Here is a 144,179-nt window from a genome sequence, read left to right on the forward strand (position 1 = left end):
CCCCATTGCCCTTGCTAGTTTTTTCCCGCCACTGGATGGCAGACTTGCCCTCCAAATTACAGAAGTCAGCACATTTCTGATTAATGCGCCATCATTTTCTTATCCTTTGATACCGTTTTAGGGCCGGCTGTAAATGTGGTGTTCCAGCTCAGATTTGGGCTCAAGGTTGCACTGGTTACAAGCGTTCAAGTTTGCATCATTCAGAGAGGCCTGTGAGTTGTCAAGTAACACCGCTGTATGCAGAACCCAAGGCGGATTTCACAAGTGCCACTTCAAAGCACTTTTGAGTGTCTCACCACTCTTGGTGTGAGCATATGTGAAAGACAGAAATGCAGTTTTAAATGCACTTGTACAGTATCAGGTTTTCAGTCCCCCTGCTGACCAGGTAGGAAGCGAGATTTATAACTGCATGTCAATGCTCTTTATATTTTTCAATTTTATCTACTGCAGGTGTGCTTATTTTTAGTTTTCCAGCCACCAGTTTGTTATACAGAGAAACAGAGGTGTGTTTGTGTAGACAGAGAGGCAGCTGCTAGTCACGCAAAGGTGTAGCAGCTAGTCAGGGGTCACCACAAGTGCACCCTCTCAAGATGTGGGGTCTTGGCAGCTGCCTAAACATGCAGATTTGTGACACTAGCCATAGAGCATGTGCAGAGTGCAGTAGGCTTGATTCTGAGCACAATTCAAAGTGTTGGTGCTGACCTTTAAAGCCCTAAACGGCCTTGGTCCTGTATACCTGAAGGAGCATCTCCACCCCCATCATTCAGCCTAGACACTGAGGTCCATCTCCGAGGGCCTTCTGGTGGTTCCTTCGCTGCGATAAGTGAGGTTACAGGGAACCAGGCAGAGGGCCTTCTCGGTAGTGGCACCCGCCCTGTGGAACGCCCTCCCACCAGATGTCAAAGAGAACAAGAACTACCAGACTTTTAGAAGACATCTGAAGGCAGCCCTGTTTAGGGAAGCTTTTAATGTCTGATGGACTACTGTATTTTAATATTTTGTTGGAAGCCACTCAGAGTGGCTGGGGAAACCCAGCCAGATGGGCAGGGTATAAATAATATCTTCTTCTTCTTCTTCTTCTTCTTCTTCTTCTTCTTCTTCTTCTTCTTCTTCTTCTTCTTCTTCCTTGGCAACTCCAGTTAAAAGGAACAGCTAATGTGAAAGACCTCTGCCTCTGAGACCAGGGGCAGCCACTGACAGTCAGCGTAACAGTGGGGTAGGAGAGCTGAAAATAATGCCAATATATTTCACATCTGGCAACCAATGTGTCCCTTTGGTTTCTGATAGTACATGGATAGACAAGTCTACAAAGCCTGGGACATAAATATTCACAGCCCTCTCGCAGCTATGGTGGCTAATTTACCAGAAGTAATGCTTTTAGCAGTAACTCTGGAAGTATATACTCGATTCTGACCTGACTAAGTCTCCTATATATATATTTTGCTCTAGGAGATTTACCTAGTACCTCCCAAGGTGAGCTAAGCCTGGCAGGACAGCTTACTCTATGATCTTAACCCCTTCCTGCATTAATTACACTTAAGCAGGCTGGTTATATAAGGCTGGTTATCCCACTTACAGCTTGTTAACAGTTGCTGGGAATTGTAACTCTGTGAGGGATAAACTACAGGGCCCAGTATTCTTTGAGGGAACAATTGTGCTTCAGATATGCTTTAAAGGCATAGTGTATACACAGCCAGAGAGAAAAGGGGATGGTCTTTCCTACATTTGGCTCTGGCCACATCCACTGTTGGCTTTGGCCCGGCCACCAGCAGCATGTACCCCACAATAGAATGTAGCCACCGGACAAATAGGTTTCCCACCTGTGCCCTAACAAACTGGGTTTCAATGTATATGAAAGTGCTTTCTCTCATGTATTCACCACCGGCTCTTACGCAGTCTGTGCTCTCCATGTCTCCACTGTCGGAGGCAACCCCAGTGGCAATCAGATCAAGGGCCTTCCCACTTCTGGCCATGTGTCTTTCAAGGAAGACTTATGTAGCCGACTGAGATCTGGCACTCAGCAGACTTGTGATGATCTTCCTGTTCAGGAATGCCTTTGAATTCTGGAGGTGAGATAAACCTGCCTTTTATTTAATTGAGTGAGACTTGCTTGGAGCGCCTGATTTTAGATTGTTTGTTTAAGTGACCTTGTAAAAATGGTTTTATAAGGCTATTAATGTATTGCAGCACAGTTCTAACCCTATTTATTCAGAAATGAACCCTACTGAATTCATTTTAGTTTTGTTTAATTTAATTTCTCCTAATAAGCATATTTTTATATACAGTTTTTTAAACCAGGCACAGGGCCTTCTTGGCAGTGGCACCCTCCCTGTGGAACGCCCTCCCTTCCGATGTCAAGGAAATAAGCAACTATCTGACTTTTAGAAGATATCTGAAGGCAGCACTGTTTAGGGAAGTTTTAAATGTTTTATTGTGTTTTTACTATTCTGCTGGGAGCTGAAACCCAGCCACATGGCTGTGGTATTATTATTATTATTATTATTATTATTATTATTAATAATAATAATACACATTTTTGCAAGCAGTTTCTCCTCATATAATGAATTTTTGTATTTTCTTTTCCTCAATATATTCACTTTTAGGCACACTTCCCCAATATTTACAAACAGGCACTATGATTCATTGGGAGCAATATAGTCTACAGAGCTATATATAACATCATGCAGAAAAATTATGGCTGTGTTCAAATGATGACTTAATTATACTCAATGATTTAATGTGAAATGCCATGCATTTTTTAATTGACAATCAGACCTGAGCATTAATTATTTTGGGCTGTGCATGTATTAAGTCTTTACTATTCAATTTCTTTCTATAAAAAAGTAACTGATTCATGCTGTCAGTGTTAAAGGGGCTCATTGCTCCTGCTCTGATAGGATTGCAAATTCTAGATGGGATTTCTCCCTCAAGGTCCCTACCTGCCTCCTTTATTTTGTGGCTATTTTCCCAAAGCTTGAAGAGGGTAGAAATGTTCAAATGTTGAACTTCATGATTTGGATTTCTTAACCAATGGGAAGCCATTCACTACAAGACAAAATGTTTCTACAGAAGGACCTAGAAATAAACCATACTCTCTAAAAGGATCTATTTACAACATAACTTCATGGACCTTTGGTAGACGTGAAGTCTCTCCAGCAGCAGAATTAGTTTTAAAGCTTTACTGCAAAGCAGTCTTAAAACACTGGGTAAAAGGTAAAGGGACCCCTGACCATTAGGTCCAGTCGTGGCCGACTCTGGGGTTGTGGCACTCATCTCGCTTTATTGGCCTAGGGAGCCGGTATACAGCTTCCGGGTCATGTGGCCAGCATGACTAAGCCGCTTCTGGCGAACCAGAGCAGTGCACGGAAGCGTGGTTAACCTTCCCGCCGGAGTGGTACCTATTTATCTACTTGCACTTTGATGTGCTTTCTAACTGCTAGGTTGGCAGGAGCAGGTGAGCAATGGGGAGCTCACCCCGTTGCGGGGATTCGAACCGCCGACCTTCTGATCGGGAAGTCCTAGGCTCTGTGGTTTAATCCACAGTGCCACCCGCGTCCCTAAAACACTGGGTACAATAAGATAAATGTTACAAATCACCAAAGTAGCACATTGCAAAAAAGAAAAGAAAAAGCATTGAACTTTATTTAGTCCTTTATGGAGTTCAGTAAACTTTCCCCTTGCTGGTCCCAGAGGGAGATTCTAAGCTTGTTCATCATTGCCAGAGCTACTATGCAATGCTGCTGTTACTAGCCATCCCCAACAAAACACACACACTGCCTTCTCGTGTTTCAGTTTCCTTCTGTGAGAGCTCTGCAGCTCCTTGACGATGAGCTTGTCAGGTTTTTGCTGCATTTGCAGCACCGCAGTGAACTGTCCAGAATGCAAGTCTCTTCTGCCCAGATGGCAATCCTTGGTTTCGCTGATGTGAAGGAATCACAGAGGAAAGCAGAGCAATACATTTGGTTGCATGGCGAGTTCCCGCCCCCCCCAAGTGGAAATAAAGACACATGACACAATTATTAAGGTTAATGGGCTAAATAAGGCCACAACTTTATTGGTTACAGGTAATGAGCGGTATTGGCTTAGGCATTAGTCCTAACCAACTATATCTTGCTTCAGCCTGTCCGCTTGAAGTCCGGGAAAGGTTAACCACCAGTAGGGGGAGTCCTGCTGATGCATATCAACTAGGAACTCCCCCGGGGTCACTGCTCGGGGGCGTGCCTTAGGCCCTCACCTCCATAGGCTTTGGACAGGGCCACTCCCCCCGGAATCCTTTATCAGACTACCCTTCAATATGTGGGGCAGGTGATGGTGCTTCCAACAGCTGGTAGGCGGGAAAAGAGGGAGATCCCCGGCCGCGCCTGCGTTAAATAGGGCAGGCCATGCCCCCAGAGCCTGGCCAAGGGGTGATGCAGCCGGGGATTCCCCCAATCACGCAGGGGCTGGGCTCCAGCCACCGCACGTGTGATGGGAGCATGAAGCCCACAACCTCACCTCCTCTGAAGTGGCTCTCCAACTTGGCTGCAGGAGTTGCGGGAAGGAGGCGTACAAGGCGCTATCCAACTGTCTTAGGGACTACGCTCTGGATTTGCATAGGGTTTACTCCTCAGCCTTACTTCCCCCGAAGATATCCTGTAAGACAGGGGATACGGATTATTCATCAGAGTTTACTCCCAAAGCCTTTCTCACGAATGAGTATAGGCGCAAGGCAGTGGAGGTTGAAGATCAGAGTTTTCGCTTCTCCTGGATGGGCCACCTTCCCAGGTTGACGAGCCCCATCCGCCTCTCATTTCCCTCTACAGCACGTGCAGAAACCACCTTCTTGGCCATTGGACCCTCTATTGGTCTTGTCTGCTCAATCCACTGGAGCCTGTCTTCGCATGTGGGGGAAGTCCTTAACTCACTGAGGGTTTAAGACCCATTGGCTACCCACACCTGGTTTAGCCAGCTGGTCGAAGCCGTTTCCCAGGTGTGGCCTCTGTTGCATGCTGGCAGTTTCTTGGAGTCACAGGTGAGGGCTAAGTGTAGGGTGGGGACCAAAGATAGACAAACTACCCCAGAAGGGGCATGATGTGTCCCCACCAGAGGTACTCTCCCTCCCCTAACAGCCCCTAACACCCCAGTTCATCAGGCCCATCCGTGAAGCAAGATGAGGTCAACACCTCAGGGAGCAAGATCCACAGATGCAGCCGATCGCAATGATGATGTTCCTCCCCGCCCCCTTATTCCTGTTGTAGGTCTTCCTGCACCCTTACTTCTCTGGCAAGGAATGAGGCACCATTTTGGGGTCCACCAATCCTTGGGCTGGCCCTGCTGATGCTTTTGCCAGCATGGAATCTCTTGCCTAAGGTAAACATCCTCTTTGCAGCATTTTAAATGCAATGCATTCAAACACAGTGTTTTAGGTGCATTAAGGCTTACAACTTGAACAGGACGGTGCAATAGGCAGTCCCTGGGAATTTTTCAGAGTTCATTCAAATAGTTGTGTTATGGGGAAACACCTGCAAAAACTTGTTTCTCCACCTGTGGGACCAGATCCAGTTTATAAAGTCACTGAACATAGGGAAAAACTGCATTGCAGGGGGTTGAGCTAGATGGCCCCAAGAGTCCCTTCTAACTTTCAAGGAGAGGTATCTGTTAGGATTCGAGGCACAGAGGTGTTAGCAATGTGCTCAGGTTCCCATGCGTTTTGTGATGCCAAGCTGTTTTGTGCAGAGGGTTCTTTCCCCACTGCCAGTGTATGACCTTGTGAGATTTAAGTGTGCATGGCATGGGGCCAGGAGATATAGCTTGTGCCTTATGCTCTGTTATCTGAGTGACAGTCTCCCTTTGTGGTGGTGGTGTGATTTATTTGAGTGTTGAGTTACACCAGGGTCACTCACCGCTTTTAAGCTCGTGCATTTAGATTGTTGATTGAATGCCGTGGGAGCTGCTAGCTTTGGTCACTTCTGTCCTCCCTTTCTCAGTTTAGTTCACTACCACACAGAGCAAGCATGTGCGCACACAATTTACTTTTTCAAGGGTTCTGGATAAAGGTCAAGTTCCAGTAGAATTAATCTGAGCCTTAAAAAGCACATAAAATTTAAAGAGGAAGTGGAAATGAGCAGTCTCTTTTGACTTCCTCAGTATATGTTTCAAGGGTGAAAACGCAGTCAAGGTTGACTTGGAAGTAAGTTCCACTCTGTTCAGTGGGACTGGCTCCAAGGAAACTGTGCAGAGGATTTCAGCCCCAATGAACCAATCACCAGTTTCCTCCATGTAGAATATCATCGTTTCACCCATTATATGGGTGATTTAGGCAACCTGACATTTAGAACTCTCACCTCAGTTTTATTCTGCATTCAAATTGCTCCCTGTCATATGCCATGCATTCAAGCTCATGTCCCCAACCATCTTTTCACCCCAGCTCCTTTTAAACACAGATTGTGGGACGTGGACGTCGTGCTGAAGAAGACAGCACATTAGCAGTAACACCCAACATCTGTTTTTGGCAGGGACTAGGAGCAGTTGACAGCAGCTTTGCTTCCTCTCTCTGCATGCAAATGATACGTGCTGATGCTTTACTTGGAGACGAGGGAAAGGCAATGTCACTTTCAACTGAAAACACTGATTGTCAAGAAGTAAAAAAGGACAGCCCAGACAAAGCCAGTTGAAAACTTGCAGTTGACCATGGTGGGAACAAGGATGAGCCTGCTGGAAGGAAATTCTAGTTTTTGTAGATCTTCAAAATCTCAATGCACAGAAGGCCTGGTTGGATGAAATAGGCTGGAGTTTATCTTGTCACAGCCTTGTCCACTGGGTTTTCTGGTAATCAAGGCCTAGTGTGGGCAGGGAGGCCAAATGCTTCCATCCTTCTGTAAGAAGTGGACTGGTATAAGTTTATAAAATTGCACAAGGCACAGAGAAAGTGGACAAAGAAAAGTGCCTCTCCTTCTCTCATAAGACTAGAACTCGTGGAAATCCAATGAAGCTGAAGGCTGGAAGACTGGAGACAGATAAAGGAAAACACTTCTTCATGCAACGCATAGTTGGACTATGGAACTGGCTCCCAGAGTGGGAATGTATTTCCAAGGAGGCTGTAGTTTTGCAGCCCTCCATGCTGTAGAGAGAAGTAAGGGACAGAGGAGGCTCGTCATCCCGGGAAGGTAGCCTGCCTAAGAGAAAGAATACTCTGATGTTAAACCTCTTCTGCCTCCGGGAGATGAAAATGCTAAGTAGTAAATGCTACACAAATTTGGAGTGGAGTCCCCAAGGCGGTTAGATGGCGACTTGTACACCTCCTTCTAGCAACTCCTGCAACCAAGCTTTCCTTTGAACCACATCAGCGAGGCCAAGAGGGGAGTCTTGTCATCTGGGTAGCCCAGAATCTCCAGACAGCAAAGAGAGAGAACAAAGGAACAAACGTCCTACATCACAGAACACACTAATACAAAACATCCTGTCTCCATCACTTCCCACTATGTGGAATGAAAACACACACCATCATGTGCTAAAACAATCCCATGACTGCAAACACGGGGCAAGAATCCTAACACATACACATTGCCCAGGCTTGCTCCCAGGGGAGGTCACTTTGGTGCTGCTAATACAGCAGTCTGACTTCACCCCTGGAGGTGCACTCCATCGTATCCTGAGACAGATGGGTGTCAACAAGATGGAGCCAAGGTGAGCAGTTCATGGGAGGCTGCAATTATATTGCTTACCACAGGTGGCTGTAGTTCCTGAGAAGATGCTATATATGTGTTGCTTTGGGAGCAGGCGTTGTTCTTGTGTCCCCAGGTATTGTTGGACCACAGCTCCCACCATCCACAGACAGCTTAGCCAATAGTTTGGGATGATGGAAGCTGTAGCCCAACAACATCTGGATGCCCAAGGTTAAAAAACAGGGTTCTAGAGCAGGGTTCCCCAAACTTGGGTGTTTGGCTGTTTTTGTTCTACAATTCCCATCATCCCTGTCCATTAGTTCTGCTAGCTAGGGATCATGGGAGTTGTAGTCCAAAAACAGCTGAATGCCCAAGTTTGGGGAAACCGTGCTCTAGAGCCTAGACAGCTGAAATAAAAGACTTTGCTGGTTTGAATACCAAATCAAAACAGCACAATCTTAAGAATAAATATTTTGAATCTGGTTTTAGTGTTCTCATTTGGTGTTCAGTTTTGCCATATTAATGAGCATGGTGAAGTGTGTTTGTTTGCTTATTATTGTGAGGGAGGGATATTTAAACCTCATTAAGAGCTATATGCTGCAAGGTGCTAAGTACCCTTCTATTCAGATAGCTTCACTTTCAGAAAAAGGTGCTCACGCTCGGGCCCTAACCTTGTTTGTAGCAATTAGTTCATTTCTTTGATTGAAGTGCTGCTAATGCCTCTCTCCCCCCCCCCTTTTACTTGCTGCACAGGAGGCGCAAGTGCCGCAGCTGGGTGTGCACGGGTTATGCTAACCGATTCGGGTGCAGCTATTTCCAGCTGTTTACCTTGGCGTTCTCCTCTTAACGCCACTCTAAACTATGCTGAACAATGGCGGGAACATGCTGCGCACGCTGTTGCGAGGAGGGAGGGAAGAATGGGCAGGGAGACAGTAGGATGCTGAACGATGTGTGAAAATGAGAATATGGCTAAGTGACTTACCATTCAAATAGACTTTCTCCAAATGCGAGTAATCAATTCTGGCACAGTGGGGAGAGTTAACATGACAAAGGGTCTAATCAGGGATTTGTCCAATATCAACTTTCCTGCTCAGTAGCCTCCCAAGTCTGAAAAGCATATGCACGAATTTCGTAACAAAGAGTTGAGGTTGGACCATTTTGCTTTTATAGAATGATGTGTATTCCAGATTTTAGGTGTCCCTGCCGTGGTGATTGGCTGCATGGGGAGCAAGTCACTTCTCGGTACTTACAAAGGTATGCCTGGGAATCTGACCGAATACGATATTTTACCACAACTGAGATAACGATACTAAATGAATTTCATATTTTCCATCCCGTCCCAGTTTCGTAGGGAATGTAAAACAACCGTATACTGTGTTGCTTGCTGCAGGAAAACTGAGGCATTCAGAAAAGCCGCTTAATTGCTTTCCAAATGACTTCATCTCCCTCAGCAAAGGAAAAAGAAGCCAATTGGTTAAATTACTACCAAGGGAGTAAAATTGAGAAGGCTTCAGACAGTGTTCCTGGAATGCTCAATCGTGATGAACACCCTATTTTCTAATAGCTGAATTCATTCTCAAAGTGCCTATCCTTATGTAGCTACAATATCACCACCCTTGGACAGAAGGGAGGCAGGTGTGTAGTATTACACACACACACACACACACACACACACACACACACACACACACACACACTCTTAGAAAAACCCCAGTTGTTAAGGAGGGCTGAACATGCTCAGTGGCTATAGAATGCTGACTGGTGGTTTTTGGGCAGCAGGGACAGAAAACCAGGACAGTTGAGAATGGCTTTTACAGATGACTGGACAAATTCATGGAGGCTATAGGTGTTTACTTGCCACGATGCCTAGGCTTTGCCTCCACAATGGAAAGCAGTAACACTTCTGAATACCAGTTGCTGGGGAAAAACAGGAGTAGGTCCTGCTTGTGGGTTTCCCACAATGCACCAGGTTAGCCACTGTGAGAACAGGATGCTGGTCTGGATGGGCTGTTGGCTCTCCCTTTCCCCTTATGTGTCATGTTTTTTAGGTTGTAAGCCTGTGGTCAAGAACTGTATCGCTTTAACTGATTGTATATATGCCACTGGGAGCCATTTTGGGTGGGTGGGTGTTAAAAAAAAAAGACCTAAACAAGCAAACAAATAGGAAGCTTCTTTATAACTAGTCAGACCATTGGTCCACCTAGCTCTGGCAGATGCCCTCCAATGAGTACAGTCTGTTCCCGTTAGTTGTTTAGGGTTTTATAAGTCAGCAATGTATGGAAGTGAGAGCTGGACCATAAAGAAAGCTGATCGCCAAAGAATTGATGCTTTTGAATTATGGTGCTGGAGGAGACTCTGGAGAGTCCCATGGACTGCAAGAAGATCAAACCTATCCATTCTGAAGGAAATCAGCCCTGAGTGCTCACTGGAAGGACAGATCGTGAAGCTGGGGCTCCAATACTTTGGCCACCTCATGAGAAGAGAAGACTCCCTGGAAAAGACCCTGATGTTGGGAAAGATTGAAGGCACAAGGAGAAGGGGACGACAGAGGACTAGATGGTTGGACAGTGTTCTTGAAGCTACTAGCATGAGTTTGACTAAACTGCGGGAGGCAGTGGAAGACAGGAGTGCCTGGCGTGCTCTGGTCCAGGGGGTCATGAAGAGTCGGACATGACTAAACGACTAAACAAGAAGAAGTCAGCAACCAAACCTGAAACTTGACTTACCAGCAAATTGGCAGCCAGTGCAGTTCTTTCAGCCTTGGTCTTCACATGCTCACAGTAGGAAGCTCCACTTAACAACGTAACCTCTGCATTCTACGCAAGCTGCAGAACTTTCATGGCAGCCCCACACAAAGCACATTGCAGTAATATGGGATGCCCAGGCCAGGGACCCTATAACCATCATTTCCCATAGGGCCTGAAATAACTATTGGGCAGCCTCATCCACATCTTCCCCGGGGCTACTTAAGACCTGTGTTTCCAGAGTGTAGGCAGAAGAGGAGAAGGCCAGGCCAGGGAGCTAGCACCATCAAGTCTTGAAGTCAGCCTGGGGACAGTTATTTCCTTTATATTCTGTTGCTCTCCCATAATGCAACTCAAGGCAATTTGCGCAGGGTTGCAAGGTGGCCTCCCTGTTTAGGTGTTCATGGGATCCAGAACTGCTTCGCTTCAGCAAGCTTACTGTACCAAATGCCTTGAGGTCATGCCTTGGGGATAGAAGGATCCTGGATCATCATTTGGAGACCGCAGCTTTAATTGTAGTGTTGCTTTCTAAAAGGAATGTCCCTTGCTCCTAGGTAATCCATCATATGAATACAGTGGTACCTCAGGTTGAGTACTTCATTCGTTCCGGAGGTCTGTACTTAACCTGAAACTGTTCTTAACCTGTTCTCAGCCCCCTCTTATATAATCCTGAGCTCACACACCCCCTTCCAATTTCCGTGAAATCTCCCCTTTCCACTGACTACTTCCTAAAGCAAATATCCCAGAGTGTGCTCACAGCTGACTACTTCTTTTATCTGAAGATGCACTCAATGACTTGCTCATTTCTTTCTCTTTTTTTTGCCAAGCAAAATACTTATAGAGTCTCAGTTGAACCCGACAGTGAGGACCAGAAAACAGGGCTGTATGGGGTCAGAAGAGAGCTTAGCAAGAAGCACCAAGCCTCTGAAGGAAAAGAAAGATAACTGCTAGCAGCAGCAGCAGCAGCGAGATCCAGGATGGTTTGTGCTTCAGCCTTGCCTGGAGGGAAGATCTTACAAGCATCCAAATCCTTTCTATTGCAGTAATCTGCCTTTGTATAATATACTTTTTGATTATGGTCATCAAGTAGTGCGTACACACAGCCCTCATCCTATTCCTGCCTTGGCCTCGGGACTAAGCTTATTTTTCTTATCTCCAGATAGGATAATAGGAAATAGAATGCATACACAGAGCTCTCCACAAGTTTATTGTACTCGCCTCACTGATACGTCAATCATGCCGGTTGGGTTTTGTTATCGTTTTTTCATTTGCTTAGCTTCATCACCTGCGGCTGAGATCTCATCGGTCTCTCACTTGCTGAAGAGGGTTAGGCCAGGTCAAGTGTTTGGATGAGGAATTTGCAAGGCAAAGTCGAGCAGGGCAGGACGTGGAAGTACTTTCAACAGCAGATGTCTCTATACCGGAGCCTGCTGAGCTGGTGGGACATGTTTATGGATGGAGCTAGCTGGGAATGCAATGGGGACAATCATGCCTTTGGGGAGAAGCCAATGCAGTGGTGGGGGTGGGAATGAAGAACAGGTAAAAGGGAGATACACACACACACACACACACACACACACACACACACACACGGGGTATGTAGAGAATGTATAGGTTACTCGAGCTAAGTCTAGAACAGTGGTGCAAAGCCTATGGTGGTCTGCCAGTGGACTCCATCTCCCGCCGGTCCACTCAGTGTGGTCAATGATCAACAATGATGGGAGTGGAATCCTGCTTACTTTTGCCATGATCTGATGATTATCATCTTGTGGTGACAAGTGAATTGGCTTTTTTACTAGTGGCACCAGTGTTGTGAAATGCTCTCCCTGCTAAAATACAAGAGTCCCATCAGTATTGGCATTCTGTTGGCTGCTGAAGACACACTGATTTCTCTGATCGCCTTATTGGAACCCCCTGCTCTGACTGATGTTTTAACTGCATTGCACATGTTGCACTGTTTTCATGGGCTTGTTTATTACATACTTCAATTACTGATGTTTCAATGTAGTTGTTTCCCCATGTATTTTAATTACAGGTCTCTGTATTTTTATAATTGGTCTTAAACTTGTCATTTTGCTGTTGGCTTTCATTTGTTTCTGAGCAGCCTTGGTTCCCACCCCCTTGAAATTAAAGGGGCATCTTAATGATAATGATAACATTAGTCTAGCAGCACCTAAGGTGCTACTGGACAATTTTTTTAAAAAAAAATATTTATTTCGACTGCGTCAGACCAACACGGCTACCTACCTGCATCTAATAGTCTAGCAATACCTGGAAGCCGCAGGTTCCCACCCTGAGGGAGGAATTCAATGTCGCGCTATGCAGTTGTTCCATCAGCGGATGCATTTCTGCTTGCCAGGTGCAGAATCCCCTTCTCTCTATTTATTGGTACTTCAACCATGTATGATCTATAAACCATCAATTGTAAAAGTTAGGAGTTGGGGTTGATTGGTACAGCTGGAGGTGCCTAGTCAATGTGAAGCCTGGGGGTGGGTGGGTGGCTACGGACAAAATGAAATACGAGTTATCTAATAATATGTCTAAAATTCAATTTTAATTTAATTTAAAAAGTGCCAAATTCATGTCAATCATCCCAGGCAGTTGTCAATCACCCTAGTCGTTTCATAGCTTGTCAGCCGTTCCTTGTAACTTCACACTAATTGGCCAGAAGGCTGGAAGGTGGGAGCAGATTTACTGCTTTCTGAGAAATTGCTCCAAAGTTTTCCCCTTTATATACCTCCGTAAGTTAAAGAAAACTGAGACCAGAACATTGAGGGAAGAGGTTTAGTGTGTCCCGTAGCAAGTGAGTGCCCAGCAGAGCCCTCCAAATGGCCCCAGGAGGGGAAAGCATCTGGGAAAGGGCCAAACCCCCCCCCAAGAAGGTAATACTCATTTCAGAAATAGTTAAGCTATAAGGGCTAAGTGAAAGATGTAAACTTAGGAGAAAGCACACAAGTTTTGCTAGCCAGTAGTCTTTGAATTACGTCCTATCCATCTGACATTACTGAGACCCCTTTAGAGATGTGTTGATCTGTGTGTTTAGTGTTTATGTTTAGTGTTTATTGTGTGGCTGCTCCAACGTTGCTGGCTTTTCCTCCTATGCAATCACTATACACAACATGAGAAGTGGGGAATCTTTTCCAAGCTGAGGACCACATTCCCTGGCAAGCATCATTCTAGGGAACACACAGCAGTGATGGGTAGTGTCAGAACCCAAAGTGGACAGAGAGACAAATGCCACTCTTACCTTTTCACAGTCGGCTAGCCAGTGTGGTGTAGTGGTTAAGAGCGGTAGACTCATAATCTGGGGAACCGGGTTTGATTCCCTGCTCCTCCACATGCAGCTGCTGGGTGACCTTGGGCTAGTCACACTTCTCTGAAGTCTCTCAGCCCCACTCACCTCTCAGAGTGTTTGTTGTGGGGGAGGAAGGGAAAGGAGAATGTTAGCCGCTTTGAAACTCCTTAGGGTAGTGATAAAGCGAGATATCAAATCCAAACTCCTCCTCCTCCTCTTCTTTTAATCTAGCCATGGGAAAGGTTTCTACATGCCATTGCATGGAACTTTCCATCCAAGACTGGATCTAGACACATCAAAAAAGCATTTCAGGAAAACACATTGTAAACCTCAAAGTGGGAAATCAAGTTGGTGAATGATGGGACTCCGTAGTGCCATCTGTTATACAGTACCATAATGCATATCAAATGCTTTTTCTTTACTAATGTAGCTGAGTCCCAAGTAAGCCAGAGACTTTATTCAATGACACATTCCAGCCTGGCAAAAGCAACCATGGAAGATACAGAGCTGGGGAGGATCCCAAGCACTGGATAGAGCTACCTGAAGATCTGCATTTGTCCCATGGGCGAGAGGTTCCCCACCGCTGTCATCAGAGAAACCTACATCACGTCACGGGCTAGCTGGAAGCAGAGGAGTGGTGGGAGGCACCAGCTGGGAATTCCCAAGGGAACCCCAAAGGGAAGAAGGCTCAGAGCCAGGGAGTTGGTGGTGGGACGACAGTGAGTGGTCAGAGGGAGCAGGCTGGGATGAGGTGGTGTCATAAGCTGAAGAGGCAACAGGGTTTAGTGAGCAGGAAGAGTCTGTGGCAGAAAGCAGTCCAGAAGCAGAGGCAGAAGCGGAGGCTGGAAAGGAGGGGGGCAAGAAACTGGGATGAATCCAGCTGCTGAAGAAGCTAGGGTGTTTCCCCCTCTTGCTGCAACCAGCTCCCCTCCCCACTTCTCTCCCACAACCAGAAGAGGTGTGAAGAGGGGGAAGTAAAAACAGACAAGTCAGAGCAATCTCAGATTGCTTGGGAAGGGCCCAGAGGAAGAGGAGACTTAGAGAGCCATGGGAAAATTGGGACTTTCAGTTCTCACAACTGCCTCATTGAGGTAAGATCTACTGGGAAGAGTTGCTGTGCTCACTAGGCCTGACCTCCTGAGCTGTTTGTTTCTTTGAATAAAGAGTGTGAACTTCCCTGACACCCTGTGAGTTATTGCTGACCTCCTGACATCCCCCCTGACCCAGCAGTAGAAAACATTTGTTGTTCTCTCTGACCAGCATTTGAGCAACTGCAAGAACACCTACACCAGCAAAGACACATCAGAATGAGTTCTAAGAACATTGTTTGCCACTTTCTGGTTCTTAAGTAAAGTATAAAAATGCAAATGGAGAAATCATAGAATCGTAGGCGTGGAAGGAACCCAAAGGCTTATCTAGTCCAACCCCCTGCCAATGTAGTATTGGAAGTACTATCAAGCTGCCAGAAACATATTTTCAATCAGGCAGGTGAAGTCTCAAGTACATTGGGAACTGACAACACACCTTTTGAGGGAGAAAGAAGAAAATCAGGGGGGTACAACACAGCTACCTCTGGGTTGGAAGTGCCAGGGAAGTAAACATTTTTGAGGAGTCAAAACCAGCCATCAGTGTGAAGTTTTGTCCACCTTTCCCAGGACTGCAGTCCTTGGCCAAGCATGGAGACAGACCACTGCAGGGTCTTCAGTTCCAGCAGGCATTCCACTTCCCACCCCACTTCTGTCTGCCAGGATTGTGATCTGTTCTGTAGCGATATGTTTTGCCATTCTATTACCTGGTCAGCCCCAATCTTCAAGCAGATCCTGCTCTAAAGTGTTTCCGTCTTCCATGTTATGACGGGGAGATGTTCAAAGATGAAGAAAATGATGTCTTTCTTGTTGTGGTCAATGACTGCTCTTAGTTGTACAACCTATTTCAACGTCAAAATGTTGTTTATCTAGAAACGGTTGACAAATCCTAAGACATGGTTGATAGTTCATGTTGGAAAGATGACATAGCTGCTATTTAGCTTGCCTCTTACAGGAAAAGCAGAGGGGTAACGTTCTGCTGCAGAAATCCTTGCACTAATAGGACAAATTCCATGGCTACAACCCACTTTAAGCAAGCAAACAAAACAAAGAAACAGGGTGGGGAATTAACAACACTCTTGTTTTATTTTCACAACAGAGTTCTTGTGAAATTTTAATCCAGATGTGATGGACATTAATAAGACTCAGGTGTATTGTGGTTATTTTTCTAGTTCAGAGTTTAAGCTTTCATTTGACTTTTTTTTATCCACACTGCTTGAAAACTGTTAGCCTCACTCATACTATTGCTGTCTACCAAGCATAATTCCCCATTATGGGTAACCTTTATATTGATCTGAAGGCAGCCCTGTTTAGGGAAGTTTTTAATGTTTGATGTTTTAGCGTGTTTTTAATATTCTGTTGGGAGCCGCCCAGAGTGGCTGGGGAAACCCAGCCAGATGGGTGGGGTATAAATTATTATTATTATTATTATTATTATTATTATTATTATTATTATTATTATTATTATTATTTTGAAACTGATTGACACAAATTGCTTGACATAAAGAGACATTTTTTTCTTTTCTAAAGAGAGATTTTTATAAGTTATAACCACACAGAATTATCTCAGTTACAGGCTTGTACAAAGGAAAATGCAGCCCAGAAGCAAGGAGAGGATCCACCAATGCAATATTATGAGTACTCTACTCTCATGTATTTGGAGATTCATTTTAATGCAAGGGCACTATGCCTCCTACAGTACCCCAAAGACTTTTCTGTTTAATTGTGATTAACTTAGTCTATGCTGGACAAAACAAAAACAAAAACAAAAAATCCACTTCCCAGTGCTGAATTTCCTTATATTGTGTTTCTACTTCCATGCCATCTGAACAGCACAGTTCTTCTGTGTCTTTCTTGTCCTCCTGTCCTCCTGAAATCAACGGATCATTCATTCACCATAGATTATCAATGATCTGCTGTTTTGGCAATTGGTATTGCTGTTCCTTCCGTGCCCAGCCATCACCTAAGCAGTTAGGCCTGATCCTACATTGGAACTCCCAGGCTTGCAAATTACCTGAAGATTAATATGATAACAGAATCATAGAACTGTAGCGTTGGAAGGGACCCTGAAGGTCATCGAGCCCAAACCCCTGCAATACAGGAATATGCAGCTGTCCCATAGGGGATCAAACCTGCAATCTTGGCGTTATCAGCACCATGCTCTAACCAGCTGAGCTAACTGATATTGTCCAATATCCACCAGTGGTGGCTAGTACCCATTTGGGGTAGGGTGGAAAGCAGGAGACCAAGAGAAGGTGGAGGTGGACCCAATCCTCTGACTGGTGATAAGCAAGAAGGAAATCATGTGGGGGCTGGCTGAGGGCAGAACAAGGCGCCCATTCCCCCTAATGGATCATACTGATGGATTATACTGACTCAGGTCCCATCTGCATTATACATTCAAAGTGCTATCGTACTGTTTTGCCAATAAATTTTTATTGTTTTTCCTTACACACTTTTTCAAACAACACATTGATCAACATATAAACCTTTTTTGCTCCGCTGAGCTTAACGACTTTCCACCTTCCCTCCAGCTGGTATCCCCTATCAAATCCACTCGCGCATTCTGACTCTTTACAATTTATCTACATTGTAGGATTTACTTCAATCCTGCTAATGTCTTCAAATTTTTACGACTATCATTTAAGTATACAATAAATTTACTCCAATTTTTCTGAAATTTCTGATTGTCCTGGTCTCGGATCCTGCAGGTCAGTCTGGCCAACTCAGAGAAATCCATCATCTTTGCCTGCCATTCCGCAATAGTAGGAGTTTCTTGTAATTTCCACTATTGTACTGTTTTGAACAGTCCTTATGTCGTCATCCCCCAAAGAACCCTGGGAAACCATAGTTAGTTAAGGGTGCAGAGAGTTGTGGGGAGACCCTTATTCCCCTTCCAGAGCTGCAGTTCCCAGCGAGATTTAACAACGGGTCACTCTTCCCAAGTAACTCTGGGAACCCTAATCCCTTGAGGAGAGCAGCGCTTTAATGGTATGGCGCAGATAGGGCCTTGGGTTGGAAGCCTTTCAGGGAGAGAAATGTTTTAAGCAGAAAACGTTTCTTTTGCTTTCCAGCAACAGGCTCCAAGGCCGCTCCAGCAACCTGCAACCACAAGGTGCCCGTTCAAAGCTCATACTGTTCCATCTGCAGTGAGGACACTTAGTTTTACACAGAAAAGGAACACGCTTACAATTTCAGATCCTAAGGCAGGAATGCAAAAAAGCTGTGGCACTCCAGCTTCCATCAGCCCTAGCCAGCATGCCTAATGGCCAGGAACGATGGGAGTTGGGGAGTCCAACAACATCTGGAGGGCCACAGGGATCCCCACCCTTGGCTTTAAATCATTTTGTAGCACTGCATATTCATAGAAAGGATGCTCATGTTGATTGTAGCTTGCAATGTAGCTTCCGTAAAATGAAAAAAAGAGGCGGCAACCCAAATGCCTCTATAGATTTCATTCCTCAGAGCGTGAGTGCCAGAAGCCAGAAGCACTTCTTAGCATCTTCTGTATAGGAAGAGAGGCTGATCTGACAAGTAGCAGCCATCAAATTGCACCTGCGGTCAGATTTATTATATACTGGGACACATTTCTGGATAAATCCTATGTTTCTGTTTGACCCTCTCTTTAAACCTCACTTTGAATCTGACTCTCCCATAATTGCAGCTCATCGCTTTATCACCGTAATTGAACTGTCCTCTGTCACCTTTCCCTCTCCTCTACATCACCTACTGTGATGTAACCACTTATCTGTCTGGTGTTTGAAGGCAAAGTGAAGGAGGTTTTTCTTAGCCTGAAGGGTCTTGATACAGGTGAATGATTAGTTGCTAGGTGAGCAACTTGGTTCCAAACACAGAGCTGCCAGTTATCAAAAGTATCACATCCTTTATCTCCCTGGGCTTAATCCAATTGGCAGCGAAGATGTCCGAGACCAAAGGATGACACACTTTCTCAATTGGTTTTTATCGCCCAGGCCCACGTTGGGACGCTCTCGCTCTATACCACTTCAAAGAACGGAAGGAAATCCTCTCAAAAGGATTGAGCGACATTGGTAGCCATATGCTGCCCTGTTCTTGGCTAGGTTGAAAGGCTTTGAGGTGCTGGACTAGGTCCAAGCCAGGGCTGGAAGACATGTAGTCCTCCATATACTGTTGGACTCCGGATCTCCTCAGACCTAGCCAGTGGTCATGGACGATGGGAACTGTAGTCCAACAACATCTGGAGGGCCACAAGTTCTTCAACCTATCTTGGCGGGCTGGACCATGGTCATATTTAAGGCCAGACAAAACTGAGAGCTTGGATTGTCTTGAACAATCGCCAGGCTGAAGGATGGAGCATTTGACAGACAACCTTCTCTTTCTCCTTTCCTCCCAACAGGTGAGGAGGGTCAGGGACCAGCAATCAGATTCCTCTTCAGCAGCTGGAGACAAGAACTTCAAACCCAAAGTAGAAGGCACGCAAGGGGAGCTCCAGGAGCGCTGCTTTGAGTGGTTCTTGGATTTAGGTGATAGACCATTGCCTGCCCTGGGTGGAGCTGTACTCCCTTTGAAGGAGCAGGCACATAGTTTGGAGCAGTGTTTCCCAAACTTGGGTGTTCAGCTGTTTTTGGGCTACAACTCCCATCATCCATAGCTAGCAGGACCCGTAGTCCAAACACTGGTTTGGAGGTACTCCTTGAACTACCATTGTCACTTGAGCTACAGGTAGCATCTGATTAGGAGGGCCTTTGGCTGTGGCTTTTTTCTGGATAGGGATAACCCGACCAAAGTGGCACACATGTTGGTAACTTCAAGGCTAGATTACTGCTGCATGTGGGGCTGCCCTTGGAAGCTGCAGCTATTGCAGAATGCTGCAGCTGGACTTGTGTAAGGAACTGATTACCACCAACACATGGCACCAGTGTTAGAAGAACTGCACTGGCTTCCCATCTGCTGCTGGACCCAGGTTCAAGGCCCAGTGTCAAAGCCCTGAATAACTGAGGCCCAGCATAACTTAACCGTACCCTGTATGTTCCAAGTCAATCACCGAGATCAATTGGGAGAGCGCTATCAGTGGTCCCCCATGGACCAGAAGTATGACTCATGTCTTCAGTGTTGTGGGCCCAATTCTGTGGAACTTTCTCCCACTAGAAATCAGGTAGGCACCATCACTGCTGAGTTCTAGGTGCCTGGTTAAAGCCATGTTATTTCAGGAGGCCTTTGCGTCATAAATGCTTCTCTGGTGTTCTTTGCTTAAATTTCTGAGGTTTCAAATGTCTACTTTAAACTTTGCACAATGTATTTTTATTTTTTTATAATTGTAAGGTACTTTGAAACCTAGATGGTGAAAAGAAGGATAGTGGGCCAGTCACCCTCCAATCATACAATGTGGCACTTCTGTTCTTGGGCTCAGCAGACTCCACTGAAGACCCAGTGATACGAGATGCTCTCCTGTTCCACCGCAGCATGAGACTACTGGAAGAGAGATGGGCCCCTTTAATCAAAGCAGCACATTCCAATGTGGCAATTAGAATGTAGTCATTTCTTCTTCTTCTTCTTCTTCTTCTTCTTCTTTGGCAATCACTCATAGTGAAGTAAGATTGTCTTCCATAAACATGGTTTTAACAGTGAGTCCGTAAGTGACTGTGGAGGCCAATTCTGGATCCACACGTCCTTCCACAGTGACATAGATTTCCAGGTGGGAGTTGATCATGGTGAGGGTTTGCCAAGCGTGCCTTCCTCTTAGCACGTTTCTCCCTTTCGTCCCGAGTTCAAGCATTTTCAAAGCCCATGACGCCTTTGGCAAAGGCTGTTCTCTAGTTGGAGCGCTTGCAGGCCAGTGTTTCCCAGTTGTCGGTGTTTATTCTACATTTTTAAAGATTTGCCTTGAGAAAGTCTTTGAACCTCTTTTGTTGACCGCCAACATTACGCTTACCATTTTAAAGTTTGGAATAGAGTAGTTGCTTTGGAAGACGATAATTAGGCATCCACATAACATGACCAATCCAACGAAGTTGATGTTGAAGAATCATTGCTTCGACACTAGTGATCTTTGCGTCTGCTGTTGCTGCTACTATCTAGGGCTAAGACTCTGGTCCCTGCTGAAGCAACATTGGTGCTCTGTAGTCACAGCGTACAGCATGACCCCTTATTTTGCCTCAGGCGACCCTGTGTCTGGCCTGAACCCAGACTGAGTTCTGCCTCACTACAAAACAGAAGAAGAAGAAGAAGCATCCCAAATAGATACAGTATTCTGAGATTGCTATGGGATGGGCAGTTCTGCAGCTCGGGGATAAATTGGTTGAGTAAGCTTGTGATTGTTGTAGTCAGTAGCTAACACGTTTCTGATGCTGGTGGTGAGACCATTCTGCAGGACTGTTGGTGGTATTACAACCCATTCCATGTTATTAGAATGGAGGGAGGGGCATAGCAGGCTAGAGCTTAATATTTCTACTGTTGGAATTTTTTATAAAAAAACTAGTTTCCTGACAGAAACGACATAAGCTCACAGAACATTATAATTTGGCACAGGGGAGAGTCTGTGATCATCAGAAGTTGTGACAACACAGGCACTGTCCAATAGGGACCTACAGTGTTCACACAACCAAATTCCATAGGAGACTCTGAGTCGTGAATAGCTTTGCTTGCTGGGAGAAGAGAAAAAATGTTTGCCCTGTGACAAAGCACAGCATTTCGAATCTCAAGGAAATGTAATACATCAGAGGGAAGCATCTGAACCCCTTTGCAGCGTATGAGCCAGAGCTGACCATTGATTGCACTATAAAACAGATGCCTGGAAAGGCTCTGAAAATCTGATCAGGGTTTACATGGGAGCGTGTAATGACTTCAGAGGAAACATGCACAGGACTGGGCTGCATCTCTTAAAAATTCTGCTTAGATGGCTGATTTCTAAAGAGCATGAGAATGTGCTCTGTTGTGAATTCTTCTGCAAAGCTCTTATTACCGACCTCAAGATGGCACTGCTGCCGAACGGCTGCACATTCCATCAGAACAGTTACATAATCTTGTTTATACAGCGAAGGGGTCATTTGAAAGCTAAGATCACACAATGTTAATTTGGCCAGTGACTTTCAACTTCTTCTTCTTCCTCCCCCACACCTCCCTTTTTGGCAAAACGCCTCTTTTATGTCTAGATGGAGACTTCTAAAGGAAATGTTTGCGTGTGGATGTGCTGCCAGGGAAGCCTTACAGTCAGGGAGCGCTCGCTGAAAAATAGCTGGGATTAAAAGTTTGGACCGGTCTCAAATTATGCCTCTCTTGGAATTTGTTGTTTTTACTTTCCTGTTCTAGAAGACAATGATACAGGAACAGTTGGCCTCGGCTATGGTGTTTTGTCAGTCGGGGATTCTTGGCCCAGAACTACCCCGTGGATTTTTCCATTCTGAAACCTCTCTCCCTGCACCACCGCATTCATCTCATGGGAGTGCAAATTTGGAGCACACTCCTCTCTGCTGGGAAGAAGTTGCAAGGGAGCAAGGATCACACCCAAGTGCTCTGGTGTGCGGCACAACAGCACAACATGTGCAAAAGTTACGGGTGGCAAAGGATTTGCCACATTATCAGCCCTGTTCTATTTATAAGCTCCAAATGTTTGTAAAGTTTATTTCTAGGAGAGGAACACTGGTCAGTTCAATAATGGATACATGGGCATTGTACAGAAATGTGCTTCTTCGGGATATTATTGGGGCCTGGTGGGGGTTTCAGAGGCAAAGAGTATAATCCAGGACAGTGACAGATCAAATCTAAAAGCAGCAAAGAGTCTGGAGGGCCAGAGGTAAGCAATGCGATTCAAGACAGGCTGACATTCAGATTCCAGGCCAGGTAGGCAAAGATCGGAAGGTCCAAAAGCAGGCAACATGGCACAAGATATGCAAGCGGCTCGGTTAACCATTAGCTCAGACTGGGAGCCAAAACTAAGGCAGTTCTTAAATAAGACCAACAGGGCTCCCCAGATCACCTGATTCCTCTGAGCTAGTTCATTTCCCTTCCACTATCTAGGTCAGGGGTAGGTAACCTAAGGCCCGGGGGCCGGATGTGGCCCAATCGCCTTCTCAATCTGGCCCATGGACGGTCCGGGAATCAGTATGTTTTTACATGAGTAGAGTGTGTGTTTTTATTTAAAATGCATCTCTGGGTTATTTGTGGGGCATAGGAATTCGTTCACTTTCCCCCAAAAAATATAGTCTGGCCCACCACATGGTCTGAGGGACGGTGGACCAGCCCCCTGCTGGAAAAGGTTGCTGACCCCTGACCTAGGTGGTGCCATATGGCAGGCAGGCAAAAGGTTGACTGGGATCTGTTGGTGACTTGGGATTTCTGACTCTCAACCATCTAACAAGAGCAACAGCAAATTCCCCTCATCACCCCCAGTTATGATGAAATGAAGAAAGTTTGGAGGAGGAATCAGGAGCATATTTTCATTTGGAAGGAGTATGAGCTCCATTCAGTTCTGGTACTCCAAAATGACAACATGGTCACCTCCACACCATACATTTAATAGATACACACGGGGCTTCCCCTAAAGGATCTGTCATTTGTTAAGGGTACTGGCAACTGTGGAGAGTAAACTTCAGTTTCCAAAAATCTTTGGGGGAAGCCATGTGCTTTAAGCATGTGGTGTGGGACTGACCTAAATTCCAGGCCTTATTGATTCAAAGTGTACATCTTTTGCACTTGACTGTGATTGGTGGATCTGGGGGTTCCAGAGGCAGGGGTAACCAATGAAGATCCTGCAAGCACAAAGTCTGCCCTTCCCAGCCACTTTCTCCACCTAGTGCTGCTCTCTTGGTGGTGCAGATATTAAGATCTCTGGGCTGGCTGCTATATTCAGTCTCGCTGGTGCTCTGCACATACAGCACATGTAGCGGGGTACTGTCTTTCCTTTGTGCTATCAGATAAAGTATGTGCCTTTCCAACTCTCCTTTTGTATACCTCTCATTTGCTATATAATCTTTCCTTTTAAATGAATGGCATATTTTAAAAACATTTTTGCTCACTTCCAAGGCACCCTTGGGGACGTGGGTGGCGCTGTGGGTTAAACCACAGAGCCTAGGACTTGCCAGTCAGAAGATCGGCGGTTCAAATCCCTGAGACGGGGTGAGCTCCCGTTGCTCAGTCCCTGCTCCTGCCAACCTAGCAGTTCGAAAGCACGTCAAAGTGCAAGTAGATAAATAGGTACCGCTCCGGTGGGAAGGTAAACGGCGTTTCCGTGCGCTGCTCTGGTTCGCCAGAAGCGGCAAAATCATGCTGGCCACATGACCCGGAAGCTGTCTGCGGACAAACCCCAGCTCCCTTGGCCAATAAAGTGAGAGTCAGCAACCCCAGAGTCGGTCACGACTGGACCTAATGGTCAGGGGTCCCTATACCTTTAAGGCACCCTTGTTGCGCACCTGTTTCCCCCTCTCCCTCTGTTTACTGGCAGAATGCTTTCCTTTCCTTTGTGTTAATAATCTCCATTCGATATTGAAAGAAGATGAGGAAAAACAACCCAACAGGGTGTGCAGTGTCAGAGACCTAAACAGAATATGCCTAGCACTGCTTTGTAATGGGTGCCAGAAGATACATGATGGCACAGAAGCATTCTCTCGTGTTCACATGTGCAATGTGATTATAAAGAATTCAGCATGGCAAGGAGGAGGAATGCACTGTGGCACAAATGTGTGAACTTGGGACTGATATACAGGGATATAATGCAGGAATGCCATTCTGAATCGAAATGACAGCATTTGTCTTTCTGAGTTCATGGGAGAGAATGAAGAGTGGGAGTAATGCTTTAACCTTCTGCAGAATGCATTCAGCTGCAGCATTAGAAGGAATCTGATTGATGCAAGTCTACTTAGAAGAAGGCTTGGCAGCAGCTCACAACAGCTGAAGTGTAGCAGATGGCTAGATCAGAAGATGTAAACAAAGGTTGATTAACCAAGCAATGTTCTCTGGTAGACGTCAAAAGTTGGGAGGATGGAAAATGTTTCTCCTGGAAACTATGCTGGACCTGTCTCCTGGTATTATTCCCATCCCCAGTCTAAGGATAAGGTCATAAGAACATAGGAATCTGCCTCACACCAAGCAAGACCATTGGTCCATCTAACTCAGTATTGGTTGCACTAACTGGCCGAGACCCTTCAGGATTTCAGACAGGGTTCTCTCTCAGACCATACCTGGAGTACTGTGTCCAATTCTGGGCACCACAGTATAAGAAGGATGTTGGCAAGCTGGAACGTGTGCAGAGGAGGGTAACCAAGATGATCAAGCGTCTGGAAACCAAGCTTTATGAGGAACAATTGAGGGAGTTGGGTATGTTTAACCTGGAAAAGAGGAGACTGTGAGGAGATATGATAGTCCTCTAAAGAGTTGTCACTTGGTAGTTGGAGAAAGCTTGTTTTCTCCTGCTCCGGAGGGTAGGACTCAAACCAATGGCTTCAAGTTACAAGAAAGGAGATTCTGCTTAAACATCAGGAAGAACTTTCTGACAGTAAGAGCTGTTCGGCGGTGGAAGGGCCTCCCTCAGGAGGTTGTGGACTCTCCTTCCTTGGAGGTTTCTAAGCAGAGGTTGGATGGCCATCTGTCATGGATGCTTTAGCTGAGATTCCTCCCTTGCAGGGATATGACCTCTGGGATTCCTTCCTACTCTACAATTCAATATGTTCAAAACTTTCGTATTAGAAACACAAAGCAAGAACCTTCACCCTGGCATGCTCTATCTCCGTATGCGCAGGAAGCCCTTCATGCAGGAAGAATTCAAACATTTATTCCCCAGCTGAGAGGTAGAAACATTACAGTTCACCAGCAGCTCTAAAGCCCTAAATCAGTAGTGGGGAACCTTTCTCAGTCCAAAAGTAACATTCCTTCATGGGTAACTACAGTGGTACCTCTGGTTAAGAACATAATTTGTTCTGGAGGTCTGTTCTTAACCTGAAACTGTTCTTAACCTGAAGCACCACTTTAGCTAATGGGGCCTCCTGCTGCCACCGCACGATTTCTGTTCTCATCCTGAAGCAAAGTTCTTAACCCGAGGTACTATTTCTGTGTTAGCAGACTCTGTAACCTGAAGCGTCTGTAACCAGAGGTACCACTGTACTGGCTGCATGCCAATAGGTGGGTTGGGCCAAAGTCATATGTGGTTGGGAACAGAGCCATTCATGCACACATATTTATCTGCACAGCCATCCCTCACCCACAAACTCTGATCAATCCACACCTACATGCGCCATTCACAAATATTCGTCCCTATATTGGACAAATCAGTACTAACTTACATTTAAAGATGATGATAACGACCTGTCCTTCACCAGCATGTCCCTTGACAGGTTACACAACCATCTAAAATTTAACATTAGAAGCAGTAAGAACAAACCACAGAAAGAGAATAAGTCCTGAGAACATATCTCAGGTATCAAAGACCAGGACAAAGAGGTGCATCTTCAGCATATGACGAAAGCTGTATAATGAAGGTGTCAGGCGCACCGCTCTGGGGAGGGAATTCCACAACCTAGGGGCTGCCACAAAGAACGCCCTCCCTTGCCCGCTTCTCGGACTTTTGAGGGTAGTGGAACTCAAAGAGGAGCCCCTATGCTGATCTTAACACCCAAGAGGTGTTATGGTATACCTTTTATGGGTATACCTGTGAAGAGATCCAAGATTTAGAACCTCAAAGCCAAAGTGAGAGCATTTGGGTCAAAATTAAGGGAGAGAAGAATAACAGAGACCTCATTGTGGGAGTTTACTATAGATCCCCAAGCCAAACGGAGGACATAGATGATGCCTTCCTGGAACAGATGGCCAAGCATGCAAAAGGAAGGGAGATAGTAGTAATGGGGGACTTCAATTACCCGGATATTTGTTGGATGTCAAACTCAGCCAAGAGCATAAGGTCAAACAGATTCCTCACTGGCCTTGCAGACAACTTCATTGTCCAGAAAGTGGGAGAAGCAACAAGAGGGACAGCCATTTTAGATCTGGCCTAACCAATGTTGATGACCTGGTTAGTGGGGTAGAAGTGGAAGGATCATTAGGCACAAATGATCATGCTCTTCTGAAGTTTACTATACAGCGGAAAGGAGCAGCCAAGCATACTAGGACTCAATTTCTTGACTTTAAGAAAGCCGACTTCATAAAACTTAGGGAAGTGCTGGGTGAGATCCCATGGACAGTAATACTAAAAGGAAAGGGAGTTCATGATGGCTGGGAGTTTGTTAAGAGGGAGATAGTAAAAGTACAACTTCAGGCAATACCAATGAGACGGAAACGTGGAAGGTGCCTAAAGAAGTCAGGGTGGCTATCTAAAGAACTTTTAACTGAGTTAAGATTAAAAAAGGATGTGTACAAAAAACGGAAAAGGGGGGAAACCACCAAAGAGGAATTCAAACAAATAGCCAGCACGTGTAGACACAAAGTAAGAAAAGCTAAAGCACAGAATGAACTCAGGCTTGCTAGAGAGGTTAAAAGCAACAAAAAAGGCTTTTATGGGTATGTCCATAGCAAAAGGAAAAACAAAGAAAAAGTGGGGTCACTCAGAGGAGAAGATGGTGAAATGCAAACAGGGGACACAGAAAGGGATGAACTCCTCAATGCCTTCTTTGCCTCAGTCTTCTCCGATAAAGAAAACAATGCCCGACCTGAAGAATTTGGAGCAAATGATTCAGCAGAGGAAACACAGCCCAGAATAACTAAGGAGATAGTACAAGAATACTTGGCTAGTTTAGATGTATTCAAGTCTCCAGGGCCAGATGAACTGCATCCAAGAGTATTAAAAGAACTGGCAGATGTGATCTCAGAACCACTGGCAGTCATCTTTGAGAATTCCTGGAGAACAGGCGAAGTCCCGGCAGACTGGAGGAGGGCAAATGTTGTCCTTATTTTCAAAAAGGGGGAAAGAGAGGACCCAAATAATTATCGCCCAGTCAGTCTGACATCACTACCAGGGAAGATTCTGGAGCAGATCATTATGCAAACAGTCTGTGAGCACCTAGAAAGGAATGCTGTGATCACCAATAGTCAGCATGGATTTCTGAAAAATAAGTCATGTCAGACTAACCTGATCTCGTTTTTTGACAGAATTACAAACCTGGTAGATGAAGGGAACGCAGTGGATGTAGCCTACCTTGATTTCAGCAAGGCATTCGACAAGGTGCCCCATGATATTCTTGTAAAGAAGCTGGTAAAATGCGGTCTTGACTATGCTACCACTCAGTGGATTTGTAACTGGCTGACTGACCGAACCCAAAGGGTGCTCATCAATGGTTCCTCTTCATCCTGGAGAAGAGTGACTAGTGGGGTACCACAGGGTTCTGTCTTGGGCCCGGTCTTATTCAACATCTTTATCAACGACTTGGATGATGGACTCAAGGGCATCCTGATCAAATTTGCAGATGACACCAAACTGAGAGGGGTGGCTAACACCCCAGAGGACAGGATCACACTTCAAAACGACCTTGACAGATTAGAGAACTGGGCCAAAACAAACAAGATGAACTTTAACAGGGAGAAATGTAAAGTATTGCACTTGGGCAAAAAAAATGAGAGGCACAAATTCAAGATGGGTGACACCTGGCTTGAGAGCAGTACATGTGAAAAGGATCTAGGAGTCTTGGTTGACCACAAACTTGACATGAGTCAACAGTGTGACGCGGCAGCTAAAAAAGCCAATGCAATTCTGGGCTGCATCAATAGGAGTATAGCATCTAGATCAAGGGAAGTAATAGTGCCACTGTATTCTGCTCTGGTCAGACCTCACCTGGAGTACCGTGTCCAGTTCTGGGCACCACAGTTCAAAAAGGACACTGACAAACTGGAACGTGTCCAGAGGAGGGCAACCAAAATGGTCAAAGGCCTGGAAACAATGCCTTATGAGGAACGGCTAAGGGAGCTGGGCATGTTTAGCCTGGAGAAGAGGAGGTTAAGGGGTGATATGATAGCCATGTTCAAATATATAAAAGGATGTCATGTAGAGGAGGGAGAAAGGTTGTTTTCTGCTGCTCCAGAGAAGTGGACATGGAGCAATGGATCCAAACTACAAGAAAGAAGATTCCACCTAAACATTAGGAAGAACTTCCTGACAGTAAGAGCTGTTCGACAGTGGAATTTGCTGCCAAGGAGTGTGGTGGAGTCTCCTTCTTTGGAGGTCTTTAAGCAGAAGCTTGACAACCATATGTCAGGGGTGCTCTGATGGTGTTTCCTGCTTGGCAGGGGGTTGGACTCGATGGCCCTTGTGGTCTATTCCAACTCTATGATTCTAAGAGGGTCTGTAGGGAAAGACAGGTTAATTCTGTGTCCAGGGCAGCTGTCTACCAGCTCCAGCTGGTACACAGGCTAAGACCCTACCTGCCCGCGGACTGTCTCGCCAGAGTGGTGCATGCTCTAGTTATCTCCCACTTGGACTACTGCAACGCGCTCTACGTGGGGCTACCTTTAAAGGTGATCCAGAAACTGCAATTAATCCAGAATGCGGCAGCTAGACTGATGACTGGGAGTGGCCACCGGGACCACATAACACCGGTTCTGAGAGATCTGCATTGGCTCCCAGTACATTTCCGAGCACAATTCAAAGTGTTGGTGCTGACCTTTAAAGCCCTAAATGGCCTCAGTCCTGTATACCTGAAGGAGCGTCTCCACCCCCATTGTTCAGCCCGGACACTGAGATCCAGCGCCAAGGGCCTTCTGGCTGTTCCCTCATTGCGAGAAGTGAGGTTACAGGGAACCAGACTGAGGGCCTTCTCAGTAGTGGCGCCCACCCTGTGGAACACCCTCCCTTCAGATGTGAAGGAAATAAGCAGCTTTCCTATCTTTAAAAGACATCTGAAGGCAGCCCTGTTCAGGGAAGTTTTAAATATTTAATGCTGTACTGTTTTTAACACTTGATTGGGAGCCGCCCAGAGTAGCTGGGGAAACTCAGCCTGATGGGCGGGGTATAAATAAATTATTATTATTATTATTATTATTATTATTATTATTATTATTATTATTATTATTATTATTATTAAGATATTTGGAGCTTAAATCTTCTCCAAAAGAATTTTGGGAACTGTAGTGTATGTCCCCTTCTGGGCACATTCTTGTTCTGACAGGTCCTTTAGTTGGAAGTGTGATTTTAGGCTTGTCCTACTGCTGCTCGGTCTGTTCTGTTACGGTTTCATTGATTTTTAAAATGGTTCTAAAATTGCGCTTTAATAGCACAACACTCTGTGCTGTTGACTCTCAAGCTTTGGTATTCCTGAAATGTGTGCAACAAAAGAATGAATCAATTTGAGTTGTGCAACTCAAATTGGGGCCACTAGACCAAAATTTTGAAGCAATGTGGGCTAAATTCGCTTTGGGGGCCCCTTAAGCTTCAGCAGTTTCATAGCCGATCCATCCTTGATTATTCCTATGAGATCGGAATTTGCAAAATAATCTGCCAGGGTTAAAAGTCACCTGTGTCATTTACCTGGGGCTTTCCAGTTGGGTGTTTGTTTTCCTTTCTTCTAAACACGTAGACTGTTCTGCTTCTCTTGAAATCAGTGGCGTAAAACTAAATGAAAAAGCTCACTAGACAAGCCAATATATGTGAACAAAGAGGGGAGAATGTTACCTAACATGACAGAATTATACAGATTGTCTAATCTCAGCAGGACAATGCAGTTAAAAGGCCTTCTTATTTTGGACATGTGCTATCAACTCTGTTGGCTCCAGATTGCTTGGAAAGAAACAAACAGCTTATTTTGGAGCTGGGAATGCAGGTGCCTCATCGAGCAAGTTAAGATCCGCAAAGATCAGTTCAGCTGCTAAGGCCATTAAAGGTAAGTTCAACCTCTGTGATAAATAGGACTTTATGGGGATGGGTTTTGGACTCTCAATGGTCTAACAAGAACATTCCCTTCCCCACCTTATGCAACTGCGATGCAGAAAGTTTGAGGGAGGAACCAGGAGTGGGTTTTTGCATGGAAGGAGTGTGCACTTGGTTACGTTCTGGTACTATTTAAATAAAACAAAAACCAAGCTCATCTCCATCCATACGCTTATAGTCCATGGCTTCCCTCAAAGAATCATGGGAGCTGTAGCTTGTTGATGGTGCTGGCAACTGTAACTTTGTGAGGAGTAAACTTTGTTGTCTCCAGATTGCTTTGAAAAACAAACAGCTTACTTTGGAGTTGAGGACACAGACTCCTCATATGGAACTAAGGATGTTGTTTCCGTGTTTTCTTTTGAAAAGAATATTTTAAATGACCTTTTTTTAATCAAGTGAAGTTCATGTTTATTATTTATAAATCATCACATTATAAAATTGCACTGGAGAACAGAGGAAATAGAAGCCCAGCATTTTACCGAGTGCAAGTAAAATATTCAAATAAAATGCAGAATCATTTGAACATATGAATTTGTTTGTTTATTTACTGCATTTATACACCACCTTTATCTTCCAAGGATCTCAAGGTGGTTTACATGGTTCTCCTCTTCCCCATTTCATCCTCACAACACCCCCTGTAAGGTAGATCAGGCTAAGAGATGGTGACTGGCCCAAGGTCACCTAGTGAGCTTCGTGGCTGAGTGGGGATTCGAACCCTGCTCTCCCAGGTCCAGCACTCTGACTGAAGTGTAGGTGGGTTCCCATGAAGCAAGAAAAAGGATAACAGCAATAACCTTTATTGAACTAACAGAACTCGACAACAGGGGCAAAGCAACTCCTTATTTACATTTCTGAAGGCCTGAACCACTCTCACTCTCAACGTGATTGGCTGTCTAAACTCCAAGCTGCGAATCATAACTCAGAGTTTAAGGGCCAATGGCAGAGGCCCAAATCCTGAAATGTTCTGTGACTGGAGATCATGTATCGAAACAGAATCCTTAGTCCAGACTCTAGCTCAGGCAAACACAGACCACTGAATACATAACACGAACCATTGTGCTACGCTGGTGTTATGTATGGAGTGACCAGAAGGCATCTACCATTAAGCTTAAAGCAAAGCACTTATAGTAGATGATTCGCCAGTACAGTCAGTGGCAGCTGACCGGACACATTTATGTTGAATGTTGTAAGATGCAATAGCAAGCTATTAAGTTCTATAGGCAACATATTCATCTCAGTGTGATAGCAGGATGTATATCTTAACTGTTATGTACTGAGTTGAATAGGATCCAAACTGCAGCAGTCTGATTGGTCCTAGAACAATAGGATCAAAATTGCAGCAGTCTGATTGGTCCTAGAACAATAGGATTCAGAATGCAGCAGTCTGATTGGTCCAAGAACAATGCAGCAGTATGATTGGTTGGCAGGAACCACCCAATCATGCTCCAGATATAAGTGAATCCACAACCTGATTGGCTTACAGTAGAATTCCAGAATTAACCAATCATGTGCAGCCCATTGTGTAAATAATGTATATAAAGCAGATACTTTGAGGGGACTTTCATTCATTCCTCCTCACCACTATGAGCTGAATAAAGAGCATGAAATCACTTTGCGACTCTGAGTATCTTTCATTAACAAAACCTTATATCAGTGGCTATCAATACTAGACAATACTGCTATTCCCCTCCCCCCCCCCAACTGCCTCAGTACGCTAGTTGCTAGAAAGCACAGCAGTGGAGAGTGGTCTTGTAACTGGGTTCAGACTGTGGATTTCCCACAAGCCTCTGGTCGGCCACTGTGAGAACAGGATGCTGAACTAGATGGAACCATTGGCCTGATCCAGTAAGCTCTTATTATGTTCTTAAACTTAGAAACAGCTCTAACAGTGTAAACAGGAATCTTGTTCTGTGCTTATCATATAATGTGTAGTATGTCACTTGATCTTTTGAATTCCACTCCCCCACCCCCATTGAACATTAGGCAGCCATTATCTCTGTTGTCTTTTTAGCACCTACCTTCCTCCAGGGGCGAAAGTAGGCTTTATTTTACCCGGGTCAAAGGCCCAGTTTGCCCCCTCCCCAGCCCATTTGCATATACAGTGGTACCTCGGGTTAAGAACTTAATTCGTTCTGAAGGTGCGTTCTTAACCTGAAACTGTCCTTAACCTGAGGTACCACCTCAGGGGCCTCCTGCTGCTGCCGCCATGCAATTTCTGTTCTCATCCTGAAGCAAAGTTCTTAACCCGAGGTACTATTTCTGGGTTAGCGGAGTCTGTAACCTGAAGCGTCTGTAACCTGAGGTACCACTGTACACACACTTAATGGCACCCCTCTCGAGGCAAGGAATTGCTTTTAGATGTCCTGGGCACATCTGGGAAGAAGGTCTGGATATAATTTTAATAAATAAATACCAAAAAATAAGAAAGCCTTCTATGATGCTTCATAAATTACTATTATGATGGTGTTCTCATAAGCAACTTTGAGGGCCTTCCAGGCCAAAAAGCATCAATAAATATACACACAAAAGGTGGAGTTGTTGCAATGTTTGGAAATTTAAAGTGTAGGACGTGGCAGGGCTGTTCTCCCCTCTCCACCCCATATTTAAACTGTTACTTGCTTGCATGAGCTCAGAGCGACAGGAAGAATGCCGGTAGTTCTTTCGATACACATTCTCTGGGCTGTGTTGTAGCATGTCGATATCAGCGAATGCGTCACTTGCAATCCTATGAGAGCAATCCTATTCTCCAGTTACACTGAAGAGAGAGATTCTGCCAGGACATCAGAAGAACGGCCCCTCGGTCCAGGAGGGAAAAAACACCAAATATGCAGAATCTAAAGGAAGACTAAAGGAATGAAGAGCAACTGCGATTCAGAAGATTATAGGCTCCAACCTATATTACCAGATGGGAGAATGTTTTAAACCGTTTTAGATATTTTAATACTAAATAAATAAATAAATGGTCCAGTAGCACCTTATAGACCAAGTTTGTTCTGGTATAAGCTTTCGTGTGCATGCACACTTCTTCAGATACCATGAAAACTTATACCAGAACAAACTTAGTTGGTCCATAAGGTGCTACTGGACAATTTTTTTTTTCAACTGCATCAGACCAACACGGCTGCCTACCTAAATTTAGATGTTTCAAACTGTTTTAGATGTTTTAAACTGTTTTAAAAATGCTTTTGCAAAAAGTTATTTTGCTGTGGGTATGTTCACTGCCTTGGGCCTCTTTGGGAGGAAGGGTGGGATACAAATTCAATCAATCAATCAATAAATCAATCAATCTCCCAATCAATTCTCTTGTACTGCCCAAGACCCTGAGCTCTATAACTGTGAAGACTTTTAACAGCTCACTTTCTCAGGCTTTCCCCCTCATCGGTCCCTTCCATCTGATTTCCACATTAATCTGAGTATTAATAATCAAATTCCTGAAACATTCCTCCTCATCTCTCAATATCAACAGCCTGGGGACTCGGGCAGGAGAGACCAGCTCACTTGCTATTTTAGAATCTTTAGAATCTAGTGCATTTGTAAGACACTCTCTTCTCCAGACAATGGTGCAGTACAATCTGACAGTATTCTTTACGCAATCCCTTATGGCGTTGTCAGGCTCTTTATTCAAAGAGTCAGAAAGTTAGCATGGAAGTACTCTGAGCTTCAACCAACTGTTAACAACCCAACCCTATTAGCATTTACTGAGAAATAGGTACTACTGCATTCAGTGGGGCTGACCTTGTTGTTGTTGTTTAGTCGTTTAGTCGTGTCCGACCAGTGGCGTAGCGTGGGTTGTCAGCACCCGGGGCAAGGCAAGTAATTTGCGCCCCCTAACCCGTGGATTTGCGCCCCCTAACCCTAACCCCCCCCTTCATGGATCACTGCCTTGCCTTGCCCCGGGTGCTGACAACCCACGCTACGCCACTGGTCGGACACGACTAAACGACTAAACAACAACAACAAGGTCAGCCCCACTGACCTTTTGCTTCTTATAGCAAAATTCAAGCTTAAACTGAAGAAAGTAGGAAAAACCACTGGACAGGTAAGATACAATCTAAACCAAATCCCTTATGAATACACAGTGGAAGTGAGGAACAGGTTTAAGGATTTAGATTTGCTGGACAGAGTGCCTGAAGAACTATGGGTGGAGGCTCGCAACATTATACAGGAGGCAGCAACTAAAACCATCCCAATGAAAAAGAAATGCAAGAAAGCAAAGTGGCTGTCCAACGAGGCCTTACAAATAGCGGGGGAGAGAAGGCAAGCAAAATGCGAGGGAGATAATGAAAGATACAAGAAATTGAATGCAGATTTCCAAAGAATAGCAAGGAGAGACAAGAAGGCCTTCTTAAACGAGCAATGCAAAGAAATAGAGGAAAGCAACAGAATGGGAAGAACCAGAGATCTGTTCAAGAAAATCGGAAATCTGAAAGGAACATTTCGTACAAAGATTACCATAATAAAGGACAAAAGTGGTAAAGACCTAACTGAAGCAGAAGACATCAAGAAGAGGTGGCAAGAATACACAGAGGAATTATACCAGAAAGATATGGATGTCTCGTACACCCCAGGTAGTGTGGTTGCTGACCTTGAGCCAGACATCCTGGAGAGTGAAGTCAAATGGGCCTTAGAAAGCACTGCAAATAACAAGGCCAGTGGAGGTGATGGTATTCCAGCTGAACTGTTTAAAATTTTAAAAGATGATGCTGTTAAGGTGCTACACTCAATATGCCAGCAAGTTTGGAAAACTCAGCAGTGGCCAGAGGATTGGAGAAGATCAGTCTACATCCCAATCCCAAAGAAAGGCAGTGCCAAAGAATGCTCCAACTACCGCACAATTGCACTCATTTCACACGCTAGCAAGGTTATGCTTAAAATTCTACAAGGAAGGCTCAAGCAGTATGTGGACCGAGAACTCCCAGAAGTGCAAGCTGGATTTAGAAGAGGCAGAGGAACCAGAGACCAAATTGCAAACATGCGCTGGATTATGGAGAAAGCTAGAGAGTTCCAGAAAGATATCTACTTCTGCTTCATTGACTATGCAAAAGCCTTTGACTGTGTTGACCACAGCAAACTATGGCAAGTTCTTAAAGAAATGGGAGTGCCTGATCACCTCATCTGTCTCCTGAGAAATCTCTATGTGGGACAAGAAGCTACAGTTAGAACTGGATATGGAACAACTGATTGGTTCAAAATTGGAAAAGGAGTACGGCAAGGCTGTATATTGTCTCCCTGCTTATTTAACTTATATGCAGAATTCATCATGCGAAAGGCTGGGCTGGATGAATCCCAAGCCGGAATTAAGATTGACGGAAGAAATATAAACAACCTCAGATATGAAGATGACACAACCTTGATGGCAGAAAGTGAGGAGGAATTAAAGAAGGGTGAAAGAGGAGAGCGCAAAATATGGTCTGAAGCTCAACATCAAAAAAACAAAGATCATGGCCACTGGGCCCATCACCTCCTGGCAAATAGAAGGGGAAGAAATGGAGGCAGTGAGAGATTTTACCTTCTTGGGCTCCATGATCAGTGCAGATGGTGACAGCAGTCACGAAATTAAAAGACGCCTGCTCCTTGGGAGAAAGGCGATGGCAAACCTAGACAACATCTTAAAAAGCAGAGACATCACCTTGCCAACAAAGGTCCGTATAGTAAAAGACATGGTTTTCCCAGTAGTGATGTATGGAAGTGAGAGCTGGACCATAAAGAAGGTTGATCGCCGAAGAATTGATGCTTTTGAATTATGGTGCTGGAGGAGACTCTTGAGAGTCCCATGGAGTGCAAGAAGATCAAACCTCTCCATTCTGAAGGAAATCAGCCCTGAGCTCTCACTGGAAGGACAGATCGTGAAGCTGAGGCTCCAATACTTTGGCCACCTCATGAGAAGAGAAGACTCCCTGGAAAAGACCCTGATGTTGGGAAAGATGGAGGGCACAAGGAGAAGGGGACGACAGAGAATGAGATGGTTGGATGGTGTTCTTGAAGCTACCAGCATGAGTTTGATCAAACTGCGGGAGGCAGTGGAGGACAGAAGTGCCTGGCGTGCTCTGGTCCATGGGGTCACGAAGAGTCAGACACGACTAAACGACTAAACAACAACACCCTAACCCCCAGATGTTGCGCCCGGTGCGGCCGGCCCCCCCTGCACCCCCCACGCTACGCCACTGTGTCCGACTCTTCATGACCCCATGGACCAGAGCTCGCCAGGCACTCCTGTCTTCCACTGCCTCCTGCAGTTTGGTCAAACTCATGCTGGTAGCTTTGAGAACACTGTCCAACCATCTCGTCCTCTGTCATCCCCTTCTCCTTGTGCCCTCCATCTTTCCCAACATCAGGGTCTTTTCCAGGGAGTCTTCGCTTCTCATGAGGTGGCCAAAGTATTGGAGCCTCAGCTTCACAATCTGTCCTTCCAGTGACCACTCAGGGCTGATTTCCTTCAGAATGGATAGGTTTGATCTTCTTGCAGTCCATGGGACTCTCAAGAGTCTCCTCCAGCACCATAATTCAAAAGCATCAATTCTTTGGCGATCAGCCTTCTTTATGGTCCAGCTCTCACTTCCATACATCACTACTGGGAAAACCATGGCTTTTATTATACAGACCTTTGTTGGCAAGGTGATGTCTCTACTTTTTAAGATGCTAAAATAAAAAAATTCCTTCCAGTAGCACCTTAAAGACCAACTAAGTTAGTTCTTGGTATGAGCTTTCGTGTGCATGCACACTTCTTCAGATACCAGATACACTGAAACAGAAGTTGCCAGATCCTTCTATATAGTGAGAAGGTGGGGAGGGGTGTTACTCAGAAGGGTGGTGGGAATGGGAGATAGGCAGATAGCTGAGAGAGCCTCTTGACGACTCTTAACGACTGTAATAGGTCTTACAGGAAAAGGCAAGGGGTGGGAAGGTGAGAAATGGTTTAGTTATGTATAGTGAGATAAGAATCCAATGTCTTTGTTCAGTCCAGGTCTTTTCATGGTTTTAAGTTTGGTAATGAGTTGTAATTCAGCAGCTTCTCTTTCCAGTCTATTTCTGAAATTCCTTTGTAGTAAAACAGCTACTTTGAGATCTTGTATAGAATGTCCTGGGAGATTGAAGTGTTCTCCTACTGGTTTCTCTGTTCTGTGATTCTTGATGTCAGATTTATGTCCGTTTATTCTTTGGCGTAAGGTTTGGCCTGTTTGTCCAATATAGAGAGCTGAAGGACACTGTTGGCATTTGATGGCATACACAATGTTAGACGATGAGCAATTAAATAGTCCCGAGATGGTATGTGTGATGTTGTTGGGGCCAGTAATGGTGTTGTCCGGGTGTATGTGGCAGCAAAGTTGGCATCTGGGTTTATTGCAGGCTCTGGTGCCAGTGTCTGTGTTAAGTCTGGTTGTAGTATTATTGTGGGTTAGGAGTTGTTTAAGATTGGGTGGCTGTCTGTAGGCAATGAAAGGTCTTCCTCCCAGAGCTTGAGAAAGAGAACTGTCATTGTCCAGGAGAGGTTGTAGATCTCTGATGATGCGTTGTACTGTTTTAACTTGGGAGCTGTATGTGATGACTAGAGGTGTTCTGTTATTTTCTTTTTTGGGTCTGTCTTGCAGCAAGTTCTCTCTGGGTATCAGTCTGGCTCTGTTGATCTGTTGTCTAACTTCATCTGCTGGGTATTTTAGTTCTGAGAAGGTTTGCTGTAGATCCCTTAGGTGAGAGTCTCTGTCTGTAGAATTGGAACAGATGCGGCTGTAACGTAGTGCCTGGCTATATACAATGGACTGTTTGGTATGTTTGGGATGGTAGCTAGAGGCATGTAGATATGTTTGTCGGTCAGTTGGTTTGCGGTCAGTTGGTTTGCATGCACACGAAAGCTCATACCAAGAACTAACTTAGTTGGTCTTTAAGGTGCTACTGGAAGGAATTTTTTTATTTTGACTATGGCAGACCAACACGGCTACCTATCTACTTTTAAGATGCTGGGGCTGACCTTAGTGAGGCTTTCTTTCAAGTTAGACATGGGTCAGATTATGCTATGTGAATTTCCATTCCTTCAATAAATTCTTAAGAAATGACAGTAGTAGAACAAGGGCATGAGAGCAAGCCTCAACACTAGTACTATTATGGCAGGCATTATTATTGTTGTTGTTGTTCTTATTGTTATTCTTATTATTATCCCACCTCTCGTCCCAAAGGGAGCCCCGGGTGACAAGCACACAAGACATAAAACAATTAAAATATCTAATGGCAATTCAAAGCAGGTACGAACTGGAGAAGATCTCTGCTTAAAAGAGAGGAAAAAGGAAAGTCTTCAGTAGGCACCAAAATGATGGCAGAGATGCGGGCTAATATTTAACAGGAAAGAACTCCTAAGAATAGATGCCACAACACTAAAAGTCCCAATTCCTACATTGTGAGGAATGGATTACTTATCATAAGATGGTATTTGCAGGAGGTCCTCTCATGCAGGAGAAGTGATTGACTGGGAATATAAGGGGCAAGGATAAAAATCAATGATTAAAAAAAATCGGTTTTTTAAAATTTAAATTGGGTTTTTTAATTTAAATTGATTTTTTTTATTTAAATTGGATTGTTAAAATAAAATGCTTTTGGAGGAAAAATCTTTCTAAATATAGTTTTCTATTTAAGTTACATTATAGTCCAAAGGCTATTCATCAGGAAATAAAGTTTTTCATGTGCTGAAACTCAGTCTAAGTTAAAAAAAAAAAGTTTAACCACATCAGTTAACAAACATGGATACATATGCTATAATGTTATTGTTTTAGTTAAATAAATTGTTTAAATTGATATTAAGGAAATGATGATTTTTCTCCTTCCAATAAAGTACAGCAGAAAAGTTGCCTAAATATTAAGTTAACTTGTTAAACCTCACAATAATTTCATAAATGTCTGTTTATGTATTTCTAAATAGTATAACCAAATCAGTAATGTTTGATATAACTGTAAAAACTGCTCTGAAAATTTATTATTCCAAAAATGAAACCTTCATCTGGTTGTAAATATTAAGATTATACCAGCAGGAATGCCTTTCTGTAAATAAATAAATTTAAATCAAGTCTTACTGACTAGTGATTTAAATTTATTTGATTTAAATCAAATCCACCCTGATAAGGGATGAGATGATCTTTTATGTATCCTGGTCCCAAGCTGTATGGGGCTTTATTTCAACAGAACAAGCACCTTGGACCTAGCCCAGAGGCTAACTGGCAGCCCATGCAACTCTTCCAGCAGTCGTGTAATGTGATGGCAATATCTGAGCAGTGACTACATTATTACATGAGCACTGTTCCACAGCATTTGATATTTTCATTTACATACATTCATTCAAAATAAGATGGGTTTATGAGGCTATTCTATATCCTCCCACCACGCTGTCAAAGAATTCTACGAAACAGTAGTCAATATCCGGAATCACTGTTCAGTGTTGGACATCATATTTGCTGAATACACAAAGCTTCACAGCTTGTCTTTCATCGTACAAAGTCTGGTACCTCGCTTCATTTAAAGATTTTCAGAGACTTTGAGACTAAAGATTTCATTTTGTACTTGTTATGGTTTGAAGGAATTCTACAAAGATTGTCTATTACGTATGTATATGGTCATCATGTTGCCTAGACATTGCTGACGTTCTCTTTGCAACACAGGGGTTTGTTTGGTTACTAATATCTGGCTGTAGGCAGAATTCCTGCCTCGCAGGGGGTTGGACTAGATGACCCTCAGGGTACCTTCCAAACGCTACCATTCTATGAGTCTATGAGCTCTAGTGAGCAGTCAAGCTGCCACATTTTGCACCAGCTTCAGCTTCCAGACAACAAACAAGATGAATTTTAACAGGGAGAAATGTAAAGTATTGCACTTGGGCAAAAAAAATGAGAGGCACAAATACAAGATGGGTGACACCTGGCTTGAGAGCAGTACATATGAAAAGGATATAGGAGTCTTGGTTGACCACAAACTTGACATGAGCCAACAGTGTGACGCGGCAGCTAAAAAGCCAATGCAATTCTGGGCTGCATCAATAGGAGTATAGCATCTAGATCAAGGGAAGTAATAGTGCCACTGTATTCTGCTCTGGTCAGACCTCACCTGGAGTACTGTGTCCAGTTCTGGGCACCACAGTTCAAGAAGGACACTGACAAACTGGAACGTGTCCAGAGGAGGGCAACCAAAATGGTCAAAGGCCTGGAAACGATGCCTTATGAGGAACGGCTAAGGGAGCTGGGCATGTTTAGCCTGGAGAAGAGGAGGTTAAGGGGTGATATGATAGCCATGTTCAAATATGTAAAAGGATGTCATATAGAGGGAGAAAGGTTGTTTTCTGCTGCTCCAGAGAAGCGGACACGGAGCAATGGATCCAAACTACAAGAAAGAAGATTCCACCTAAACATTAGGAAGAACTTCCTGACAGTAAGAGCTGTTCGACAGTGGAATTTGCTGCCAAGGAGTGTGGTGGAGTCTCCTACTTTGGAGGTCTTTAAGCAGAGGCTTGACAACCATATGTCAGGAGTGCTCTGATGGTGTTTCCTGCTTGGCAGGGGGTTGGACTCGATGGCCCTTGTGGTCTCTTCCAACTCTATGATTCTATGATTAACCTCAAGGGCAGCACCATGTAGATTGCATTGGGGTAATCCAACCAGGAGGTTACCATCTCGTGGCCAACGGTTGTCAGCCATACCTCTGTTATATTCCAAATGGTAAGAACTAATTGAGGAGAAAACTAAGAAAAGGCTACCCTCCATCTTTTGTCATGTGCTAATATTTATCTGAAATGGGTTTTATTTTTTGGTTCACCGCTCAGTATATTTCCACAATCTGCACGCTGTACTTCAAAAAGTAATTTGAATTATGTCTTCCTGTTGGACCCAAAATAGACTGGACCCACCAAGGGGAGGTGTTATGAAATGACATAGTAAAAGCTATTCTCTGTTCCATTGCACTGTGCCCTGTTGTGTCCTTCATGCCAGTTATTGATCAGAAGTTCATTCAATGCAAAAAGCCTCTCTGTCAGCCTGAGCTTGGGATGTAATAATAAAGTAGGTCATTGATTAGCTGGAAGGTTGACACAGAACTCCTTCCATCAGATCCTGATGTACTGGTACATCTTGGGAGTGGGGAGAAGGAACAGATTTTAAAAAACACCAGTGATGTGGGGAAAGGAATCTACCCCCCCCCCAAATGCTTTTTAAAAACAAGGCTCAACAAAATAACTAGATAGCACAGGGTGAGTTTTCAGAGAAGAGCTGCTGGGTTGTTGTTGTTCGTTTTAAAGAGAGGCAGGAAAGCAATTTAAATAATTATTGCTGAATCGCACACTTGAGAATACTCTTCTCTCAGAACCAAGAACTCTGCAACCTTTCCATATGTATTGTTGCAAGCCACCCCAATCTCCAATATTCCAATAGGCACTGACCCAGGGTTCACTTCCTTTGGAATGAGGGATGGTGGAGACTGTGGTGCCTTTGTGATATATGATGGTTTATTTACACATATATACAACCTGAGACTGGGACGCGGGTGGCACTGTGGGTTAAACCACAGAGCCTAGGGCTTGCCGATCAGAAGGTCGGCAGTTCGGATCCCACGATGGAGTGAGCTCCCGTTGCTCGGTCCCAGCTCCTGCCAACTTTGCAGTTTGAAAGCACGCCAATGCAAGTAGATAAATAGGTACCACTCCGGTGGGACGATAAACAGCGTTTCCATGCGCTGCTCTGGTTCACCAGAAGCGGCTTAGTGATGCTGGTCACATGACCCGGAAGCTGTACACCGGCTCCCTCGGCCAATAAAGCGAGATGAGCGCCGCAACCCAGAGTCGGTCACAACTGGACCTAATGGTCAGGGGTCCCTTTACCTTTTTACAACCTGAGACTATGATGGAGGGCTTCACATCATTAACATCCCAATGGGGTCTTGCTTCTCCCATAGGCACAGCCTTGGATTCCAGCAGAAATCAGACATGCTTCTGTCTCCCAGCTGCCCAGCCTGCAGCCTTGCTCCTAGTGTCTAGTGGTTCTCAACCTGTGGGTCCCCAGATGTTGTTGGACTACAACTCCCATCACCCCTGAGCTCTGGCCTTGCTAGCTAGGTGTGATGGGAGTTGTAGTTCAACATCTGGGGACCCACAGGTTGAGAAAGGCTAGCTCATATAATTCAACTCTCCACTCTGATCTTTGTCTTTCTAACTACCAGCGAGTAGAGGAAGGGGGGCCCACCTATTTGCTGTCTGGCACAAGAGCCGCCTTCCTGGTGAAGTAATGCCCCTCTAAATATGGGTCAGGAAGGTAGCCTGGCTATTCCAGGAATTGAATCAGTGCTGGATCCAGGAATTTGAAAGGGACTCAAGCACATAGCCTACTGCATCCCAAACTCATAAAATTATGATGCCTTGGTTGCCCACTGAATCCAATGAAGAAAGAGCTGTAGCCGCCATTGTAGAGAGTACAGAAAGAACCAGGTTCAATCCCTGGCTGGGGAAGACACATGTTTGAAATTTTGTAAACCAGGGGTTGGCAAGGTTTACCTCACCTGGGCTGGTTCACTCTAGCAGAGATTCCTGTGGGCCGGACTGTGTGTGTGTGTGTGTGAGTGCCCGCAATTTCCGGCATCTACGCAGACGCAATTTTCGGCATCTGCACATGCACAAATGCAATTTCTGGTGCTGCAGAAGCAAGTCCCCATGCTGCGCTGCGCCACTTTAGCACAGTGCGCGGGGACTCATCGAGCAGGCGGCTTGGTTTGGGGGAGGCTCGTGAGCCAGTTAAACGACCCTTGTGGGCTGCTTATGGCCCATGGGCCTTAGGTTGCTGACCCCTGTTGTAAACCAACAGCCAGGCATTGTAGACAATATCAAACCAGATGGACCAGTGGTCCGACTTTGGGTAATGCTGCTTCCTATGTTCCTACAATAGCATTGCAACTCTCTATGGATTTATGAAATGCCCAGTCCATTTTGAAAATCTCCTACAAATAGTTCTATTGCATTAGTGTGCTTGCTTATTGCATTTATATGCCACCTTTCTGACAAGGTGCCCAAGGCGGTTTACAGTTTTAAAATATTCCCCTCTCTCTGTGTGTGTTCTATGGCAGTAGGGGAGGGGAGCAGACCCTGATGCTGACTTTAAGGGGCACTCTGAATAGCAGTGCAGCTATTAAGTTAATATCCAGTGTTACTATGAGCACTACTCATTATAGCAATAGCCTTTTCCCTTGACAAAGCAGCACTTCCTGACCTTCTCTGTTCATTTGGCTGGTCCTTCTCCAAGCTACACTCACTGCACTGGTATTTATTTGTATATTTATTATAAATATTTTTGCATCACCTTTCAGCTGAATTTCCATGACAGCGGGCATAAAGAGAAATACAACAAGCAGTTAAACAACAAAGGAAATAAAATAAATGCAACATATTTGAATCTGTTACATATAGATATTCCAACTTTCTTCCAAGAAACACAGTCCAATGAAAACAGAAACCGGTTAATACAAAGAAGGGAGGTATGAGGAGTTCCGAGGAAATAAGTGTATGGAAGTTATGTTATTGAAAATTAATGTGTGTTTTGAACTGTTTTTTATTTTGTATGTTTATTTTTCTTTTTTCTTGTTATATCTTAAAAACTCTTAATAAATATCTTTAAAAAAGAAAAAGAAAACAGAAACCGGTTAAAACTATAAAATCAGAATTCAGTTTAAACGTCTATTGGAATTTTTAAAAAAGTATTCAGTAGGTGCCAAAAGTTCGCTGGCAGGGGTGGGGGAAGACTGAATGATCTCAACCAGAAGGGAGTTCCACAACATTGGTCCCCCAAGGTAGAATGTGTACTGGTGAATACAAGCAAAAATGATAGCACACATTGAAATAATTTTACACCAAGGTTGTGTACACACCATACATTTAAAGGACTGCTGTCTAGTTCTAAAAGCAGCAGAAACCCCTGCCACCTCCAACCATTTACACATATAGCATTTTATACGTACTCTGAAAGGCAGTATATACACAGATGGTGCAGCATGCATACATAAACCATTCCATGTGGCTAATTAACACAGTCGTATTTGACAATGGATGGTATATATTGAACTCTGGCTACTGAACACAGAGGAAAGTTTGGATAGGAGGCTGTTTTGCCTCTACTCGGAAAGATGCTTTTCTGGAATTTGGATTAAGAGAATCTGTGTGTTTCAAATTATATGCACATTCATCTGCAATTCGTACAATGTTCAAGCTGGCCAATTAATGCAGTTAGACTACCTTTTAAAATTGCTACATACATATAAAGCTTAGTAACATCATGTATTTGAATTTCAGTAAAAAAGAACAATATGTTCAATGATTTGCTTACAAACATTATTAGATGTTTTCCAACCAGCTTTTCCTCAGTCCCCATTCTTTCTGTTTTCTTGTTGTTCTTTTGTTACTGGGGGGGGGGGGAGATTTATCTTTGCAGTGATAGTAGCTGATAGATCTCCTCCTGGATTACAGATTACGTCTGCTTTGTGCTCAAGTCAATGATCTGTGAAATACATCTTGACAAAATAACATCAGTAACTGCAGAAAGATACTGGAGCTGACAACACTTTCACATTATTATCTCACCTTTTACCTTTGGTTTTTGAGCTCTGGAAATGTTCAGTTGATGCACACGTGTCTTTCTTGCATGTGTCAAGTGGATTCCATGCTCGCTTCACTAATAGAAGCAGTAAATGCAGTAGTTTTACAGCACAATGTTCTCGGCTGGGCTCTTCCTCTTGTTTTTGCCCACTGAAAGACTATTTTCCAGGGGTTTTTTTGTCCTCTGATAGTAAAATGTGTTGACTCTGTATTTTTTCAATCGTTTATTAATCACCACTATGAAACCAATGTATAAAGCGGTGCCAAAACTTTAGTCTTGTACCATTTTGTTCCATTTACATCCCAATTTTTCTCCAAGGTGGCGTAAATGGTTCTTCTCCTCTATCAGTGCTCAGCATCAACTTCAAGGCTCTATGGTTGTTTTTTGAAAAAGGTTATTTATTTATTTGGTATATTTATATCCTGCCTTCCATTACCAAAGCCATATTGGATTCCCAGGTGTCTCCAGTTTAGGCACTGGCTAGACCCAAACCTGCTTTCTTTCACGAGGAGTCTGCAATCGTGTACCATCAGGCTATGCCACAGGGCTATTTATTTTATCCCGTCTTTCCCTAGACAACTTGGTAAAGGAAAGCTACATAAATACAATTTGGGAATGCAGCAAGACAAAGTTTAAGACCAGGGCTGGCTCCAGGTTTGAGGAGAGCCTCTACAAATTGCCATCTAGTGGGGATCCCTTTTGTTGATGCCCCACTGACATAAGAATGCCCCCATTGCTGGTGAGATTATCTAGTTGTGGTGGGCAGAAGGACAGCAAACGCATGGCAACTGGGCTGGGGGAGCAACTATATATATTTCCCACAATGCCCCTGATGTTATGTCACTACAGCAGCAGTGGGGAACGTGCAGCTGTCCATATGTTGTTAGTCTCCCATCAACCACTGACTAAAGGTCAGGAATGATGGGAGTTGCCCTACGGTAATATGTGAAATAAAAAGGGTGGCATCCCCAGACCTGCTGTGAGTCTAGAATTTTAGAGTGGGAATCAACACCACACTCTTCCAATTATTCTGTCTGTGCAAGCATACACCTTGCCAGATAGGAGCAACATACATCTCCTTCCCTCAGTGCTGTTTCGTGGGTTCTCCTGACCTGCCACCCCGAGCCAGTTTCAGGGGGTGCAGGGGCATGTGGGGAAGAAGGGAGAAAACACTGAGCAATGACTTCCACTGATGACACTGGTTAGGTGAATCCTGCCTGTTATGTACTGAAGTTCTCATCCTGGGCCAGCAGGGGGAATACTGTAGATAGTTTTCACTCAGGTCCACATATGCAAATAAAGAATTGAAAGTGATGTTCAGTGATTGGATAGTTACAGAAAGTTGTTACTGTTGCTTTGTAGCTGAGCTCTATATAAGCAGGTTGGCTGAACCCTTCAGTTCAGTTCTGTTCTGGCCTGTGAATAAACAAGAGCTGTCTGAAGAATCGCTGTGTCATCTGATATGTTCACCCACAACTTAACACTGCCCATAACTTTTAATAATCACATCAAATTTAGTAAAAAATAATAGCAAGATTTTTTTTTTTGAAAAAAAGGCATCGTTGATGGGACCTGGCAGGGTTCTAAGTCTCTGACAGTAGCCTAAAGACACCGTGTTGTGATGCTGGGGATAGTTCTGCACACTTACTTTTATTCCTTTTTTTAACTCAGTAGGATTTACATATTTCAGTGGAGGGAGAGCTCCATGCATAGGGTTTGGGGCTTGGCATAATAATGTCACAGATTATACCTCCTCTACTATTGGGACCTTTCTCCTTCCACCCTTCTTCCTTTGTACCAGATGTGTTATTTGCCAACTAAGGCCAAATTCATGTCATGAATCTGACAAAAGTGTGCTCCAGCACACTGATAACAAAGTGTTTTGGTCGCTAGTGTATGGAGGTCTGAAAGCTGGCGACCAATCAAATGTCCCATCAATTGCAGAATCTAAATGGTCTCAGTATTTCATTTCTATATTTAATGATCTACATAGTAAATTGAATGAAAAGGAGACCAAAAATAACAAGCTAGATAAACTAAAGGAGTGGCCAAGGGTGAAAGAGGAGGAAATTAGAAAGATAATTAATAGTTTAAAACTAAAACTGGGCAAGTTGCCAGGGCCGGATGGTTTACCAATATAATTATTTAAGACATTCATAGATTCGTGGGCAGAACCCCTAGCTCAACTATTTACTCTTATTGGTAAATATGGAATCATCCCTGAAATATGACTTAGATCAGGAAGTATTCCAATCTTCAAAAAAGGTGATCTGAGTGAACCAAAGAACAACAGACCAATAAGTCTACTGTCAGTGATAGGGGAATTCTATGCTAAGCACCTTTTACTTAAATTACTTACCTGGATGAAAAATCTAAACTTACCAGGAAGAGAACAAATTGGTTTTTCCAAAGGCTGCCCTATCTTAGACCATTGTCTCATACTTACACATTTGGTTGAAAAATATAGAGTTCAAAACCAATCCAATATTTTTGAAGCTTTCGTTGATTTTCGTGGTGCCTTTGATTCAGTTGATCTTGTGATATTGTGGAAGAAGCTTGTAGAGTTAGGAATCAATCCACGCTTGTTAATCTTAATACAGAAATTATATTCCTTTAACATCTGCCCAATCAAACCCAGTGCCAAAGTTCACTTCTCTTCCGACATCCCTAATATGAAAGGTGTAAAACAAGGGTGTATTATTGCCCCTTTTATTTTTAATTTATTTTTATCAGATCTTCCAGAGCACATTCAAAAAATAGAATCACATGCCCCCAAAATCAATCAAAACCCTGCCCCACTGTTACTGTATGTGGATGATGTGGTATTATTATCACTGACGAGGATAGGACTGAAACGTCTTTTACTCTCCCTGGTTTCCTATTGTGAAACCAATAAACTCTCAATGAATTATGAGAAGATAAAAAATCTGGTCTTCTCTAATTCCTGGAAATTAGAGAAATGGAAAACAAGAGGACAAGAAATCCAGCAAGTAAAGATCCAGATATATTGGAATTTTATTCCAGAGCAACTCAAGTTGGTCAAACCATCGCACAAGTGCTATAAAACAGGCAAAGTGTACCTCCTCAGCAGTAGCTCGTTTTTATTTTCAGGAAGGTAACCAATTTATAGCAGCTGTTATTCAAATTTTTCAAGCTAAAGTGTCGTCCCAGTTACCTTTTAGGATCCCAGTATGGATACAAGCATATACGGTAATAGTGATTTAGATAAGATACTCAAGTTTCTTGAGAAATATCCTGGGGCTCCCAAGTTCAATCATGTATGAGATGATGTGTGTAGAACTAGGTATACACATGATAGAATACTGGGTGTGGGCAAGCACTAAAAAATACCGATTGCATTGCCACTTCCGTTGCCAACCTTCAAATCTGGACACTTATAAATCCCGATGGTTGCAACTCTTACACAGCAAAATCAGATCTATTGGCATTGACTTGGAATTCTTGCATAATTCAAGTGAGAAATATATTTATCATAATATTCAAATCATACAAAACTCGATGTTTTGTTTTTCAGTGTCCCTCAAATCATATTAAGGGACACTGAAAAACAAAACATCGAGTCAGCTGTAAATAAAATTTGCTCCCCCAAGTTTTATGGTTTAAATCCAATAGGGTCACTTATATTTCAAAATTAATAATTCCAGTCTAATGCAGGGCCTTTACGTTAGCCCGACTGAATGTTTCCCCCTCAGCTTTGGTCAAGGGCAGATATTTAAACATCCCCAGAAACGATAGGCATTGTGGATGTTTTCTGAATGTGCTGGACACAGTAGAACACATTCTTTTTTACTGTCCATTATACAACCAGCTACACAAAACATGTGCTATCACCTTTCCTGGGTAGTCTAACACCATGGCACAAGGAAAATATCAGATTCGTATCTGTCTGACATGAACCTGGAAGTAACTGCAAGGGTGGCTGAGTTTTTATCAATAGCATCTCTTCAGAATGGTGAATGGCGGGAAGAAACTGAAATGAAAATCCTCGTTATTACATATTTTTACATGGCTGTTTATTTGTATATATTCTAAAATGTTATATATGGACATTTTATGATGGCCTATATTTGTAATGCCTAATAAAGGTTTGGCAAGGCTGCCAACCTACATGGCCATTCTTAAGGGATTGGCTGCATATACCAGGAGTCACTTCTGAATGGAGATCAGGTAGGGCAGCCATACATCTGGATTTTCCATCCGTGGGGAATTTCCAAAATGTGGTGCTTTCTCCTGGATCTAAGGCAAGCCAATAAAAAATTCGTATTTTCCAGCTCAACAATTTTTGTAATTTCCTTTTTTAAAAAAGCTCATCTTCCAAAAAAGAGGAATCCTATGACAATCCTAGATCAGGGCTGACCCGCCTATGAGGCAAGGTCAGGCGGTGGCCTTGGACGGCAGGATCAATGGGCCCAGTGGACCCCAACATATAGCTTTATTCCTCTCTTGTTCCTGATGTAGATCTGTACTCACCCCTTCTTCCCCAGAGGGGAGGAGGGGGCGCCATTTGCAGTTTGCTTTGCCTCAGGTGCCAAAATGCCTTGGGACGAACGGCTCTTGTAGAGATGCTAAAGCATCTGGCCCAGTTGAAGGCTGAAGTCCTGTCACTTCCTAGGGAGCAGTAAGCCTCCTTGTGAAGGGGCTGCAGTTACAACCTCCCAGGGGTTATGTATGTGTAAAGCTGCACTGTGAATCTGCGTGCCTTCGAAGGCGCCTCAAGTACAGACCAGCTCGGCTTCTCCTCAGCCTTTGTACGGCCTTAGCGCGTTCTTACCTAAAGGCCTTTTTAAACCTTTCCTATTGGTTAGCGATGATGTAATACGACAGAACATACGGGCATTTTTCTCTCTGTTCTTTCTCCCCCCCCCCCCATCCTCCGCCGTCCTTCCCGTTCCTGGTAAGTACTGGAGAGAAGGCCGCTCCAGCGCTCAGCCAATCACAGCGTAGAGGGTCTATTGTGGCCTTGGGGGGGGGGTGGAATAGGGAAGGGCTACTTGCTCGGTTGCTTTTCAAACACCGCCTTCGTTCTCATACCCCGCCCTCCTCCCCCCAATCGATGTGCAGGGATTCACGCCTGCGTCCTTGGCTATTTGAGAAGCTTATTATGAAGGACGCGGAAGCTGCCGAAGATAGGCAACATTCGCAGCCAATAGTAAGAGGGGAACAATGGAGGTGGGGGGGGAAATAGGAGGAAGTTAGCGTTTGGTAAGAGAAAGGAGTGGGGAGGGGCGGGAGAAGAAGTTAATTGGCACTTACTTCGACCAGTGACATTCCATACTGCATAGCCTATGTTTTTTTTAAAAAAATATTGCGCATAGGTGAGGACGGCGAGCTTGGCAGACTTGATTGGCAACGACAGCAGCCAATTGGTACAAAGCTGAGACAGAGGCGTACACCCAACGGGCATTTGTGGAAATAAGCTGGCGAGTAAGTGGCAAGCGAGCGAACCAATGGACAACCAAGAAGCGAGAACCTGACAGGCAGGATACCCAATGGGGATGCGAGCCGAGGGCCGCGCATTGAATGACGGCCTCTGCGGCCAATGGCAGAGGGCTTCTCACCCTTCTCTTTTGCGTGTGCGTGCCGGCAGGACCGAATCCACTTTGAGGCTCTTGTGTGAAGGGAGGGGGCGCTCTTCCCCTCCCCCCGCCCGGTGCATTCTGACGTTGCGCGGCGGGGAGGGACGGCCCATTAGCGGCCGCTGGGACGGGGGCTCCCAACATGTCCGTGCTGCTGGCTTCGCTCGGACTGCCACAGCGGACGACCGCGAAGGGAGAGGCCGTTGCGTGAAGAGGAGGCGGAGGCGGGAGAGACGGCTGCTGCTGCTGCTCCTCGAGCTGTGGCCTAACCTCAACCCTAGTCGGGAGAGACGGAGGCCGCCTGCGCGCGCGGGCAACTGGGGGGCTTCTAACCGAGCGGCGAGCTTGCGGCGCCAGGTACAGGCCCAGGCCGGTTCCGCCTGAGGGAAAGCGGGGGAGGGGAAGGGAGGGGAGAGGCTGGCGGCGAGGAGGAGGACGGGGCCTCGTCAGGCAGCAGGCCTCGAGCGCGGGTTGGCTGCGGGAGGAGGGCGGGAAGAGGGCGGCTTGGGTTCGGGCCTTCACTCGGGGGTTAGGCCTGCGCTGGCGTTACGGGCGGCATCGGCGGGGGCTTCTGCGTACTGCGTAGTTCGGAGCGGGAGGGGCGAGGCGAGGCGGCCGAGGAGCAATGGCTGGATTTGTGGCTTCGTTGTAATACTCCGGGTAAGAGGAGGGAGCGGGGCGAAGAGAAGGGGAGCGAGGATCCGGCGATCGTTGGCCGGGGTGGCGGGATGGAAACGGGTGGCTGGGCGGGCGGCAGCGGGGGGGGGGGAGAAACCTCTTCGTCTCGCGTCTCATGGCAGATCGGGCTGAGTGGGAGGGGAGGGAGGAGCTGCCGCCGCTTCTGCTTCGGGCCTCGGTGTAGGATGTTCAATTTGGGATTGGGCGTGGAGTCGGGCTGTTGAAAAAGGAGAGAGGCCTGAGCTTGATAGGGGAGAGGTTGGGATGCCGACTGGGGAGGGAGAGGTGGGGGGACGACGACGACGACGGTCTTCTCGCCATTGTCTGAGTTAACCCCGGGAAGCAGAGAGGCCTGCATTGACGGCGAACTCCCCATCCTACCCTCCTAAAAATCACTGTCTGTTTAAGGCCCCGTTATTTAGTTCCCGTCCACGATCACAAAACACACTGCTGTGGGTTTTTTTAGAATTCACTCCTTCAGCCTGCTTTAATTTTTTTTTTAAAAAAGGTTGTAAGCACCCATGTCCGAACGCCTGAAAGTTTTGGACTTGCTGCAGACCGTTAAGATTAGCTGAAGTGGGCAGTTTTTCGTGTTAATGTGCTTTCTGCACAATATGAGGCTAACCTTTTCTTTTGCGGAAAGGACCTGGCTTTTTGGGTTACCAGTGACATACGCTGGTTATAGTTTCGATCCTGACCATGTCAGATGTAGCAATGGGAAGTATCAGTGGGGGATACTTGTACCTGTAGGTGACTGAACTGGGGTTAAAGTTCTGACTCGGCTTATGAAATTTGCTGGCTGATTTAGTCTTCACTATTTTCATATAAATAATAGTTACTTATGTGTTAAAAGTGAAAACATAGTATAAATATGTTTTAAGGAAGGCAGTCTGTAGGCTTACATCATGTTCCGCTTATTTGAAGGTAGGTCAAGTGAAAGGTGCAGGATTTTGGATTTGGGTCAGGGTTGAAAAACTAGTGTGGTGGATTGAAAATTAGGAATTGGATTTAAATTATGCTCGGCTATGAGAATTGCTTAGTTTAAAGAATGTAGTCCAAACCTACAAGATTAGTAAAGGACTGGAGTAAATTTAAAATGCCCTGAGACTGTGGGCTCTTTGGGGGCTGGGGAATTATCATTTCACTTGTATGCCTTTTTTTAGCAGTAGAGGATGGAGGCATCAAGTATTGCAGGCCTACATTAGTTGTATGAATGTTAAGATATTAGGTCAGGAATATGCCCTGTGACTCTGTTTATTTGCTCTGTATAGAGAGGTGCATTTCGTACATGGAGCCATCTTAATGGAAGCTCTTGTAGAACAAACTAGGGAGTAAGCCAAAACACTTAGGTTTTTGTGCAAACATCCTTCATATCATTGTGAATGTAGGTCCAGTGCTGGATGACTAGAATCCTGTCCCCACAGGATAACATAACCTGGGTGAAGAGTGGGTAAGAAATTGATGAACTGAGTGCATTTGCCTGTTGGACCAACCCTCTTGGTGTAGGGTTGTTTTGGGTATCTGGCCATATGTAAAACCATCAATGGCTATTCTTCTCACTTCTTTGTGGCTTGACCTACAATTAGATTATGACAGGTAGCAAACACTTTTAGACAGTCACATGTGCCGTGGCTTCTACTCAGAACTTGGGTGCATGCACAGCTGTTAAGCACTCTTTTGCTCTTTAGTGGATGCCTACTTTGAGCAAGGTAGAGGACCAGCTTCCCCTTCCACTGGCATACTGCTAGCTCAACCCATTAACACATTGACTGTCATTCAACACATCAGTTTTCCTTCTTGAGTGAACAGTGGAGGGGGCCCTCTTGTACCACTCGGATTTGACCTCAGTGATCCTTTAGTTGCTAATTTCCTACTCTACTGGCTCCCTAAGGGTTAGGACTAGGTTCTAACATCATGCACTATTTGGTACATGAAGGAATGGCTGTGTAACTCACCACAGCTGACCAGACAAGTTTGTTTTAAGAGAATAGCCATGATCCACTTTGCCATGTTGAGCTTTATGTTCCACTGCTTATGTTTTTTAAGACTGTGCAGGGCTGAATATATCATCAGTAGAGGATGCGCCTGGTTGCGTGGAGGCAATTTTTGCTTGACACACCTGATCAACCTAGTCTTAAAGTGGATAATAAACTGCAGTAGTAGTAGTAGTAGTAGTAGTAGTAATAGACTGCTCTCTTATTGATCAGATAACGGTATGGGAAATATGTGTTAGCAGTTAACAGGTCACTATATGGAAATATGCATTTGGAAAGACAGGAAGTGCAATTTTCCGTGGAACAGGAATATTTGGGAAAGGTTGCTAAATAGGTGAAGACTAGTTTTTAATTAAACAACTTGGCTTTAATGTTTTCAGACATTTTGATTAAGAGTGTTCAGCTTAGCCATGGAAAGCCAGGCTCAAATCGCTGCTCATGTCTGGTGGCTTTTGCTAAATTATGGTTTATCAGCTACCTCCCCAGGGTTTTAAAAACAGTCACTTGCCAACATCTCCCACTTTGTAGATTGTATGGCTCCCTCCTTTGTGATTTGTCTCTGTGGTCATGGGCTGCAGGAAACAGGCCCATGGGTTAACACTGCTGGGGTATCTGCTGCTATTCCAGTATTCACCTTTAGCTGAAATTGGGTAAGGGTAACAGGCTTAGGCAAAGTTATTTACCAAGCCTGCCTAATCCTTCCCCTTGCTGCCAGCTGTGTACGCCCCCTTCCCTCAGTTGCCTGTTACGACTACTATAGATTTCTAGCCGTAAATGGATAGGAGAGGCTGTTCTACACAATCATGGTAGCACTGTTGTTTTTTGTTCTATTCTTTTCTATTCTGTGTACTCCTTCCATAATGGAAAGTTGAGAAATATAGGCAGACTAAGCTGCATAGCTTTTTCCACCTGGCCGGGGGGGGGGGGAGATCATTGCAATGGAAGTGAGAAGAAAATTCTAACAATTGTCCATTTATGTGGTGCAGTTGATGTGCCCTAAACAAGCAGGTAACTGGGGATCTGTAGCTTTATGTTTAGGCCTGAGTTATCCTAGTGCTGGTTCTTACCTGGGAAATCCTGAAAACTTAGGTCTTACACAGACTTTAAAACTGAGGGCCTAGGATACATGTCTGTGTTCAGCTGAGCTTGTGCTTTTTACACCTCAGCCTGGATAGCTCAGTGGGTTAGAGTGTACCGTGGTACCTCCGGTTACAAACTTAATTCATTCTGGAGGTCCGTTCTTAAACCGAAACTGTTCTTAACATGAGGCATGCTTTTATTAATGGAGCTTGTTACCAGAAGCATTCGTAAGGAGGACGGTACATAACCCGAGGTTCCACTGGAGTGCTGATAATGCCACGGTTGCTGCATATTTGGGTTGGACTAGATGATCCTCAGGGTCCCTTCCAACTCTTTTGAATCCATGAACCCTATTGATAATATGTGTGAATATTATATGGATGCATGGATGTGGACAAGAAGAATGTGGCAATGGAAGTCAATTGCTGTGGAGTTTTGCCAAAGCCTAAGTACCATCTTGCCCATTTTAGCGCTTATGAATGTTTTATCTTTTAAGCAGAGGGAAAATTGAAATGGCTCAGAAGCTTGGTTCCTTCCAACCCCTTCCATCCCTCAGCTTTGAACCCTAACATACATTTTCTCTCCTTTCAACCACTTCAAACCTTCTTTACTTAGTGACCAATGTTAAGGGTGGAGTTATTTTTAGCTCAATGTTTAATAAATTTTGTACTTCATCTGTATCCTTTAAAAGCACTGCCAATTTCTCAGAGCCTAAAGGCTAAGTATCAGTTTTAATTCAGTGTTGATTAATATTATTCATTGAAAGCTACTGAAAGTAGATGGCCCATTGTTCAGTCATCCTTTTTTAATCTATGCAGACTTTGCCTGGTTTTTTATGGTTGAAATTGAGATTGCAAGCTCCTTGGTGTGCCTTGCTTACAATACTCTATAAAGCACAATATGCTTTGGATTATAAATAATAGAAATACCTTCCAGTGTTTCAAAGAGGTTCAGGCTTTGGCAAGTCTCCATGTGAAATAAGTTGTGTAAGAATGCATGACATACAATACCTAGTAAATGTACCAGTTGAAATTTTTAGTGGACTAGTAAATACCGGTATATTTGCATAAGTAGCTTATATATAAAGTAGGCCAGAAATATGACAGATTCTGTGGTCCTTTGGTGATTTCAGTTGACCACTTGCAGCGTGATATCTATCCTCATGGCGAGGAAAGTGCTTGGCCAGATGCTAAACAAATTCAGTTTACCATGTAGTTGCAACCATGATACAATAAATGGTAAAGGAGAACACTATGTGTAGTAGTTGGAGAGTAGAGGTGAACTTTGAATAAAATGTATGCTAAATATATTAATAGGAATTGGACAGTTGGGAAGGTAGGTAAAAAGTAAAAGCCTGTTCTTCTCATATTCATAAAGTTTTAGCCTGAATATTAAGAAGCATTTTCAGATACTGAGACACTTGGCCACACATTGAAATTTGGCCACATATTAGGGAGCAACATGGTATGCACAGGATTTGACTTGAAATATGAGATGGCAGCAATAATAAAATTCTATGTATTTATAGCCATAGACCTAGCTTGCACATAATACTTAGCCATGATTTGTTTAACAAACCACTAGTTAACCACAAATTGTCAAACAAACCTAATTCTCCAAAGTCTGATTTGTTTTCTGCCTGCTATTGCCTCATGCCTTTGTAGGTTGGGGTGGCCATGGTTAAAGAAGGATGTTAGGTTCATGCATAACATAATAGGCTATAGTTAAAGCAAGCCATAAGCCAGCAACAGACTGTGGCTGCAGATCTCGTAACAAGCTATGATTTAGCAGTATGTGTTAACCAGGCCATATTCTGTATTTGAACAATATTTCAGAGAACTGTATATGAAACTTGGCGTGGAAGAACGGTTAAATTAATTGAGTTCCATGGAATAGTGGGCTGATATGTAGTCTGCCTTTCCAAATCTTTTGGAAATTTATACAATTTAGTTCTCTAAATGTGTGTTTGTGGTGGAATGATTTTTCTGCTGATCTTTGTGTAATATATTTATACCCCACCTTTCCAGCAAGGAGCTCAAGCTGATATACATGGCTCTTCCCATCTCCATTTTATCCTTGCAGCAATGCAGTGAGGTAGGCTAAGCTAAGAAAAGGTGGCTGGTCCCCCACTGAGCTTTATGGCTGATTGGAAATTTGAACCTGGATCTTCTACGCCTTAGTCTAACTGGCCCTACCATGCTGGTAGGTTGTTTTCCAATGTCTGGTAACAGGGTGACATTTAATTCACAGCTAGCTAGTTAAAGGCGGCAGCGGGGGAAGGAATCCAATCTTCTCTTTAAAGATTGCCTCTTGTTGAAATCTTCTGCAGGCTCTTTGTCTTTTACCTCTCACCAGTGGTTCCGCTTCATTCTAGATTGTGCGATAAAGAGTCAGTTGTGGTATTTTCTAATATGGCAGAAGTACTACTATTTTAGCACTCTTCTCAGTCTTCTAACCTATGATAGAATGTGGAGTCTGAACATAAAAATCTATAGCAGCTAGGATATATATGTGACCTAAGAGGTTAAAATGATGGAGTCTAAAGAAGGAGAATAATATTAATAAAGAGCAAAACAAGGGATTTTGTGAAGAATTTGGCACAACTGAAAACATACAAGATATACTCTTTTTTAAAAAAATGATATTTATTGAGAATTTTAAAGTTACAAAGAAAAAAGAAGGAAAAAACAAGAGAAAGAGAAAAAGAAAGAAAAAAGTAGATAAAAGTAACAATTACAAATCAATAAAAACCAAAGTCAAAAACAAAAAACAAAACGCACAATGCATCAAAATCAAAACGCCAAAAATAAACAAAAAAATTAAAAACAAATCTAATATTCCCAAATCCTTAACTTTCATTAACTTATTTCATCGACCTCCTCACACCTCCCTTTTTTGTATTCTAGTTATTAATTATCTCAGCAAATCCTTTGCATCTTTCACAATATTCTGTCATTAAATTACCTTAATCTATTTTAACCTTATCTTACCATAAAAAACCCTAAAACTTAAAACTTAAATCTTATTTATACCAAATTCTTTTAACCATAACATATTCTTACATAATTCTTTTTAACATTCCTGCTAAAGCCAAATAATTTCATTCCAACATTTTTCTAATACTCATTAATTTTACAATACTTTTCTAAATAAATTTTTAAAACTTTCTTCCAATCTTCATCCATCGTCTCTTCTTCCTGGTCTCGGGTTTTGTCAGTCCTTTCTATCCTATCCATCTAGTCCATCAACCTGGTAACCTTATATCCCAGGCTCTTAAGTCTTTTCCATGTCCCTTCCGCAGGTCTTCTTCATGTTTATACCCATACTTTACTTTGTCTTCTGCTCCTTTCACTCGGGGAGGCTCCAGCTTGACAATATTTTTGTCCCTTCTCGACAAGTCAGCCCCTTTTCCATAGTCAACACTGAAATCCATGTGGTATTTAAAGGCATGTTTCAAGGTCCCTCCAAAGTTAAGGGCCCCCACAACTCTGAACTCCCCCCGGCCCAAAGCCAGACTTGAAAGGTCAAAACATCCCTGCATAGGGGGGTCCATCCAGCCCCCCATCTCCAAGCCAAACAGAACTCCATCTCTCCAAATCTGGCTTTTTCCAGGTTCATTCGTCAAAACCACCAACTCATGTTCATGCTGGGCCACAGCTCCCTCCATCTCTGCCACCTGAGGTCCACCAACAACCTCCTCCCTCATCTGATCTGTCAAAGCACATTCCTGGATTAATTCCTGAGTGGGTTCTATATAGGTACCCATTGCCTGTCCAAAATTTCCGATCGCAACAGTCATCAAATCCATCTTCTCATGTAACTGTTCCAATAAAGCACTTGTCTTGCAAAAGGCAAGCACCAGAGCCTCTGAGCACATTCTTGTTCAAGGTCGAAGTCTGGTCCCACGATCTTTAATCTTTACAGCTGCAAAGCTCCCCAGTTCGACTTTAATAACAGTTTCACAAGCTCCCTCAAGGGGAAACAATTTCTATTTGTATCCATCTTTTTTTATTATTATTAAAAGCAGATCTAGCAACAAAGTTTTCCTTTTTCAGATATTTTGTCGATATTTTGTTCCTTTTAAATGCGAAAGGGAACAATGGAGTCAATAAGTTTCTCTTCTTTTAACTATCTGTCAAAAACGTTTGTCCACAGTCAATGAACTTCCCCAAAACGTCTGTCCTGATGTCAGGTCTGTACTGTCAGTTGAAGAGAAGGGAATTTTTTTGGCACACAGAGACTAGGTGAGAACTAGAACAGCTGTTAGGTTCCTAATATGTTTGGAAATTGAGAATTTGACTGCTTCCAATTATACTGCATACTGTCATGTAGTGACATTTACATAAAATACTGCATGTTTCCTGACTGGCCCTTTGCCTGCTATAGGCATCATCCTGTACAGTGGTGCCCCGCAAGACGAATGCCTCGCAAGACGGAAAACTCGCTAGACGAAAGAGTTTTCCGTTTTGGAGGTGCTTCGCAAGACGAATTTCCTATGGGCTTGCTTCGCAAGACGACAATGTCTTGCGAGTTCCTGCTGGTTTTTTCCCCTTTCCCCCCTTTTTCTAAGCCGCTAAGCCACTTATCAGCTGATCCGATCAGCAGATAAGCCGCTAAAAGCCGCTAATCCGCTAATCTGTCAATGGGCTTGCTTCGCAAGACGAGAAAACCGCTAGACGAAGAGAATCACAGAACGGATTCTTTTCGTCTTGCGAGGCACCACTGTATACAGTCTTTGGGCTACTTTATCATTTACCCAATGTAGATGACAATGCATCATTTTATTGTGATCCTGTTTCTGATAATGCTGCTGTCTATTTAAAGAGGTTTTATGAAAGTTCATAATGCAGGTTAAAAAATACAAATTAAATATGTAGCTTAGTAACAGCAGTAGTGTGTTAATAAATGTGTATTAATAAACACTTGGGTGTACTTAAATAAAAAAAGTCAGTGTATATTTAATGCATGGATCTGGGACAGCTTATGCTGGAAACAGTCAGGTTTATAAACGTGCTCCAAAGCATCCGAAGAACATGTGCAGGGGCTTTGGAGGCACTTGAAAAAAGTAGGCTTGTGGTTGCTTCTGAGTACAATAGAGCTCATTTTATTGTATATACTATTAAGCCAAAATCACTATTTTAATATTGAAATGACAATTATAACTTATTTTTTAACGTCAACACTTCAGACCTGCATAATTGCAGGTAGGTCTTATTTTGCCAAAATAACACCATCCATGCACAACAGGAGAGATCAGCAGGCTTGGGGGAATTAAAAGAAATATAACCTCCTGCAGCAAAACTCTAGAAAAAAAATTGAAAGAAGAAAAACCTCCAAAGGGCCCAGTGAAGACTGAGCCACAGAAGACTGACTGGCTGGGGGAGGGGAAGCGGATAGACTGGTGATCTTTTGAAAGATGCTGTATTTCTAAGTGAAGGGTATGGTAGGAAAGGATTTGCACGCTACCAGGTCAACCTGTAAGTGAAATTTTAGATATGTTGAGGTCACAAGTTACTAGACCTGTGAAGTGAAATTTTTTCATCCCACCCTTTTTTCTTAAAAACTTAAATCAAAACCCACTACTTGAGTTTGTGCTAGAATGAGGGGATCTAAAGTCTCTTAGAAATCAAATCTCTCTGCTTGGCGCCAAACAACAACAATAAAAACTCAAAGGATAAACCCTTATTGCATATTGAAACACCATCACTAAAAGGAATAATTAAGTAATAGATTTATATTTACAGTATCTGAATGAAGAACAAAAATAAAATACAGAACACATGCATCCTCCTGGCTCTGACTTTGTATTTAACATAATCACAGAAGTGGGTAGTCAGTAACCTTGTATGTTTTGAGTCTTTTGATTGGGTCCATGTGGTGTTCCCACTGTATCGCTCTTCTTCCCACCAACAGAACTCAGATTCTCTGATAAAAAGATAACTTTGCAGATCTCTCCCTACCATATTATTTTCCTTTAACATCAGACTAATTTCCCATCATATTCCAGTAGACTTTGCAACTAAAACTGTTTGGAATGCATATGTGGCTCAGCCACTTCTCTCTAACAAAATACTGGGAGGATTTGCATAGTACTGTAACTAGGTGCTAGTCCTAGGTTGAACTGTTTTCTTAGCAGTTGAATCTAGGAGGGGTGCTTTTGGCTAACTTCAGTGCATGAGTACTTGGTTCAAATTCCACCCCAACCCCAGATAAGAACTTTACAAAGATTGCTTGTTAGGTGAACGGTCATTTCAACACATGGACAGTTTTCTAGCACTGTCGGTTTGAAGTTGGACTTTCTGTACTAAACAGTAGCAAACAAGGATTGAACAGCAGCAGTAAAAAATAAAAAGTGGGGGGTAAAGAGGAGTTCACTGAACACTTACAATTTCTCAGAATTTTCTGACTTACTTTTCCTTATCTGTCTATTGAAAACTTATTTCCTTAGACCACTGTATCCCTTCTCTGGGCTATATTATTGAGCACTAGGCCTAAATTGTAAGCTGTTGTGGAAAGTCATATTAAATAATTTCATGAAATTTAAAAGGAACTGTTTGGTGGTGTTATATTAATCACTAGTTGAATTTCCATTATAAAATATTTTGCCTTTTTAATAGCCAACTCAGTTCTCCTTGTGCTGGTCCTTCTATAGCCAAAATGGCACCATTTGCATATGAGGGGGATTCCTAAAGAATTGCAGTTGTTTTTTTTAAATGAAAAAAGCGCACATTTGGCTCTAAATAGCAAATCACAGTATTATGGAAGCATAGTGGTATCTGTGGTATCTGGATGATGGGTTCAAGCCCTCAGTCAGTCATGAAGCTTTACTGCATGACTTTTGGCCTGTCACTGTTACTTGGCCTAGTGTTAGCAGAGGTGCTATGCATGTACAACAACAAATTTTAGTGGAAAAATTCTGAGTTATGAATAGATTGAAGTCTTACTATTTCACATGTTTCTTCAGCAGAGAAGATAAAACTGAAACCATTTCAGCAGCACCTTACTTTAGGTGTGATTACACCTGTAATCACTATTCCTAAAGAGAAACAATGTTTGAAATAAAATTTTAATGAGATAACCTTGACAGTGCTGCTATTCAGTTTGTTTAAAACCTGACATGGTTCTCGTTGTCAGAGCTCTCCTTTCAAGATACCATGACATAAGGCTAAATCACTCTGCAGACCTAGAGCTGTAATTGTGCAAGGTGCAAGAGGGGGGAAACGGAATGTGGAGAATGGACATCTTTGATGAAAAGATGCTAATCATAAAGGACCTGCTCAGTCAACAAATAGATGAGGATGATAGTTGCAAGAGGAAGAGTGCAGCTAGCGTTACACTTCTTGTCTCAGATTCTTCACAGATCCCCCTCCCTCCCAAAATCTGGGTGCATGTACCAGGAGCTACACTGTAGCTAGAGTTGAAGATGACAGAACAAAGAACCAAAGGTAGAGTTTGCAGGGGTAGAGGATGAAGAACTCTTATCTCCTTAATTGAGCTATCTCATATATATATATATATATATATATATATATATATATATATATATATATATATATATATAATCAAATACAGAATAAAATTATACACTCCATACATCTTAGTTGCATCTTATTTCTCTTTTTCCGACTTCCCTCAACTTGTCTGCGAATCCTTCATTTTTTAACTTTAAACACATTTCTATTTTATTATTTATATTATTACTGTGAACTTCATCCCATTTTAATACTTATTTCCCATCACAATGCTTCATTAAACTTACAAACGTAATCTGATTATCACTTAATTTTTGCAAATATTCAATAAATTTTTCCCAATCTTCTGTGAATCTTTGATCTTGTCGGTTTTGGATCCTTCCTGTCATTCTGTCCAGTTCTGCATAGTCTATCATTTTTGTTCTCCATTCTTCTAATGTAGGTAGCTCCTCCTGTTTCCAGTTCTGGGCCATCAGTATTCTTGCTGCATATAAAAATAACTTCTTTTCTTTCTTATTTATCTCGTTACCTGTAATGCCTAATAAAAATGCTTCTGGTTTCTTAACAAATGTATATTTCAACATTTTCTTCAATTCATTATAAATCATTTCCCAAAAGCTTTTTACTTTCTTACATTCCCACCACATATGATAAAATGTACCTTCTTTTTCTTTACATTTCCAACATTTATTACTTGTCTTATACATTTTTGCTAATTTTACCGGAGTTACATACCATTGATGCATCATTTTCATCACATTTTCTTTTATAGTTGTACATGCAGTGAATCTTAAACCTTCTTTCCATAAGTTTTCCCAATCTTCCATTTGTATATTATGTCCTAAGTCTTTGGCCCAATCAATCATAACTGATTTTACCTCTTCATCCTTTGTACACCATTCTAACAGTATCTTATACATTTTTGCTAGAATTTTAAAATCATTATTCAATATTTCTGTCTGGAATTTTGATTCTTTGTCGGCAAAACCCCTTTGATTCAAATCTTTTTTAAACATTTCATTAATTTGAAAAAAATGCAACCAATCATTAACATATTCCATAACTTCTTCAAATGGTCTCATTTTCCATTTACCTTCTCTTTTACTTACTAGCTTCTCATATGTCATCCATCCCCTAGTCATATTGACTTTCTTCACACTCATCACCTCCAACGGCGATAACCAATATGCAGTTTTTTTGTTCCAACAAGTTTTTATATCTTTCCCACACTTCAATCAGAGACCTTCTTATGATGTGGTTTTCAAATCCTTTATGTACACGTTTCTTGTCATACCACAAATACGCATGCCACCCAAATCTATTATCAAAACCTTCCAAATCTAACAAATCAGTAATCTTCTAATTTCATCCATTCCTTCAACCAACAGAGGCAGGATGCTTCATAGTTCTATTTCAAATCTGGCAGGGCGAAGCCTCCTCTTGCTTTCACATCTGTCAATATCTTAAATTTTATCCTCGGCTTCTTACCCTGCCAGATATACCTTGAAATTTCTCTTTGCCAATTTTTGAAAATTGCTGCCCCTTTGATTACTGGAACCGTTTGAAACAAGAATAACATCTTCGGTAGCTCCTTAATTGAGCTATCAGCAGTGGTTTCTCTATAGATGACCCATAGTTAAATCATGTGAATTTTAGGACTCAAGTAAAACTGCATGCACTTAGGAAATGAATTGGAAGTGCATCTACTCTTGGCCCTGGCCCCTGGCCCTATATGCACTGCTGGTTAAAAGCCAGTATCCCCTTTATATTGTGTTGTGGGTACAACCAGAAAACAAGTGGCAGGTCTCACAATGGCTGGAACCAGATCCTAGCTACCAATCTGTGTGAAAGATAGTTGTCTCTGGCAGTTTCTCAGTAGATAAATCCTTAAACTTCAGGTGAGGTTAGGATACACATAGAATATGGGTTGGGGGTCTGGGGCTTGTAGAATCAGGACCTATCCTGAGGAGGGAAGAAACACCTGCACTTACTTATAAATTAAGTCATTTTGAGTGCTGATTGTTCCAGTATGCCAATTGATGGGCATAGCTATTAAGTTTAATCCCTTCTCCAGTTATGAGGAAAGATTATTTGGAGAACCCCTGGTCTTCTAGATGTTTTACTTCAACTTCCATCATCCCCAGCCAGTATGGCTGATGGGCAAGAATATAATCCACCAGCATTCAGAGCAGGGGCCATCAACCTGTTTATCTGTGAGCACATTTAGGTGAGTGCTGTGAGCACATTTAGTTGAGCACATTTAGGTGAGTGACTCCTTCTGGCCAGTTGTTTCTCCCAATTAGTGCCACCTCAAACTTCACTTTTCCAAGGGATCTCTGATCCAGTAGAAATAATCTGAACCTTGAAGAACATAAACCTGAAATAGGGTTACTCTTCCAGCTTCCTCCTTCAGCTCTATGTACTTTGCAAGGGAGAAAAGAGTAAGTAACCTTGCCACCAAAGGGGCAGTTGGAAGGGGATGTTCTCTCAGTAGCTTTGGTAGGTACCAGGGAAGGACTTCAAGAACATCATTGGAGATAACTAATGTCTTCTTGAGGGATGGAGTTCTAAAGAAGGCAGTGGTGAAGCCACAGTAAGAGCTGTTCAGTGATGGAACAGACTCCCACGAGAGATGGTGGACTCCCCTTCCTTGGAGGTTTTTAAACAGCAGTTGGATGGCCATCTGTTATGTATGCTTTAGCTGTGATTCCTGTAGCTGAGATTCACTGCATTCCTGCATTGTAAGGAGTTGGACTAGATGACCCTTGGGACTCTTCCAACTCTGATTCTATGATTCCTTAATCTTGGAGTGTTAATCATGGACACTTAAGCATCCCGTTGTTCAGTAAAGTAGTAGTTGGACAACTCAAACCAGTGCTTGGATTATACTGATTATTTGGACCCTTTGCAGTAAGATTCAGACCTAGTTTTGGGACAAGGTGCACCTTGGTTGCCAAGGGAAGGGGTATGTGTGGGTAGGGGAGTATGACACTATTAGTTTTTTGGACACCTGTTTGTTTTCAGTACCATTAACCACAGTATCCTTTTGGACTACTTCTCAGGATTAGAACTGAACACATGGTCTTGTGGCTGTTCTGATCCTTCCAAAATCAGATGGTGGTGCTGATATACTTCTGTTCCACCCCTTGGCCATTGGGGTACTTCATTGTTGTATCTTGTCCCTGTGTGGGTACAAGGTAAACTCAAGAGGGAGCAGATTCCTGATCCTACCAGAAGAAAGAATCCTGCAGCTGCTATAGTCATTGTCTTCTCTTTTAACATTAAGGTCAGGAAAAGAGCACGCAAAAAGCCTGCCCAAGTGCAGCATTGTGTTTTCCCATATGAGGAAAACTGTGTTGCATTGTGGCAGTTGTGATAGGGGGTGGAGAGTCATGTGAGGAAATGGATACAGAAGCAGATACTCCCCCAACATTTTTTGCAAATGAAAGCTACAGTCCAAAATATTCTTAGAACGCTATGTTGGGCAAGTCTTCATTTTTTATGAATGACAGTGCATGGGAAAGCTACACATTATTAACTCCAAGACTTTCCCTCACATAATGTATCCAGTCATACTTGACATTGTGCAGTATATTTTACTAGTATCTCCAATTCATTGGATGGGTTCAAAACAAATATAGAATCCCTGTTGATGCCAAATCCAGATCAGCTAAGATCTTTTTTTTTTTAATCATATTTATTAGAGTTTCCAATAAAAACAGAAAAGAGATATAACAGAAAAGAAAAGATAGAAAAGATAGAAAAAAGAATTTAAATCCTTACTTTCATAACCTTCTTTCTAGGACTCCATCCTCCCCCTCCCGACTATATTCCCCTTTCATTAATTTAGTTCCACAAGCTCTCATTCCCAATTTAAAACTTAATATGTTTAACCCATTAACCAATTTAAATTTATACAATCTTACCATCCATCTTTAACAGAAAAAGAAAAAAGATTTTCCCCCCAAGATCTACCCCAATTTCCTTCCACGAATTCCCTCTTTTTTTAAAAAAAACATGTTAGATCAAAATACCATGGTATACAAAAGTTATATAAAGAAATAGAAGATAAAAAATATAAGAAGATTCAAAAAGTTGGTTACATAGCCTTTGGATTCCAAAACTCCCCCTCCCTTCCCCGGTTTGAGTTCCCCATGTCCATCAGTCTATATGTTATCAGCCTGGAGGTCTCAAGTCCATAGCCAAATTTTTCCCATTCCACCTTGCCGGTTTTCTTTTAATTTGTTTATTTTAATGATGTTTAACTTCAAAAATCCAGTCAGATAGAGGCCTTTAGTTTCCTTGGTCTTTGTTGCTCCTCCCATTGTTCTTTCCGTGTCGTAGTTGGTCCTTTGTTCTTTTTATTCCTTACTTTCTCAGGTTTCTTGTCTTGTTCAGCTGCTAAAACGTTCTTATTCCGAGATCTGGTATCTCTACAGAGGTTTGTTATTCAGGAACAAAAACTTACGTCCAGTCCCTTCCTTTCTTCAATAGAGAATTCTATTGTCTCCTTTTAATGTAAACACCTCTGTAGACAAAATACTATTTCAGTTTTGCAGCTTTCCCAGAGAATAAGTCCTGTGCTCGGCCCAGAGTAATTTTCCACATACAATCACTTGTAATGTCCCGAAACCCCTCTAGGGGGATTGCAATAACTTTGTATCCTCCAATCCAAAAGTCAAGTTGTTGTTTCTTTTCCCCCCCGACGTTTTATATCCATATAATGTCAATTTGTAATAGAATTAACCAGCAAAATACTTGTAACAAAGTCCTCTTTGTATTCTCAAGCTTTGACAGCTACTTTGACAGCTGTCAAAGTCTCCGTCTCTCTTCACCAGGCTCTGCGAATCGCCCCGGTTCCCAGGGGGGGTTGCCTTTTCCCTCTCACCCTCCACTCTTCTCCTCCAGCACAATTCTTGTAATTTCCCATCGTGGAATTAATAATTTTTATCAGCAGTAAACTTCTGAATCGATCTTGGTTACCCAGTCCTTGTTTTAGGATGTTTACAATCAGGGGGGGACTGACTTCCTTTTTAGATCACCCCCGCTCGTGCCGAATCCGAAAAAATTTCTTTTTTTCTCCTTTTGTACCCGGTTTCCCAATTACTCACGGGTTGTTGTTGAAAGTCCGAATTTCCAATGGAAGAAGCCAGCGCTCTCCGTCGAATGGCATGCGGCTGCGCTCGGCAGGGGAAGCGATAGACTCACAGCACCACGCCACTCCCCGGCACCCGATCCGAAGCCTTTAAAAAGGCTCCTTCACGAGTCGGGAGGGCGCTAGCGGTGCCAGCCGAGTCCCCATGTCCACGGGCTCCGTGCCCGTGGTTTTTAAAGGTCCCCGCGTCGCCGGCGCGGTAAGACCCAGCCCCTGCCGAGCAGACTCCCTCCGGAGTTCGGAGGGAGTCCGCCATTCGGCGATGGCGCCAACCCGGAAGTCCAGATCAGCTAAGATCTTAAGGATTATAAATAGGCGATAGGCAGTGAAGAACAAGATAGCATTTAAACTGCTTATAGGGGCTTTCCTTCAACAAAAGTCAGCTTCTAATATTTTGCTGAAGTTGCAATAATTAACTCTTTAAAATTGGTTCTTTTAAGTCTCTCCTGTGTATGTTCATGGCCAGGGACCACTGTGTCGAATTGTTATTGATGATACAATGATTCATATTGTCTAAATCTACAGCTTCTGACAATTCCTGAATATATCCATATTTTAAAATCAGTGTTACATAATATAAGTGTTGAAACCATTTAGTTGGTGTTCCTTCACTTTCTCTGTTATTAATAAGAGGTGAATATTTTAGTTTGATATGGGCTTCATACACTGGTAAAGATGCAGGATTGTAAAACGTAATTTCTTGTACCCACATAAATTTAAGCACAAATAACCATTAACTTCATGTGTTTTCTATTAAGAACCAGCAAGTGCACATTTATGGAAAGTGCTCAGATTATATAGAAATATCTTTTAGAACCCCAGAGGTAGTTGCGTAATGTTGCAAAAAATTACCATGTTAGCCTTTACAATCACTGGTCTAACTGTTCATAAAACAGTTGTAGAAATAGTAGTAGTTCCAGTGGTTCAGCAAAGACAGGAGTAACATATTTCTCCTCACTATAATTGTATAGTGGCAGAAGCCTGAATATGTGTTGCCAGGAGCCCATAGTGTTTGACTAGATAAACTGTCTTAGTAATTCTCATGTTTTATGGGCCAGAGACTTGATTTCTGAACTTCCATGGCTGGCGACTCTACAGCCTCTGGGAATCCATGGCCGGCTACTCTGAACTGTTTTTCAAGTTTGTCTTGTCAAGTTTGTTTTGTACTTATTTATTAACAGGATTAAAAGAAAAGGCTATCCTCAACCCTCAAAACTAGTTCCAATCTAGCAGTCTTGTCTAAACAGGGTTCAGATTATTAGGAATGGGGTCTTCTCAACAGGCTAAATGCTTTGTTTCCATAAGTCTGATGCCAAAATGCTTGAACTAGTCAATGAAGTAAATTTTCAGGCTTTATTGTAGAGTAAAGCAACCCTGTAAGTGGTCACTTTATAGAGCACATAGAGTTCTGACTAAAAAAATCCTTCCAGTAGCACCTTAAAGACCAACTAAGTTAGTTCTTGGTATGAGCTTTCGTGTGCATGCACACTTCTTCAGATATACACTGCATGCACACGAAAGCTCATGCCAAGAACTAACTTAGTTGGTCTTTAAGGTGCTACTGGAAGGAATTTTTTATTTTGACTATGACAGACCAACACGGCTACCTATCTGTAACTAGAGTTCTGACTGACAGACTTTTCCAAAGCTCAGCGTTATGCTAAGCACAGTATAAATGGATAAACAATTCCTGGTTTCGTATGTGTTTCTGAAGCATGTACTATAAGAAGAGTGACATAAGGGTATTTTACTACATTCTTAGTTTCCTAGTTTCGTTGTATAATCTAGAGGTACTAATTACTACTACTTTTTCTCTTAGGAAATTCCGAGTTAAAATAAATGCTGCATCCTGCATTATCTGAAGCCTTTCAAGCTTAATCAGTTCCTGTTGGCTGAAGGAATGTAAACCCTAAGGTTTTAGATCTGTGCAAAAATTGGCAGAGCTGCAGTTGACAGGTAAATACTGTTTTTACTGTAGACGCAGTGCAATGAAACACATAATTGGTCTCTCTACATGTTGGAACCATATTAATTAATAGCATTTATTTGTTTAGAATAGATACCTGATAAAAAAATCCATTTCCTTTTAAATATCCATTATATCTGTGATCCTTCATTTTCAGGCTGTTAAATGGAGGTCAGCTAGTGGTATGCCTTTAGTAGTAGCAGCTTACAATTTCTGCAATCAAATATAGGGCACCGTTAGCTGGCTTGTGACACATTTAAGTATATTCTCTTACATGCATATATTCATTATGAAGTTGCCCAGCACTGCTTTAGAGAGTTTTTCATGCCTTATTCCTGTGCACTACAAATCCTGTTTCCTAGAGCTAAAGTTGGCAGTTCCAGGCAACAAGCAATTCCTGGATTTTAGATTATCAGAAATGTTGGAAAGAAATAAAATAAAAGTGTACTTGCAGACATCTGTATATCCAAATGTCTATAGCTATGCTCTGCCTACACTGTCAGAGGCAATATGCCTCTAGATACCAGTTACTGGGATTCTCAGGTGTGTAGAGTGCTGTTGCACTAAAAGTCCTGATTGCAGAGGCATTTCGTTTGCCTCTATGATAACAGGATTCTAGGCTAGTTGGGCCAGTAGCCTGATCCAGGAGTGTCTTCTAAAACTATTACAGTGGTACCTCGCAAGACGAATGCCTCACAAGACAAAAAACTCGCTAGACGAAAGGGTTTTTTGTTTTTTGAGCTGCTTTGCAAGATGATTTTCCTATGGGCTTGCTTCGCAAGACGGAAACGTCTTGCAAGTTTGTTTCCTTTTTCTTAACATTGTTAATACAGTTGCGACTTGACTTCGAGGAGCAACTCATAGAACGTGGTGTGGTAGCCTTTTTTGAGGTTTTTAAAGACTTTGGTGATTTTTGAAGCTTTTCCAAAACTTTCCCGACACCGTGCTTCGCAAGACGAAAAAAATCGCAAGACGACAAAACTCGCGGAACGAATTAATTTCGTCTTGCGAGGCACCACTGTATCTAGATCCATGCTACATTGTTAAATTGTTTGTGCTCTCATAATCCAGTGACCTCCAGTGTGGGTGCCACTATTGGCCATATGCTTCATGGTATGTGGCCAGAACTGTTGGGAAGACTCATTCCACATACACTGTAGCCCAGTAGAATTGATAACAAGTTGCAAAATACAGCTTGATTGTGGTAGCCTTTCGAATTGCGATTACTTCCCTAAAGTTTTATTGATACTCAACTTGCTGAATAAGATAGTTAGCAAAGCTCTCTCTCCATTATTCAGAATAATTAATGAAACCTCAGACTTGCCCCTCTTAAAGCATTGTTTGCCATTGTATCTGAACTGAAAAGTTGTGATTTGCCTTTGACCTCCAAAGCAGGGTGGCAGTCCTTAGTTTGGAGGGCAAGAGAAATTTTTGCTGGTTCAGGTAGAATGGTAAATTGGTTTGCCTAAAAAACAAAAGGAAAGAAGACCATGTAGTAAGGGTAGCTTGTTGGCATAAGGCTCATTCCCCAAACAACAAACCATGTGAAATGACCTGTTGGTACTAGCTCACAGTTACCTGTTCATAAATGAAAGTAATAGTTTATCTCATATATGTGTTCTGAACTGAAATGCTTACATTTTGCACATAAGCAATCCTAAAATATTTGCGAAGCTTTCTGAAGTGTATTTTAATGCTGAACGGTAGTGATCCTTTTCAGAAGATTTCATTCTAAAGCTGCTTGACTCTTAATATATTAGTCGTGTGGTGTGTTGTTATGAGGACCCTTTTGAAATTGTGCTATTATTCCTCTGCATCACTGGTTCATAGAATGTAGCAAATGCTACCTACTTTATGTTGTGTTAAGGTAAAATAGATGTTTCAACATACCATTTTATCACTTATGGTGGTTGTGTAGGGAGATAGTGTACTCAAGCAAATGTTTAAAAGAATGCTTCCCAAGAACCCAGCTTTTCTTTGGGGAATAATAATGACAGAAATCCCCCAAAAAACAAATTAACTTATGAATGGATGTAACAACAGCTGCCCAAATTCTAATTGAACAAAAATGTAGAACAGATATTGTCCCATCAAGAGAAGAATGACATCTCAAAATACTAGAATATATAAAATTAGCCAGTATGACAAACAGATTAATAAATAAAGATAAGAGACTGAAAGAGGATTGGATATTACATACAGATTATATGGAAAAGTTTTATAACAAGAAAATTATCATAACAGGTTGAAAAAACAGCAGTATATGTTACAACATGAGATTATGTAAAATATTGAAAATAATTTAGAAGAGTAAGAAAATGCAGTTAAAAGATCAGATAAGAAACCATGGAAAGAGTGGAAGGGAATTAAAAGTAAAGATATATAGGATTTAAATAACTTGAAAGAATGTAGTTATGTTATTATTATTATTACTACTTGTTCATGTTTTATATTTATTCAATTGTCTTTCTTAACATTTTGTGCATGACTGTAACATAGTATGTGTTCTAGCAAATAAGAAATATATATATATGTGTGTGTGTGTGTGTGTGTGTGTGTGTGTGTGAACATTCATTGTATACCTGTAGATGTACATGAAGCAAAAGCTGCTTTTTAAATTGTAGCTTGGCCTGGTTGCGGGGAACATAAGATTCTGTGTTTATGTTGGAAGACCTTTTATTTTATTTTATTTCTTTTTTTCTTTGTGTTAACATTTCAATACAAAGGAATTAATCAAACACCTGTATGCTAGTATAGGCCATGGAAGCTCTGGTTTAGAATGGCATAGCACCATCGTAATCAATAAATTCCTGTAATCCAGCTATATAATGGGTGCATTTAATTGGTAAACGACATACAATTTTGATTCAGGGAAGGAAGCCATGAGACAATCTGTGCATTCATAAGAGTCCAATGGAGTAACACTTAACTGTACAACTTTATACTGGCTGTAACTGAGAAGTAAGCATGTTTGCTAATTTCTGTTTAAAGAAGCAAATAAAGCACCCTCCCCTTACACATGGAAACCAGTATGTTGTGGTACAGGGTTGCAGACATTAGTTCTCTGTGTGCAAGATGTTTTTTATATGGAGGAGCTTTTATGTTCGTTACTTTCCCACCTATAGTCTGATGCTACAGTTCCTAGAGGTCTGCATGAGTAGATTGCTTTCATAATACTTAAAAGGAAAGGATAGGGACAATAAACACCAGATATTAGTCGTCTTTCTGTCTGCCATGCCAATCTCTTGTTCACCATAGTTTTGGCAGCCATGGTCAAGTTGTGTTGAATGATTCAAACAATTCTTTGCATGATTTCTAGTTGATACTACTTGTATTGATGGTCACATTTTGTTTTGCAGATTTCTTTGCAAATTAGGTAAACATGGGTGCATTTTTGGATAAACCAAAAACTGAGAAGCATAATGCTCATGGGGCAGGAAATGGGCTGCGCTATGGCCTCAGCAGTATGCAAGGATGGAGAGTGGAAATGGAAGATGCTCACACAGCTGTTGTAGGAATTCCTCATGGTTTAGAGGACTGGTCCTTTTTTGCTGTTTATGATGGTCATGCAGGATCTCGTGTGGCAAATTACTGCTCAAACCACTTATTAGAACACATCACTAACAATGAAGACTTCAGGGGAACAGAACAGCCCGGCTCTGCTCTTGAACCTTCAGTGGAAAATGTAAAGAGTGGAATCAGAACTGGCTTTTTGAAAATTGATGAGTACATGCGCAATTTTTCAGACCTCAGAAATGGCATGGACAGGAGTGGCTCAACAGCAGTGGGAGTTATGATTTCACCTGAGCACATTTACTTTATCAACTGTGGAGACTCTCGTGCTGTTCTCTATAGGAATGGACAAGTCTGCTTCTCGACACAGGATCACAAGCCTTGCAATCCAAGGGAGAAAGAGCGAATCCAGAATGCAGGAGGGAGTGTCATGATCCAGCGTGTTAATGGCTCGTTAGCAGTTTCTCGTGCTCTGGGGGACTATGACTACAAATGTGTGGATGGCAAAGGTCCTACAGAACAACTTGTTTCTCCGGAACCTGAGGTTTATGAAATTGTAAGAGCAGAAGAAGATGAGTTTATTGTCTTGGCTTGTGATGGAATCTGGGATGTAATGAGCAATGAGGAGCTCTGTGAATTTGTTAAGTCTAGGCTTGAAGTATCGGATGATCTGGAAAAAGTGTGCAATTGGGTAGTGGATACTTGTTTACACAAGGTATGCAACTTACTCTTTCTCTCCGAATAATTGAATAAAGTTCTTCTTTCTTTGCAAAATCAGAAAACTTACTCTAGTAAAATAGCATTGAAAGGATAGTTTCCCAGTAAAGAAAGAGTCAGTGCAAATTCATGCAATTGCAAGCTTGTTAGGAGATCACCCAGGTATTGGATTTATGATTTTGAAGGAGGATTGATAAAATCCAACTTCAGTAGTGCAGCTTAGTACATTTGAAAATGATTATTTTTGACAGTGTTTCTCAGTATTCAGGAGGTGAATGCAGAAGGCTTGGATTGCCAGAATTGAGCAGTTTTTACCCTGAGTATCCTGAAATGTTTTTAAACGAACTTTGATTATCAATATATTAAAAGGAATGTCAATGAATGGTGCAGCATTTCTTTTCTACTAATGGTTTGCAAATTAAGGTGGAAATAGATATCAAGGAATAAAGTAAAATACATTCTTAACCACAATAGGTCACATGAGAAACATATGTTTAGGAACATATAGTTACTTAAACAAAATCTGAGTTAAGAAATGTATGTCAAACCAGTAGTATTTAAGATTTTTAAAAACTTACACTGAATAATCACATGGTCTGAAGTTGTGAAAGAGAGAAGCTAAATCTCAAATTTGTACTATTTTTTTCCTCCCAAAATATAGGGAAGTCGTGATAACATGAGTATTGTTCTAGTTTGCTTTTCAAATGCTCCTAAGGTCTCAGATGATGCAGTGAAAAGAGATGCAGAATTGGATAAGCACTTGGAATCACGGGTGGAAGGTAAGAAATTGCATTCTGAATTAGAAGCTTCCTTTAGTTGGTGACGCACACAAACACACACCCAAGCTCACAGGAGCAACTAAAGAGCTTTTGTCAAAATTTCGCTGGAGTATAGCACTAGTACAGCTAAAGAGAATTTTTGGTCATAAATGTACATCTGAACCACAGGAATCCGGAGAGTAGCCCAGTGTAATTGCTGCTATTTTTGTCAGGGCTTGTACAGATAGTTCAGCTCCAAAATTCAGTCTCTTATTTGAAGACTATGCATTATCTTGCAAATCTGCCCGCTGGCCAATTATTAGTAGTGCAAGGTGTTAATGTTTTAAAGCATGGTACAATTTCTCCTATCGTGCCAGCAGATGCATTGGGACTTCTTCTCTTCCCACTTCTGCACCTCCCCCCCCCCATCTTCTTCAGAGAGTCCTCCAATCCTCAAGCAGATTTTTAGGGTGAACGGGGGAGGGGGCTGCCAGAAAGAGGGAGGGAAAGTCCCGTTGCTCTTGGACCAACCCATTGGGTGCCACTCACATTGTAAAGTTAGGAATGTTAGCTCATCTTTGATTAAAACATAATCTCTTACTAAGCATAGCAAATTCTTTTACAGAGCAGACAAAGTGGCTTATATTTTTCAGCTACGGGATAATTTGGATTGGTGTATGTGGCTTGATATGCTGAACTGGCAACACCACCATTCATATTTTGTAAGCTCTCTCTACATAAGAATAGCTGCCTGGAAGGTTAAAATATACTCAAAGTCCTGGTGCATATTTGGTGTGTGTTTACAAACTTGAGATTTTACTCAGGAACATAGTGAATTGAATTATGAAATATCTGTGTGCCTAAATGTTTTTAAATCAACCTGAAGTTTAATTGGGAGATGAGAAATAGCCAGAAACCTTAGTTTGATGGTATATTTTTGTGGTAGTATATGGTACCAATTTTACTTGAATACAGGCTATTTTCAGTATAAATTACTTCAGATGTAAGCCACTTCCCCCTACCCCACCTCCTTTTGAAGTGTTCCTTATGAAGGTGACATCCTGTTCATAGAAGAGGGTGCAAGGAATGAAGTATCTTCAAGGGAGAAGGAGGTTAGGGGCTTGGGTATAAGTCAGGGATGCACCACCTGTGCCCTTTCAGGTGATGCTGTACTGGAACTCCTATCAGCCCCAGGTGATGTCATGGATCTAGAGAATTTTAGTCCAGCAACATCTGGAAGGTCACAGGCTTCCCACCTCTCATATAACTGCCAGTATTAAATGTTCTGAGGGAAGCTGGTATTGCTTTTCAAAGACCACAGTATCTTTTACTTTCATATATTTTGGGAGAAATGGAAGGATAACATTCAGACCTTGAGAATAGAAACTACTATTTTGCATCATGGACTTTTGAATATTGCATTTATACATTTTTTGGAAACTTTGAAAGGAATACCGGTGTAAACTTAACCATTCTAGTTCCACCTACTCATATTAATTTGATGCTGCTCTACTTTTGCTTCCTGACCCACAAATCAATAACCAACTTTTTTTCCTCAGTTCTGTTTTGTGAAGTTTTGTAGGCTCTCCATTTAAACCAGAGTGGCTGATAAATGTGACTCATAACTAAGTTTTCTGGAAAGGTTTGAATTGGAAGATATTCCTAGGCAAATTAGGCTAATTTGGATATGGCCATTTGCATCAGAGAATTGCCAGTTTGCTTTGGAAAACTATTCTGATGCCCTAGAATAGGATATAATTTAGCATATTTATTTTACTTAACAAACAAAGCTTTACAATACCCCATACTATATTTTGCCTCAAAACAGCAGAAGTATTTTACCTGAAATATTCAAGGGCAAGAAATTAAAACACACTTAATGTAGTTTAAACATTATATTACATATAATTCCTTATTGGAATACTGTAATTGTAAAAATTTAAAGTACAATAACATATATTTCCCTCGTGTTGTAGTAATTTAAGGTGGGGGGAAGGGTGTTATCCAGTGCTCTGCTTGTGGAGTTGCACTTGTGCAGTGGAACACCCTCTAAATCTGCTCCAGAGGGTCATCCAATCCTCTGGAGCAGATTTTGAGGCGGTGTGGGGAGTTGTAGGGGACAGGAAAGAGTCAAAAGTCCTTCTGCACAAGTGAAAGTGCTGTTCTAGTGAAACAGCAGCATTGGATATGGCCAAAAGCTACTGAAAACCGTTTAAACTGAAAACCAAAGAATTAGGCATACTTGCAAGGCATGAGGACCTAAAAAATGATAGTTACAATTTTGAAATTGCCAATCTTGCCTAATACTGTATTTGCAGTAATGAACTTATGAAACAAAAAAAATTCCATGGAAATAATGATCAGAAAAGTTGTCCACATCACCTCTGATAATGGAGTAAGATGTGGAGATGTGTTGACAGCATCTTCAACCAAGTATATGTTTCTGCTCACGTAACCATGTTTGATAACTCAGGTCTGCACACCTTGCTTGTACTCAGTAGCAAAAAGATTAAAACTCTGTGACCAAACAGTAAAAAATGCACCATGTGAAGCTAAAGTCTGCACCTCGTATAGAGTATTGTAAATATGTATGATTTCTTTTTACATAAACCTTCAATCTTTATTATGAGCCGCCATTAATGTTCCCTCCCCCCAGCCATTAGATATCTTCACCCTTATTGACCATGAAGGTTTCAGCAGGCATTGCTCTCACTTATTGACCAGGATAGGCTGAAGGGATCCCTAGTTAGATGGCTTGGTTCCTGTCTGTATTGATAATGGGGGGAACTGGTTTAGGGTACTTGGCTACGCTCCACACTTCATGCTCTAAAGCACCTACTGAAGAGGCAGATGTAACATTGAATTCAAAGGGCCACTGTCTTATTTGAACAATCAACAAAATTGTTTGGGTCATCTGTGTATGGGGCTTTCAGTTTTTTTCTGTTTGCTTCCTTGATTTAACTATTGCAATGTACTGTTAAAGGATGTATCTTGAAAGCATCGCCCAGTAAGCTTGCAGAATTGACCTGCTTATCAAACATTTTCTTGGAATCTCTTCATTTAACTCCTAGAAGTTCCCCTGGATACAATACTTGACATTGTCTGAGCTAATGGTTGGTTGTAAACTGGTTTTTATTAGCTTCTCAAGCTTCCTTGCAGATCCTGACTGGGTACAAAATTAAATGTGTTTGTTGTCCTTAACAGTGTGGTGAAAGAGTTTTGTGAGTTGGAATGGGGTGAATAATGATCAACTGGATGATGAAATATGTCTTCATGACAGTACCTATTCCAAGGGTTAAATGAAATCTTTTATTTAGTATTAATATTGTCTATGATAGTTCTTAGAACAGTGCATGGATGAGCTTTTTCAAGTACTAAAAAGTACTACATTCAGATAAGTTATTGTTTAAAAACATTAGTTTTTAGGGACACTTGCAGGTAATCGAGCAGTTAGTTGATTTATTATACAGTCTGGTCATAATGCTGTAGAAAATATGGCATAGCGTTTGGGTGGAATGGAATGGAAAATTATTATCTGGATGGGTGTTACTTAATATGCCCAAGTTGCTTAACTTTGTGCAGTTCTTGAACTGTAGAAATATGTGTTTATACCATTACCAGGGTACCTTGAGTCCTGTCTGAATCAGGAATGGAAATGGCATTGGAAAAATATATAGACTAATTCAGCTGGAAAATTCACAGCCTAAGATTAGGTCAACGTGAAATTTAGCTGTCCACTTCCCACTGTGGTCTCCTTCTCTCCAGCTTACAGTCCTGGGAATCTCAGCAGGGACAGACTTTGGTACTATGGTGCCTTGAGCTAGACCAAAATTAGGTGCCCCCTCTCAACTCTCTTGCCATCCTGGGCTTTGGAAAGGGGGCATGAGGGCTCCAGTGGGTTCCTAGGGCCTTCCCATTTCTCCAAAGCTGGGTAAGTGTTAACTAGGCTTTGGGAAGGAAACTATAGGACCCCCTCAGGACTCCCACACCACCTTCCCGTAGCTGGGCAAGTGCTTACTGGCTGCACTTTCTGCTCTGGGGAACTGATTGTGTTGCCCTGAAACCACCTCTGATCTCAGTGCTCAGAAGAAGGGGTCCTACACTGCTGCTTTGCTGCAGTAGTGCCAAATACTGTTTAAAAGTAACTATAAATGTTTAAAGTTACTTTAAACAGTATTTGCCACCGCTATGGAAAGCAGCAGCAGTGCAGGTGAAAGGCCCCTTCAAGACATAGGGAGCTGCCTTATACTAGGTGAGGCCACTGTTTTAGCTCAGTATTGCCTACACAGACTGACTCTCCAGAGTTTCAGACAAGAATCTTTCTTGGCTACATCCAGAAATGCCAGGGATTGAAACTGGATCTTCTACATGCAGAGCAGATGATGTAGCACTGAGCTACAGTCCCACCCCTCCTCAAACATATTTGGGGTGGGCATGCCAGAGTGTACTTGAGTTGCTGCCACTTTGACATCAGAAAAGGAAGCATGGCTAGTGAATAGGAGAGTGGGCTAGCCAGAAGCATGGTGGAGTTGTCTTGATGGTGGTGGATAGGCTTGTCAGCAGCAGTTGTGGGTACACAATCTGTGGTCCCTCCCAATCCAATTCCAATAAATATCTGTTGCTTGTAGACATAGGTCATTGCAAATACAGTAAAATCCTATTAGCACAGACATAAAACATGGATAAATATATTCTCCGTTTAAAATAGAGTCAAAATAATAGACATAACTTCCTGGGGTTACCCTTAGTTTTAGCTTGCTCAAATTAACAAGTCATCTTTACAAACCACTGACATTTGGTTCAGGTTTCTCACTCATGTGGCTCAGTGTGACTCATGATGGGATCAGTTTTGCCCACACAAAGGTTCCACCATGTGCACACGCCTTGCAGTATTTTGTCTCAATGTTAAGCACTTTTTGCTGAATATACCAAGTTTATTAAATGTTCAGCATAGTCAGCCACCTACTTCATCTGCCTACTTGGTTTTGGTTCTTGGAGAATGTTAATCTGGGTGCTATCTTCATTTTTTTTTTAAGTGGGTTGGCTAGTTTGTCCTTCTCGGGGTGAGACTTGCAGGCTGGAACTGAAGGGAATTGAGTCCAACATCACTTGGAGGGCCCCATGGCTACCCAAATGTACCTGATTGTCTAGCATAATTTATATTGTTTATCGACCACTGTGTCACAAAGTCCTATATAAGCTTACCTGGTTTTGCACCTTTGCATGTTGTTGAGAAAATAAGATTGTGTGTCTCATCTAGGTCAGTTCACATGCAGAACCATGCCATGTTTGGTACTATAGGAATGAGGCTTGTACTGTTGCCTTCAGCCTGGAGAACTATGGTTTGCACCTGCCCAGCAATCCCTTCCTTACAATCCTAGTCGGCAGGGGAAGCACAAATAATACATGTTAATTGTTTGATATGTTAGATTTGTAGAAGTGTCCTACCCCCATGTCCAGAAGGTTCCCAAGTCTGACCACACCCCAGATCCATTCACTGGGTGTGGATGTCTACACAGGGGAATCTGAAAGTCTCTAGTCATTGGTTTCTTCTGTATAGTTACACATGCTCAGTGCATAGATGTCAAGGGTAGGGCCACCAACAGAACTTGCATGTAAACAATGTGCGACAGCTTAATGGCTCTTCTGGGGAAATTGGTGGAAAGTATTGTTAAATATAAAATAAAGCATATAGAAGAACAAGTCTTGTTGAAGCAGAGCCAGCATGGCTATTGCAAGGGCAAGTCCTGCCTCAGTAATCTTTCAGAATCATATGAGTGTCTACAAGCACTTCACATAGTGTACTTGGACTTTCAAAAAGCTTCCAGCAAGGTACTTCTAAGTAAATTTAGCAGTTATTGAATAAGAGGAGTGGTCCTCTTGTGGATCAGGATTTGGTTAGGTAGCAGGAAGCTACCTTAGACCTACTTGGACAGCTTCCCAAATGAAGAAAGTGGAGTCCCCTAAGGGTCAGTACTGGGACTTGTGCTTTTTAACTTGTTCAGAAATGATCTAGAATTAGGTGTGAGCAGAGAGGCAACCAGGTTTGCCGATGATAGTAAAAATTGTTCAGAGACACTAATACACAAAGATTATGACAGGATTCCAAAGGATTCTCCAGACTGAGTGAATGGGCAGTAAAATGGGGAAGAAAGTTAAGTTATTTTGTTATTGCATATATGAAAGCAAGGAAGGAGGAAGTCTGGCAGATTGGAAAATTGTGCATTCAGGCTAGATGATTTTCCATTTGGGAAAAAAAGATAGCATCATGGAGAGGATCCCATCCCATGCTGCATCCTATGTCCCCCCTCTTGCAAGTGCTACTGTATATGGTTGTTCCTAGGCTTACCCCTAGATTGTTCCACTCAGACAGAGGCCATTCTCCAGTTCTTCATAGTAGTTGCTGGAGTGAGACAGGACTCATGGTGTATAATGCTATGTTCTATCTTCACTGTTGGAGGGATCATGCCTCACAGCCCCATTTGCTGGGAATTGCAAGTGGAGAGGCTGTCACTGCTCATATTCTGCTTGTGGGTATCTCATGGAGATCTGGTTGGCCGCAGGGGAGTTAGGGGTAGGGCAACTGAATAAGTTCAGGCCTGTAACTTCCCAAGACTTGCAGTGCGCTGCTCTGGTTCACCAGAAGCAGCTTAGTCATGCAGGCCACATGACCTGGAAGCTGTATGCCAGCTGCCTCGGTCAATAAAGCGAGATGAGCGCCGCAACCCCAGAGTCGGCCACGACTGGACCTAATGGTCAGGGGTCCCTTTACCTTTACCTTTAAGTTCCCAAGAACAACCTCTGCAATGGAATATGTTTACAAATGGCATGCGAAATGAAAATTAGTTCACAGTGGCTATATAGTGACTAGATTTCCACAAAAACCTCCTTGATGTTTCAGTGTGGTTCTTTAATCTTGAGAAGAATGAAAACTTTCACAACAACCTGCCAAACATATCATCTATTTATTCCCAATATAAACTCTGTTATTAGCAGGTACACTGAAGTTAAGATTATTGTGGTATAGAGAAGTTTATGTGAGAGGCTTAGCCAGAATGGTTTGTGTGTAAGGGGAAAATCTGAGAACTAAGTATAAAGGTAAGTTGAGTTTCATGCATTTTGTCTTATTAGACAAAGAAAGTAATGTAAATCATAATCAGGAATTCAGGGGGAATCTTACATTTCAATATATCTATCACTTTCTGAATTGGGTGAGTTTCCACCTTTTGTAAAATAAGTATTTTGAACCTGAAAGGCATGCATATAGAACTGGCATTAAATTGTTTATAACTAAATTGTACAAAATTCAGTTAATAAAATCATCAGTTTATTACTGTCATAGACCAGGAGTTTCCAATTAATACTAAATTTGGAAGTTCTTTATCTTTAAATATTTGTTTGGTAACTTACATTCTTCTTGAAAGTTGCATCCTCAGAGGACAGAACTCAAAATATGAAAGTGTAGTTAGAGGAAAAAATAATTGCTACTAAATTTGCAAAACAGTAAAGGCAACTCATGGAAGCTATTGTGCTAGTTTTTCTACTCCTGCTTACAAGACACTAGTTTCCTTAAAGAGTGGTGGTGGAAGCTTGGCTTCTCTAGTATACTTGTAAGAGGATGGCTGAGCACTTCCCTATTGATTAAAAGTATTCATATTTAAGTTAACCTTACTTCATTTGTGGTAAAGTTGGTTGAATGGCCTGAAGTGAGCAAGTAAGCCACTTACCAGCCTGTAGTTCTGTAAACTTGTGCAAGAATCCACACTGACAGCACATTCCCCTACTTAACTCTTCTCCAAAGGTAGTGGTTGTTAGGCCATGCTTCTGAGCTTTATAGGTGCTTTTCCTAACAACCAAGAAACTTAATGGGCTCAAATGTTTGTGGCATTTACATGTCTAAATACATTTGCTACAATCAGTGCTTGCTTGGTCCCACATTGTGGGGATTTGTAGCATTACATTTTATACTACAAAACTTGTTGCAAGAGGGACTTTGTGAAGGGCCCTTTCATGAAGTGCTCGTACTATTGGGAAGCTTGCTAAAGAATTTAATTCTTGTCCCCAGTCTAGGGGGATCCATTCCATTGGTGCACAAAGTAAGGAGATTTTTAGTATCATTTCTGTACTCTGCTTCATAACCGGGCCCATGTGCCGCAAAACTTCGGAAGTTTAAAAGCCTAGCTTGTTACGTTTTTCAGGAAGAACTTCTGTTTGGTAATTGCAATAAAATGCATTATTTCCTACAGTGGAATATTTACCTTTGTCTGGCCACTAGGCTGAGCACTTCTAAGATGTAATATGGTCAAAATATACCATAGTTCATGATGCATCAAACCGATTAAAAGGGGGGGATCTTTATTACCACAGGCAATTTCATATACAGGATAGCTCATGTATAGTGTTAAGCCAAAATATTCAACATAATAAGTTACCCATATTTTTTCAACCCTATGTGTGCTGCTTTTGATTTTTTCTCTACAGGAATTGCCCAAGTCATTCAATGTCCTGTACGTTGGATGAACTGTAACAACTTTAAGTGACACATACTTGACAAGAAATGAGAGTTAGAGTATTGAAGGACTTTTATTTCAAGATAGAAGAATATAAAGAAAACAGAAGAGAATGCAGAAGAGCAGACTTATTTTTCCCTTACTTTTTTCTTTCACTTCAGATTTTGCCTAATTCCAATAAATACTCTGGCCATTGACAAATGTCTATTGTTTCCTTAATTAAGTAGCTTGAATTGGAACTGTGGTCCAAGAGTTGTAGAGATTGTAGTTTTGCATAAATTTTCACAGAACAGGATTGCAGAAAATCCTTTGGGGCAATATGATTTCTTGACTTCATGTAACAAGGGAATGTGTTAGAAAGCTTCATAGAGTAACTTAGATTTTTTTATTTGCATTGGGTGTTTAAATTAACCTTTCAGGTTTAATCAAGAATTCACATGTTACCAAGTTGGGGGGGTGTTTGAGGGGTGTTTTTGGAACTTGCACATCACCTTTGAAAACAACAAAACTATTCTTTCCATAGTTTTGTGTACATTTATGTGAATATAGTCAACCAGTTGAAAAGAGATGAAAAGAGTATCTATAGTGTAAAGATACAGTGAAGAGAAAATACCTTCAGCTTAAATGCACTTTTATAAATAGTAGTCAGCAATCATGTGTACTTCCTTTTGTTGTGGAAGAATGTCTAACTGACCCACTCTTGATTTGCAGCTTTCTTTCTTTTGTTTTATTTCCTTATTCTATAAATCAGCACATTAACTGCTATTATTTGATCTTTCTGGATTTTGAACTGGATGTGGTTGAAATGTGAAGGCAAATAATAAGAATTCTTGCGCTAATACTTCTATAGTTGAGCATAGCTTGATCATGGGAGTCCAAGTAAGCTCTAGAGTAACTACAAGGGTAATGGCTATATTTTATTGGGGGTCTTTAATATGATGAAGCAACGGGGGGGGGGGAGGTGTGTGAAGGTGGAGCCGGAAAAAGCCAGTTGAAAACTGCTTATACAACATTGTCTTCTGTTGAATATATTTCCCACCTAAAGCCACCAGGCTGTTGATTGAACCTTCTGTCAGTTTTCATTGAAGAATAGAATCCTTTAATATATTAGCTGATATTTTTCATTGAGGATAGAAAGGTATTGTTGGAATGTAGGTAAGCATCATAGTGACAGTGATGATAAAAGGAAGTGTAGAGTGGAAGAATGGAGCCAGAGAGCTGGATGTCAAAATAAATAAGCAATTCTGAAAGAAGGTTGAAGGAAAAAGGTAGAAGAATGAAAGGAAAATGCAGTTCTCTAAATGGTAATGAAAACCGGAAAAATATTACTAGATAAACTAGATAGGCAGTCTTGCTCGGGACAGATGAAATTTTAAAACTCCAGACATGGAATCGGTGTGAGAGAAGATCTAGCTGTGAAGCTTCAGAGCGTCTTGTTCTACATGTTTCTTAGAAGTTGCACTGCTAGTCCAATATGCAGTTTCCTATTTAGATTACTGTATAATTTAAAAATACGTCAGGATCATAATAACTGTGCAAATGAGATTTTACACACAAGAGTTTCCATAGCAAATAGAACACCTTGCAGAAGTGTTTGTAGGTGCCTGTGCGTACATCTGCCATTATTTGGGAGAGACCATGACTGCATTGCAGCCATGTACAAAATACTATAAAGTTGAATTCTCCAGATCGGGAATGAGATTTGAGAAGCCCGAAAATGTCTACTTGAGATCACTTTAGCTGTGTAGTCAGGCATTTCTAAGTTGGAGAATTATGCTGACCTTGGTAATTTTTTTCTCCCTCTAATATGAGCAGTAAAACAGGAATATTCCTATGGATTCTGTTCTCCAACCTAATCAGTGTTGGATTGTGCACTACTTCCTCAATTTTCTAAGTGGGCATGAACACAGAACTATTGCCTTCCGTATACTAGGTGCTCGGCATCTCCTCTCCACACACATACCCTTTGTTAGTGGTCATTTTGTAATGCTTGCTTTCGAAGGGCATGGGTGACTGATGCCCAAAAGTAAGGAATGTACACATACAATCCCACAGTATAGGCTAATGCATTGAAGTTTTGCTGTAATCTCTTTCGTTTGGAACACAGCCAACCTTTCAGACTGATACTAAAATAACAAGTTGTCCATCCGTTTTTTTAAATATATGGAAAACAATTGCTACATGTTGCGAAACACTTTATTGAGTGTATTATTTTGCTACACCTTCACGCAGGTAACATTTTTATATACAAAAATAGCTCAAGTTCTTGATGTGCACGTGTATTTGTACCAGGTCTGAGATATTTGCATTGAGTATCACGTGTAGGGTTTTCTGTGTCTCCTCTTGGTTGTAATAATTTGAGCATTTTCTTTTAACTAGAAATTATGGAGAAGTCGGGCGAAGAAGGAATGCCGGATCTTGCTCATGTAATGCGCATTTTGTCTGCAGAGAATATTCCAAACTTACCACCAGGAGGTGGTCTAGCTGGCAAGTAAGTGCAGAATGTCATTGAAACTCTTAATTATGGCTTTGAAACGGTGTATACAGGCTCACATCCTATATTGCTAAATTGTTCAGCCTGTCTTCTACATGCTATTCATTTCATAAAAGTGTAATTCAATCATCACTCCCACACATCTGAATGGAGGAAAGCTGGGCTGAGCTTGTTGACACATGCATGTATTTTAATCTTCCTTTGTGACTAATTTAAATGTATGGCATGGGCATATAGTTATTGCTGCATCTTTTTTTAACTACTTGCAGAAGCCAACAGTTTCAGTTGTATTTTTATCCCACCCTTTCTTTAAGACATGGCAGAGATGCATTTTAGCTTAACGCTGTGTGTGGTAGGTAGGCTTGAGGAGGAAGAGTGTGCCCAAGACCACACTGTAAACCTAAGAGCCACTTCAGCAAAAGTGCTTTGGAGCTGTCTTTCAGAATGGCATGTAGGGAAGGCAAATTGTTGAATGTCTTCCATGTAGCCAGTGTTTTGCACATTTACACAACAGCTCATGAAACAGTGCCGTTGGCAGAATTTCTGGCCACCAATTGGGAAGTCTATAAGCAGAGCAGGAGGACAATAGATTCCCGCTGTTTAGCCATCTTAACTAATAGAGCAGATTGTTTACTTTTGTATGTGAAAACCTGCTCAAAACATAACTTAGAATTTTACCTTTGTCTAGGCGAAATATTATTGAAGCTGTTTATAACAGGCTGAACCCACACAGAGAGAATGATGGGGTAAGTTCTACATTTGATTGATAGCATTTATTGATGCAAGTAAATTATAATATTTCAGTGGGGGATGTTATAACTGTGTGTTTGCAAGTGCATTGTTCCATGCCACCATTGAATTTTAAGGGTTAATGGATCCTCCTGGGATGTCTTGTTCTGAAGAAGCAAACTGCTGCTATTGCTCTATACCAGAATGCAGGGTCACCAATATAAGCATTTCTTTAATACTATATGCTTACAGTAAATAGGTGAGAGACAGACATAAATGTGTGACACCTAATGTTGAGACTTCTTCATTTGTTAGGCCTTTACCAAAAATGCAACTGGTCTTCCTGTTAGGTACAATTTAATTGGTTGTGCCATCTTGCCTAGTAGAAAGGCAATAGGGTGATCAAGTGGATACATTTATTTATTTTAAATTCCTAAACCACCCTTCAACTAGTAGATTCCAAGATAGTGTATAATAATATTATTATTAATAATAACAACTCATTTGTTCAAGCCATGAAAAAACACACAAATAGGAACTATTAAGTAGAGGTCATAAAATAAATGTAAAATGTATATACAAATATGTGGCTGGGGAAACCCAGCCAGATGGGCAGGGTGTAACTAATAAAATTATTATTATATATCACCCTGGTACTGAGAGATTGTAGTGTCAGCACCAATCAAACCTCCTTGGGGGAAGGTGTTCCAAAATTGAGGTGCCACCACAATAAAGGCCCTCTGCCTTTATGCACACAGTAAGAGAGGGGCTATTTATGATTAAGTGATATGAAACACTGGTTTCTGTGGGAATAGTACAGTGAGATAATTTAGGTAAGACCTGATGCTATGGTTTGAATACTTAATTAGTTTTCTCCCAGTGATCCAACTGTTTTCTATGAAAGCCAATTGGACTCTTTTGTTTTCTACTTAGAATTGGCAAACTAGGAATCTTAATTTCACTACTAGTATACAAGTTTCAAAATACTTTCCCAGGCTTTCTTAGCATATCTAGATTTCCCTGTCAGAGACATCCTTGGCAAGGTGTATAGGCTTGCAAGGAATCACAAGTTTCTTATTTCCTGACTCCACCTACATTTAATAACGCTGTGCTATTTCAGTAAGCTAACTTTACTATGTAATGTAAAATAGCTTAAGCTTTGAGCCATGAGTATTCAGAGCTCCCAACAAAGTAATCTAGGCCCCAAAGAGTGAATTTGGTATGCTGTGTTCTGTTTTAGTTTTGGCATAGGTGTTGTGCTTAGTTAGCTAAACTTTCATATGGAAATGTGAATTGTAAATGCCTGTAAGAACTGCAGAGAAGAATACAGAATAACCTAGACAATGCATAGTAAAAGGTGTGTTTCTCAAAAATTGGCTTGTATAAATGTGTGCTAATGTGAACAGCTTAATTAAAATGTGCTAAAAGTACACAATCTCTAGTTTGTTGAAATAAGCATTTTTAATGTAATTTTTTAATAAATTCACTTGGAAGAAAGTCCCATTAATTGCAATTGAATTACCGTATTTTTTGCTCTATAAGACTCACTTTTTCCCTCCTAAAAAGTAAGGGGAAATGTGTGTGCGTCTTATGGAGCGAATGCAGGCTGCGCAGCTATCCCAGAAGCCAGAACAGCAAGAGGGATTGCTGCTTTCACTGCGCAGTGATCCCTCTTGCTGTTCTGGCTTCTGAGATTCAGAATATTATTTTTTCTTGTTTTCCTCCTCCAAAAACAAGGTGCGTCTTGTGGTCTGGTGCGTCTTATAGAGCGAAAAATACGGTAGATTTTCTGTTCTCAGCCTTGGTCTTGAAATGCTGTTCGTGAGGTTTTCCCATTTTTCTTTCCTTCAGTTATTAAAAAGTGTGTTATCACATTGATCCACATGAATACATTCTTGTGCGCTAATAATGTATTCATTGACATTTCCCCTTCAAGGATAGAGTAGATCAGAACTTCTGTTTTTTGTACTCTCATAATAGCATAGGAGGTGTGTTTTCTGTGTTTCCCAAAGCAAATGAAACTGATTTATACTGAGTCACACCATTGTTCCATCTAGTTCACCATTGTCTACCAGGGTTGCAGTTGTGGGAAAGTCTCAGCCGAATCTGGAGATGGTGCTAATTGAACTTAGTTCCTTTTGCAGTCAAAGAATGTGCTTTTTCAGAGTTATGAAGCAAGAACAGTAGTTTCTCCCACTAATGTAGACTGTTCTGCACAGAGTTATGGGCCCATCCAGCTGCTTCTTGCTCTGATTTTAGGAACCTTAATTGAGCTTTTCAGTGTTATGCTGAATTCTCAGATTTGGTGGTTCGGAATAGGGTCATGGTGAATGTAGAACAAGTGAGATAGAAACTGGGAAAGAGTGCAAGGTTTCACTTTTTTAAAAAACAACAACAACATAATTTTATTAATCCATATTTTCAAGATAGCCTACAAAAGAGAACCATAAAACAAATATAAAACAGATCAAAAACATCAGAAACAAAAGCAATTATCGTAGCAACAGTAAAAATACAAGAAGCAGTAGATTTAAAATCCAAGGTTTCCAATTTCTGATAAAGGCTTAGAAATCTCACCTGCTCTGTGGGTTTTTACAGGCCTAGTATGTATTTTCTTTGCTTAATTCTGTGACATAATGTGTGGAGGCTTCCTTGTGTTGCAATTAATGCAATGTTAACAGATGCCCCACTTACTTCAGTATTGAAATAATAATAATAATAATAATTTATTATTTGTACCCCGCCCATCTGGCTGGGTTTCTCCAGCCACTCTGGGCGGCTTCCACAGAAACCAAAAAACACTAAAATATCATACATTAAAAGCTTCCCTGAATAGGGCCGCCTTAAGATGTCTTCTGAATGTCAGGTAGTTGTCCATCACCTTGACATCCAATGGGAGGGCATTCCACAGGGCGGGCGCCACCACCGAAAAGGCCCTCTGCCTGGTTCCCTGTAGCTTCGCTTCTCGTAATGAGGGAACCGCCAGAAGGCCCTCGGCGCTGGACCTCAGTGTCCGGGCAGAACGATGGGGGTGGAGACGCTCCTTCAGGTATACTGGGCCGAAGCCGTTTATTTATGTGGCTGAATTGGCCCACAACACTCAGAAATATCTGGCATTTATAGCCATAATAAAGCCATAATAAAGAAAACATGACAAGATCATAGTCTGACTGCAGAATGAGAAATAGTATCAATTCACATTAATATATGTGCACTCTGTGAATACTACTTCACTGTAAAAAAAAAAAAAAAGAAATCTATCAAGGCCAGTTCTCAAACTACTTACAATACATTTGACATATCTGGTTATCTGTCCTAATGGTGTATATCCAGATCTGAGAAAATCTGTTTTCCTTCCTGGAAACATATTTTTCATAGGTTTGCTTTTTTTGCGTTCTATTTTTCTCTCCTAATTTCATATGAATATTGGGTAACTTGCTGAATTTAGTTTTGTATTAGAATTTACCATTAGAAAACTTGGAGCACTTTGGATGCAAAATTAATGCATAATAGTTCTTCATGTCATCCAAGTTCAGAGCAGCTTAGGGTTGTATCTAGTGTTAGTTAAACTCAGAGTAGGCCCATTGCAATTAATGGAATGTGATGAACTTGGTAGAGTCATTGGAATTAAAGGATGTCTGAGTAAAACTTAGTTGGCTACAACCCTCAGTCTCGAGGTATTTGGGACTCATGATTCATGTGAGGAGGTGGTATCAATGGCTGACATTTTATATTTTCCTAATTGGGTAGCAAGGGACGCAGGTGGCGCTGTGGGTTAAACCACAGAGCCTAGGACTTGCCGATCAGAAGGTTGGTGGTTCGAATCCCCGCGACGGGGTGAGCTCCCGTTGCTCGGTCCCTGCTCCTGCCAACCTAGCAGTTTGAAAGCATGCCAGTGCAAGTAGATAAATAAGCATCGCTCTGGCGGGAAGGTAAACGGCATTTTCGTGCGCTGCTCTGGTTTGCCAGAAGCGGCTTAGTCATGCTGGCCACATGACCCGGAAGCTGTATGCCGGCCACGACTGGACCTAATGGTCAGGGGTCCCTTTACCTAATTGGGTAGCTACAGTTTCTGAAAGAACCATCAAAGGAATAGTTGTTAGAATGTTCAGACTGGTATTTCCGAGCCCTCCCTGGAGACGGGACCATTGCATGCTGAGCATGTGCTTTACGACTCAGCTAAGGTCCCTCCCCTTTAATTTTGGTTTGTTCTGGGTACAACCAGCAGAAACCTCATCAAAAAGAATGAAGTTTCACTGAAGTTTCCTGAAACAGAACAGTATATTCAGCTTCTTGTATTCCAAGATGCAGTCACCTTCCTGTGATGATCCTACACGTTTTGAGTTGCTTGTGGTCATAATGAGAATGTGAGTTTGAGGTGCAAATGGGAGATGGGGCACAGCAAGAGGGATGGTAAAAGTGCTTGGCTGGCAGAAAAGAGCTTCTGTAGATGGACATCTGGGAGGTTAGCTGTTGGTAGAGGAAGGTTCTCTACTTGGTAGTGTCACACACCCCTTTTTTGTTTTCAGAATGGGTTGCCACTGTGTCTGCACAATAGTGGTAGTTCTGTGCTTAAACACACAGCACTGCTGCTATTGCCTCTCATTTGTCCTTAATCAGTTTTTATAGTGTGTTTGGCTTAGCTAAGGTATGAGGATACTTTAGCTAAGTATGAGGATCAATACTTAGGCCCAATGAAAAGGCCTAAGAAAAAGCCTCTGAATTAGGTACCATTTCCTTGGAATGGGCCAATTTGCAATACCAGTGATTTTGAATTGGGCATGATTCCTTGTTGATAAAGTCAGAGGGTTTACTGCTAAGCCCTTGTGACATACGTGTCTGGGGAAGGACACTTTGCCTGCTTTGAGAGGCATATTTTGCTACTTTCAGCTATAACAGGGACCTCCAACCTTCTTGAGCCAATGGGCACATTTGGAAACTATAGAAACTATTGTGGGTACCACACACTCATCGCAACCCCCTCCCCACTTCCCCCCTCCTCGCAATCAGGCTTTAAGTAGAAGGATTGCCCCCTTGGGGCAATTTTTTAGGTCACAACTGTGGAGAGAAGGGCTAGCTGTCTCCCTCCCAGTTACTCCTCCCCCATTGCAGTTAGGCTTGGAAAAAACATTTCATTTGTTCCTGCAGGAGGCTTGTTTAAAGCTTAATTGTGTTTGTGAAGGGGTGTCACAGCTAGGCAGAGAGAGTTAAGCCTTCCTTCCCTAGCTGTGCCACCCTCCAAAGGTCCCCCATGCAAAAGCTTTGCTTGAAAGAAGTATTCTGTTGTCTACAATAGAAAGCAGCCTTTAAGCCCTATAAGCACTGTAATCAGTGTGGGGATGCCAGCAGGTGCCAGTGAGGGTCTTGGTGAGCACATCTGTGCCCACGGGTGCTATGTTGACAATCCCAGAGCTGTATGTCTCATCAAAGATCCTTTATATTACTAGGCACAGGTAATCAAACATAATGAGCATTAAGAGCCATGCTGGATCCAGGCCAAAGGATGGTAGTAGCCCTTTCTTGCAGTTGTTGCCTAGCAACTAATATTTAAAATACAGGCCTCCCCGGATACTGGAAGCATCATATAGCCATCACAATTAGTAGCCACTGATGGTTCTCAACTCCATCTTAAAAGGACCTAAGTTTAAGGTTGCCAACAAATCCAGTGGCAGTGAATTGAAAAATCTGTGTAAAGTACCACTTTTTGCCAGCCCTGAATCTAGTTTTAGTGTTCTAAGAATACTAAATCTTAAAGTCATAACATTCAGAAGACTTATAATTAAAGTGCCTTTTGGTTCTTGAATTCTGGGGATATATTTTGAAGAATTTGTAAATTAAAACGAAGTTCTTTTCACAATGCCATCTACATATCTCGATAGATTTGTACTTTTGTGGAGAGTTAGCTTGTACTTCACTCTGAAAGAAGTGTTACAGTCTTCCCATGAGTGCACCCAATTGGCAAGAAGTTTTCCATTGGCAACTTCATGTGACTTACTCAATTACACCTAAAGTATCTCTTTCCTAAACAAGATAAGTAGGAACTCATTTTACTTAAGCTGTTCACAGTTTTTTATTTTGTTTTTGCTGTGTTTCAAAGCACCAGTGGTATATAATTTACATTTAAAGGTCTTAATTTATATATGCTATCCAGCCATCTGCAACTGTCTTGAGTGAACAAAATGCCCATGAAATGGCAGAATAGGAAGATCTGGTTCCACATTGCTTTTTCACAATTAATAAACTTCCTTTAACCATAAGCATTTAGGACACTTAACTTCTATAAGTGTTCTCCCCAAGGCTCATTAAGACTGGCTGAAAGTTTACTTCTAGACCATAGAACTCTAGAGATTCTTCATAGCTTGTCTAATGTATTAATAAATTTAGAAATATCCTAGTTTAACCACTGATTCTGGGGTCTTGAATCTTAAATAAGGACCCTGGCGAAGCCGCAGAAGGTGGAACACAGGGAAAGTTGGTGGAAGCTCTCAGACAAGTGAGAATTACTCATAGGGGGAACTACCGCCACCTTCTGGAGGACGTGCTGATTAGTTACAGGCTAGCTAGAATGCAGGGAGAAGAAGGCTTTGATGAATCGGCTACAGCCTCTACTTCAGATTCCTCTGATGGATCCAGTGACCAAGAGACAGACACCAAAGCAGAAAGTGAGCAGAGTGCTCAAGAAGATTCTGAGATGGGCGATGAACAGGGTGCTAAAAAGTTGTAATACCTTCATTTTTTTCACACAATTGATGGTTTAGCGATTATAATGTCTTGGTCTCTTGCTATTTGTTACATCTTAGACAGTTAGCTTTCCTCTTAAATTTATTTGTACATGCTAAATGCATAAAAGGTATTCTTCTCTCTGTGTGTTTTGTGTGTTGGAGAGTTCTTCCCGAGAACTGCTGCTTGCGTTGGCATTGTTACTGCTTGTCTTCTGCATGCATGGCAGGAAGCAGAGCAGCAAAATTCTTGTACATTGGTCAAGAGGTTTCTGCGGATTTTAGTCTCATGGCGTTGGGCTGGAATTTGATAGTCTAAGAAGAATGTCATATTGTAAATGCATTCAAGTGAAAGCTATAACTTCTGTGGTTTTCATTAAATTGGTAGAGCCTAAAATTGTCACCTTAATCCAGCATTTAACAGTGTGTTAATTATAACTCACTTTCTTTTACTTATTACGGTGATGTAGATATTGCATGTTTGTATTGTGAATAGTTCTTGTTATGTCAAAGGAATATTAGCCCTTTAAGTTTTAAGGCATGTTAAGTTAGTCATTATATTAAAATATACGGTGTTATGTCAGGCTGTAATTTGGACTATATCATCTGTACCTGATTTTCTGAAATTGTATTCAGGATGCACTTATAGCACCTATGTATCCAATGGATAAAATGTATTGACCATTAGTGTTTAGTACATGAGTTATTATGACCAAATAAAATATGTGTGGAATAATCTGAATGCATATTGACTTTATTTAAGCAGTTTGGAGTAGTTCAAGTTGTCATCAAACAGAGCAGAATGTGTAATATCTAATTTGTTAACATATGAGAGTGATCTTTATTTGTATTAAGTTTTAACTCGCTGAACAACTTTTATTTCAGAAGTGATACTCCTGGGCAAATAATATTTGCTCCTTTTATTAAGTTTTCTGCTATTGGATAACTGACTTGTTTACACATTGGAATGTAAAAATGATAGTGTTGACACCTACAAAAATGTGTATTGGGTTATGGGTTCTTTGGGTTAGGACCATTGCTGTGCTCGCTCACCTTTATGGAAAGGCTTGCTTTGAGGTGTTGCTATCATACTTCCAAAAAATTATACTGACTGTGCGTAGGCTAATTTGCTTGGTCACAATTTCAAATGGTTCGTATTCCTGGCAGTTTCTTCTTTTATTGCCATTATGTTCCTGGGCTAGCAGAGGAGGGAGAGTGATTGAACCGCCTGAGGGCATGATGGTCTGGTAAGACTGTGGAACCAGAAGTCCCAGCTCCTCCTTGTATGTTTATTCCTTGTTGCAATTCAGGACAGTGTGGATTTTTAGGCCAGTAGAACACTAACAGTTTCCTTCTTCTTTTCCTGTAGGGTGCTGGCGATCTAGAAGATCCGTGGTAGCCTTACAGATCTGCTAAAAATGCTTTTGAATCTGAAAAATGGGGGAAAAACTTTTAATCAGTTTTCTTCAATACAAAGGAAAAATTCTGGTGGATTTCCAACATTTTGTGAAATGGGCAGAAAGAAATTATTAGGATTTTCCATCATTTGTTCATATTTGTGTTTTCTGATATTGCCACTCTTAGCATTGCCTGTACTACAGTATTTTTACCAGCCTTGGGCGCATTGGTTACATCTTTATGGAGCCTGAGCCCTAAAAACCAAGGAAGGAATAATGCTGGGAGCACATCACTAAATGTACATAAAGTACCATGGGATTGTAGTTGTACTCTGAAGACACACTATGTTTTAACAAAACTTACAATAAATGCACAATTGAGTGCAAATAATTGTAATGAGACACTTACTTACTTCACCTTACCAAGATGGAAGGCTTTTGCAGCTCTGGGCTTGGAAAGTCATTTCAGTTGGGCAATATGCTATAGGATGTGTATTTTTTTTATTTTAAATTTTCCAGTTTTACCTGTATTACCAGACTGTTAGGTTTTTCCCTACAGTGTCCAAATTGTGATATGTTGCCTACTGCTTGCTTAAGATAAAGTGTATTTGGCAATAATATAAGAAGATTTTAGGCATCTAAAACCAATAAGAATTTTGCGCATGTGTATAACACATCCATAAACTCTTGCTAGAATAAATATTTTTAAACCAAACAACTTAATTTATGGTTAGTTGTAATTTGCTTTGACATCTCACTCATTGCTGCAGGTTTTTTTTAATGCTGAATATTTGCCTTTATTATAATGTAAATTGTGATTTTGTTCTAAATGTGGTTTTCTATAGTCCCCCCCCCTTTGATTTCTTATCAGCTGTTAAAAGAGGTCGAGTAATATGGGTATAATTTTTAATTGTTTGCATTATTTACAAAGTTCAAATTATCACTTTGAGATTACTATAAATACAGCTAAAATTATCTATTTTAAATCTAAGAAAATATTAGAGATATTTTCATGGGTTCAGTGACCTTTCATTTTATAAGCAATGGGCATGGTACAGAGTGGCCGTCATGTAAGGTACTTGAAGATTCTTAGTTTAATTCTATTTTTGCAATAACCTTATTTTTTTTTCTTAATTCTTTTTGAGTTGTGCATGTATTGAGTCCAGTTAATGCTGAAAGTGGAGAAGAGTAAAGTATTTATCTAAAAAATAAATAAATAAAAGCTATTGGGGAGGGGAAACATTGAATGTATCCATTTGTACATGATTTACATGCTGTGGATGCCTTGTAAACATTTTCCTATTTGTTTAAAACTGTGTTTCAACGAGGATGTAGTTGCCCTTGTGTGTAGTTTAAGCTAACGACAGTCATCAACTGGTTTTGTGTGAAATTCATGGTATTTTTCTGTAGCTTCCCCCTCATACACACACTCGAGTGTAGATCCATGTACACTCTTGTAACCTGGTGCCTATAGCCAGTTTTCCCGATCATTTGGTTCTTCGTGTATCTGATTTTGGGGGGGAGGGGGGCGGTTGGGAGGGGCTAGAGGATTATTGCCACAATATATTTTATTTATTCATTAGATTTTAGCCTTGTAAGTTAAAGTGTTCTAAATGATGATGTTAACAGGTATTTGTCCCTACTGGGGTTTTTTTTTTGGGTTGTTTAAAAGCTAGGGAATGAAGAATGCAAAATGGTTTACTGTTCAGACTGTCTGCTCTGGTCCAATCCTGTACTGATAGTACCTTCCCAGTATGATATTGTGATGTTTCATACAATACAGTGAACATAACCAACTTGTTATCTTCAATAAAGGATTGCTAAAACAGTGAGAAGCGCAGTTTTGTGGGAAAGGAATTAGTGACGAAACAATTACTTGCTTCTGTGATTGTAAATACTGTCTTTTTTTTGGTGTATGATCAGCATGCTGTTGACCTATAAGAGCATAAGAACTCTGGCTTTTACTGTGATATTTGGTTCCAAAGAACAATTGCGTATCAATAATGCACAACTCTGTATAAGCACCTAGTTCTTGAGAATCATCACTGCTTGAAATTTGGTCCAGGAGGTCAGAAATGAATTGAACTGCAAGTGAAACAAGCTGAGGTGATAGTGCTTGATAACATGTTGGTGGAAGTCAGCCTGTGGTATTTGCAAAAATATTACTGAACATTATGCAAAATGTTTGGTGTAAGTTTTACTTTCAGACGGTTGTAACTTTAGGAAGAATGATTTCCCAAGGTACAGGAAGGGAAAAGAAATCTGAATTATTGCCATTATGTGCAGCGTGTGATCCTTTGCATAGGAAATGCTATTGACAGGTGTTCTGCTAACTGAGCTGGATCCATTTACATCAACATCAGAAGGCAAGTGCCTATTTGTGTGGTCTAAGCTATTTTGATGGATGCTAAAGCCAGCCTGTTCTTAAACCTTAGGGGAAGGATGCTACACAGACCGTTGATCCTCACTCTTTTTCATAGCTTTTACTGTTATATGTCCTTACCCGAGAATACGCCTTTTTGTTCACTCCACAGTAAACACTAAAGGTTTAATATAATCACATTCTTCTGAACCTGGAAAATGTTCACTTGTGTATTGCTGATATTTATATCTAATAGACTTAAAAGGATGTTGCTAGGATTGGTCTGTTCACCAAGATAACCATGCCAAATATAAACTAAAATTCACTGTCAAAATCTTGTAGGCCAAGTTTGGGGAAAAGTCAAGAGACACTCATTACAGCCTAAATTGTTTTACCTGTACAAATTGTTTGGTGGGCTGTCAGTTTAAAACATGAGGATAAATCCTAATGCATTTTATAATGGATAATTGTTTCCTTGAAGCATCATATCATAGCCCCAGTTAAGTTATAGCTTAGTTGCTCCGCCACTCTCTTTTCTTTTTCCAACAAGATGATGTAAAGGGGGTTGCATCAAAACACCTGAATATTTCTTAGTCATTGTTCCATATTGAAGAGTAAAGCTGGGTTTTTTCACACAACTGATATGCATCCAGAGAGCAGCTTTCTGCCAACCACACTACGGATATGTTTGCTTCATTGGCAGACCATCAGTTCCGCTGAAACATGATCTTAAGCTAAGTCTTGGCTTATGTCCAAATCAATCCTTTTCTCTTCCTGCCTGCTATCACCTCTGCTTGCTGTGTTTGGTTTTAAATTGCCAGTAACGGTGCAGAGACTTGGAGCGTAACGAGCTCCATTGATCAAGAATAAAAGTGAAAAGTAGTTTGGTATGCAGCCTAATGTTGCACATTTTACTCGGAAGTAAGGTCTACCGCTTTGCAAAGAAGAAACAGCCTTGGAATGCTAGAACATGTTTCTGTTGTAATCAAAGGTGTAACTATCACAAGCTTGAAACTGTGTGATGACACCTCGCAATTCAAATTTTGTGGATGGTGTTTTGCGTTTGTGTACAGCAGCTCACACTGAATCAGGTGGGCTCTCTCTTTCTCTCTTTTTAAATAGCACCAGTGCACACCATTCCATTTCATTTGCATTAGCTTGTTGAAAATGTTTTAAGATTCATGCAATGAGCTGCTGTCTGTGGTTTGAATTGCCAAATGGAACAGTTAGCCCAAGTGGCTTGGATCTTAGGCAGCCATTGCACTGCTGGCTGAAGTGAAGCCTCCACTGTGAAGCACTTGCTGACTTGAGCTGCTCCATCTCTGTTCAGGTGGCTTCGTTTGCTTAGGATGTCAAAAGAGAGTACTATTAGGAAAAAAATCTGGATCGGTAGAGTTGCTCTAAATCTCTTGATTAGCTTTTGCTTTGGATTATTATTATTATTATTATTTTAAATCCACACAGCCGTCATAAATTTCATCTTGAAATCTTAAGAAGAAATGGTGGTATGTATCTAACATATAAAAAGGAAGGTTAAAGATTGGACAGCTTTACATTTCATCCGAACTCACTCTACAATATATGGAAGTTGCATTTATACAAAGGGATGAGAAATGGCCCAGTTAAGAAAAAGGTTGTGTCTTGTTGCTTTGTCTTAACATGTGTTTCATTTTGGCCTATTAGAAAACTCCTCCATCCTCATTAACGTGGTCTCCTCTGGTGCTAGCACTGTTTTACTTGTGTGTTTTTTCAAATGCTTGCCTATCTTCTGCTTTTTATGGTCTGTGAGCACCACCAGAACATATAATCTATTTAGTTGATTTAAAATTCTATTCATTTACCAAATCCTGTAGCCTCCCCCATTTAATGAAGCTGTAATGTTTCTCTTTGATGCCTGGGGTGTCTGTAAATTTGTGGAACTGGTGCATGTCTGTTCAGAAGCATAAACGTTACTTGTAATTGTTCCTATTTGGTTTTTATTCATGGTGTTGATTTTTAAATGATTTGAATTTTATCAAATGAGTTCCAGCAGAAAAGAATAGTTGCCCATCATTTGTTCAGCAGAACAGTGTAACCCAAGGTCCTTGTATTTCCCAACAAGATGAGTTTTATGCAAGGTACACATTGCTGAAATAAGGAACAGACCTTCTGGCTACTTGGGTTTCTCACATTGTTTTCACCTTGGCAAATGTGGCACTACATCAAACAGCATGGTAGCCTATAAAAATCATTGATGCCATTCAAACTCACTGAAGGTTCACAGTTCTTCTGAAAAGTAACATGACACAGTCCACTTAAACAAGATTCTTTATTTTGTTCTGCCATGGATGATGATCCAGTCATATTCCTTATACGGTGAAATGTTATCTCCAAAGCTACCAAATAACAAATGTCATCGATCAATCACATAAAGCAGTTTTGAAGTTGGGTGGCTGCAGCAGAGTCATATTCAAGTCAAACATACTGAGGAATCAATATTGTGTTTTAGTTAAAAAGAAATCTAGGGGCATCCCTTTAAAATTCCAGACCGTAATGTAACTATAGTCTCACTTAAGCAGAGAATTATTGCACAGAAGAATGGTGAAAATTGGCATGACTTTGGCAAGGGAAGTCTTGAAGTGTTCATTGGAAGTTGACAATCAACTTCATTATGATCTGTTGATGCTCTATGCTCAGATTTCCTTAAGAGCCTTTCACAAAACATCTTGTGGTTGTTGAACCAATTACTTTTCTGTCATGGGATCTGTCCTGCAATTGCTAGTTGCCTTCCAAACACTAGAAAATAAATTATTATTTTTTCTGAATTAATCTGAATAGAGAGCAAGAAGACTCTGGATAATGTCATTCTGCCATAGAGAGCAGGTGGCACTGGAGTGTGCTTGTGCCTTTGCATGCTCACCTCCCAACACCCCCAGGTGCATGGGTTGCTGTCTGAAAGGGCTTTCTATGTGTGCTCTGTTGGATGTGCTTAGAAACCCGGCAGAAGGGAGCCTTGCTTCATCAGGCTTCTTGATTGCAGAGAGGTTTCTAATTCAGAACAGAAGGAGCTTTGACACCACCTTCAGGAGCTCTGAAGAGGTGACCACACACCCAGGGATGTTTGCGGGTGAGCCCTGCATGTGCACCCTCTGGTCCAATCCACAGTATGTGGTATCTCGATAGAGCCTGGAGTTTCCTGTCTCTGTTCTCTTACTGTAGAGAGGCAAGTTCTCCTGTGTCTTAAGTCTGTACTCCCAATCATTAATTTCAAAATAGATTCATAGTTTCTGAGGAAGACGCACACAACATTGCAGACCACTTGGTTCTCCAGAGCAGTTTTGCACAGCTCAGATGGTTTCCTGCAGTGCCTTGGATACAAGGAAGGGGCAATTTGTGTTCACTGCATACGGGATGGGAAGTCACCAGTTGGGTAATCCCCTCGGTCATGGAGCAGCTACCAGACCGGGACTACTGAAAACAGTAGGAGGGGTGTTTGGAGACACTGGTCTGCAAACAGGTGGCAATGTTGACATTGTGTGGTTTGGCATCACCCTCTGGAATCCCCAATACCTTGACATCACAAGATGGAATTGGAAAAGATGAAGCATCATGGCATAAGGGAATCACATGAGCCTACCTGTGCACAAATAAAAATTGTTGAGTTGGAAGGGTTCCTGAGGATCATCTAGTCCAACCCCCTGCAATGCAGGGATATGCAGCTGAGAGACGTGTGCATCTGCATAGATATTTAAGAGCTGGATAAGAGGACTTTCACCTAACAGTACCCAAATAGTTTCCAGATTGGATGTCTCAAACAGTTTCTCACAGATAACCTCGGATGAACCAGAGTGCTCAGCAGAGTACATTTTCCGCCTTATGTCAGATGTGCCTTCTCAGTAGTTGTGCCCGTCTGGTGGAACGCCATCCCATCAGATGTCAAAGAAATTAACAAATACTGTATTTGACTTTTAGAAGTGGCCTGGCCAGGGTAATGGGGAATTGGAGATGCCTGTCCAAATTATGAAAGTTTCTATAACTGGTACAAATCTCTGCAAGAGCTATCATAATTAGTGTCAGCATAGAGACTTCCTACCCAACTTGAAGAAGGCAGGGTAGACTCCCAATTACTTTGCAAGGAAAACATAGAACACAGAGTTCATAGAATCAGAATTTGTAGAGTTGGACAGGACCACCAGGGTGATCTAATCCAACCCTCTGCAATGCAGGAACATTTTGCCCAATGTGGGGCTTGAACCCATGGCCGTGAGATTGAGAGTCTCCTGCTCTACCAACTGAGCTATGTTCTGTGACAACCCAACATGGGGTGCAGAACAGGAACTAATGACAACTTCCCTTTCCTGAGAAGGTATAATAACCAAATGCATAAGTAGTACCTGGAAACCCAAGTGCATCTGCTGAGGCTATGCTAGACCGTCTTGTAAACACAGGTGACAGTGTTACTACTCAAGGCATCACTTGCTTGAGCTATACGGATGCCCGTGAGATTTAGAGATAAATGAGTGACAATCTGAATTAACACTGGCTACAAGAGGGATGTGGGTGGCGCTGTGGGTTAAAGCACAGAGCCTAGGGCTTGCCGATCAGAAGGTTGGTGGTTCGAATCCCCGCAACGGGCTGAGCTCCTGTTGCTCGGTGCCTGCTCCTGCCCACCTAGCAGTTCAAAAGCATGTCAAAGTGCAAGTAGATAAATAGGTACTGCTCTGGCGGGAAGGTAAACTGTGTTTCCATGCGCTGCTCTGGTTCACCAGAAGCGGCTTAGTCATGCTGGCCACATGACCCGGAAGCTGTACGCCGGCTCCCTCAGCCAGTAAAGCGAGATGAGCGCCGCAACCCCAGAGTTGGTCACAACTGGACCTGACAGGGGTCCCTTTACCTTTACAACATTGCTATATATATTTAAATTGTTGCTTCTTTAAACACACAAACCTAGACATGGTTTAATCACTAGAGAGCAGGGCCATCCGGAGATGTTTTGCCCTTGTAGGCAAAGTGCCCCAATGCTGCTTTCGCCCCGTGGCTCCAGCAACAGCACAACGGCAGAGAAGGGGACAGATCTGCCGCCTGAAGCAAATTGCGTCACCTTGCCCTGACGGACAAGCAACGTCTGCTAAATAGGCACTGAGCTTAGTTATATCAGAAGCTTTTCCTGGGTCAGTTCTTGTCTAAGACAATAAAGTTCCTGTCTACCAGTGTGCTCTCTATGCCGGGATTTCCCAAATTGTGGTCCAGAAGCTTCACTCAGGTGGTCAATGGCATGTCTGTGAAGAACAGCAGGTGCAGGAGCTGCTCCTGAATTCGAAGAACATAAGAACCCTTCTGGATCAGGTCAATTGTTCATTTAATCCAGTATCTTCTTCTCACAGCAGCCAACCAGACACCTGTGGTCAGCCTGCAATCAGGACATGAGTGCAGCTGAAATCTGCCCACTTGCGATCCCCAGAAAACTGGTGTTTAGAGGTGTAATGTCTCTGCCAGTGGAGGTAGAGCATAGTTAATCTTCATGAACTTGTCTTTTAAATTCATCCAAGTTGGTGGCCATCACTGCTTCCTGTGGCAGCGAGTTCCGCAGGTTAACTATGTGCTGCAAGAAGAGACGCGAGCTTTTGCCTGTCCCAAATTGTCCCAACATCCAACTGCTTTGGATGTTTTGAGAACCTGTTGCTCTGGATGGTACAAGGCGAATGGGGCAGATTGGAAGTGACAGGAGGGGGTGGGCAGAAACGACTAGAAAGAAGTGGAGAGCATTAAGAGAGCAAAACAGAGAGAGGAAGTGAATAAATAAAAATAAAGCTGTATAGAAGAATCAGTAAAGAGAGGATTAAAAATCACTCAACACCTTACAGTACCCTGTGTTCACAAACTGATGTGGAAATGTGGAGAACTGCACACAAGACTGAAAAAAGATTGAGAAACTGAACTCAAAAGATTTGACCATTCTGAGATGAGGAACCCTGAAACCTGCCAAATATTTGACTGTAAGCCTTTGGTGTTGTGTAGACAGGCATGGGGCTAAGGAATGCCTGTCTCTCACCTGCGTGTTTCCCTAACTACTGACTGAATTGTTATGCTATCAGTTGATTCAATTAATGCTGATGCAGCTGCAATTGAAAGGCCGGTCTCTGATAGCAGGAGGTTTGTGAGGCAGAGTGAAAAGTCTCTGATGTAATTTAACCATGTCAGAGGAAGGAATAATGGCAGGGATGTTGGAGAAGATAGAGGTGCTCACCACTAGGGATGCAGAAGGGGGATTAGTGGTTCTGATTAACCAGCCCATTTTGGATGAAAAGTTTAATCATTTACAAAGCACATACAACTGCCTTAGGGGTATTCTTTTGGCATCATAATCCAGCCAAAGTTCAGTATCTTGAATTCCGTTCATTTCACAGGGAGAGATTTACTTAACTTTCTCACCAAACTAAGCAGGGAGCTGTCTTAGTCTAGGTCAGGCTGTTTTTGCTTATCTACCCGAACGTGGTCCACTGTGATGGGCAGTCTGTCAGGTGCATCTTCCCCCTCACCTGCTAGGCAATCCTGTTAGCTGGCAATAACAAGGGTTGAACTGCCTAGAAAGCATATTCTCTACCACTGAACCGTGACATTATTTGGGCCACATTCACACCATACCACTTTAAACAGCTGTGACACACCCCCTCCCCGGATTCTGGGAACTGTAGTTCCCCCGCCCCCAGGGTGCTGAACGTTATTAAAGGTAAAGGTACCCCTGACCGTTAGGTCCAGTTGCGGACGACTCTGGGGTTGTGCGCTCATCTCACTCTAGAGGCCGAGGGAGCTGACGTTTGTCTGCAGACAGCTTCCGGGTCATGTGGCCAGCATGACTAAGCCGCTTGTGGTGAAACAGCAGCCCACGGAAACACAGTTTACCTTCCTGCTGGAGTGGTACCTATTTATCTACTTGCACTTTGACATGCTTTTGAACTGCTAGGTTGGCAGGAGCAGGGACCGAGCAACGGGAGCGCACCCCGTCGTGGGGATTCGAACCGCCAACCTTCTGATTGGCAAGCACTATGCTCTGTGGTTTAGACCACAGCTCCACCCGTGTCCCTTGAATGTTGTTAGGAGACCCCTATTCTATTCACAGCCGCAATTCCCAGAGTTCCCTGTGTTTGTTAAACAACTCTGTTATGAAATAATGGAAAATACATCCTGTTTGTTTAGAAAAGAGCCGTTACTGCTGCTTCTCCCCTCCCCTCAGGGCAAGATTCAGCCACCCCTCTAGTAGCAGTTGCACTGAATAGTTATCGGGGAAAGGGAGGCAGCCGGCAAATGTGAGCAGCCATTTATTGGCAGGGGAACGTGTTTGCTATTCAGAAAAAGATCCGATCCATCAAAACATTCAGGGCATAAACAACCTTTGCACGGTCTGAGTAATAAGCACAATAGAACCTTGGAACAATTCTGCACTTTAAAAAAAGGGGGGGAAAGAACACACTTCTGCATATAAAAAACCTCTTACATGTGATAAATTAGTATAGCAGAGAGCTTGCTTTCACTGTAGCCATCTCCTTGATGTGCTACTTTACTCCTTGCAGGGAAATTTTATTTTGATTTTTAGCTTTGTGGAGCTACGTATAAGGAAAGTTATGCATGCAGAATTTTGCCCAGATGAAGCAGGAGGGGAGAGGGCTCTTCCCGCTTGTGGGAACGAACTTGTTCCTGGAGAGCCAAAAACTCTTTGCGCCTTGGGCACAACCACAACTTCTGCCCAACTGGTAGGTCGCATTTTGTACATGTGACAGACAGTGCAAAACTCAAGTGGAAAGCCACCCCCTCCCCACTGCTGCTGGCATTCTATCTGCACAATTGTTTTTGCGGTTTGCTGGCTTAATTTATTGAGGGCTTGAGTTTTCTGTAGAACAAGGAAGGGAGAGGCAGAGTTTGGGTGCCCTGGCCTCCTCACCCTGCTGCCAAACTCACATGTCTAAGAACATAAGGCTACAAGAAGAACCCGCTGAACCAAGGATGGAAGAACGAGGAAATCCCGACCAAAGAACTGTGGCAAGAGAAACTGATGGACTATGCGGAATTGGCAAAATTGACACACAAACTGTGATAAGGACAACTGTGACTTTAAAGAAGAATGGGAACCTTTTACAAAGTACTTAAAGAAACAACAAAATGAACTGGACTCCTTGGCAGGTTTTGAATAAACATACACAAACTTCTTATTGGTAATATAGGTAAAGGCCCCTGACCATTAGGTCCAGTTGTGACCAACTCTGGGGTTGTGGCGCTCATCTCGCTTTATTGGCCAAGGGAGCCAGCGTACAGCTTCTGGGTCATGTGGCCAGCATGACTAAGCTGCTTCTGGCGAACCAGAGCAGCGCACGGAAACGCCGTTTACCTTCCCGCTATAAAGCGGTACCTCTTTATCTACTTGCACTTTGAGGTGCTTTTGAACTGCTAGGTTGGCAGGAGCTGGGACCGAGCAACGGGAGCTCACCTTGTCACGGGGATTCGAACTGCCGGCCTTCTGATCGGCAAGTCCTAGGCTCTGTGGTTTAACCCACAGCGCCACCTGCGTCCCTTATTGGTAATATATATATAGATAGATTAAGGATCTTTACAATTTTATAATATGCAGAGAATAACATGTGCTGAAAAACCAGAGAGAGGAGCTGAGGGAAGTCTGGAAGTGGGGTGGGAGGGTGGGTTTTTCTTTTTGGGGGAGGGGGGAGGAAAAAAATTGAGGATGATGTATTTTTGATAAATTGCTATGTTGAAATTTCTAATAAAAAATATTCCAAAAAAAGAGAGAACCTGCTGGATCAGCTTGTGGGCCAACTGGTCCAGTATCCTGTTCACAGAGCGGACAAGCGCATTCTTCCCTCCTGCTTGGTTTGAGCCAAATACTGCCTGCATAACTTTCCTTATAACTCCACAAATAAAAAGGGCTAAAAACTTAATTTTTTAAAGTTACAAACTTAGGGAACTGGAATGTGGCTGTGACCCTGACAAGAATAAATACGATGTAGAAAGCAATGTAAGGAAGATTATGATTATGATTATGATTATTATTATTATTATTATTATTCATTTATACTCTGCCCATCTGTCTGGGTTTCCACAGCCACTCTGGGCGGCTCCCAACAGAATATTAAAAATGTGATGTAACATCAAACATTAAAAACTTTCTTAAACAGGGCTGCCTTCAGATGTCTTCTAAAAGTCAGATAGTTCTTTATTTCCTTGACATCTGCTGGGAGGGTGTTCCACAAGGCAGGCGCCACTACCAAGAAGGCCCTCTGCCTGGCTCCCTGCAACCTCACTTCTCTCAGTGAGGGATCCGCCAGAAGGCCCTCGGCGCTGGACCTCAGTGTGCGGGCTGAAAGATAGGGGTGGAAACGCTCTTTCAGGTATACTGGGCTGAGGCCATTTAGGGCTTTAAAGGTCAGCACCAACACTCTGAATTGTGCTCAGAAACGTACTGGGAGCCAATTCAGTTCTTTCAGGACCGGTGTTACATGGTCCCAGCAGCTGCTCCCAGTCACCAGTCTAGCTGCCGCATTAGTTGTAGTTTCCGGGTCACCATCAAAGGTAGCCCCACACAAAGCGCATTGCAGTAGTCCAAGCGGGAGATAACCAGAGCATGCACCACTCTGGCGAGAGTGGTTAGATTTGAGTGAACGAGAGAGAGAAATTATGGTTTGCCCACATTCCTGAGTTCTGGGCAATGAATTTCTTCTCCCACCCAGCGAACAACAGCAGGCATTCAACAGATGCAGCATTTTCCAGCATGGTGACTCAACGGGCAGAGGCCTTGCTTGTTGTGGAACGGCTGCCTGGCATGCAAGTGTTAAATGCACACCAGCCTTGCCCAGAAGTGGCCGCCTTCAAGTATCTCCATTCCTGAAACGCTAGGCTATTTTCTTTTGAAGTCTGGTTGGCATGAGCTGGAGAACAAATGTTCTCTTGCAACATTTTGCCCCGTCGCGAAGAAAAGTCTTTTGTGCAGAGGAGTGGAAGCCTTTAATGCTCTCTTAATCTGGGTCAGACTTTGGACTGGGCTCTCAGGTTTATTTTTAAACCAGGGATTAATGACGCTTCCTCGTTTCACCGACCAAAGGTTTTTCCTCTCTTCCACCCCCCCGGCCACCTGCCCCACCTTCTTCCAACTGCACCGAGTCTTCTGAGAGGGGTGAGAACGGACTGAGGAGAAATGGTTGGCAAAGAAGACCGGACCATCTCTCTCGAGCTGGGCCAGAATGAAGGCATCGAGAACAACGGGTTTGTTCAAAGCGAGGAGCTGGAGGAAAAAGAGGCCGATGCCACAAGCCAAGATGGGTTGCCAAAAACATGTACTCTTTTCACAGAGTCTGAAACGGCGGAAAAGTTACCAGTGAGGCCTTACGCAGGGATGCCCAAAGAAGTGCTCCTCCAGTTCTCATCTCAAGCACGCTATAAAATTACCAGAGAAATACTCTTCTGGTTGATCATTGCATCCTCGCTGGTGCTTGTGGCAGCTACGATTGCCATTATTGCCCTGTCCCCAAAATGTCTTGGCTGGTGGCAAGCCAGCCCCATCTACCAAATTTACCCTCGGTCGTTTAAGGACACTGACAGCGATGGGAATGGCGATCTCAAAGGTAGGTGTGTCGGACTTATTTTATCTTTTGTTTCCTTGCATTTCTATCCTGCCTTTCTCCCACCATGGTTCCCAGACAGTCACTACCTGGACTCACAGCTGAGTCGGCAAGATGGTGGTCTCACAGGCTGTAAGAATATATCTTAGCCTTTTCCTTCCTTTCTTTTTAAACAAATCTTTTTTATTCCGTTTTACATTCTACATTTGAATTAAAACATTAATCCTAATCATCCTCATTTAGGATTCTCTGAATTCTTAGACTCCCCCGCCATGGTTTCCATGATCAAACATTTCCTACTGCATCACATCATTTCTCTGTTTTTCTTTCAGTAATCCGTTTTTACCTTAGTTTTTAGTACATTACAGGCATTACTCAAATCCTGCCAAAGTTTTTAGTTGTTTACAGTGTTCTATATCTTAGCCTTTTCTATTCTAGTCAAAGTAATAGAGAATGAGTTTTCCTGACCCAGAATATTTTTTTTAAAAAAAAATAAAATGTATCTTGAAGCTTTATTGCCTAAAATTGTGGACATATGTCCCAATCTATGAGACAAGGAAGTTATAAAATAAGGGACCTTGCAGGAAAGGAAATCAGGTGGAATGTTCAATCATAACTTCAACATTAAGTCACTTTCACACCAGACCTTTTAAAAGCATTCTTATGCCACTTTAACAGTCATGGTTTATTGTAAAGTACCCTGAGAACTGTCGTTAAGGGTGCTGAGAGTCGTTACGGGATTCCTGGCTGTGCTACCATTCCCAGCACCCTCAAAAAAACCACAGTTCCCAGTATTCTTTGAGGGAAACCATGGCTGTTGAAATGGTTGTGAGTGCTTTAATTGTAAAGTGGCAAGAGATGTGACTGTTGGCAGTGGGGCTGCATCCCCCACCACACCTGAAGGGGGCAGTCTAGCTTGGGGGGGGAAGGTTTGCAGGAAAATTAACACGCACCTTGTGAGCAGAGCGCTAGGTGTGCTAGCACGGTTTCTGCTGGGAAAGCAAGTAGGCAAGACATACAGACAGACCACGTTACCTGGGGTGCCAGGACAGGAGGAGAGGAAAAGCTGAGTGTGCAAAATAGATTTGTCCTCTAAATCGGGGAAGCCTGGCAGAAATGGGTTTGCTCCACTGCAGCGAGCATCCTTCACTGTGGATTTTCCTGCATTCGTGTTGCAGGATTTATTTATCCACACAAACACAAACACATACCCAACCCCCAACGCAAGCCCTTGAGGTTCTTCATATAGCCAATGCTGGCTGGGAAATGCCACTGAGTAAAGGGAGGACAGGTAAGTTTAAAAAGCATAGATGCACATGTGTAAAAAATAATATTTAGGGAATAAGGGATGAAAGCGTTTGTAATTTTGAAGGCAACTTTTTCTCGCTCGCCTCTCTCCTCACAATGCTGCTAGAGACCATCAGTGCACCTCTTAAAAATACAGTGGTACCTCGGGTTAAGTACTTAATTCGTTCCGGAGGTCCATACTTAACCTGAAACTATTCTTAACCTGAAGCACCACTTTAGCTAATGGGGCCTCCAGCTTCTGCCACGTCGCCGGAGCACGATTTCTGTTCTCATCCTGAAGCAAAGTACTTAACCTGAAGCACTATTTCTGGGTTAGCGGAGTCTAACCTGAAGTGTATGTAACCTGAAGCGTATGTAACCTGAGGTACCACTGTATAGCCACTGCCTGCCTGCCTGTCTGATTTGAAGCTAGATGGACTAACTGGTCAGTTCATCTAGCTCCATATCAGACAGGCAGTGGCTCTGCAGTGCAAATCCTCCAATTGGGAAGATACAGTGGTGCCTCGCAAGACGAAAAGAATCCGTTCTGTGATTCTCTTCGTCTAGCGGTTTTTTCGTCTTGTGAAGCAAGCCCATTGACGGATTAGCGGATTAGCGCTATTAGCGGCTTTTAGCAGCTTATCAGCTGATCAGATCAGCTGATAAGTGGCTTAGCGGCTTAGAAAAAGGGGGGAGGGGAAAAAACCAGCAGGAACTCGCAAGACATTGTCGTCTTGCGAAGCAAGCCCATAGGAAATTTGTTTTGCGAAGCACCTCCAAAATGGAAAACTCTTTCGTCTAGCGAGTTTTCTGTCTTGCGAGGCATTCGTCTTGCAGGGCACCACTGTATCCTGGATTGAAACTGGGACCTTTTTCCCAAAAAGCAATGTTTTCTGCCACTGAGCTATGGCTAGATAAGCCTCCTGGGGAAAGCCCAGCTTGTGATGATGTTTGTGGGCTGGTAATGCTTATTCATTTTCCCCAAGATACATAATGTTAATCCTCCAAACCCCAAAGACCAAGGTACGAAGGGCTGCCTTAAGGCTTCCTCTGTATGTTGTTGTTGTTTAGTCGTGTCTGACTCTTCGTGACCCCATGGACCAGAGCACGCCAGGCACTCCTGTCTTCCACTGCCTCCTGCAGTTTGGTCAAACTCATGCTGGTAGCTTCGAGAACACTGTCCAACCATCTCGTTCTCTGTCGTCCCCTTCTCCTTGTGCCCTCCATCTTTCCCAACATCATGGTTTTCTCCAGGGAGTCTTCTCTTCTCATGAGATGGCCAAAGTATTGGAGCCTCAGCTTCAGGATCTGTCCTTCCATTGAGCACTCAGGGCTGATTTCCTTAAGAATGGATAGGTTTGATCTTCTTGCAGTCCATGGGACTCTCAAGAGTCTCCTCCAGCCCTGTATAGCCCTGCCTTTTTACTGAGGGCATGAATTGCAAGTAGACTTCCAGGGTCCTCCACTTTCAGAGGCAAGGGCTGTGTGGTGTTCATACCATACATTAAAGCACATCTCCCCGCTCCCAAGAATCCTGGGAACTGGTTTTGGGAATTGTAGTTCTGCCATAGGTAAACTACAGTTCCCAGGATTATTTGTGTGGGGAAGGTGCTTTAAATGTGCTTTGAATATGTGGTGTGTAAGAAGCCCAAGTAGCTAATGAGGGTCGTGCCATTTCTTGACACCTCCTTTCTGTTCCTTTTGGTGTTAAATCAAAACTGGTTTACAGTGGTACCTCGGGTTAAGTACTTAATTCATTCCGGAGGTCCGTTCTTAACCTGAAATTGTTCTTAACCTGAAGCACCACTTTAGCTAATGGGGCCTCCTGCTGCTGCCACGCCACTGAAGCACGTTTTCTGTTCTCATCCTGAAGCAAAGTTCTTAACCTGAGGTACTATTTCTGGGTTAGCGGAGTCTGTAACCTGAAGCGTCTGTAACCCGAGGTACTACTGTATTTGAAAGATAAATAGATCATTACGGGATGTTCTGTTTCTGGCTAGTGGCATTAGCCTTGCTACTGTTGGCTGCATTTTGCAAAAGTGGGAGATGCATATTTTGAATAAACACTCAAAAATATTCAGCAAGAAATATAAGGTAAGAGCTACAGCTCACGGCTTGTCCTTTTCTGGAATGCAATGTCAGATGACCCCAAAGCTACTAGGCAACTGTTTGTATCTGAAGAATGTGTAGCAGCCCTGATTAAGGTGAAGATAAAGAGAGGTTTGGGAACTGGAAGAAGAATAACAGTCATAGTGAAGGCAAAGGCAAAAGACAGTTTACCTAACGGAAAATAGAAAGTTGTACTTTGGCCCTGAAATTATTCTTATACAGTGGTACCTCGACTTACAAACGCTTCAGGTTACAAACACCACTAACCTGGAAAAGTTACCTCATGTTGAGAACTTTGCCCCAGGATGAGAACGGAAATTGTGTGCCGGCGGTGCAGCAGCAGCAAGAGGCCCCATTAGCTAAAGTGGTACCTCAGGTTAAGAACAGTTTCAGGTTAAGAACAGACCTCCAGAGCAAGTTCAAGTTCGTAACTAGAGGTACTACTGTAGTCTTGTGTCTTAGAAATCTTTCCAGTTAATGTTTCATGAAATTAAAAGATCTAGAAGGGTGGTTTGGGGGTTGTTGTTTTTAAATACCCTACATTCCTAATGAAGAAAAAAAGGGATACTGTAGCTATTCTCAGACAACACCAAAGCTTCTTAGGAATTAATTATTCTGCCATGGAGACTTGGACCCCCTTGGTCAGTGTTTAGTTAATTCTGAATGGGAGGACATTCCACACCCCCTCATCTTCCCCCAAAAGCCTGCTGCCAAGTCCCATGGCTACTGGTGATGCTACTCCATCTTGCTCCTTCTGTCTCTGGGACTGGCAATCCAAACACTGGATTTTATTTATTTGCTTGCAACATCCTGCCTTCCTTCCACCATGGAACCCCAGTGGTCTACAAGGGGTTCCCTGGTGGTCACCCATCCAGACACTATCCAGAGCCAGACCTGCTTAGCTTCAACAAAGTGGTGACCTCACTTGCCTTCAGACCATACCCTAAGATGGCCCACTCCAAGACTAAGGAGAGGCTTCCTAGAAGTATCTCTCATGCGTTATAACACTTGAACAAGTTAGGAACAACAGCAGTTCCAAACCTTACCCTATGTTATTGATATTGGATTCTGGATCATGTGAACCAAGAATAGAAGGAAGTTTACTTAAGCAGACTTTCCTGCCTCCTCCTTTCCATCACTGCTCTCTGTGGTCTCCAAAAGCTGCTTCAGAGGTCTGGAAGATCTTCCAGAATGGGATGGTACTGAACATAGGGAGCTGCTTGCTAAAGGAGTGGGGGAACTGGCCAAAATCAGATGGATGGATGGAATGGAATATCCTGGAAGAGGTCCTAACAGGTTGGCTGGTTCAAACACAAGGCAGGAGCAATGTTCTGCAGTACAGCATTAGTTGTTGTTAGTTATTAACCCACCTTTTATTCAAGGAGCTCGAGGCAGTGTAAGTGTCCCCGTCCCTCCACAACTCATTTGGTCCTCATAACTATCCTGTAAGATGCAGAAGGAGTGAACTTTGCAAACCATCAAGAATTTGAACCAGCTAACCTCACTGGTTGTTACGGCAGTTTGTTCCTTCCCCTTTATTTTCCCTACCTAGGTATCCAAGAAAAGCTGGATCACATCCAGTATCTAAATGTAAAAACAATCTGGATCACATCTGTTTACAAGTCTGCCTTACAAGATTTGGGATATGGCATAGAAGACTTTCGAGACATAGACCCAATGTTTGGAACCATAAAGGATTTTGAAAACCTGGTGGCAGCGATACACGATAAAGGTTGGCTTTGCTCTATGTTTTATTCTGGATTGTTTTATTTGCTGTTTTTATGTGCTTTGATTCCCCCCCCCCTTAAAATTATAAAACCGTATAGAAATGAAATGGAATGAATGAATGAATGAATGAATGAATGATGATACATCCCACTTGGTTAGCTAACTTATTGATAACAGAATTAGCCATTAAGTTGCATCTGGAATGATCTCTGCTGCTGCTCATCCAACAGGGAGCGAGGAAGATCCATTCTGTAGTTTACTGGATCCAAGCTATGTTTTACTTGGTTTTGTGAAATGCTTAGTAGTTTTTATTAGATGCTAATTAACTCCATTGGTCTTCGGGACAGGATCTTCACAAGCCCTTTTAGAAATTTTTGGTAACAATTTCCCCCAACTTGGTCCCAGCGCTTCACATGGTTCAGCTCAGTAATCTTTGCAATAAGCCTTTACAGTAAACAAGCAAGATTATCCCCCATCTGCTATTGTGCACCTGTTCAATCAAAGGCAAAGACTTCGTTCTCTTCTAGGAACAATGCTGGTGTGTGCAGTTTGACAGGCTGTTTTTTGCATCCTCTTGCGCAAGGTTTGAAAGTGATAATGGATCTAATACCTAACCACACAAGTGACAAGCACAACTGGTTTCAGCTTAGTCGCAATCGGACTGAAAAATACACGGATTATTACATCTGGCATAACTGCACGTATACCAATGGGACCACCAAACCACCAAATAACTGGGTGAGTACAGAACTCCGGTAGCACAAAAATAAACAAACAAAACATGCAGCAATGTAGGCATAAGCCTCACACCATGTGGTTCAAACAGTGACCAAACAGAGAGGCCTGGTGAGCTGTATTTGGTTCCTGAGCCTGAGGTTCTCCACCCGTTATAAGGTATAACGATGAGAGGCGATATGCTTCTGAATACCAGTTGTTAGAAACCGTAAGAGGAGAGGGTCTCTTGCGCTCAGGGCCTGATTGCAACATCTGGGTGGCCACTGGGGAAAGAGGATGCTAGATTGGATGGGCCCTTGCCTGATCTAGCAGGCTCCCCTTATGAAATAGTATTGGTCTCCCTTTCTCTCTCAATGATAGACAGCCTCCTTGCTCTTGCAAACACGGCTTTGATCACGGCAGCTCAGCTTTCCCAGTAAATGCCATTCACATTTAAGGTACAGTGGTACCTCGGGTTAAGTACTTAATTCATTCCGGTGGTCCGTACTTAACCTGAAACTGTTCTTAACCTGAAGCACCACTTTAGCTAATGGGGCCTCCTGCTGCTGCCACGCTGCCGGAGCACGATTTCTGTTCTCATCCTGAAGCAAAGTTCTTAACCTGAAGCACTATTTCTGGGTTAGCAGAGTCTGTAACCTGAAGCGTATGTAACCTGAAGCGTATGTAACCAGAGGTACCACTGTATGTCTGGCTGTAGCAGGTCATCTCCTCTTATGTAGCCTGATTTCATTAGGACTGCTATTAACATATGTATAATATATAGAGACATAATATATATAATTTGCTAAGCACTGTTACTGTAATAGCAACTTCAGTTCAAAATGAGAACACACACACACACACGCGCGCGCGCACACACACACACACACACACACACAACTTGAATTGTGAAATCACATGATTACAGAATACTTTGTTCCCGAAAACACTGGCTGGGAACAAAAGTCCACTGACTCCAATAGAATGCTCTATCAATTAAGAGTTTAGTCCTGTGTGCACTTACTTGGGAATAAGTCAAAGGGAGTGAATTCTGACTAAAGACATTTAGGATCAACCTGTTAATCAGTAATAGCATTGTAAGCGTTGTGATGTTATTAAACTGCAAGCATTTCCAAACAAACAAGAGATGTGAAATTCAGCTTCTTATGAGATATTTTGCCCTCCCAAGCACACATGCGTCACGTAAGTGATTTGGTTGTTGAACCATTAGCTGCTGTTGCTTGTTTTCTGCTTCGTTTGATCTTAATTCTTTTTCGAGTCTGCTTTTCTGGCTTACTTTCGGCCGCTCTCTGTAGAAACCTGTTGGCAGGAAGCGGCACATTTCGCATGGCTAGTTCGTTGTGACATACCCCTTGTTCCAGTGGGCACGCCAGCCTTGGAGCCTCCTCATCACAGCTGTCTCTTCCCCCTGCCAAACATGACATCAGAATCAAACTCATTGTTAGATCACTCTTTTCTGTTTCTGTAATGCAAAGATGTCAGACACTGGTTTCACTAGGATGAAAACTCTGCTCACATTTCCCACATTTTAATCTGAGGCTGGAGCAGTTTGGGAAACGGCTGCAGAGGACAGTTTCAGAAAACACTGCCCTGTTTTGCTGTAACATGCCCTTCTATGTGTTTCAGGCCAGAGCACAAATTGCAATTTCGGCAAACAAATCTGTATTGAGTAGTAATTTTATTTTAAACATTTTGCCCTGTAGTGTGTTTGCACTTTGTAAAATGAACTTTACAAACATAGGAAGCTAACAAGGAATATTTGGTGTTATGTTGGCGGGGATGGCAGGAGGTGTAAATACTTACATTTGAGGGGCGGGGAAGGGTGTTTAAGGAGATAACAGAAATCTCCGGTTTAAAGCTGACCAAAAGTCCAGAGGTAGCATTATTATCAATTTATTATGGGGTGGAAGGTTCGCAGGCGATGAAGGACTTGCTCACAAATTTATTGACAGCTGCACACATTATTATAGCTAGGAAGTGGAAGGCGCAAGCAGAATATAAAAAGGAAGAATGGTATAAAGAGGTGCGGGATATAGCTATTAATGATAAATTAACATGTGCCATTAGGGTAAGATGGGGAATATGCAGGAGAAATTATTTTGAGGAGATATGGAGGGTGTTTGTAGAATTTGTACTGTTAAAATGGAAAGGGGTCAAACCATCGCACGAAGTGTTGAAATTTTGGGAGGTTGGATAGTTACAATGGCATGGTCTCGGTGGTGGGGTGCACATTTTTACCCTTATTTATTTATGATGATTACTTTGTCAAAATAAATTTAGAAATTAGAAAACAAAAATTAAATTCAACCAACCAACCTAGGAAGCTGCTTTGTCTGAGTCGGAGCATAGGCAACATGCCTGCTTCCAGACATTGCTGGACTGCAACCCCCATCTGTATTGGCTACCCCTGGTCTACACTGACTGGCAGTGGGGCTCTAGCACTTCAAACAAGGATCTCTCCCAGCCCCATCAGGAGATGCTAGGGATTGAAGCTGGAGCCTTCGACATGAAGAGCAGGTGCTCTTCAACTGAGCTATGACCCAACTGTTTTGCACATTTGGTTTTTTTATTTCATTGGCTTATATATAAATGAAATTAGACCAGACCACTGTGTTTTCCTGTTGCCCATTTTGGACGCTGCCCCTTTAGGCAACTATTTAATTGTCAACTTTTATGATAAAGGTGCAAACCAGAAAAAGTCGCGCATAAGACAAGGTGGCAGCCCCATTCTGAGTTCTTGACTCCCCCCCCCCCAAATAAACACTATTTCCCAATGATTGTCATTAATTTGTTTTTTAATTGATTTTAGAATGCATTTCAATTGATAGATTGTTATTTTATGTGAACTGTGTTGTCTTTATTGTTCTTGGCCACAGCTGGGGTGGGCTGGATAGAAATAAAATTTTATTATTTTTTTATTATTATTAATTTGATTATTTGCATGCATTATTTATTGAAATGCCTGTATGCCACCTTTCTTCCATGAATGGCACTCACAGTGGCTCACACACTTCCAGCACATATTTTTAACATACAGAAGAAGAAGAGAGGAGAGCAGAGGCGGTTTGAGGGTCACAGGGAGTGCCGAGCTGCAGCTGGTACCACAATAACACTGTAGAATGGAGTGAGAGAGGCGGGGGTGCTGAATCTCTGGCAACCCTGGATGGCAGTAGCTATCCAGGGCTATCTTTACTTTCCTTGAACGAGGCCCAGATCCCACCAGTTAGGCCTGATTTGAGATTTGGGCCTTGGCTGACTTTAATGCGCATCCTTAATTATAACAACAATGATTCTAAATAGTCTGATTTTTAAAAAGATATTGTGTTCTTATGCAATCAGGTGAGTGTGTTGGGGAACTCCAGTTGGCAGTACGACGAAGTGAGAAACCAGTGTTACTTCCACCAGTTTGGAAAAGAGCAGCCGGATTTAAATTTCCGTAACCCAGATGTTGAAGAAGAAATTCATGTAAGTAATCAATTGCATTCTGATCATGATGGCATGCACATGGTCTTTGGATCACACAATATGATTTGTTGACGCTACCTGTTTTGCTAATATATAATATAATGGGGAATAATGAGCATGTTTAAAAATCCTGTTGATATCATTGCTTTATTATTATTTTTTAATAGCCAGCTCTTCTAACAATTTTTGAAGGGCTCTAGGTTGAATAATTATACTGAAACACTATGGAAGTGCTCTCAAGTCCTTTACTTCAAAATCACTCTGTTGTTTCCAAACTGACCTTGAGTACAATCCAGAGGGTGCTAGTTGCACTTAGCTCCCATTGGAATCATGGTTAGTCATGACTAACTTCCTGTCCTGATTTCAACTTCTCTGAATCAAACTCCTTCTGTCCAGATCTATGTCTGTTTTAGGTCAGTCCACTCCCCTGTTCCATGCAGAAAATCTCATCATAAGACTGCAACTTCTATAATCACACATGATTATCATAAGGTAGTAAACTTCCTCTATTGAGTACCTATAATAAGTGCTAAAGTACATGTGGCGTGCAGCCATGTCTTAAAAGCTAAGAAGCTGCTTCTATGAAAAAACAGCTCCAGGAGTGGGAGATTTGTAGTGAAGAATTAGCATGGAGAAGAAGCAGAAAGGTCTTCACTTTCCACTGCAACTCTCTCCAAGCGGCCCCTCCCTCCCTGTACTTGTACAGACACTCCATGGACCACCTGAGTGAACCTTGTGAACCACGAATGGTCTGCAGACCACACTTTGGGAGCCCCTGTTGTAGATCCCACAAGCTCCAGGAAGTGTGGCTAAAGGCCAGGGAAGATGGGAGCTGTAGCTCTGTAACATCTGCAGGGCCAAAGGTTCTCCACACCTCTTGTTGACAGAACTTTAAGCCAATCTACATTTCTTTTACGAAACTCAAAATACATGAAATGTATTTGCTGTGATTCCTGACATAACACAAAACAATTCTGCCTCTTCTATCCATTTAGGAGGTTATCAGATTTTGGCTCGGCAAAGGCGTCGATGGATTTAGCATTAGTACGGTCAAATTTCTGCTGGAAGCAACGCATCTGAGAGATGAGCCTCAAGTCAATAAATCCCAAAATCCGGTAACAATTTTTCTCCTTCGTCCTCTTACAGGAGTACACACTTCGGACCGATAAGGGTTCCTTACATTTTGTTAGTGAGCTGTCCTAGCTGAATAAGCTCAGAGGCAGTTTATATTCTCAGAGGCAATGTACCTCTGAACCATAGCTGTCAACTTTCCCCTTTTTTAAAGGGAAATTCCCTTATTCCGAATAGGATTCCTTGCAAGAAAAGGGAAAAGTTGACAGCTATGCTCTGAACACCATGTGTTGTGGACAAACGGGGGGGGGGGGGTGTCAGCTGTTGGGTTCACATCCTTCTTATGGCTTCCTAGAGGCACCTGTTTGCTACTGAACTAGATGGACCTTTTCTCAGATCCAGCAAGGCTCTTCCTATGTCCATATGGCCTCTGCCAGAGACCTTGGAAGGCTGCAGCTGGGACTGGAAGAGATGGACCAGTGGTATTATTTAGCTTCAGATGTTCTTGGGCATTGCCTCCAAGACTTTTGGAAAGTTATAGGACTCAATTCTAGCTAGACATTCATGACCTCCTATAAACCATATATATATATGGCACCTGTGGTTCCATGATAGAAGAAAGGTAGGATATAAATGTACGAAAATAAAAGGTAGTTTTAAATATTGTGAATTGCAGTAGGAACTGACCTGGTCAGCACTTCCTGGGCCAACGTGTGGATCAGAACTTGGTCATCCATTGGTCTTTGGACTTCCTGAATGTTCTGATGCAGCTCTTATATTAAATGTTAAAATGTATTGGGAGATAATACATTTAGAAATGCATTTTTAAACAGAAAACAAAATCTAAATATGTATTTAAAAGGAAAGATTCGTTTCCACAAGGATTTTTTTTATTTTATTACAAATTTGCAAATTACTACAGAAATTAAACGGAATGGATTTAGGAGCGAGTGGTGGTGAAAATGGTGCAGGCCAGAAATAGACTGATCTATCCATTTCAACATTCTAGGTTTTTTTCTTCTTCTTTTTTTAAAAAAATAAGAAGCACCCACACTGAAGTTCTTCTATAACTTGAGGGAGGGAGGGGGAAGAAGTGTGGTGGTATTATAAAGGACATCTTCTGAGAGGAACATTCTGGATTGGAGCCATGGTCTCAGATGTCTCTCTCTGGAAGGGCCTAGAAATTTAGGAGAAGGAGTAATGACAAATATCCTATTGCTCTTCAAGGACACTATCACAGCCTATTCTGAGCTGTATCACGACTACACCACCACCCAGGTTGGCATGCACGATATTGTCCGCAGTTTTCGGCACACCATGGATAAGTTCAGCAGTGAGCCTGGAAGATACAGGTAACGATACCACGACGTCTTCATTTCTTATCCTTTTCATGTGATGGTAAAAGTCGCCCCTTTTTCCTAGGAAGCAGTCTGAAAACGTTAGCAGGTAAGAGTGAATGTCCCCATCCCATCCCAGGAACTCACTGGAACTATCTGCAAGAATGCCTTCTCTCAAATAGACCTGGCAATCCACTAAGATCAGGGGTCAGCAAACTTTTTCAGCAGGTGGCCGGTCCACTGTCCCTCAGACCTTGTGGGGGGCCGGACTATATTTTGAAAAAAATTAATGAACAAATTCCTATGCCCCACAAATAATCCAGAGATGCATTTTAAATAAAAGTACAGATTCTACTCATGTAAAAACACACTGATTCCTACACTGTCCACGGGCTGGATTTAGAAGGCGATTGGGCCGGATCTGGACCCTGGGCCTTAGTTTGCCTACCCATGACTACAATTTTCAGGGGAGGCCCTATTAGTTACGTCATGGCCTGCCAGTCAAGTCTGGCCTTTTAGGGTAAATGGGGCACTGCCCCTCCAAACCCAGTCTGCTCTCAGCCAGCCCCCACCTACCTGCCTTCTTACATCCAGTCCAGCGGGTGGCGCTGGCTGCCCAGCTTCCTCCTCTTTGGGCCCCCTCCGCACTCACCACTTTAAACAGCCATGGCTCCCCCCCAAAGAATCCTGGGATGTGAATTCTGTTTAGGGTGCTGAGTGTCGTTAGGAGTCCTGTATTTCCCTCGGTGAGTTACAGTTCCCAGAGTTCCCTGGAAAGAGGGGTTGACTGTTAAACCATGGGGAACTTTAGGTCTGTGAGGGGAATAGGAGTCTTCTAACAAAACCTTGCACCCTTAACAAACTACAGCCCCCAGGATTCTTTGGGAGAAGCCATGACAGTTGAAAGAGATATGATACTGCTTTAAATGTGCAGTTCGGATGGGGTCCTGGTCTCAGTGCTGCCTTTGCGGAACTCAACAGGGAGGAGGATGGGGCCCAAGGGAGAGTGTGACAACATCTGGTGGGCCAAAGATTAGCCAAAACCTGATATAGGTGAATGATCAGCCAGTTGTACTGTCAATGTATATTCAAGTAAGTGTGCAATCACATGTTTTAATGATTTATCATTACAGTTCAGTGTCCAGTTGCAACTGGTCCTTGATCATTGGACTTGATAATGATAAGTATCGCATTAGCCTAAAACAGGGACGTCCAACTCCCAAGAGACTGTGATCTACTCACAGAATAAAAAACTGAAAGCGATTTACCCATGGGGGGGGGGACAGGTCAGAGTTCTTGAGGTTTTTTTAGGGAGGAAAATCTAAATTGTCAACCTTTTTTAGGGGTGCAGGTCAAAGTTGCTGAGCTTTTTTGGGGGAGGCTTTTTTGGGGGGGCCCTGCAACATTGGAAACTCCATCTTCCGTTCTTGAAATCGTGTGCAGATAAAGGGAAAAGGGAGGGGGTGGGGCCGAATGCTCATTTCCCCCCACAGACAAAAAAGAGCCCACTATCGACTGCAATCGACTTCTAACAACAGGGGCAACAGGGGGTCGACCTGTTGATTGTGGTTGACCTGTTGGACATCCCTGGCCTAAAAGATGTCCCTAGAATGGGAATGCTGTGTTTTGGCACCAGTTGTACTCGGTGTCTGACTCCTGTGGAATTAGAACATTTTTGATGTTCAGTGTACTTAACCCTTCCAGCTGTTGAGAGGCCTATTGTTTTTGGCCAAGATTTCAGCGGCCCAAGTGAAATTACAGAGTTCCATCCGTTTATTGACCAGAATCCCCTTCCAATTATTTGCTCTTCTAAATGGAACCTAGCACTATAAATTACTCTGGATGGGGGCTGAACATTTTTCAGCACAGAAAAATTCAGATATGGGAGAACTGAATTTCACCACAGACAGAGGAGATGCCTTAAGAATCATTTTGAGATAGATAGTCAGTGCTTTTCCCCCTAGGAAAATGGGTACCGGAACTCACCATGAAGTTGTTACAGTGTCACACTTTTTAACCCAAAAAAGGAGGTGTACAGGTACTGCGTACCCTTGAGTGACCCCTGGGGGAAAGCGCTGGATGTGATTCACTAGATCCCAACAATGGTACCATCAGGTCAGGACTTGGGGCAGACATCTATGGCCCCACAACAGCGCCCCCTCAAATGCAGTTGGCTTACCACGTTTAGAAGTAAGTGAAATAACACACACTGCTATCTGAGAAAAGGAGCTCCCATAGGACCAACAAGTCCAGAATCTTAAATGATCTAGCTATACCACTAGAGGGACTCCAGTCCAGCAGAGGTTCCTGCTGGAGGAAGGGCAGTGGGAAGGCAATTTTTCCTGATCACCCCTTCCCCCTGCAGTCCCTTGGGCCATCTCCTGTACCGTTATGGTAAAAACAAAAAGGTAAACAGTTTTTAAACTGTTATGGATGGTCCACCAACTCCCTAAAACTGCTTTTCAAGGGAACCCCCCCTCTCCTTCTACCTGTGGGAACATCCCACAAGCATAACTCTCTTCATGCTGAGTCTGGATTCAGTCCAGTAATTGTAACAGTGCCTTGTAAGAACTTTGCAATGTAAAATGTAAATCATTATTGGGATTCAAAGAAAATCAGAGCTCATTGTTCTATTATCAAGTCCTGTGGCAGGTTTTCCATTTTCCGTTTTGTTATATCAAATGAATGCCACTTCTGAAAACCACGAGCAAGAAAACCAAACAGATGTTGTCCTCTTTTCAAGATTTATGGGCACGGAGGCAAATGACCATGATGACGTTGAGAGAACCATGATGTATTATGGGACACCTTTCATTCAAGAAGCAGATTTCCCTTTCAATTTCTACCTCATGAACATGCAAGAAATATCAGGAAATGGCATTTTTGAAATTGTGTCTTTGTGGATGAAGAATATGCCGGAAGGCAAATGGCCAAACTGGGCGGTAAGCTTCTGGTGACGAAGGATTATGATCGTCTCCCAACTTGGCACACAACCTTTTATGACATTTGCAGGTGGCCAAATAATTGCTCATTTTACTTATTTAATCATATTTGCATCCTCTCTTGCCTTTAAATTTATCGCAGCATTATAGCTAGGGTGGTTATCCCTTTATATGTCCACAAATATTTTGTGAGGCAGAGTAAGGCCCAGAAATAGTTAAGAACATCCAGTGAGCTGCAGGCTTCCTAAAGATGGCTGCTTTTAACCCCTTCACCACATGTCAAAGGTGGTATGCCATGTCCACTGGGCTGGCCCTACCATTTGGCAGAGTGAGGCAGCTGTCTGAGCCGGCAGATAGTGGTGTGGAGGGGGCAGGGAGCAGTAGCGATAAGTTGGAGGGCATTTCTGTCTGTCCCATGTTGCTTGTTCTGCATCCTCCAAGGTACCCTGCAGCCCTCAGGCGTGGTAAAGAATGCTTTGCTGTCAGCTGCCAGTCCAGTTGGCTTCTGTATATCAAAGGGGTCTCAGGATGAAAAGTGTCTTGGATTGGCTTTGGTTATACAACGGTGAGAGTGTGAGGTTTAGCAAAAGAAAAAACAACCTCAAAAACCCTTCTGAGAATAAGGCGTCAGTCCCATGGCTCCCTGGACTGGGGTCCAATAAATTAAATCAACATGACAATCTCCCCTAGTACAGCAGGATACTGAAAACTTTTCAAATGATCAAAATGATGACATTGCGCTTGTATGTTTGTGCTCCATTTTGTACCTTTGGAGAAAAAATTAGGTACCCTGCTGTCTAAATTTAATATTTTGTCACACACGGTTTATTTGGCTTTGATAATTAGGCTTCACCATTGCTTTGTATTTAGGGGCCTTGGAACAATTTATTCCCTCTGCTCTGCTGGAAAGCAGATGTGGAAAGCAATATTAAACCAGCTTTATTGTGAATATTGTGCTGTGATTAAAAAACATGTAAGCACTCAGTCAATATATACAAAAAAATATATTTCCATGGAGGGCTATAGTCTAACCAAGTACTCCATAGTACAGGACATTAAAAAAGAAAGACAATGCTCATGGGAAAGGCAGACTTCACTAGTTCAAAGTCATTAATTTCATACTGCTATAACAAGATATGGTTCAAACCAGGGTTGGGAAACCTCAGGACCTGGGTCAAATGCAGACTTCCAGGTCGCAGGATTCTCTCTAGGCCACACCCCCTTCCCAGGCCACTCCCCTTGCTGTTCCTGCTCCTCTTGCCTGGCTGCCATGTGTCCTACTATACAAAGCTAAGACACATTCAATGTTCCACTCATTTTTTGTCTCCAGACACACTAACACTAAAAGAGTCCTGTGGGATCAAGCCAAAGGCCTATCTCATACGTACCCCCCCCCACACACACACCTTGAAGGCGAAAACTGGGACATCATATTCCCATTTTCTCTTGTGAGAGAACGGCGACCATTCTGGGCACCATGATCTTGCACCATAATTCCCCCCTGAAAAAGTGTATTGGGGGTACAGTGCCCAAAAACATACATTTTTGGGTGCTGCATGAGATTGCAGCCCTGAAAAGCTCTTTGTTTCCTGCGGGAAACCGCGCAAACTAGAATTGTCTGCCATTCTCTCATGAGAAAAAAATGGGATGTTCTGGTTTTTCCTGGACACTCACAGGATACGCTATCTAGTCCAGCGTTCTATTCTCACACTGGTCAGATGTCCATGGGTAGCCCACAAGCATAACTTGTGTGCAACAGCATTCTCCTCAACTTTTGATTCCTAGCAACTGGTATTCAAAGGAATATTTTCATTGTGGGTAGTAGCCATTGGTAACCTTGCCCTCTGTGAATTTGTCTGTTCCTCTTTTAAAGTCACCCACCAATGGCCTACAGCTCCCAGGTTTCCCATCAGGGACTGTGGCTTGTGGGTGGAGAATGATATCCCATCCTTTATCTACATGGCTTTTATAGAAATGGTGCCTTTGGAGTCTGATAAAACAATATACTTTCCTGTTAGGCTGGAAACCCCAACAGTGCTCGAATTTCCTCTCGGATTGGGAAGGAATACATAAATGTCATCAACATGCTTCTTTTAACTCTTCCTGGAACACCTACAACCTATTACGGTGAAGAAATTGGAATGGAAGATACCACATCAGAAAACGTGAGTTTGGAAATTCTTGAATTCCACCCCCATGCAATAACCATGTTACTGAGGATGCTGCTGCTGTGTCACCCTTCGTTGATGATCAAGCCGTCTTGACTTTCCCAGTGCTGTTAATTCCCCCTTCCCCAATGCCTGTGTTGTTCTTGTTTCTCCTAAAACAGGGCGGGTGGCCTTCCAGATGTTGTCGAACTATGACTGCCGCCATCCCTAACCATTGGCGATGCTGTTTGGGGCTGATGCAAATTGGAGTCCAAGAACATCAAGCCCAAGAGTGCTCATTAATGGTTCCTCATCATCCTTGAAAAAAATGACAACTGGGGTCCCCAGAGTTCTGTCCTGGGCCCGTTGTTGTTCAGAGTCTTTAGAAATGACTTGGATGTATGAATTGAGGAGATGCGCATCAAATTTGCAGATGACACCAAACTGGGAGGGGTAGCTAATTCCTCCGAAGACAGAATCGGGATTCAGGATGTCCTTAACAGATTGGAGAACTAGGAAATTTATTTTTTTTAAAAGAGGGACAAATGTCAGGTTCTGTACTTAGGCAGAAATAACCAGCTGCACCAGTATAAGTTGGGGGACACCTGGCTTGCCAGCAGTACATGTGAAAAGGATCTAGGAGTGTTAGTAGACAACAGCTTAACATGAACCAGCAGTGTGATGCAGCAGCAAAAGAAAAAGCTAATGCTATTCTAGGCCGCATCAACAGAAGTATAGTGTCCAGATCAAGGGAAGTCATAGTACCATTCTATTCTGCCTTGGTCAGACCACACCTGAAGTACAGGCATCCCCCCCCCATGTGAAATTGACTTGCGTGTGACCCCGTATTAGCAGTGAATAATGTCTTCTTGGTTTTTTCAAGGCAACCTTTCCAGAAAAATCACCCATGCAGTGGGATGATACTCTTAATGCTGGTTTTAGTGAAGGCAACTCAACCTGGATACCTGTAAATCCCGACTATCCAAATATAAACGTGAAGGTAAGTATGATGACTGAAGCACTCTTCTCTCTTGTTCAAATAAATTACAAATTATTTTCTTTAGCAGGGCCAGTATTATCAAGATACCTAAAAATGTTTGAATGAGGCCCCCTCACATGCACAGAAGTAAAACTCAGGATGATTCCCAGAGCAGTGACCATCTTTCCACCTTCAGAGTTGATGGGAAGGAGTAGCTATTAAGCCTGAAACAAATTGTATGGGAAATCAGTATGTGCTTATGCATTACACTTACCTAGGACTGGCAGACAATTACCGTATTTTTCGCTCTATAACACGCACCAGACCATAACACGCACGTAGTTTGTAGAGGAGGAAAACAAGAAAAAAAATATTCTAAACGAAATAGTGGATATATGATTTTTGTGGTTCATGCTGTGGCCACAGACATGTGATCTGACAGTGAGTTTGGAGTAGCCCAATGCAAAAATCCTGAGGATCCATGCTTTGTAACCACAGAGGAGGGAAGGAAGGGGAACCATGGATCCTCTGCTCACGACTGCAGCAGATCCCCCCCCCCCCATCACCTGCAGGCATTCGCTCCATAACACACAGAGACATTTCCCCTTACTTTCTAGGAGGAAAAAAGTGAGTGTTATGGTGCAAAAAATACGGTAAATCATTTTAGGCTGCAATCTGAAGTACACTTGTCTGGAAGTAAGGCTGCAATCCAGATTTCCACTTACCTAGAAGCAAGCATCACTGAATTCAGTGGGAATTACTTCTGAGGTTAAGATGGCATTGGTGTATAGCAATTCTATACCTATTTACCTAGGAGTAAGCTCCATTGAACTAACTAGGGCTTGCTTCCAGGTGGACATGTATAGGATTGCACTGTAAGTTGATTTATTCTAACATTTGCCTATTGCTGATACCTCAATATAGATGCTTTCTTGCCCTATCAGAAAGAGTAAAGTATCTTACAATTTAATAAAGCAGCCACTCATTGCGGTAAGGAAATATTTTATCCTCCCTTCCATATTACAGTAACACACTCAACAGCCTGAAAAAAAATGAATGATGGTACGTTTAACTCGAGAGCCCATTTGAGACGACAAAAAAAGGGCTAAAAAATAAATGGCTACTTTAACTATTAAAATTATGCACAGCACTTAAAATTGCCCCCCGATCAATCAGCGGAGGCTTGTGCATAACGCTGCGCATAGGCCCAGAATGCACATGGCGTCTTATAGAGGTAACATATGCTCTCAAGGAGGTTTCAGTCTAAACCAGATAATGGGGAAACAACAGAGTAGGGAGAGGTTGACAAAGGCCGAGAGAGAAGAATGTGCACAAGTGTCATTTGAAGGCAGCAGTTGAGATGGCACCATGGGCAGGGAGGCAGTTCCATGCATAGGGGTGGCAAGGAGAAAAGTCATTGAAGGGGGCAGTAGACCTTTGGCTGACTGAGGGTGGTAGAGTAGGAGCAGCCGAGGTCACAGGCAGGGATGGAATGAGAAATTACTTTACTTTCAGCATCTGAGAATTGACTAAAGGATGCAACCATTGCATTACAGGAGCAAGGGAGTCAACAGAATTCTACACTCAGCTTGTATCGAGAGCTCAGTTCCATTCGTGCCAACGAGCTTCCCATTTTTAGAGGATGGATGTGTTATGTTTGGAATGATCGCGACATCTTTGCATATGTGAGGGAACTGGATGGGTTAGATCAAGTGTTTATGGCGGTCCTAAATTTTGGACAGCAGACTGTAACAGATCTGCAGGGTTCGGTTCCTGGTATTCCCTCTGAAGCTACTGTAAAGCTAAGCACAAATGTTGTCAACAGTGGCAGAGTAGTAAATACCAAAGCAGTCGCAACTGAAAAGGGAGAAGGACTCATTTTGGAATACTGGACAAGCGAACCTATCCACCAGATGGAAGCTTTCAAAGAGAAGTGTTTTGTTGCAGAAAAGGCATGCTATTCAAGCACCTTCAATTTACTCTATGCGTATTGCTAAGTGGCAATGGTTTGTTCCAAATCTATGAGTTGTAATTTCTTTACAAAAGGGGCAGCAGCTTTGAAGGACCAAATTTGAATGCTGTGTTTAGATAGCTTTTGGGTGTGTATGTGCGCGTGTTTTTAATTACTTGTTACTTGTTTGCCAGCTGTCCAAAAATGGAAAACTTTACAGAATTTGGAACCTTGCACTTTGGCACAAAAATGTTTGGAACGCTGCTATATCTGAAAAGATCACTTGTCAATTTCGAGTGCCACAGGGTACAGCTAAACATGATGCTTTTCATGCTTTTTGGTGAAATTACATTATATACATTAATACGTACCACTTCCAGCGACACTCGGAGGCCTCCCTTGATATTTGGAACTCTCAAAATGACCTTTTTATTTGTATTGGATTGTATTGTACCATCCATGCTCTGTTTTCTTGACAGTTGTATAGTGTTTCTTGGTTTTTTATTTTTCTATCCTAGGTTCTATACTTAGACTTTAAAAAGCCAATAAAAATGACTAAAGCAAAAGTAGAAACAAAAAACAACAACAAAACAGTAGCAGGTCATTTTGGGGCATCACTGTCTCCACTTACTTGCAATATCTCTTATCAGAAATAATTTCATGCACTGAGCAGTGGCTCGACTAGAATTAGTTCCCAGGTCTCTTCCAACTACGTGTCTGCCACATGCGTAGGCTAAACTTCATCTCCTACCTTCATGGCAGCAGAGATAAATGCAGAATTTGGGATTATCTTCCAGCATAATGAAAAGGAATGCATCTGTAATGGTTGAACCATTCTGTTACAAGCACTACATAGGTCGGCCCTTGAAAACAATCTGGAAACTTCGCCAAACTTCTGACAGGAGACAGGAGAACAGAACATATCACTCTAGTCCTTCACCAACTGCACAGTGCAATCCTAGTCTATTTACAAGTTAAGTCCCGCTGAGGCTTATTCCCACACAAGGGTGTATGAGCTTACAGTCTACATGTCATTAAGAATAGCTTCGTTCTGTTTGAACCAGCCTGGAAACTCCCAGATTGTAGAATACCTTGCCTAGGGAGGTAAGCTTGCCCTCTTTACTGATTTTTGGCCTGTACAATATTTTAGTTATTATTTTTACTGTTATGTTTTTGGTTTCCATGATTTTGTTTTCCATGATTTGCAATTGCTCTTTTATATTGTTCAGCTCATATGTTTATTTCTTCTAGCCAGAGGTCACAACAAACTTGTAGCAATAGTAATACACCATACATCTGTAACATACGCCAACATCTATGATGTAAGAGAGAGAGAAATTATTGTGAACGACCTTGTGGAAGGTGTGATAAAATCAATTCAAGTAAACATACTTTTTATTTTGTAAAAAAAAAAAGACATTTGGAGGTATACAGGGTTTTCAGTTTTTAAGAAAAAATATGTACAGTAATTACAAATTCATGAAAAATTACTCTGGAATACTTTAGCCAATTCTAAAATAACCCTATAGATTATTTTAAATAATTTTCCATTCCCGTTTTAAATAGAAAATTAGTTTAAATAGTTTCTTATTCCATCAAAACTATTTCCGTTGGCCTTAGGATTTGGGAGAAAAATTCCAGCTTTGCAGAGTTACTGCCGTTTGTCAAGTCCAAGCTCCTTGTACAAAAATGCTAGTTGTGTTGAAGCCTAAAACAATGAAAAACATTTCACTGTGAAAAAACCAGCAGACACTTCATAGCACTTTGCACATTTCAGAGAAGTATAACTCCCTCTTTCCCCACTCTATTGCTGCTTCCCTCCCAGTGCAATTCGTGCTCCTGTAACATTGGGTATAATAATGTGGATTCTCCTGCAGTCTGTACAGTAATCAGAGTTCTTCCTGCTCAATTCTCTTTATAAAATGGCAGCTGTTGTAATGGGCTTTTCACTGAGATCAGAAAAGCTTCCTGTGAATTGAGCATTACTGTCAGGTATAGCACAGCTTGTGACTAGAACAGCAGCGGCAAGTCTGAAGCCGGTGTCACAAAAATGCTTTCGAAATTGCTTTGCTTCTTCCCACTGTAGCCAGTGGATGAAGAAAGTGTCTTGCTCATGTGTACGCACTCTATGCTAAGTAGACAAGCTGAATTCAGCTGTGCAGGGGGAAAGCAACAAAGAATTATTTTTGTGCACGTTGCTTTTTCGTACGCTGAAATTCCTTCGTGTTTTGTTCTAACTGATTGTTTTCAGCAAAAAAAGGCCCCCAAGAACTGCTTGCAGAGGTACAAAAGAGCTAAATTAATAAATAATTAGCAAAAACATACATATACATGGGTATGTATAGCATGTTCCTGATATACATAGCAAGAAGCCCATATGAGTACGGCTACCAGTGTTGGGGGAATGAAAGTGGAAGACCTTCCTTGCTGAATTTGCAGTATATGATTTAAGAAGCTCAATCCTTGCACAGTGCAGTTAGCCTGTTTTCAACAGTACCCATCAGCTTTTGGGGTGGAAGGGTAATGGTTGAATCCAGGCCTCTGCCCACCCCAGTCCCCCAAAACAGATACTAGTTGCTAGTGAAGACAATCTGGCTCGTGAATTGAGCTTCTCAAGAAGAAAGGCATAAATGCCATCTGTAGGAGTCCTCTGGTTGGATGATGACCAATTACTTTTTTTTATAGATATAGCATTTTTTTCTTGCTGGGTGATATCCAAAGTTGGTGCATCGTGAATAGAAGGCGTCCCCATTTATGGAAAAAGAGGTGCAGAGTCTCTTTTTTCCAACAAGGGACCTCTTATTTATTATGGAGAAAAGTATTATTTATGAAACACTCAAGCAGAAAGCAGAACAATTAAAATATGTCTACACTAAATAAAGCATGAGAAGTGTTCATGTCATACACAAGCAAATGCTCTTTTAACATCTGGTCTAGGTAGGTACTGGGTTCAAGATCAGTTTGTACTGACCAATTCACATAACAGCTCCTCCTGCCCATTCAAGGTGACTTTGGGGCATTCATCTTAAAATGGACAGCAGGATACATGCTAAACCCCCTCCAGGGTGTTTTTGTCGCGTATTCCACGCGGCGTTTTCAGCGAAACACTAAGAGTTCCAGGTTTTTCAGTGCAGTCCTTTTTAATGTGAGCTATATACAGGCATTTACAAAAGAAAGTCCATACAGAGTACTTACAAACGAATACTCTCCACCACAGTACCACCACACTACAGCACAACTACCAGCCCCTGTTAAACAGGCTTTCCTTTTTAAAACAGGTGATAGCCAATTACACTAATCACACTCCTGCTGAGTCACTCTGACCCAGCAGAGTATTGCATCATCCTGTTGAAGCCTGCAGACTTATCCAGTATCCTGCGAATCCCGACACTCCTCCTTAAGTCAAAGGCTTGAGACCCAATAATTCTCTTAAGTCTCGAAATTTAGGAGCATCCAAACATTTTGTATACAAATCCGCCACATTACATTTTGTGTTACAGTGCTGTACCTTTAACACATTTCTTTCCAAAGCATTTTTCACATTTCCGTATCTTATCACAATATGTTTACTCTTGCTCTTAAAGTTCTGTTGGTTGGCAAGCTGTTGTGCAGCCATGTTGTCACTTAGCACAGTGATTGGCATTTCAGAAGGTATTCCAAGCTCTTTTGTTAGGCAAGCAAACCACTCTATTTGTGACACACATTCGCTTATGGCTGAGTACTCTGCTTCACAAGTACTTGTGGCAACAAATGTTTGTTTCTGGGATTTCCACTGAACCAGGGCATTTCCAATATATATGGCATAGCCAGTGGTAGACTTTCCATTTTCTCTGTCCCCCCAGCTGGCATCAGCGTATGCATACACTTGCTGATCATATCCTGTATTCAGCACCAGTTTGTAATCTTTTGTGCCTTTCAGATACCTTAGGATTCTTTTAAGTGCTACCCAATCTCTCTGAGCCGGGTCTGCACTTCTTTGGCTTAACATGTGCACTGCCAATGTTATGTCGGGTCTTGTCCAACAACTTAAATATAACAGAGAACCCAACAGAGAATGAAATGCTGTTACATTCTCACATTTTTGCCCTTCTGGTTCATTTTTGTACTGGGTAGTTATGGGAGTGTCAACCTCATTTGCCCTCTCCATTCCATAGGTCTTCAGTAACTTTTCGATTTTTTCCTTCTGACTCAGAGAGTAAATGCCCTCTTCATTTCTCTGAACCTCTACTCCTAAGTAATTTTGAATCTCTCCCAAATACTTCAGTTTGTATTTGTTACCTAGGCTGTTTATAAACCAAGACACTTGCTTTTGTGCAGTTGTTATTAGACAAATATCATCAACATACAAAAGTAAATAACAAACACTTCCTTGCACCATTGCTGAATATAAACAGGAATCAGCCAGGCTTTGTTTGAATCCCATCTTTTTCAAAGTTGTGTCTATGCATTCATGCCATAGACGTGCACTTTGGTGTAAACCGTATAGTGCCTTTTGCAGTTTTAACACCATGCTGTCTTTTTCTAGCTCATAACCTGGTATTTGCTGTAAATATACTTCAGCGTCAATAGGAGCATTTAAATATGCTGAGGCAACATCAAAATGATTAACTTTTAACCCTCTCAGACTTGCCATTGCTAAAACTGATTTTACTGTTTCAGCCTTTGCTGTTGGGGCAAACACTTCATCATAATGTATCATTTTCCTCTGTGTAAAGCCCCGTGCAACCAACCTGGCTTTCCTCTGACAACTACCATCAGCCAGCTTTTTCACTTTAAAAACCCACTTACAGCTTATGGGCTTTTTACCTTTAGGCAATTCTGTAGGTACAAACACATTGTTGTTTAGCAGAGAGTTATACTCTGCCTGCATTGCCTTTAACCACGCCTCTTTCTCTAGAGTAGGTAACTCTTGCACTTCTTCAAAGTTTTCTGGCTCAGTTACACAAACCTGGTTTATGGTGGCTGGGAACCCATAACGGTCTGGAGGTTGACCTTTATTACTTCTTGCAGACCTCCTTGGTTCATTAATCTCACCCCCTGGGCTACCTTCAGGACTGCTTTTGGGGTGGATTGACTCTGGAGATCTACCTCCTCCTGTCCCTGTTGCACTTTCTTCTCTCCCCTGCTCCATGCTAGCAGCTGGAGAAAAATACTCAACCTTTACTTCCTCCCTTTCAGTTTCTCTGGGAGAGCTGCCAATTCTTAGCTTTGTTTCAACTGCCTTATCAGGTATGCTCGGCAGTAAAACTTTTTCTGGCAGCAGGTTTGCATGTATCTTGGGCCAATTTCTTTGCTCATTAAAGCTGGCTGATCGACTATAACTCAAAAGGTTTTTATCATCTTCAAACCTGTAGGCTTTCGTACCACTTTCATACCCAAGAAATAGCAACTGCTGTGCCCTTTTCCCACCTTTTCTTCGGTTTTTCACAGGTATGTCAACCCATGCCTTTGTCCCAAAGATTCTTAAATGTTGCAAACTGGGACTTTTATTATAGAGAATTTTATAGGGTATGTCATCTAGTACCCTTGACCACAAGCGATTCCCAATATAATTCGCGGTCTTAATACTTTCAGCCCAGTACTTAATTGGAAGATTTGCATCTGCTAACAATGCTTTCATTTGTGTCTGCAAGACACCTCCCCTACGCTCTGCTACTCCGTTCTCCTGAGGCGTGGCCACATTGGTAAGCCTATGTTTAATCCCTTGGGAACGCAACCAGTTTCTTAGGGAGCTTGCCATAAACTCCCCTCCCCTGTCTGATTGAATAGAGCACACCTTTTCACCAAGTTGCCTTTCTACCCTTCTTACCCAGAACTTCAAAGTTTGGGCAACGTCAGACTTTTGCTTTAATGGATAGACCCAGCCAAATCTAGAAAAATCATCCACTAGGATCAAACAGTACTTGTTGTGGGAGACACTTGGTGGAAAAGGACCAGTTACATCAGCATGAATCAACTCCAGTGGTTTTTTGGTTTCTCTCTGGCTTGCTCTTGCTACTGGGCAAGCCCTGCTTTTTAACCTCCTTGCAGATATTGCAGTCTAAGTAATTATCACAACTTTTTATGTTTTTCATCCCCCCACACAACTCCAATGTTTTGTTTAGCACCTTATAGCTAGCATGAGCCAGACGCCTGTGCAGGAGATGAATACACATATCATGGGTCGGGACATTTTGCACATTCGCAACCTTAGATTCACACTGCAGTACATACATATTAGTTCTAAGGCTAGCATTTGCCAACACTGCCCCATTTTGCTTTATCTGGCACTGATCTCCCACAAAATTTACTTCAAAGCCTGCTTTTGCCAAATCAGGAATGCTCAGGAGATTGTTTTGCAAACTAGGCACACACAACACATTCCTGAATGTGTGTCCTGCGAATCCCGACAGTTTTCCCCCGAGTAAGTCACCAGGGAGAGGAATGAGAGGCGATGCATGTAGACATGGCCAGTCGAATATATTTTGCTGCCTGAGATGAATTGCAACAGGACGTCCCCTTACCACCTGGACCGACAACTGAATTTCACTTCCGCATTGATGACAGGATAGCATCCCCCATGCACCCAAGGTAGCTGCCCAGTTTAGGGACTGCAGGAGAGGCCATATGGCAACAAAGGGGAATAGCTAGCAGGCTCAGGAGGAACTGCTGGGGGTGCTTTTGCTGTCCCCACAACATATGCCACCTGAAGCAGTTGCTTCATTCTGTCTAATGGTAAGGCTGGCCCTGTGTGTAGATATCACAGGAGAGATGGTACTAGGTAGATAAGTGGTGGTGTGCAGATTTGAGATAGTTATTTGGGAATCACAAACACTGTACATGCATACATATTATTCCTCAAACGTTCATGACCCTTGAAGGTTCGGTTTTTATCTCACAACATGAGAGCAATTATCTCCACAGTGTCTAACACTGATCTGTGCTGTTTCTCTTGTTGATTGCAAAAAAGAGCACAGTGAGGATACCTGATTTAAAGAATCATCCCAAGATGGAGCACAATGACTGCCTCCTGGCTGAACATCTAAGAGAATATTAGGCATCTGAAGTCCTGAAACAAGCAGAAAAGGCCAACAAAGGATGAGACAAGAGTGGGGGAGAAGCTGTGTTTTTCTTGTAGAAACAAGTATATACTCTGCTGGTGATGAAAGTAAATTCAGTATTTTGTCACAACCCATTATGCTTAACGGCTGATGGGGATGGAATATTTTGAAGGTATCCTGTACCTGTTCGCTCCAAAGCATTTTTGTAATATAAACTCATTTTGGTCATTCATCCCGTAAAAAAAAAAAAGTGACCCAGATGCTGGTTTTGCCAGGACAATTAACATAATAGCCATTCCATGTGATGCACTTTAAGGCAAAGAATGCATTTACACCAACATTGTTGTTGTTGTTTAGTCGTGTCCGACTCTTCGTGACCCCATGGACCAGAGCACGCCAGGCACTTCTGTCCTCTCACCAACATTACCACTCCCCATATGTACATTCAACAAGGACTTGGGAGATTTATCACGCTTCTGGTCAAAAGGTGTGCTGGTCTGATTTAATCTGCTTCTCCGTAAAAAGTGTGTCCTCATCATCTTGCCCATCCGATGATGGTAGACGTCCACACAGCAGAAACTCCCGTTTGTCCATGTAATCTCTACTGAGCATTTCAGCCCTCATGACCCAGCCCTTCAACCACCATGACTGTGACTTAAGATCCAGCCATCACCCTTCTCTGTTTACTCACGAGGAACTGAAGCCTTGAGCTGGGTCACACAAGAGTCCTAAAGTAGTTCTTGCTTCAGTTGCTTTGCAATGTATGTGCAAGCAACAGCAAGCGCAAAAAAGGAACAGGAAAAGAATCTGATCTGACCCGAATTGGATCTTTCAGTGGTACCAATAATCTGTTTGGAATGGAGGGGTAGGGAAGGAAGCTGAACACTGAATCTAGACCCACATCCCCGTCCCTTGAAGAAAAGGTTGATGCAACCACAGAGCTCTTATTTAAGGTTGTGTTTACATAGCTCTTGCTCAGAGATTGCAAGAATTCAGCTTGGACAAAAATATTTGTACATATGCATGTTACTGTTGGATCGGGGCAACAGTCCTTCCATTGCAACAATTTCTCATATAACGATTCAGCTAACCACAGATTTCTAATTTTACCTTTCACTTTTGCGCAGTTGTCTTGGGCATGGAAAGCTTGTACAGCTTTTCTCAGTTTACAGATGTATCTTAACAACCCAGCCAGAGGTATGCGTTGATCATTTTCAGAGGCTGTGATGAAAGCAGAAGGATAATTCTAGAGCAAAGGGAGGGGGGTTGGGGAGGAGAGGAAATGTCTGAGTTAGCAGGATGGAGTTACTGTGCAGCAATTAATTTTTAACTGGGTGGAAGTCGCTCTGCAATGTCAGCAGGAGAGAAGCATTTCACAGATTTGATTATATAGATGAAGAAACCACTCATGCCAGTCATATTTGACAATTATGAAAAGATTTTATCTGTGACTTAGTAAAGCACTGCACTTGCTTTCTGTTAAAACTCCCCTGTAAACATCTTGTATGACTGAGACTGGAAAGAAACTCAAAGGAAAATCTTGCCAGCCCATCGCTGCTGCAATTCATCCTCCTCTCTTTCAACACAACTGAGAGATGTGTTATGTTAAGGATGCGATGTGGTGCATTTTTCTCTCCTAATCTTGCTTTCACTCTGCTTAGGCTTATATCTGATCTTGGCAATAACATTTCCATGTCTCGTTACGTGGCAAAGGAGCCTGGATAATTTGGGCTTGCCTGTGAACTGACTTTCTGCTAGGGGTTGCACATGACTTGTGCATTTTTTCATGTTGTAAGCTGCCTTGAGCATGGTTTGAACTGTGGAAAGGTGTCATACGGATAAAATTATGTATGTTTGTAAGTATGAAGAGTTACAGGGCAATTCTAGCTATGTTACTAAGCAGTTAGTTTAATTGCTTTTGATAGGGCTCCTTGGTAAGCGTGCACAGATCTGCAGCCTAAAGCACTTTCTTAGTACCGTCCTATTGAAGGTGCTTAACTTGGCTTGGATCACAACCATTCCTAAAAAAAACCCTATCTGAACTGTAAAAACTGCTTTTGAAATTCATTTCCCCCCCAGCTGCTTGAAATGCACTTTGTAGTACAGGTATTAAGAATAGATGAACTGGTACCTGTGGCCTAATATTCTGATAGGGACAGTAGCTTTGGATATACTCCTTGCAAGTCTCATCAACCAAAGGATTACCCCATTCTTCTTGTTCTTCAATGGTTAGGGGAAGATGAGGGTCCAACATTGTATTTAAAACATCCAGGAATGGGGCCTGTGAATAAAATGAATGGTTTTCTCCCACAACTTCAGAAAACTAACTATATAAAATTAAAAAATCAGATATAATATGTAAGCCTGATGATATTTCCCAGTGTACCTAACCAGGTCCGCTAATTAGGTGGTTGTAAGAAATTAGTAGTAGACTCTTCATGCATATTAATGGTTAACACATCTGAGGAGAAATATTTTTCCTTTGCTTACTGAATTTCATTTGCCCATTCACCCACTTTGGAGAGATCCTTGTAAGCCCATTTAAATAACGACAATGCCTGTTCCATCTTGATATAATTGTTGGAAACCACCCAACGTGGCTGGGGCAACCTAGTCAGATGGGTGGCATATAAATATATTGTTGTTGATGTTGTTGTTATCCATAGCAAAACCAGGCCTTCATTCCATGAGATCATCAACTACCTTTGCTGCAAGATCCCCAGAGTATTCAGCAACCTGAAGGGAAAACATCTGGAACGGACCCACCAACATTACAGGGGGAAATTGCTACAACTAGTTCAAACTTCATCATGTAATGATTTGACCATGACAAGGGTGTGCATTGCACCCCCAACCCCGCCCCAATCTGCGGTCCATTTCTCATACCACTTGGGAGTGAAAACTACACCAACAGTGTGTCCTGCCAAACATGTTGGGCTGATGACCCTTTGAGGCAACGCCATGAAGTCCAAGGCGGCTCAGTGGCAACCTCCATATGAATACTGAAGTCCTCCAACACCACGCCAGAGGCTCCCTGGGCTAGGGATGCCACTGGACAACAAGGTGGTTATTGGTGTGTGTGTGTGTGTGTGGGGGGGGTGTTATTGGGTTGTTGTTCTTTTTATTTTGATTATGTATTTTGTGTTTTTATATCATGATTTTCTCCTGTGAACCGCCCTGAGACCTGCAGGTATAAGGCAGTATATAAATTTAAAAAATACATAATAAGAAGTCTGTCTCTCTGGTCCAACACCTGGTGCAGACCCTCTAAGCCAGAGATGGGGAAATTCCTTTTTGCTGCCATCTTAAACGGGGGGTGGGAAGGCTTGCAAAAGCCTCTGAGGGGACCCCCACCTCCACTTTTAGATCAGAGTGAGGCTGGAGACTTAAAAGGGAACAGAGGGAGACTTGTAAAAGCTATTGCAAATCTTTTCTCACTTCCCTTTTAAGTCCCCTTCACTCTGATCTTTAAGCAGGGGTAGGAGGCCTGCAAAAACCTTTGCGCTTGAGTGGAATGAAATGTAGTAGGAGCAATCTCACCTGTAAAACCATAGCTCTGATAAGGTGAGGATCATTATTGTAGAGAGCTCCTGCAAGAACTCCTCCAGCACTCACACTCATCAGTGCTGTAAGCGCTGGCTGAGAATATCCCAGTTCATGTAACAACTTTATGCAGGCCTGGAGGTCTTGAATACCATTGTGCTTCTTTGTCGTACTGCCATCTTTATGCCATCTCAGGCCTAACTCTCCTCCACCTCTGACAAATAAAACAACAATGAAACTACTGAGAAATGTTACACATCTCTTAAAAGACAACCATCATTTCCTAATATATATGGAAGCCTTCCTATGTCATAAATGGGCCAATACATGTGCTTTGATGTTTTTTTAAAGCTTTCACATGTTTTTGTCAAATATTTACAGCTAAAGAAGTGATAAAACAGCTGGATTCACAGATCCAGGCGTGAGTGCGGTCAACTTTTGCATATGAAAGGGGACAAGGCAATTTTTGCAGGTCCTTTCTTCCTCTTCCATGCCCTGAAAACCTGCTTCAGAGGACCGGGGAACCCCTGGAAGAAAATGGGAGGTGGGGCAAAGGGCTGCAGGTGGAAACCAGCATAGGGTGCTTATTTACGCATCACTTAAAAATTGGAAGTGCCTAGCGAAAGAGAGGGTGAAAGAGGGCACTGATTTGCACAAAATGTACATATGCTAATATTTATGTATGCAAACTCAGAAATGATTACAACAATTTAAGCAGAAACACAAATAATCTCAGCAGTGTTGGGGAGTCTGTGACCTATGTGTCTCCTCAGTCTGTTGTCTAGGAGCTAACTGTTCTCCCTTCTTATTTTTTAAACATTAAACTGAACTTGGAATGGGCAGATTTTCAAACAGAAGCCTGTCCTCTGTAAAGTAAGACACCTGGTCAACCTAAATTGGCAAGCGCTGTCCCTCCCTCTTTTGTCCCTACAAGCCTTTGCTTAAAGCTTCTTTGGAAATGCAAGGACTTCCATTCAAGGGAGAGCTCAGCTGGACCCAACCCATTACATTTAGTATTCTGAAGAAAAGTTATTTATTCATTCATTCACTTCCAGGCAATGTGAAATTCTTAAAACTGTTCTGAAAGCAAAGTATCATTTTACAGTGATTGTATTATAATTTTGTTGCCTAAGCTACTGTATTTTAAAACTCAGCACATATTTTTCAGTACCTTAGTCAGGTTCGCTAATTAGGAAAGAGGTATAAAGTTGCTCACATTCTTGAAACAATACAAACAAACAGCATTTATAAATTTACAGGTAAGACCTACCACCCAGAGCAGCTTTCGGATATGGAAATAAGGTTAAGATGGTAAAAAGCCTGCTTAAACATTATGTGGAAGGAGGGGAAGCAGATATGGGAGTCATTTGCACTTCTGCTGTAATTTCAGATCGGTGATCTCCAGGGGTTGTTTGGACTCACAGAGCACACAGACTGAGACCCACTAGTCCCATATCATAGCAGAAGTACAAAAAGAAGCAGCATGGCTTACTCAGGCTAGTGCCCACTTCTGAGTAACATTGGGGTCTTTTCTTTTTCTTTTGCTACTGCACAAATTCTACTTCTTTTAAAAAGGCTGCCACAGAATAAATTTCCAAATGATTTATCTTTTTTTGTCCTATTGAAACCATGGGCAGTCCAAGGCCACAATCCCAAGAACATATATAGGGAATTAAATTCCACTGAAACAAACTGGGCTTGCTTCCATGTTGTGCTACAACAAGGGGGAGAAATCTTACTTTTTATATATTTATGTGTTATATTTGTCAATTCCATCAAAACTGAATTAAGGAGCTGGCATCTTGAGATATGCTATGTATTTACTGTGATGTCACAAAAAACCCCAGTAATGATTTGCCTAACTACATTTTATTGTTTATTTTGTTGTTTTACAAAATCACGCAGAGAGAGAGGGAGAGAGAGAAACTATTTTCTTTTGGTTATTTTCAGCTGCTGTTATCGGTTATTTAGAACTATGTGGAACAGCTGAAAGTCCTTTATATGCTGCCACAAAAAAGACAGAAAAATTAGTTAATGGGATAGGTTTTTTAAAAATTAAGGTGACTTCTTTTGTCGGCAAATAAATCCTTCATTATTTGTTTTTAGGTGAATGTAAATCACCACAAGGCTAATGCAATATCAGAATATATTTTTATATGACATGGTGAAAGAAAAGCCTTATATAGATAGTGGAAGCTACCACAGGAATAGTATGAAAGATCTCTAAAAGGCTTTCAAAAATCCAATCAGTTTGCACTAAGCCAAAGAACTGAAACAGTTGCATTTCCATCCCTTGAATTTAACTGAATTCATCTAAGCAACAGAATTTTTAAGAAATTATGAGCAAACAGTAGGTAACATAAATTTAGGAGGAAATTGTTTGCAAATGGAATGGGAAACTTTACAGTCAAAAGGAATGGGAATGGGAAACTTTACAGTCAAAAGGAAAATTTCAAGCACTGAGAATATATCAATCACATTTTCACAAGCAACAGAAGCCACAAGACAGTGGCTTTTAGTATATAGATCTTACCTAACATGACAGTATGCTAATATCCACCCATCCTTGATTAGCATTAAATTTTCTGCTTTAAAGCTCATGTTCAAATCTATGCCATAAGCTCCATATACATGAACCAGAAGTGGCATCCTGCGCAGCTCTTTAGAATTGGCTTTATGAAAAACTGTAATTGGCACGCAAGTTGCATCCTGAAAATGAGGGAGTATTTTGCATTAAAGGATGTTTCAAAGTTCACAAGGAATACACAGGTACAAAAGCTTCAATTACATATTTTAAACATGTTTTTCTTATTACAGTAATTCCTTGGCACTTTGCGCAAAAGCACTCTTGACAAATGAAACGGAGATTAGCCTGCCACTGGGTTCGTTTACCAATGTGGAGCATAAAAACTCATTTAAATGCAACACCTGAGAAATCTATAAACCATGAAAGCAACTGGCTCCTCCTGCACCCTCTAATGATACCCATCTGCATTATGACCTGAGCAGCTTAGCACTTAGTGCAGCAGCAAAGCTTTTGTTATAAACTTAACATTTCTATATACATATATATTTATCTTAAAGCTTGTAAGTTTGAGATGAATTTCCCCCTGTGTGACTGAAACACATATAACGCAAAGTCAGGTTATTTTACTCTCCTTTGCATTTCATAAAGATTTAACACACAGGAAAAAAATTTGTGGGAGGGGATTTTTGCGTGAACATTTTTTTCCCTGTTGCACATGTTACTTGTTTCTAGTTGTTTTTATTTGTAGTAGGAGCAGGTGATGTCAAGCTGTCCTTCTCTTCCAGCAGGATAAACCAAGTATTAATGTGATAAGAGACAACTCAGTAAGTCTTGGGTGCCATGACATTCTCTCTTGCCTAAAGAAATAACACCATTACCTTCAACATTCTCAAAAAGTAAAAACAGAAAAAAGCAAATTTAAACTTCGCGAATCTCTTTCTGCAGGGCTGAAAATAAACACTCATAGGTCTAGTGAATATGCACATCTAGAGGCCATTATATGGTGTCAATTTCTATTTTCCTTCCAGTTGCTGCTTTAAAAAGGGCAGGAAGAGAACAGAAAGTCTTACCTTGCTTTTAGCTTCTAATCGTACAGTGTGACAATTCATTGTAACTGGCACCTCTTGCTCAGTGTGCTCAATAAGGCTGTTTTTCATCAATGAATATGCAAAACGTACTGGAGGTTGAACAGGGGAGAGGAGCCAAAAATAGAAAGTGCTGGCGGTGTACTCAGGATGAGGATCCAATTCAAATGAACAGGCCCAGGCAGGTAGCTGGGAGTAAAAAACCACAGTCAGTTAGTAATATCCCCCTCCCCAGTCTTTGAGATTTTCTCTACATAACTGAATCCCAGGCTTCCCCTCTGATGAAAGGATTCAAACTTCAAGCTTAATTAACTTTGGCATATGTGTTTGCCAGGAGTTGCCTTCCCCCCTCTCTCTTCCTCTCCGTAAATTAAGAGGGGAAAAAAGTCAAAAGAAACAGTATGACAATGAAGGCAACAATTTAGCTAACTTTCCCCCTTCCTTAAAAGCTGCTTAATGAGGTTCAACAATAATGCAAGAGGAAAACAGAATATTACGTTGTTTTGAAACAAAGGGAGCAAGCAAAGCAATCAAGTCACCTTTAAAAACGATAATATTGGCATTAAGAAAACACAGCCATTGTGATGCTTATGTATCTGTTTTAGGGATGTTTGTCTTACCGACCCCTGACACCCCTGTATTATTAGGAAGTTTTGAAAATCTTTCTTCTCCCTCCCTCTGTCTGCTCTCTCACTCTATCCAACTTGAAATGCAGCCAAGTCAACGTCAGTTATTGCACTGAGGCCATGCATCGGCTTTGCAGAGCTCAGCCACTTAGAATCCTTGCCTCTGACTCTATTCCCAGCGCTAGCCACTGTGAAGAACAAAATCATTTTTTTGGCACAGCTACACTCAGAAACTCAGGGCTATTATGTTTTAAGACTTAACACTCCTAGAAATGAAAAGAATCAGGATTCATTCTCTGAGAGCAGCAGGGTCTCTTACCCACTGCTTACTTTCTTTTAAGGAGTTCTGGTTAGTAGGTTGATAAAGGCTTTGGGAATTGTGGCAGTCAGAGTCAAAAAGCTTTACACAGAAAAACCGCACTCCGTGTAATTGATTAAAACCTGAAGAGGATCATTCTAAAAAGTCTAGAAAATCCTACAAAATGGGTACTATATTTAACTTGAATGCTACAATTAGGAGAATGGTTGGGGAGTGTGTAAGTTTACCCTTTTATTGCAAGTATGCTAAGTGAAATTTTGAAATATTTTCAGATAACTCAGTTTTAAGGCAGGAGTTAGCCTAAGGTTTTTAAGAGACATAGCTTTTGTCCTTTGATTTATAAAGTTCAAAAGAAAGCCTGGATTGACAAAGTTATGCTTTAAGGAAGGAAATATGGTCAATTTTATCTAATAATCTTAGACAAATGAGGCTTTTTGGTTAATTAAAAGGGTTATTTATATAGGTTACGTAAGACTATGCAGCAATTTACTATGGAAATAAATAAAGGTTCAGGTATAAGGATTCACTTTGTGTTTTATGTATGTAAGATAAACCACTAATGATTTTTCATTTATGCTACAAAACCACCCAATATTTTGTAACATTGTTTTGCTTTGAAAATAAGCATTTAGGAAATAGCTGTGCTATTAATACTAATACTAATACTACTAATAATTTATTTCTAACCCGCTCATCTGGGTAGGTTTCCCTAGCCACTATGGGCGGCTTCCAGCAAAAGATTAGCAATACATTAAAACATTAGTCATTAAAAATGTCCCTAAACAGGGCTGCCTTCAGATGTCTTCTAAATGTCATATAGTTGTTTATTTCTTTGACATCTGATGGGAGGGCGTTCCACAGGGCGGGCGCCACTACCAAGAAGGCCCTCTGCCTGGTTCCCTGTAATTTCGCTTCTTGCAGCGAGGGAACCGCCAGAAGGCCCTTGGCGCTGGATCTCAGTATTACATTTTGCTAGCTCCAAAACTGTCCCACAGAGACAAATCTGGGGGAGCAAATGATGGTGTTTACAATCAACAGCACAACTTCCTCCATTTCATCATAAAAACAACTTCTAAAATAAAGCTTTTAAAATGATCATCTTGTTCATTAGTCAATTGGACTTTATTCCATCATTGAACCAGAATTGGGTAGCAGCCCTACAAACAAAGTAAAAAACACTTTAAAAGTGGGGGCAGGGGCTCAGGACTTTTGGGTCACCGCCTAATAAGCTGATACTATAAGCAACCACTTAACCAAGGCTAATGGCAGCACAATGTAGTTGTTATCCTATATGCTCACAGCATAAAAATCTGCAATGCAAGAGCTACAGAACAAAAGGTAATTCCATAATGCTGATAACCATTCCCTCAGAATCCTTAGAAAGTCAGAAGTAAGTTCCATTGAGTTCAATGACAAAATAAAAAAATTCCTTCCTGTAGCACCTTAAAGACCAACTAAGTTAGTTCTTGGTATAAGCTTTCGTGTGCATGCACACTTCTTCAGATACACATGCTTCTTCGTGCATGCACACGAAAGCTTATACCAAGAACTAACTTAGTTGGTCTTTAAGGTGCTACAGGAAGGAATTTTTTTATTTTGACTATGGCAGACCAACACGGCTACCCATCTGTAACTGAGTTCAATGAGGTTTAGTTCCAGGTAAGTGGTTATACAACTGCAGTCACAATGTTTTGTTGTTGTTTCTAGATCTACTATTATCTAAAATGATACTTTCCAAAATACTCAGTTTTCCACACTATAATCCATCACCCTTGCAGTCAGCACTATAAGGCTATATGAAACGCACAACCAGTGCTATTTTTCTAGAAAAAGAGGTGCCGGAACTCACCATGAACACCTCCCATGTTCTCTTATAATGGCAATGGCGCCCACTTGAGAGGTGCCGGAATTCAGTTCCAGAGAGTTCCGGCTTAAAAAAACACCTTGTGTACCACTATTTATGTTACCTTGATTATATCATAGTTTTTTGTGTATCCTTGGAGGCATCTGGATAAACCAAGTTCAAACTACAACTTGCCCTTAATTTATAAATTAATCTTGAGCAATAAAATACTAAGCTTAAAAATGTGTGGGTGGGTATATAAATCAAAACATTTACCTTAACGTTGCGAACTGAGTTTGACACAAAGGAAAAAATATCTAAATACAGATGACCGCAGAACTTCAGAAATGCAACACAGTAGTCTTTGAACACCTCTAAGTCAATTAATCTGGTATTTTCTTTCACTGTGTAAATGGACAGCCAGTTCTCCAAACCACATGAGTCAACTGGAGCTTTCATTAGCTACAAAACAAAGAAGAGTCCAAACACCTACATGTAAAAAATGGAAATTATGCA

The 144,179-nt window shown here is 42.2% G+C and overlaps 3 protein-coding genes and 2 long non-coding RNA genes across 14 annotated transcripts in view; 3 read left to right on the top strand and 2 right to left on the bottom strand.

Moving 5' to 3' along the window:
* Positions 1-18,546: 18,546 nt before the first annotated feature.
* Positions 18,547-21,960, top strand: LOC308584291. The gene is made up of 3 exons (XR_014006747.1): positions 18,547-18,596; positions 19,143-19,901; positions 21,898-21,960. It is a non-coding gene; the product is annotated as an uncharacterized lncRNA (long non-coding RNA).
* A 23,369-nt stretch (positions 21,961-45,329) lies between these two features.
* LOC308584217 lies at positions 45,330-50,356 on the bottom strand. 4 transcript variants are annotated; one of them, XR_014006656.1, is made up of 4 exons: positions 49,679-50,356; positions 49,040-49,178; positions 47,634-47,854; positions 45,330-46,603 (listed from the first exon to the last, which is right to left on the bottom strand). It is a non-coding gene; the product is annotated as an uncharacterized lncRNA (long non-coding RNA). The 4 variants fall into 4 exon arrangements; XR_014006654.1 differs by having other exon boundaries at positions 45,330-47,854; positions 49,980-50,356; XR_014006657.1 differs by having other exon boundaries at positions 45,330-47,854.
* A 436-nt stretch (positions 50,357-50,792) lies between these two features.
* PPM1B (protein phosphatase, Mg2+/Mn2+ dependent 1B) lies at positions 50,793-95,801 on the top strand. Of its 5 annotated transcripts, none has more exons than XM_081188681.1 (7): positions 50,794-51,141; positions 68,983-69,119; positions 72,489-73,357; positions 74,021-74,138; positions 85,007-85,118; positions 85,810-85,867; positions 92,284-93,311. In XM_081188681.1, the coding sequence occupies exons 3-7, from the start codon at positions 72,512-72,514 to the stop codon at positions 92,572-92,574; spliced, it is 1,425 nt and encodes a 474-aa protein (XP_081044807.1). In that variant the 5' UTR covers positions 50,794-51,141; positions 68,983-69,119; positions 72,489-72,511; the 3' UTR covers positions 92,575-93,311. The 5 variants fall into 5 exon arrangements, with proteins under 5 accessions (XP_081044809.1, XP_081044807.1, XP_081044811.1 ...); XM_081188684.1 differs by lacking the exon at positions 92,284-93,311 and adding an exon at positions 93,939-95,801 and having other exon boundaries at positions 50,799-51,141; XM_081188682.1 differs by lacking the exon at positions 50,794-51,141 and adding an exon at positions 51,317-51,444.
* Positions 95,802-105,836: 10,035 nt separating this feature from the next.
* SLC3A1 (solute carrier family 3 member 1) lies at positions 105,837-128,095 on the top strand. The gene is made up of 10 exons (XM_081188584.1): positions 105,837-106,932; positions 111,878-112,057; positions 112,637-112,791; positions 116,128-116,253; positions 117,249-117,368; positions 118,552-118,676; positions 121,405-121,603; positions 123,622-123,768; positions 124,634-124,750; positions 126,286-128,095. The coding sequence occupies exons 1-10, from the start codon at positions 106,506-106,508 to the stop codon at positions 126,724-126,726; spliced, it is 2,037 nt and encodes a 678-aa protein (XP_081044710.1). The 5' UTR covers positions 105,837-106,505; the 3' UTR covers positions 126,727-128,095.
* Positions 128,051-144,179, bottom strand: part of PREPL (prolyl endopeptidase like) — a 28,376-nt gene continuing 12,247 nt past the window's right edge. The window contains exons 8-15 of one of the 3 annotated variants that reach the window (XM_081188549.1): positions 143,940-144,125; positions 140,861-141,064; positions 139,797-139,972; positions 137,261-137,477; positions 135,852-136,001; positions 134,831-134,966; positions 133,646-133,728; positions 128,051-128,388 (exon numbers count right to left, since the gene is read on the bottom strand). In XM_081188549.1, the coding sequence (XP_081044675.1) occupies positions 128,332-128,388; positions 133,646-133,728; positions 134,831-134,966; positions 135,852-136,001; positions 137,261-137,477; positions 139,797-139,972; positions 140,861-141,064; positions 143,940-144,125 (1,209 nt within the window). In that variant the 3' untranslated portion in view covers positions 128,051-128,331. Of the gene's footprint in view, positions 128,389-133,534; positions 133,729-134,830; positions 134,967-135,851; positions 136,002-137,260; positions 137,478-139,796; positions 139,973-140,860; positions 141,065-143,939; positions 144,126-144,179 lie in introns of those variants that run through there. The other 2 variants (XM_081188548.1, XR_014006496.1) reach the window with 2 other exon arrangements.

This window comes from Podarcis bocagei (assembly GCF_964188305.1).
Source record: "Podarcis bocagei genome assembly, chromosome: 3".
Taxonomy (NCBI): domain Eukaryota; kingdom Metazoa; phylum Chordata; class Lepidosauria; order Squamata; family Lacertidae; genus Podarcis; species Podarcis bocagei.

What these genes read in the sequence shown, in the direction of transcription:
- PPM1B (XM_081188683.1), top strand. Translation starts at nt 72,512, where the DNA reads ATGGGTGCATTTTTGGATAAACCAAAAACTGAGAAGCATAATGCTCAT. An exon ending in CTTGGAATCACGGGTGGAAG is followed by an intron (nt 74,139 to 85,006) that starts GTAAGAAATTGC and finishes TCTTTTAACTAG; the next exon opens with AAATTATGGAGAAGTCGGGC. An exon ending in CACACAGAGAGAATGATGGG is followed by an intron (nt 85,868 to 92,283) that starts GTAAGTTCTACA and finishes ATCTTAAATAAG; the next exon opens with GACCCTGGCGAAGCCGCAGA.
- SLC3A1 (XM_081188584.1), top strand. Translation starts at nt 106,506, where the DNA reads ATGGTTGGCAAAGAAGACCGGACCATCTCTCTCGAGCTGGGCCAGAAT. An exon ending in GGCAGCGATACACGATAAAG is followed by an intron (nt 112,058 to 112,636) that starts GTTGGCTTTGCT and finishes CTCTTGCGCAAG; the next exon opens with GTTTGAAAGTGATAATGGAT. An exon ending in TCAATAAATCCCAAAATCCG is followed by an intron (nt 117,369 to 118,551) that starts GTAACAATTTTT and finishes TTGCTCTTCAAG; the next exon opens with GACACTATCACAGCCTATTC.